The sequence below is a fragment of the Ruditapes philippinarum genome, unplaced genomic scaffold (assembly GCF_026571515.1).
Source record: "Ruditapes philippinarum isolate M1 unplaced genomic scaffold, ASM2657151v2 ctg13101_1_1_1_1, whole genome shotgun sequence".
Classification (NCBI taxonomy): Eukaryota; Metazoa; Mollusca; class Bivalvia; order Venerida; family Veneridae; genus Ruditapes; species Ruditapes philippinarum.
In genome coordinates, this window is record NW_026858743.1 from 1 (window position 1) to 107243 (window position 107243).

Genomic DNA, 107243 nt, shown 5'->3' on the forward strand with positions numbered 1-107243 from the left:
CAAGGGAAAAGTAATGGTGAATGCTCATATGGATGTCTTGATAACTTTGTAGGAAGGCAATGCAATCAATGCATACTTGGCAAGTATGGGTAATGCATGCAACAGTAACTGTCCTGTCAATTGTGACAGGAACGGTTGCTTTAAAGAGTCCGGAAGTTGTATTAATTGCAATCAAAACTTTGCTGGAGAGACATGTGAAAACTGTGCTGTTGGTTTTCATGGTTCATTTTGCTCTGAGAGATGCCCAACTTATTGTTTGGACGATGTATGTGATAGAGATACAGGGACGTGCTCTGGTGGCTGTTTCAACAATTATTCAGGTGACAGATGTTGTATAAGTAATAACAACTGTATCACATGTTTGTCAGATACAAGGTGTAAACAATGTAAGTCTGGATACTTCAATGACCAATGTGACAAACTATGTCCACAGAATTGTCTAAAGTCCTGTCATATCGAATCAGGTATATGTGACGGTTGCAACGGTAACTTTTATGGTGATAGTTGCAATTTTTCATGTGCCTCTACATGCAACATTCAAACAACAGGCGGAAGTTTATGTCAGCAAAGTAATGGAAAGTGCCTATATGGATGCGTAGATGGTTTCCATGGTTTACAATGTTCTGAGAAATGTTCTGTTTATTGCAACGATACAATTTGTAAGCAAGACAACGGCAAATGTACAAAAGGATGCAAAATGAAAGTAAAAAATGACCCCATTTGCCCTCTGACATCAGGCAAGATTTATTCAAAACAGCTCGTTTTTTTTCACCATTCGTGATATATATGCTTTTCATTTTTAGCTATGCTATCTGGTAATGTCATATTATGTCTCCTCTGTATATTTGGAATGATGATGATGTTGCTGTTTCCGCTGCAAATGATGATAAAAATAATGTTAACGATTATGATTTTAATGATAAAAATAATTTAAGTGCCTGCGACAACAATTATACCCGTGTTTATGTATAGAATAAAAATACAATATGTAAAAGCCAATTAAAAGCAAGACATTTGATTAAATTTTATGTATTGATGAATTTATAGTGATATACTTATGTACTTACTTTTTTAATATGTCTTAAAGTATGTAGCACTCTTCAATTTTTAAGGTATGATAATCGTGTTATTTTTAGACTCAAGTTCCTCAGAGCAGTCAGCAACTACAACTGCTGTATCACTTGGAACATTTCTTGCTGTGGCAGTAGTTGTTAACATCATATTTGTGGTTACGTTGATTCTCCGGAAATATCGTAAAAGGTAAAGATTGTTAATATATTCAACTGAATTAAAGTCCAAGATAGAACTTATACTGTAAAAATACTATACAATATATGAATTATGTCAAAATTCTAAAATCTTTTTGCCTTCTGAGTTCAACTTTTAAAAAAAATGAAGAAAGAATCGAAACTATTGTCATGACCCTCTCGTTAATTTCGCCGTCGGAAACCGTTAAACCTAGTAACTAGTTCGAACTTGGTATACATTTTTTTTTGTCATGAACATGATGAATGAACACAATTTTAAAGGTCATTTCTATTGTTTTTGCAAAGTTATGTCTCTTTTTCAACTTTTTAGCCCTGATTTTATCCCTGATTAACCTTTTTTGCGAAGGTCTATTTTCGCAGACACTATAAAACTTCAGTCTTGTTTAATGTGTACAGGGCAGATAATCCCAGAATTGATATTTCGAAAGTTATGTACTTTTTACTGTTTTTTTCTAAGGTCACTTTCTGAAAAACTGTCAAACTTGTTGCATTTTTAAATTGGAATTCATTTCTAAAGTACATGTAATTCTATTGTTTTTTCTTAGTAATACCCCCTCCCCCACTTTTTATCTCTGAATTTCTTGATTAACTTTTTGCTAAGTTACATTTCTCTTAAGCAATCAAAGATTTAACTTAAACAATTTTAACTTAAGAGTACTATCAAATTTAAAATACATTTGTAGGAGTGAGATAATCCCGAAAGCCTGTTTATGGTTCTTTCAAAATACGATGTTAAAAAGCAACACATCATTATATTTTTATTAGCTTTTTACTTCCGCGTATTTAGAATCACTTGTATCCATTATATTTTCTTGTCAACATAAATATTTTACAACAGTTTTTGAGTACTGAATACATGTTGTATTTATAAATGACAAGTCAAATGATCTAAAACAAATAAGTCCAATATTTCATTTTTATTACAGGGTCAATGATACTTACAAGGCAAAAGGACCTGTTTATGAAAACTCAGGTAAATATATACTAGTTCTTATTTTTTACTGCTAGATGATGTTTTTTCATTAAGAATTTTATGTTCTTCATATCAATTTTTATCATATTTATTTAAGCTCGATTGCGAAACAAGTTCTTGCACTAATGTCAATTATTTTAGAGTCCGCTTCCTAGAACCAACCAGTAATTATTATGTTGTCATATAAAACACGGGTTGTAACCTGAGTAGGGCTCGAACACATGATCCCTGGATTAAGAGGCCTACACCTTAACCACTAGACCTAAGCTCCACTTATATCTCCATTTGCACGGTCAGTTCTTAATTAAATGATTTCCAATCTGAATCATAATATGTTCCTACCACTGAGTTTCAAGCGTAATAATTTAGATAAAATAGTATCATTATATTATTCAAATATCTTCAGTCGTAATTATTTTCAAGCTTAATTATTTAGATAAATAGTAGCATAATTATTCAATTATTTTCAGTCGTTATAATTTAGATAAAATAGTAACACAATTGTTTAAATATTTTCAGGCATTGAAATGGAATGTGGGAATTCAGCAAATCCCGGCAGTGCAGGCAAGCATGGAATTGAACAAGGTATTTCTTGTTGCTGTTTTCTAAATTTTTAATTTGCTTCTTCAGATCTTTCTGTGCATTTTATTTAAAATAATCGTATATGTAATTACTAACAATTTCTTTCGTATCTATAATATCATGACATACCTAAATATTTTAAGGGTTTACGTTGATAATATTTAATTTTTGGCATTTAGAATATTTCAAATAAGATGTACATTCATGCTTTTTTGCATAACTGATTGTTCTGAAGTTAAAATGTTGTGCAAGCCCTTTAATCGCACGCAAGATAAATTTACGGGTATTGTAAGTTGTTTTTGTTGTTGGTCTTGTTGTTTTTGTTACCATAATCAGCAGCATAACTTGTATATTTCAATCGCATTTTATAATCCTTTATGTAGTCAATAACTAAAAAGTTGCATTGATATATTACAAGAATATCAGTATATAGAGAGGTTTATTTTTCAGCAACAAAGAGCGATCCTGTGTTAAAGTCACCTGACTATGAGGATCTTGGAAGAGTTCAAGGTAATTGTGAATTAATTGTTCAGATCATAGTATTGTAAACACCTAAATAACTTAGTATCAATATATAAAATGTTTATATTATATAAACTTTTCGTCTACATTTTATTTGGTTTCATAATTCTGATATTTTTCTTTTCTTTTCGTGTTACAAGTATCTGAGCATGAATATGGAGAAATTCGTCAAGACACTCGATATCATTGATGGACGTATAACAGTAAGCACACGCGGAAATAAATGATCATCAACAACAATGAACTGTTTTAAAAGAGTCAGACAGAGAACAGAGTAACAATTTAAATGATTAACAATAGACGACATTATATCAAACACAAAGTCATTCTTTATTGTATAGTGCTGAATATCTGTCTAATATTTTATGTGTTAAACACTATTGTAAATACTTTCTTAAAAAGCATTTAGAACATTTGACTGCATGTTGATATTTTGATGTCCGCACATTTGAAGGCAGAACAGTTCCATAAAACGGATGTCCATATTTACATAAAGAAAACTTGAAATTGAGATATACCTTTTTTAGTGAAACACCTACCAAATATTTTAAATATATGATCAAATTCAGAACTAGAAATCATAAACTACCGGTCGAAACTGGAAATTGGCATAGAAATCCAAATATAATAAATTTTGATGAATAAATGAACACGACCCCTCTAATTATGTGATATACAAAAAACTTTGCATGTTCATAAAAATAACCTGAGAACAATATTGAACTAAATTATTATGTTAAACTTTGATAAATATTTTTGAATTCATTCGTTTTATTTTGTATGAATATTAAACTTTCTTCAGTCTATGTTAAAAGAATATTGTAAGATGTGTGAGTTACATTCTGGTAACCTCGTAAACATTGTAATATTGTAATGAAGAGTACCAACAGCAACATGCAAATTGAATAATGTAAATTTATATATGGAACCTTTAAAATATGTCAAGGTATAGAAAGTATGATGTCTTAATAAGATTATCTACCGTTTTGAATTAAAGTTATATTCAAATTGACCTTGTTATATTTTATTAATTTCGTGTAACATTTGAGCTATTTTTGTAGTGATTTGGTAGTCAAATTATATACAAAATTCGCTATGAGTTCAACTTCCTTGTTTTCTGTCTTCCTTTTTGACTCTCATGAGTATTTGGCAATATTTATAATAATTTCTGTTACTATAATTGTCTGTAAAATTGTGTAATGTTGAAACTTGTATTGTATCATACTTCTGTATGTGTCTTTGTGGTAAGAAACAACATCATTACGTTACCAAATAAAATATTTGAATGTTGAATCTTGAATCTTAAGTTTAGACAAGGGCGCGCATTTTAGTAAAACCACCAAGGTTTCGTAAGCTAGCCGGTTAGCTTCCTTAACATGAAAAAATTCCAAAGTCTCCGGTGGGATTCGAACTTACAGCGGTGAGAGTGCAAGTGATATATTTATGAAATAAAGAAAAACTCTGCTTAAATTTCATGACCTCTCTATCCTAACAAAGTGTATTAAAAACAAGTTTTTCATAATTACGTCAAGTGTCGTAAAAGAGTAACTGTCGAGTGTTACCAAGTATTTAGCATAAGTGGTCATTTAATATTAAAAAGCCATCGCATTTATCTTTTCCATTGAGTCATATTTTTAAGTAGTTTACATAGAAACAAACTATGTATCGATGTTTTTTAATCAGATAACAAAGGACAAAATCTATGCTAATTTATTTATTTACTTATTTATTTTTTTTATTTTTTTATTTATTTATGTATTTACAATTAAGTTAGAAATTTGTATATAACAAAGTTAAAATGGCAACTAAGTCAAAAAAACTTACAAAAACATTATCACATACATAAGGAGTGTGTTGACAAAAAAATAATTGTTTAAATATACAATGAAAATACCGAAATACAAAGAAATAATATATAAAAGAAATACAATCACTCAAGGTATTAAATTTTTGTGCATCAAAATGTCTTTGCATCCCATAAAAACATATGCATGGTAATTGGTTCTTCAAAAAAGGTGAAGAAATGTAATCCTCTCCTACTGAAAGTAAATGATACAACTCTTGAAAATGTTACAGTTCAAAAGTGAGTTGGGCATTTATGTAGATAATACATTATACTGGCATTATCAAATTGACTCTGTTTGCAAAGAACTAAATACAAAAATAATTGCCCTCTTCAAACATATCATTTTTGAGCGCTTACTGACGAAATAAAAAAGATATATTACAACGCGTACATCCTTCGTGTGCTTGATTATTGTTGTATGGTATAGGGAAAGGACACATACTCATACATCTATAAAGTAAAACTCAATTCAAAAAAATAGCTGCAAAAAATATACTTAATAGACCGATACGTTCACCAACGTTAGATCTTTTTAATAAACTTAAATGGCTGAAATTCAATTTCAGAGTGAAATACCCATACAGCAATTATGGTGTATAAATCTTTAAGAAAGATCTGGCACCGTTATATATGAGTGAAGTTTTTAGTTTCTCTCACAATGAATAACATAATTTACGCTCAATCGTTCATAAAGATATTGTTCTGCAAAGAAGACCTCATACAAATTATTTAAAGAATTTATTTTCTTATATTCCAGTATTGACGTTTGGAATAAATTACCTTTTACTATCAAACAATGTTCAACTTTACAATCTTCAAAAAAAACTTTAAAATTTATTTATGATAAAATTGACCATTTATACTTAAATTGCTGTAAATGTTGATATCATCATTTTTCACCTTTGTTTAATCATTACGAGTTTATTCTATAATTACTATAATTAATATGAGTGTCAGTCGGATTAATGAATAAAAATATCTAACCTTTACATTCAATATATATACATGATATTTTATTATTATTATTAATATTATTAATATTTATTATTATTATTATTACTTTAAGTATTTTCATTAAGGCAAGGGAAATGGGCCCTTGTAAGGAAAATGAAGTCACGCGTACTACTGCGCACAAAACAAAAAGAAATTACAGCTTATAGTTATTATTGCTGTGAAAATTTATCATTTTAGCGCAGTTATTGTAATTGAATCAAGAAATATGCTTTAAAGAATAAGAAAAACAATACAGTTTTATGACCTTACGGAAACATGAAATAATACGTAGGGTACAAAAAAAATCGGCAAAGTTTTCAGTGATAAGTGATCTACTCTGAGTGATATGGGTTTTATCTCCAGATTTCAAAACCCATACTTTCCACTTATTAGCATAAACTATTACAACGACTTGACACACTACATTTGAAATTACAACGCAAAATATTTTGACAAAATATAATATCACCTAATGTCTACATCGTGACTAATGCAGTAGGGGCTATTTTTGCCTATTTTGGTTATGTATGTGAATTGTATGCAATATGTAAATTATCTTCCTTTAAAACACTGGTCAAAATATTTTAGTTTATAATACATTTTCTTTATTGTTATGAAAGATAAGTAGATAATAATTGATCTTGAGGCATGCTTGCTTCATCATGTTGAATGATTTAATTTCAAGGAATTTGTTTTCCCTCTTAATTTTATATAAAGCATGACAGGATTTCAACAACTTCAAGCCGTCTTACGCACTCAACCACTACCCACTTTGACAATTGTCACTCAATTTATACATTGTATACACTCCGGTCTCTCTCAAATATCGATGTACACAATGCTCAGTTATACTCCTGTTTGGAGTGTCCGTGGTATACATGTGTGTGATATTTTCCTTAATCTAAATTAAAGTGTAAATCTTCTACTGCAGCTGAAGTAAAACTGGAATAATTAGGAGCAGTAGTAGTAGAAGTAGAAGTAGCAGTGGCAGCAGAAATAGCAGTAGCAGAAGTAGTAGTAGTAGAAGAAGTAGCAGTAATAGTAGTAATAGTAGTAGTAGTATTAGTAGCAGTAGTAGCAGAAGTAGCAGCAGTAGCAGTAGTAGCAGCAGCAGCAGCAGCAGCAACAGCAGCAGCAGCAGCAGCAGCAGTAGCAGTAGCAGTAGCAGTAGCAGTAGTAGTAGTAGTAGTAGTAGTAGTAGTAGTAGCAGTAGTAGTAGCAGTAGTAGCAGTAATAGTAGCAGTAATAGTAGTAGTAGTATTAGTTGTAGCAGTCACAGAAGCAGTAGCAGAAGAAGTAGAAGCAGCAGCAGTTGCAGTAGGAGTAGCAGAGGCAGCAGCAGTAGTAGTAGTAGTAGACGTAGTAGTAGTAGTAGTAGCAGTAGCAGTAGTAGTAACAGTAGCAGTAGCAGCAGTAGGAGCAGTAGCAGCAGCAGCAGCAGCAGCAGCAGTAGCAGTAGTAGTAGTATTAGCAGTAGCAGTAGCAGTAGTAGTTGCAGCAGCAGAATAACACGTAGGAAAATTCTCAGATGACAGAATGAGTAAAACATATATTCTGTAATATTTGACAGTAATGAAATAGCTGTAAATTCACACAACATGCTCGACTGTCATAAGAAAACCATAACATAATTTTCTCATCAAACATGTTCTTATGACATACTTATTATAAAAATAATATTTCGGGAAATTAACGTTATTTTGAAATATCTTGCAGTGTTGTCAGTGTAAAGACTTAATTTCTTTTCATATCATTGTTTTTAAATTAAGTTATTTATAATATTATTTTACATAATATTATGTAAAAATAATATTATGTGTTACGTTAGTATATCGTCTGCTAAATTTTACTTTACGCACGATAAGTCGTGTGGTATTTTTCACGTAACGGTTCATCGAGTAAATATTGCTAGGTGTATAGCGCGAGGTGTGAATATGCGTTTAAACCGGTTATAAGTTGGTGGTGTATAGAATAAATGTATTGATTATAAAAATAAAAATTCAATCAAAATATAAGTAAAGTAATTGTCAATTTAGGTGGACGCTCCTGTGAATAGGATATTAGTTGAATTAAAATAGAAACATTTTAAGGGTTTACTATAAAAGTTAAAAAACAAAATTAAATTTAATTTTATAGGATTAATTATAAAATAAAATATATAGTTATACTAAGTTGAAAACTTTATTCCAAGACCACTTGTAAAAAATATTGTGTTAAAAAAAAAAAGCTCTAAGTAAGAGTATCATAAAGGTCTGTTTGTTGTTAAAGTTTAACTATTTAAATTGTATGAACAATAATATAACAAATTTTTATTTAATGTGATTTAACTTTAAATAACGTCTTTCTATGGTTAAAAGTTGAAGTAACAACTAAGATATAAAATTCATTTTGTTTTACTTATAAGTGTTATCATTTAAGTATGGCTGAGGGAAATTTTACCGATATATATATAATTCAGAAAGTAGATATGGTCAGTACCCGTGTAATAGATACTACGGGGTTCGATGCTCAGAATACGTCACGCACGAGAACTTTAACTTTAAACACACCTACATGTACTCCTGATGTAAGGTCTTTCATGAAACGGAAGGACACAAGTTAACACGCATTCTTCGTCCTAGGTATAGGGAAATTTTTCCATAATACTTCTTATGGGTCTGATTCATTTCTTGGTTCCCCTACTTTTAGACAAGAGTTTTAGTACTCCGAAAGTAAGATTTAGTTCACACTCCCCTACTGTTCGGGGTGATTATTACGTATTTGGTGATAGTCATAGCTTACCCTTTGTATATACAGGAAGTGCTCGAGATGAAACTTAGATACGTCTATCCGTGGGTTAAAGGGACTGATTTTGAATAAAAAAGCCAGTGCTTTCCCCTTTAAAAAAACTGATTATACTGTTTCCTAATGTGACAGTTAGACATTATAGCTATATGAAGAGTTCACCCTTCTTTAGTGACCAAAGCGTAACATTAGTTAGCGTTACGTCACCGGTTATGGTTAATACATGCCAGACACCAGTGCCTCATACTTTATTCGAATCTTTATTCGCAAAGTGTTAGGTTTTCCGAGTAATTTTTATCTCGAGGAAACGCATTTATGCCTAGAACTTATAGTGCTCCGATGAACACTATGTTACTCGGTATTAACAAATACTCGGCCATTCTTCGTTTATGGAATATAAAGTCCCGATCATTTCGATGGTACTACTAGTGAATGGTCCGATTATATTCATTTTGAGCAAGTAGCCAACTGGAATAGTTGGGATGATCAAACAAAAAAGCATGCATGTTAACAATTAATTTGCGGGGGGAGCACAGCGATTACTGTCTACATTACACCCTTCTCAACTTGCAAGTTATTCGGAAATTAAACGTGTGCTAATGCAAAGATTTAGTCCACATGAACGTGAAGTTGCCTTTCGCTGTTGAATTCCGTAATCGGAAAAGAAAGCAAGGGGTATATCCGTTTTGGACTATGGTTATGCACTACGCAGATTAGCTCAAAAAGCATTTCCTTTAATGCACAGTGATGCTTTAGAAACACGTATTAATCGACCAATATATTCATGGATTAGGTACTTTTGAATTAAGAAAAGCACGTACAATTTACGCAATCCTATTACTTTGGATCACGCAATTAGTGTTGCCGTAGAATTTATGTCATTAAACAGGGTTCGGTAGAATAAAATGAACAAAACCATTAGATGATGAAAAGGGAGTTAACTCGTCCATTGAATGCTATTCGTCAACATCAGTTGCGTCCCTTAGACCTACAAATTTTTAAAGACTGATTGTAGTTTAGACGAATTTAAGCAAAATGATGTCCTTCTCTATTTGATCAAAAAAGTTTGAGCAAAAATTTCAAGAAATGACTGATTCTTACAACAAAAAAAACATATGGAACTCAGTTTAGGCCAAATAATTCCTCAAGATTTTATCAAAAACACTGGTAATTGATAGGCCTTCAATGAGACGCAGTAAATAGCCCTACGCGTACCCCCACAACCAAGGTGTAAATTAATAAATATGGTTCTACTACAAACACCAATTATAACTCCCAGTCTAGAAATCATCAACATATGACACAGGGAAATTCTTTTTATGAGAAACCTAACTTTAAAGACATACAGTGTACTTACTGTCATAAAAAGGTCACATTGAGAGCCGTTGTTTTGCTAAAAGAAATGCTTTGAATCAGGGAAACTAGGTCAGACTGAGGTTGAGGCCAAAACGTCAGTCAGTTCTCAATTGGTTAGGCCTCTAGAATTCCAAAATGGACATATAAGTGAACCTCGTACACTTGTTCGTACTTAGTCACAATCTAAGGGAGATAACAATCTTACCAAAGTTTCTTTGCCTATAATCACGTATAGTTCAAATTTGAATTATAAAAACAAATCTAGTAAACAGTGTATTCCAGAAATTATAGTTACACCCCCTCCAAATGATGTTAAAAATGACCAAAAGCTTATTTCTCTAGAAATTCCTAGTAAAATTGAAGGCCAAGAAGTAATACAACCCAAACTGGAAGTTATGGGTCAGAAAGTATATCGTTCTCAAAACGAAAGTGAAAGTAGACCTTTAGCTTTCAAAACTGAAAGTTGTCAAAAATCTGTCATTTCCGACCAAAACTTAATCAAACATAACTCTGGGAAAAGTGAATTAGTTTCAGAACTTAAAAATGTTGACAAAACTTCTTGTTATTATGTAAAAAGTAGACTTAGGTTTCTCTTAAGGAGGAATGTTAATTGATACTGGGGAACCCCAGTTTGTCTATTTTGTCAATGTTCATGCTATAAAAGGCTTCCAAGAATAAACCCAAAACTAAGCTGGGCAAAAATACATTGTTATCACACAGTAAATTTGTGCCAAATTACAAGAATCAGAGACAATTACAATCCTGCTAGAGTAGAAATGACTATTAATGCAACCATAAATGGTAATTGCTTAAACAGATATAATATACTAGACCCTACTCACATATTTCATAGATAAGGGTAAATTTTAGTGCTTCGATCTTTGATTGATACTGAAGAAAATAAGACAATTCTATCAGTTATGAATATAAATGATCAGCCTGTGAATTTGAAAACCCAAACATGGGGAGGGTCTTACGCTCATTAACTGAAATTTCCGAAATTTTTCAAGAATTTAAAAATTCTAATTTTCTCAGTTAGATAAACTTTTTAAAAGACTGTGTTTTACCCACACATTTGGGGTCCTGTTTTTTGGTTTTTGGAAAAAAACCTGTATAAGGAAACAAAAAAATCAAGAGGTCAAAATCCCCTTTTAAACCCATTTTGAAGGGCATATTTTTCCGGTCCCCGAAAGGGAAAAGGGAAGGCCAAACAAATTTTTCTGAGCATTTTTTTTTTAACACTTTTTGGGTTTAAAAAACCCGTGCAATGAAAGGCTTTTGGAGAATCCCATATATTTACAAAGAAGGGGTTTAATTCCCGAGATTGACAAAAAATGTTAGAACAAGAAAGTCATAGAACCGTGTAAAATTTTCCCCTTGGGTGTTTAGGAAAAATTTTTTAGTTAGAAAAAAAGGGTAACAAATAAGAATTTTGGTTTTTAAACTTTAAAGGGGGTTTGAAACTTTAGCAACTAAAATTTTTATGCTTTCCCTTTTCCTTTGGATTGATGAAAAAAATTTGAAACCAATTTTTTTTCAAACAGGGGGGGATTTTTTCACTTTTTTAGATTTTGGCCAAACGGTTACTGGGAATTTTAAATTAAAAGGGGTAAAGGGCTCAAAATAAAACAAGTTTCCCGGATCCCGGGGAAGGGGCCCAAATTTTCTTTTTTAAAAATTATGCCCAAATTTCCGGTTTTAAAAAAATTTCCCCTGCATATTTTAGAGATTTTTTTGGAAAGCTTTTTCTTTTCCGGGTTTTTGGTTTTTAGAGATGTTTTTGTGTAAACTTTGTGATTTTTTGTATTTTAAAAGGGGAAAAACAATTCAATGAAGCATAAAAAAAATTCTGTTTTTTGGGAAATTCAAAAAAGAATTTTAAGAAATGCTAAAACCCTTTTAAAATTTAAAGTCAACTCAATGTAAACTGCTTTCAAAAGGAAGTTATATTTTTTAGGGCATAAAGTTTCTGCTAGTTGGTAATTACTTGTGAACCAATCAAAAAATAGAAAGTACACATATTGGCCAACCTCTACTAATGAAACATGAAAAGTTATGTCATGGCTAGGTATCTGTGGGTACTATAGGAAAATGATTCAAAAACTTTGCCGAAATCTCATTACCTCTAACGAGACTCACAAGAAAGAATGCTAAATTTAAATGGGATGTAAAGTGAAAATGAGGCATTTGAGAAATTATAAACTTGTCTTGTTAATCCTCCTATTTTGGCTTTTCCCTGAGGAAAATGGTAGTAAATTTATTTTGGATACTGACGCAAGCGCTGATTCTATATATCAGGAATAATTTCTCAAGTTCAAAATGGACAAGAAAAAGTGTTGGCTTATGGCAGTAAAATTCTTAACCCCCGCACAAAGATATTATTGTACAAACAAAAAAGGGAGTTATTTGCTATAGTTCATTTCATACAACATTATAAACACTATAGGGGAAGAAATTTTTTGGTTCGCTCCGATCATAAAAGTTTGACATATCTTCAAAAATTTAAGGAGCCTGAAGGAATTCTGGCACGTTGGATAAATATTCTTGGTGCCTATGAATTTGACATTGAATATAGGCAAGGTACAAAGCATTTAAATGCAGATAATCTTTCTAGAAAAATAAAAAGGCCATGCAAAATAACTAATTGTCAGGAGTTTGTTAGTACTTTTCAAAAATCAAAAAATTATTGAAAGCAACAAGTATGTTAGCATAAACCCTATAGGTCAAGGTAATTCGCAATTACAATCTGACACGAATAAAAAATCTTGAACCAAAACTGGTTGTTTCATTGGTCCAGTAAAGAATTACTTAAAAAGTTTTTAAAATTTAAAAGACATCTAAAATTTGTCTGAAATAATTTGGTTAAAAAGAGAAATTTTTTAACAAAAAACCTAAAAAAAATCAGGCCCATTTAAATCTGCACGCAGATTTATTAAATTATGGCAAAAAAAAGGGAAAAACTTGAAAAAACCGTTAAACTTTTTATAATTAAAGAACTTTAAAGTCAAAATAAAGTTTATCAATTAGTAAACCCCTGAGGGAAATTAGGAAAATTTTATTTTTAAAGGGAAACTTCAAAGAACGAGATAGTCTGGCCATTTGGGACGAGAAACGGGAACTTAGAAAAGGGAAATTAAAAGTAGGGGTTTTTAAAATGGTTTTGTTATGGCTAATGATACATAGCACTTTTGGGTTCGCCAGTGTGAAAGCTGTGCAAAAAGAAACCAGACCCTGGGAAAGGGAAATCTCACTTAAAACAAATTAAGGCTCATCGTCCTATGGAAATTTTAGCTATAGATATTTTGGTCCCTCTCCCTTTAACAAACCAGAATAATGAGTATATTATAGTCTGTGGGTGTTACTTTACTAAATGGACAATGGCTTTTGCTGTTCCAAATCATACAGCTTATACTGTAGCGGATACCCTTATTACTCAGGTGTTTTTTACAATATGGGTTTCCTGCTCAAATACATACAGATCAGGGGAGAGAATTCGAGTCTCAATTATTTTCAAGTTTGTGTTCCTTATTAGATATTGATAAGACTAGGACTTGTCCTTATAACCCGAAATCGGACGGGATGATTGAACGTGCTAATAAGACTATAGTGCAGATGTTATCTCATTTTGTTTCCCTTATAGAAAATCAAACAGACTGGGATGACCATCTGTGTTATGTCTTAGCAGCCTATCGTTCTACACAACATAAAAGTATGGGTTGTACCCCAAATTTACTTATGTTAGGGAATGAGTTGGATTGTCCTATTGATTTAATGGTAGGACTTCCACTATATACTACAGAAGTAGAATGTCCAATTGAATATGTTCAATGGGTGAAAACTTCTTTGAGACAATCATATGAATTTGCTTTTGACCAATTGAATATAGCTGCTAGTAGGCAGAAGAAGTACTATGAAAGAGATTTAAAACCTAGGGAATTTTTAAATGGATACTGGGTTTGGAGATGGTATCCATCCTCTGTAAATAAAAAATTGAAACAAGGTTGGATAGGCCCATATCTCGTTTTGAGAAAAATTACATATTTGACTTATAAAATTCAGAAGTCTGAGGATTCTAATCCTATTCCGGTTCATGTAGATCACTTGAAAATTTATGAGGGAAAAATGCCCCTAGCAATTGGTTAAGGGCAAATCAATATGTAAATTTGGAGTCTGAATCTCCTAATCAAATGTTATGTTCTGAAAATGAAAATACAAATGTTCAAATTAATTCAGATGATTGAAAAGAATAAAAACAAAGAAATTCCTTTTGTACCAAGGTCTAGGCGTGAAAGACAAATAAAACCCAGAGAAATATTATCAATGTAGGGTTTTTACTTAAGCACACGGTGCTTAATCATTTAGCTGTCAACAATTAAGACATAAGGCTTAATTATAGTACATAATCTGTAAATAAGTGGGTTCAGCAATTAAAGTTGCTTTTAGGAAATTAAATGATATCAATCATACTAGTTGATATAATTATATAATATGACATTTTTGTTGTATACATGTTTTTTACATGACCTAGAACTATGTAGAATGTAAATATTTCTATTTAACTTTATTAAAATTAAAAGAAATATGAACACAGGATTGATTGTGTTTTATTAAGATAATTGTGCTTAAAGAACTGTTACATATGTAAGAGTTAATGTTAGCAAATGTAAATATTAGGGTTCAATGCTTAGTGTTAATTAAAATAGGAATATTTTCCTATGATTAAGAGTAATTTCATGAAGTATTGATTGATTGTTATTGTTTATGTACTATATACATGATATAATGATCATTTATTTGTTTTTTCAATATTTCAGTTTGTAATCAATTTCTACAATACATTATCATTGATCAAGTATGGCTGATAGACCTATACGGCCACGTCAGGGGGCATGCTGCCCAGTGCCAAACTGCAGGACAGATACCTTTTTTACCAAGTATAATGACTTTGCGAAACATTGGTCGAACAGGCACATCTACATGAGGACAGTCTTTGTCTGTGTAACTTGTATAAAAGTATTGACACGAAAGTATGATGCTAAAAGACACAATTCTTCAGCCGGGAAAGCTCATGTTTGTTAAGAAGAGAGGGCAGTCAACCCTACATATCGAGATCCAGGTCAATGCCAGGAAATTTGTTTACCCTGACTTGGCAGGAACGGCAGAGAAGGCCTGAGGAGGATCAAAGACAGGCTGATCAGGAAAGAAGGAAAAGAGAGGAGGAGGAATTGAGAAGGGTACAGGAAAGGGAGGAGCGAAAAGAAAGAGACAGACCGGAGAGACAGGCACGGGCACAGAATGAGATTTTGGACAACTGGTACAACAGGAATGTTGAGCTAAAATTATCTTGGAAAGAATTTTACAGTCTTAAAAATTTCCATTTCAAAACCCCAAGCAAAACTATATAAAAATTTAAAATTGGTGAAAATTTGGGGTTTTACATTTGGGTTTTTATTTTTGGTTGGTTTTTTTAAAAAGGGTTGGGTTAATAATTCCTTGTTTAAATTTTTTTAATTAAAAAAAGTTTTTTTTAATAATCATTTCATTTCAGGGGTGGGGACTTATTTTTGTTTTTTAATAAGTTTTTTTGAAATAAAGTTCTGAACAAAAAAAATTCTTCATTGAAGAAATTTTTGATTGCTTTTATTTAAAAATTTTTTATGTTTACCTTTTATCCGTACAAATTTTGATATAAATTTATTTGTTAAAATATCTAAAATCTAAATTTTTTGGGGTAAAAATAAAACCCTTTTTTTTTCCCCTTTTAAAAGTTAAATACTACCTTTTAAATTTTTTTTGGTATTCCTTTTTTTTGAACCCACACGTTTTTTTAAATTTTTAAAGGAAAAGGGGGAATGTAATAAAAACCATATTTTGATAAAATAATTTTAGTTATCAATTTCAAAAACATTCAATTTGTTTTGTCCCCAAATTTTTTGGGTTCCTTTTTCCCCCAAAAGTTTAAACTTGTTAAAGTCCCTTTGATTGGCCTTTTTGATTTAGATTTAGATTTTTATTGGTCCACTTGAAATTTAAAAAAATTCGAAATTTGTTCCCGAAAATTTTTTTATGAAATAAATTTTTTACTTTTCAGTCCTTTTAGTTAAGCATTTGGGCAAAAGACTAACCAAAAAGGGGGATAAAATACCGGGTGAATTTTTTTATTAAAAATCTTTTTCTTGGGGCTGGCCGACAGGTCAGTTCAATTCAAAATCCTTTAAAAAGCTTTTGGGGACTCTTTCAAAAACTTAATAGTTTTTTAAAATCTCTTTTAAATCTAATATTTGAAGAATTTAGGCTAAACTTTTTTAAAAAAATACTTAGAAAAATTTTTTTTAAAAAAAATCACTTCGTTGGGTTTGGTAGAAATTTTGCTTAAAATTATATAGTCTTTTTCAATTTTCTTTTTTTTTAATAAAATTTTTACGAATTTTTCGTTTTTAAAAAAAGTCTTTGGAAATTTTTCCCTTTTAATAAAAACCCCGTAAAAAGTTAAAATTTAAAAGTCCCTTTGTTATAAAATTAAACTTAATAAGAGTAAATTTTAAAAGGGAGCGTCCTAAAAACCACCATTTCCCAGCCACTGGTTGGCAATTAAGAGTTCAGAGGGAAACCCGGGGAAAGTTTCCGTTTTAAAGATATATTTGTGACACCGAAGGGCGTCCGTATAGTAATTTTTTTCCATTTTATTTTTAGTCTTTTCCAAATGTGGCCAAATGAGTGTTGGGCCGGGAAACAAATTGAACCACTTTATAAATAAACCGGCACTATTACACATAATTTTATAAAATAAAAGTTATTTATGTATGGCCATTCTATTGGATCTTTCCGGTTATTCGTAGCGGAACATTTAGCCAGACCTTTTCCATTAATTGCTAGGTCAAATGCTCACAAACAGTATCACACTCATAACCACATGTTTTTTGTGCAAACCAGGTCAACCAGACTGAGTAACTATGTATTCACTCAGTGTAGCAACTGGATAACAAGTTAGCCAATTTAAATAAAACTGTAAACACATCTGATGGAAGGGAGACAACTCTGCAAGAATTTCCAATATAACTTACAGAGTTACCTCTCTTCTCATTCCCTATTCATATGCATATTACAACTTAATATAGAAAACTATTGCTAATCTTGTTCTAAAAGACTTAAAGAATTTCTGGTACTATTCCTCTACAGTGAAAACCCTAGTCATCTTCTCTTCCTTAAAACCATAAAAATAGACAGCAATATATTCTTAAACCATAAAATCATAATTTGGATAAAATTATTTCGCATAATTGTAAAGATAAAAATAAAACACCATTCAAATTTAGTGACTGTACATATAACATCTTTGCTTAAAAATAAAATAAAAGAAGATTGAGGAACCAGTTACTATAATCATTAACTATTTAACTATGTGTATATTCACCCTGTCAAGAGACCTAGAGAGTTTTGTACAAATATCCTTGTCTAATGATTAAAAGTATTAAAATGTTACCAACCAACCAAATAATCAGGCTTATAAATACACTGATTAGTACAATTTCTCAATAATATAAGGTAAGACCCTCAGTTTGTTGGATAAAATGTTTAATAATTAAAAGTAACCTCATAAGAAAATACAACCAGTTAGTTCTACTTTTAAGAATATTGAAACAGGATTTTGCAGCACAATTCATAATTTACGTATTGGAAAAAAATGATTTAATTATCATGGGATAGCCATTCATCTTACTTCTCGTATAATACAATGTTTTGTATAAACATGTACTTAACAAATGAAACCATTATTCTCGTAAAATGTTGATAAACAATATAGGAAAGAAACACACTAATACTTGAATTATCAAGAGGAAACAAAAAGGTTAAATGTTACATTGAACTAATTAACTAGTTCTTTGGTCACAGACATGTCTGCAGATAAACAATAACTCTGAAACACTGCTAGAAAATATATCGCTTAATTTTAACAAACAAATTGCAATTATGAAACATATTATTCAAGAATCAGAAATGTGATAAGTTTTACATCACATTACTCTCTGAGCAAAAACTTGGACTTTGCTCTAGACAACAATTCCCGTGTACATCCTGCAAATTAATTACAAGCAAGATGGAGACATTTACTAAGTGGCCTCGAAGTAACGCGAGGGTTATCGCCATGCTAATTGATTCGGAACTCCAGAAAACATCTGTTGGGATTGAGAAAGTAAACTTGTTATTAAACATCAATCAATAGACCAGCCCTTAGCAGGAGTTATATGCAGAATTTAGTGAATACTGCAAGTCTAAACACAGTACAGCTCAACAATGAAGATATGGAGGAGAACAGGAAACGTGTTATCCAACATATCACGGAAAATCAAGACGCCCATCAGAACCATCTGAATTTGTCGTTTTAAGATACATTCAATGATATCAGAGTGGTTTCATCATTCAACCTGTACAGGCTGCTTGGCAGGCTTATGGTGTTGCCATTAAAATCATAACAGTTATAACTATATAGCTGAACTCGCAGTGCAAAATATGCTTTGCTAGACTTGTGCATATATGCCAAACCAGGGATTCGAGGAAAGTTGTCTAGCCATTCCGATTGTATAGCAACAGTGTCATACATGCGGCCAAATCATTCAGGCTGTCGCCATGCTAGAAGGGTTCGAGCTTCAAATAATAATCCATTATTGTTTTAAGGAGATATACTTTCTAGCAATGCAAGACAGCAAGGTACTGTAACTTTAGTAAATGATATTAAAGCTAGATGTTTCTATAGGCTTCTGTTTTCGGCTAAAATATAATTATTGTGTTGTTGCTGTTATTTAAACATGTACAAATATTTTAAATGAAATATGGTTAAACCAAAGCTAGAAGCAGCGCCATTATTTTAAATCTGCGCCTAAAATTATCTTTCTCAACACAGAAGCGTGACGGATTCAACAGAACAGTGTTATCTACCTTGGCTAAAAAAATAAATTTGGTAAGAAAATTTGCTGACTATCTTGCCACAGACACAATTCATTGAAGGGTTCAGGTTTTCATCTTGCTAGATGTACAAGTTAGAACAGTACACTGAAGAATACAAACAAGAAGTATCTTTAAAAAAGATACACGGACGAAATAAAACTGCTTTCAGGTTAATTCGGAGTTTTGACACAGCTTTTAATTTTAAGATCTAGTAAACACTGAAAGATATGATGACGTGATTCTGTGAGTGTACCTTACACTTACAAGTACCATGTAATTAGATTATACTTTATTAATGTGCAAAAATATATCGAAACCTTGAAATTTATATTCATTGGACACATCAATAATCATAAGATATATCATGAGCACTGAACATAATTTACAGATGTTTTGTGCAAAACTTATAGAATGTCATTTATAGCTCAGTCGATAAATTCTTATATTGAATAAGCTATTCACTAGAGAATTAATAAATCTCCGAGAAAATTGCAGATTATTTTATGATATCCTTATTGACGCTGACAATCTAGTTGTTTCTAACAAATGGGTTAATTCTGTAGGACCTATATCACAGAAGGAGTTTTTTAGATTCTTGTACAAGTTTAAATACTGTGAAAGAGATAAAATTGAAAGATTTTCAGTATAAGATTTATCAAAAAAGTCTTGTGACAAATACATTTTTACATCGAATAGATATTAGAGATAAAAATGTATGTTCATATTGTAACATTGATAGAGAAACGATTGAACATTTATTCTATCAATTCCCGTATACCAATACGTTTCTTTTAGAATTGTAAGACTGGCTTAGAGAGTGTTTTGTCGAATGTGATATTTCAGACATGAAAGGCATACTGTTCTCGTATAATGGAAAACATTCTATTTTGATTTTTGTAACATTATTAGCAAAATACTATGTTTATAAAACAAAATTTAGAGAAAATTGTCAAAATTACTTGAATATAAATAATTATGTTTTTAATATACTTAAAAAGAAAATTAAAAAATCAAGAATATATAGCTTTTTTTAAATGGAGATGTGATTTCTTTTAATAAATTGTGGCAAAATTTTATTCAGAAATTATCCCTTGATGATGAGTAACCTTATATTTTATATCAGAATACCGATAAGGAAATTATAACAACATAAAAGATTTTTAAAATATAATCAGACAACCTAAATAAGAAACATACATACAGGCCTCTATACGAACAACGTTGATTTTTTTCTATTTGTTTTTTGTTTTTTGTTGTTGTTTATTTTCAATCAATGTGACTTTATATTAATATATATATTTTATCATATACATTGTATAAGTAAGAAACAATACTTGTGTGTACTTGATTATATATATTTTATCTACTAACCTTGTTGCATTATTATGTAGCATGTCATAATTTCATAGCCCATGAAGTCTTATAATTTATAATTTACATAATTATGTTGTCCTTGTCATATGTGTGTGTGTATATATATATATATATGTATATTGTTTGTAAGTAAACTTGTAAGGTGAAATAGCGGATGGATCCCCGACCCTATTTTACCCATGACGGGGACAATAAACGAAGTTACCTGTTGGGCTTCAAAAAAATAAATAAATAAATAGAAAAAAAAATCTCCGAGAAAATTTAACTAGCTAGTTTATTAAAGTTCATGTAATGAACCATAAGAGCAAAAATATAAATTGTTCAGTCCTATGTCTACGGCTCCCTACGTCTCTAGGATCTCTGAAACGAAACTGTAAATAGCCTTGCTTGCTCAGAAAAAATGTCCAAAAAATACCATAACCATGCAAGACACGTGGGCTAATCAATTTCTGTCTGCACTCTTCTATAACCTCATCTATACCTTTATATCAATAACATATCTACAAAGGTATTAAAACAAGTCGTTCTGAAATAAACTTTAAATCTAATATAAATATCTAAAAATACAATAAAAGCTTAATTTCGAAAATAAAAAATAATATTTGTATTTTAAGATATTGCTCAGTGTTGTTTTCTTTATTTTTTTCTGAAGATCTGAACAATTGAAGACGACTTTTAATCAAAGGGAGACTTCTCCAAGACATTTTGGGCATGTTTTAAAGTCAAATTAATTATCTTTTCTTTTTTTGTTGTTGTTGTTGCAAATTCTTTTTTTTTATTAAAACAGTCGAAAATCCGTTAACTAAGCTTCCTTACTTATTTTATATTTCATGCAGAAATGAAATCAATTATTATAATTTATCACGAATTATCAAAGGAAAGTAAATGCTAACATATTTGTTATATAAAGTTACCTAAGTTATCTCCCTTCCCTTGTCACAATCACTATTTTTCATTAAAACTGCATGTTTTCTTTTTTGTTGATTATATTGAAATGCATTACTGAATTTCTCAAATATAAAACAAAATGTATTGTAGTTAAATTTGATAATGTTAGGTAAAGATAGACAAAATTCTTCAGCATAACATATCATGTATGTATTCAAATTCTTTTCAAGTACTTTCTTATCTCATTAAACATAATAATGTTTCATAAACCATTATTTTTCAGTTATATATGTTCAGGTCATGTGTCATTTATGTATTATATGTGGTATTTGTATATGTAATTTGGTGATGTGCTTGTTATGCTTAAACTAAGTAGTAAAACTTCTGTTCTGTTTTTTTAAAGCTTGATAGACATTTGTTTCTATGATTGAATACATTTAAAGTTTAATTGCATTTGCATCCTGTTAAAAGTTCAAACTGCTATGAAAGTATGAAAAATGCTTCATTGTTTGGTTCGTTTTACGGCACACCAACACAGTTCTAGTGAATAACGTTTTCAAAAAAGAAGCTTAATGTATGATCATGTGAAATAGGACAGAATAAATGATGACGTGAAACATGCGAACACGCACATCAAAATAAGATTCCAACATTTCATTTCTCTGGTAAATTCTGGTTGGTTTTAACAGCACATCAACATTGTTCTAGTGAATAACGTTTTCAAAATGAAGTTTTATGTATGTTATAAAGTATTAGACAATATAAAACGATGACGTGAAACAACGAAAATTGTACATATCAATTTCAAATTAAATTCCAATAATTAATTTATCTGGTTAATTTGTTTAGAAAAAGGTATGAAATTGTGTTATTCTGTCGATGATATCACAATGAATGATTCAGTGAGGTAAGGGAAAGCATCGTAACATAATGTAAACATTTTGTATAGCAATTTAATATACTTTATAAATCATGGCATACAAATTGATATATAATTCATTTTGCTATAACTTTATCAATTGAACTTGTGAATAATAGGTTTATAATAAACAATAAATAAAAATAAAAACAGCTACAGCACATTGGACTCTAAACTGGAATAACATATCTAGTCTTTAAAATTGTAAGAGTTGTAAATGCGTCTTTTGATGTTTCTACACTTAATTATTTGTATGAATATTTTATAAACTACATTATTTTTGGTCTTTTAGTTTGCAAGGAAATTTAACACTTAAATGTATATGATATAATCGATAGAGAAAAACCACTGTAGAGGAACGGAGCTAAAGTCGTAACCTTGATATTTCTGAGTATCAAACATAACAAAAACACGTTAAAATATTGGTGTTGTCATACAATCTGATTCTCCCAATGCTAAGCAGGTTATAAAATGTTCAAAGAACAGTATGTTATTATTCATCAAGCAAATGTCCATAATATAGACATAAGAACTTTTTCAACATTAATTTTCGAGACTTATATTATTAGAATATCCAAATAGTAAATATTTATCATTTTATACATTTTATAACACAACAATGGAATTCAATTCAATTCCAAAAGCTATCAGTTATGTTACAATAAATATGAAAAACCTGTTTATGTAAATAAATATGTAATTTTCTATTTCTATATTCAGAATCCGCATTTGCAGGAATATTGAAATTCGTTTTAAGTAATATACGGACTTATTATAAAGCCTCGTTCTCGCCCCGTTATCTCAAATCATCATATATTAGTCATATACGAGCTCATATATGGTCCAGTCTCGCATTTTACCCCCCCCCACACACATATAATTGATATAATTGATACGGAATTCCGTACACTTCCGTATATCTATAATATAAATTTTTTGCAGTGCTCGCCAGTGGCATAAATAAAACCACCATGTCATTACAGTATACTCTAAGTGTAAAGGGTTCTCAATATTTTTAATAACAGAATATGTTGTTCCTATTGTAATAGGGTTTCAATTATTTCTTGCATGTTCCATTTCCTCTTAACCAATAACTTCATTAGCATTTTGTGAAAAATGGCTGTTTTCATTGAAAAGTCTCTCGTTACAAGTTCAAATTTTATGAAACTATAAAAACTGCTTCAATACTATTCAAACTTGGTAGACTTGATAATTGCCTCAGTCTTGAATTTTCTGGTACTATGACAACGAGGGGACGACTCAAAATTGCCAAAAATCACTATTTTGAGTTGATTTTTTCCCATCAAAATTGATTTCAAAGTGCTGCAACTTCTCAATGGATTGAGATAGCGTCAAAGGCTTTTCAGCGTTGGTTACACATTACCTTATGATCGACCTGGGATCATTTTAGCCTCTCACAAGTCCAAAATTTTCTTGGCGATGAGGAGGACTACCGCCCCCTTCAAACCCCCACCCAAACAGAAGTGCCACACCCCAACATCTCTAAAAAACAAGTGATGGGGGCCTAAATAAGGCATTTTTCACTATTTAAGACAACAAATAGGGGATCGGGTAACAATGCGTTGAAGGCGTGTATATCGGGTAATGGGTTTATGAGATAAAAAGAATATAAGATTTTTTCTCAAAATTAAAAATTGTTTTTATACACTTTAAGTAATATAATTGTTCAACCGTTAAGATATGATAATAAATAATGATGGTAGTGCTTCTTGACCCTCTTATTATATAACCCGCACACTTGAACAGATCTTTAAACTTCCTGCTTGTTAAACTAAGTTTTTTGTTGTTGTTTTTTTTTTGTTTCAACGATTGAGGTTAAATTGAATGATATATTGAAGACGAGTTTACGTACATCGGTGTTTGGATTTTTTATAGATAATACCTATTTCTTTTTTTTTGGAACAATGAAGCTGAGTTTAAAACTGGTACGTAGATACATTTAAAACAATAAATTTAACTTTTCATATATCTTTTTACATCATAAGTTTGGACAGAACTCGGCATACTTTTTTTGCCGTAAATGAAATGTTTTTATAGGGCTCATTTAAAAGAACTGCTGTTTGAAGGTATAAATTGAGACTGAACTATTTCAAGTATTGTTTTGTTGACAGTGTGTTTGTTTCTTTAGCTTATTTCAAGTCTATTCCATCTCTGTTCGCAGTTGATGAATACTTTACAACCAGAATTTATGGTATCGGTAATTCGTTATCTCTATCATCACAATGATTTCTATATATGGATTTTTAATTAGATTTAAATATTTCATTTCGTGAGAATTAACTAGTACATCTTCAGCCGATAAGTTCCGTCGTACTTGACTCTCGTACCGCGATATTTGTATATAATGATATACATGTATTAATATCTACATATTGTTTATCTAAAGGAACAACTACGTTTATTGATGTTAACATTGTCACATGCCATAATGGTACCCTGCATTCATGAAAAACATCCTTACAGTCATCGGTGTATAGAATTATCACCATGTAACCCTGTTTCTTGCAGAAAGGGATATTTCGTACAGTTGAGCTAAACGCTATAAGCGTATAACTTCAGATTATGAAGTTGCAATTTCGCCTGATTTACTATTATTGTTTATCAATTAAACACTGTCTCTCCAGCTGTATCTTTAATACAAGGAATCATCCTATTTATTTATTTATCTATTTATTAATTTATGTACAATTCACAAAATAAATAGTTCGTATTTGATCATATTAAATTGTACAAATGCATATAAAAAGTAATCAGAATTTTAGTTTAATCTTTATTAAGTTTCTTATCATCACAAGTCTTTCATCTCTTATTTTGTTATTAGCTATCAAGTAATATATACTTTAAATCCTCTAGCTACAGGAACGATGGTGAGGAAACTACCCGCCTATATGACTGACATACTGTTGGGAAAATGCGTAAATTGAAACAAACAAACAAACAAAACAAAAATTTAATCCTCTAGAATGGGTCTGTAATCATGATATCAATAACTTGAGCAAATTTAAATCTGATCCAGGGTGATCTGTTGTTGAGTTGTAACACCTTGGCCTTGTGATAGACTCGATCCAACCTATACAATGATAAATGAAAACGATCTTACAAATGTGACCGAAGTACCATATCTAAAGGTGCTAGGGCCAGATTTGCCTGTTGATTAAGGCAACTTGTTTGTTTGTTTGTTTGGATTTTTACTGCACGTCAACACATAACTGGCAATATCGTGCCGAATGCTATAATAGTCTTAAAATGTTATGTAAACTTTGTAAATGACAATAAAAATGAGTCAATTAGACTGTAGACTAAATTAACGCTTTCAAATAATCAATGATGTTTTTTTATGGAATTGTATTAAAGAGTTCTTTGAGCGAATTTACACAATAAAGTCTTTTACGGGCCTGTGAAAAATCATGACATTCAAGAAGAAAATGCTTACCAGTAAAATTTTCAATACAAGCTACACAGAAAGGGGCATTGTCAATTGTGAGGAGATAAGAGTGGGTAATTTTAGTGTATCCAATTCGACATCGAAGAAGAACTGTGACACTATTGTATACCTGAGCTTCCATTCATGATATCTCATTCTCATAATCTCTCTTGATCTTTTACTCTTAAAACTCTTAAAACTATTATATATGTGCCAAATATTGTCTTTTATTATCTTGTCACAAAGCAAATATTTCACTACGAAGTTGTGTCTGCTAAATATTAAATATATTTAACTAAGACAACTCTGATATTTTCAAAATAAACTTAACTGACTATATATTTCAAAATATTGACTGTTAAAATGTTGATTGACCAACAGTTCATATTGGAAAATGTTTTGGATAAAATTAAAATGAAAAGACTGTCCCACTCTTTTTATGAACTGAACGTTACAGGTAAATTCTTATGGATATTTACGAAAAAAATGTTTCGATCCATTGTTAATGTGAAATAATTGTTTATATTGAAAGAAATTATGGCAAAATGAAAACTTATTTTGACTTCCACCTGTTCACTTATTTATACACTTGGGTGGGTATAATGTCACTTTGGGATAATGATATAAAATATATGTATCTTTTTGATAATAATATTTTCATAATCAGCGGAATAGTATTCTTCGAACATTTTTAAAGATTCAATATTCAGGTTGTTTAAAATACATATATATTACAGATATATAATTAATTATTTTTACTGCTAAAATAACAAATAAATCTTACATGAAAAACTTTTGCATTTTTTGTTCTGGCCAATTAAAAATAAAAATAATTGCAGCATATTGCTATGTGAGATAGAAGATTTCAACATCATGCAATCAACTCATTGTTAATTATTTTTTAAATTATATAATATCATTGAAATCAAAGACACTTGGACTTATGTGAGTGATTTTCCTTCTTGTTTCGCACTTGTATACACCGCGGTTTAATTCATGCCAGAATAATTTTCATATTATTACCGGTCTTAAACATCAAACTTGTTTTCCGCTATTTTGACAACGTTAACAAAAAAATCCCCAAAGTATCATTAATTCATGAATATAATAATGTACTCTTTCCTGTGATGTGTAAGGATACGGCGTTAATTTCATCTCGAGTTCCGGCCAAAATTCTATACAAAATAAAACAAGCGCATCTTTTTGTCATCACATGAATTTGATCCAGCCAATATAATAACCACGTAAATATCGCAGTTGCTTAGCACTCAGCGTAATTACATAAAATGGATATTTAAGCACTTCCTGTAAAATTATTATCGCAACCAGAATAAAAATCGGGATATATTTTATTTTGATTACCTTAAATCCGCTCTCGACAATATAGATCAGTGGCACGTGTGAGAGATGGTGATGCCGTATGTTTTCATTCGGCACCGACAACTACCAAGTTTTGTGTTTTCCTGTGAGCTAGCTAATTCGTTATGATTTCGTTAACAAACATGTGATATGTTGTGAATAATGTTGTTTGAAACAAAGGTACGATTGGATAGTACTTACATATGCATGTATTTATTTATTAAAAGAATATTTACCTCTACTGATTAACACCAGAAAGAAATGGCATGCAATAACATAAATGCTTGAAATTCATATAGGTATGTTATGCTTACATTTCCAGGAAATTGAAGCGTGGGTTAAATATAGACTGCTTTAAAACGATATGAAACTTTTTTCAAACTTGTTACCATGTTAGACACTAGACCGTGTCATTCTAATATGAACAAAACATTCATGAAGCAATTAAAGATAGTTCTTGTACAAAATATTGGTTTTTAGTTTTTACAGGAGCGAAACAGGCCGGTGTCACAATACATGATTATTACTAAATATAGCTTTGGCTTTTTTCTGAAATTATCAAATACTTGCAGCATTGATGAATACAATATAAATGTACCCTGTGAAAGTTAAAGTGGGTTTAAAAATATCAACCACTTAAATGTGTGATACTCTTATATTCACCTAGCATAGTCTTATTTGTGAGACGTCAAGTAGTATTTTACCGCATCAAGAATTCCTTAATAGATTTATACAGTACGAAATGTAGCTGAAGTAAAGTTGAATGCTCACCGAGTACAATAATTATTATTTTTTACTACATTTAGCATTTATGTAACACCTCATTAATTGCCAATACTCTTTTGTATACGTGAGTGAACACGTCTCAGATATAAGAGATCGTATCATAACTACAGTAGCTACACATGTACGATATTAACTTTAGTAATGACCAAGTCACAAGGTACCATTTTGACTTTTTTCTTTTTACTACATTTCTTCAAAACTTCACAATTTTCGTTTTCGAATTAAACATACAAAATGTATTTTCTTTGATATTTATTGATAAAACAGTGAAGTAAAAATATTTTGTTTAATGCAACCCTTTAGTAAATGAGGTGTTTTCAAACTGGCCTTTTCAGGTGAAATACAAAAAGAAAACATTTAATGGTGTTCCAACTGAGAAGAAATTAACTAAATTTCATGTATCCCATTCTGACAGTTTGATGCTGTTGAAATTAATGCAAAAATGTGCATATAAGTAAAGGATAGAAATGCTCATGGTATATTTAGAATTTGGTATCGCCTGAATTTGTAGCGTGTTAAGTAAAATAGTATGTTACTGTCGCGAACATCGCAATAATTTATAATATTTAATAAATGTTTAGTTTTTTCTTGTGTTAAAGTTAATTATATGATAAACTCATATAATGAATTTACTCAATATGCTTATGTTCTTTTTCATATGCAACGGTGTTGTGTGTTGCTGTAAAGTATCCGTTTAGCAACGGTGTAATATACATTAATTTGATATACATATTATTCCGTTCTTATTGTAACGTACAATCACCGCCGGTAAACATCTGTTGTTACATCAACGGTGTTTGACTCCGTTGGTCATGTATTTTACGTGTCTTTCATATATTTGGCGGGAAAAGTGATTGTATATAAAGGTTTCTTAGTATATGTTAAAGTTAGTTTTTTTATGTATTTAAAACTTTCGGACATGTGGAATTTAAAACTAAAAATTGGATTAAAAATGTGATTTTGGATTATTTACATGAAAAATGGGTCAAAGACAGAAAAGGCCGGGTTGCATTTGTACACCAAATATCATGAGGCTGTGATGTTACGAAAAAAAATTTCCATTGACCCATTAATGTCGAAAATTTAATTCAGTAGGTAAACAGGAAGTGGATTAGCTACACACCTAAAATCAAATCCCACCGTATGGGACCATGTGTCAATGCTGTATGCCAAATATCAAGAGGCTGTGATTAGTAGTTTCTGAGAAAAATGTTACGAAAATTTCCTACCATTGACCATTAATGTGAACAGGAAGTGGATGAGCGACAGACTTGAAATCGAATCCCACAGTATGGGACCATGTGTCAATGCTGCATGCCAAATATCAAGAGGCTGTGATAAGTAGTAACTGAGAAAACTGTTACGAAAATTTCCTACCATTGACCTTTAATGTCGAAAAATCTAACTAATTTAACTAAGTGGATAAACAGGAAGTGGATGAGCGACAGACCTTAAATCAAATCCAACGGTATGGGACAATGTGCCAATGCTGTATGCCAAATATCAAGAGACTGTGATACGTAGTTGTTGAGAAAACTGTTACGAAAATTTCCTACCATTGACCATTAATGTCAAAAAATCTAACTAATTTAACTAAGTGGATAAACAGGAAGTGGATGAGGAAAGACCTGAAATCGAATCCCACGGTATGGGACCGTGTGTTAATGCTGTATACCAAATATCAAGAGGCTGTGAAACGTAGTTGTTGAGAAAACTGTTACGAATTTTTTTCCCCGCCGCCCACCGCCCGCCGCCCGACATTCACCATACTATAACCCGGGTTTGCACCTGTGCAACCCGGCCAAAAATAGAAAAAGTGGATATTAAAAGTAGTCAATCATTTCTTGTTGTTCTTAATTTTATATAACTTTTTACAGTGTAGCATTTGAAAGCATAAAATTAAAATTTCGCTACAGTTACATATAGAACCCAGAACAGTTACATATAGAACCCAGAAATGAGTGAACTAGTGTATGTTACATAGCATATCTTAATCATTGTATATTAAACACTTTTTGAAGTTTATAAATCACAAACATCTAGCCTTGGAAGAATTATGGAACGCCGTGACTGTCTTCTGTGGTTATTGCTTTTTCTTTCTTGGCAGAATAATAAGGCCTACGGAAATAAGTGATCTCAGGTGTTTTTGCTGGTTACAATGGATTCAAATATAACATAATTATACATTAATTTATATTACACAGTTTGTGTTGTATTTTCCTTGATAATTATTGATAAAAATTATTTTCTCGAAACCGCTTCTAAAATTACAACTTAATTCATAACGACAAAATGACTTCATCAATGCATGCCATTGTAAAGCACACGTCTCATCTCACACCCCAAGCCAGATCAAAATCCGGACATTTAAAACATTTAAAAATCTGCAGATGAATCGGGACATTTCGTTATGTCCTAAATTTACTAAATATATATATAAACATTTACTCAATGTTGATTGCAATATAATTCCACTAGCTAACTTGATTAAGAATATACATTTTAACATTCGGTTAAATACATTAAATTCAAGGACCTTTGGACCGTAAATATAGAAGCAAAGATTACAATTTATTTCCTTAAGACTATTTAATTTCCAACTGTCTCTGTTGGTCTTAATTCGGTCTTTGCAGTATTTATTGATTTGTGTCGGTCTATGTCGGTCTCTGCAATTTTAGTATGATCCCCTTTAACCTTGTTACACCTAGCCGATTATTCTTAATAAGAACTTATCCGGAGACTATCGGAAATAGCCGATATGTTGCTCAGAAATTGTTAATGGTCCGTCATTTGAACAAACAAAACTTCAACAGCTGCAACATAACCTCTCGCATGTTTCTTTTTAAAGAAGAAAACTTGTTTTCATCAGGACTTGGAATTTCTTTTAAAAGAAATAAAAGCATACAATACCCTGATTCGTATATGTAGCTGTAAACTTACGTACATTATTATTATGTTATTTGCTATATAATATGAAAATGATTTTGTTTTGGAAAAGTCATCATGTGGAAAGGTTTACAGATTTTGTTTACAGAAAGAATTTCAAATCAAAGAATTGATGACGTTTATCGAGGTAGGTCTGGTAGTAGCATACTGTTAATAATGATCTCTTGGGCATATCATTTCTTTATCTTGTATGGGTGCGTCATACTCTCATTTTATTAACAATGTCACTGAATAAATCTTCACTTGAAAATTCCCTCGGAAATTTACATTGTATAACATCGCCTATTAAATTTATCCCTTCACATTTAGAGTTCATAAAATTAATAATTTGATAATTATTTTAATAATATGCCTTTATTTATTCAATATGTTGCAAACCAGAGTTATACTATGGTGAATGTCGGGCGGCTGGCGGACGGGAAAAATTTCGTTACATTTTTCTCTGCATTTACTTATCACTATGTAAGGGTATTAACGCAAAAATAAATTCCATCTTGCTTTCTTACGTTACACCGTGCTTTCTAACTTGTACATCTTGTATTCTGACTTGTACATCTTGCATTCTGACTTGTACATCTTGCATTCTAACAGTTACATGTTGCTTTCTTACATGCTCATTATGCTTTCTGCTGTGTGCGTCTTGCTTAACTGTATGTTGATATCATTATTTAATGATCAATTATTATTCTTTTGTTGATCTAGTATACTAATTCAATAACTTAACCTGCAACTGTTTGTATTTGGGTTTATTTACTCAGATTGAATGACGAATGTCATAAGGTAGAATGACGTATAGCCGAAAGCCGAATGCAGCAAGCATAATACGACGCGACATCTGGTGTATTAATATGTGACACCCAAATTATGCTAACAGGTGGCGCTACAGTTATATTCTCGGTAAAGTCCGTATTGCGGTTCGGATTCAGTTTACCAAGTTACGTCCCTTTGTTTTAAAATTTCCATTTCCACTATGGAGCAAATAAGGTAAACATATATACAAAACGATTTAACCAATTTTTGTATTTATTACTGAAACTGTGTGGGTCAAATTATATTTCCAGCTGACAATGACAAGTTGCACATTTCCAAATCAATGATTTTAGAATTATTTTTTTATCAACAAAATAATTATAAAATAGAACAGTTGTTCAAAGTGCTTGGGTATGGAAGGTGATCGATATTCCGGATACTCGTATATTTTCGGTAATTTCCGTATGGTTCCGTACATGTTTCCGAACTTGCGCCCTCTGTCGTAAAAAAGAGTGTAGTTTGCAACCTGCCTTGTTGTATTGCACACAGTGCGTGCTTCAATGTAATATTTATACATTAATAATCGATTAACTTAGGTTTCCTTTTTGTACACATTAAATGTAGACAGTTTACGATTATTATAATTAAACTGAACTTATTTTAGCATCAAACATAAAACATTAACGTAGACAGATTTGAAGTCAAATAACGAACGATCCATGCAATTTAAAGCAAAATGTGCAAGTCATAATGCAAGATGTGCAAGCCAGAATGCATTGTGTGCATGTCACAATGCAAAATGTTATAGTAAAAATCCAAGATGTACAAGTCAGAAAGCACAGTGTAACGTAAGAAGGCAAGATATAATTTTTGCGTTAATACCCTTCCATATATCACATAAATTTTCGACATTTATGGTCAATGGTAGGAAATTTTCGTAACAGTTTTCTCAGCAACTAGTTATCACAGCCTTTTAATATATGACATACAGTATTGACACATGGTCACATACTGTGGGGTTCGATTCAGGTCTGTTGTTCATCCACTTCCAGTTAACTGGGAAATTTTCTCAGCAACTTCTTAAAACAGCTTCTTGATATTTGGTATACACCATTAACATGTGGTTTCATACCTTGGGGTAGAAGTTCAGGTATGTTGCCCATCCACTTCCTGTTTACCGACATAGTCAAATTTCGAGTGTATGGTACAAACGCTTTGTAGATCAGAATTGTGATTTTTATTTCATTAATTCAAATTTATGGTATCCAATTTTCAGTTATTTTTATCTTCAAGTTATTTCTTCATTTGTAAATATGATAAACTGATATCAAAACTCTAGAATTTCAATAAATTACAAGTAAGGTAAATTAGAATCCCCAGACACACGTTTCATTACAATATAATATTTTCAATGAACAGATATGTCATTAGTTTATAAGTCTTAATTACAAATTCGATAATACAATGATAAACATGAAGGTTAAAAACATCTAAACTTCAACGTGAGACGGATGCTTAGCAATTAGGTTAATTCCTCTCAACCCAGGGGTCGTAGGTACAAACCCTTCTTGGGTCATAGTTATGTTATCATATCCTACACCATACCTGGCTTATTCTAGGAAGCGGTTTTATATTAGTTCAAATATGTACAAGGCCCTAAATAATTTTTAAACTGAAGGGAAAGTAAACAAATGTTATAGATGTTATGAGGAAAATATGTTGAAGCTATTTACCATGGTTTATTATTTAATGTTGTTCGCATTGAAGAGGGATCAAATCAAAAGTCAAATGAATATATTTAGTTTCAATTTTTTAATTTAAAATAATTTACAGAACCTATTCAATTTTGGTAACTGTTTAAAAGATTGTAACAAACCACACTTGTTTCAATTCAAAGAATACCGTTACTTATTATCAATTTGTATGGCTTAACTAAACTTAGAAAAGAAGTACATGTAATGTTTTATTTGTGACGTTGCATAATATATATTTCAGATATTGTATGTATGGTGTATATGGTTAAATGTTAGCAACAACCTGGTAGAAGGAGGTAACTAAATTTACATCAGTCTTTATTACAGATAATGTGGTATTTATCTTTGTTAATGGAAAACGTATTTATTCAAGTTAAAAGAAAATAAATATACATGCAGCACGAAAAGGTGTTGGTAGTGTTACTGAAATATTGTTTTTCTTTCCCGTTATAGAGATTGATGAACAATGTAAAGTAGGTTGTGTATGTTGTATAAATAGAAAATGTGCACGGGGAAAATGGTTTTCTAACGAATGTACTCAAGGCTGTATTGATGGTCATAGATCTGCTCGATGTTATGAACTATGTACACACAATTGTACAAAATGCCCTGATCGTGCAGATACGTGTACCGCGTGCTATGATGGCTATTACCCCGGCCCTGCTAGAGACTGCACATCAAAGTGTTTACCCGGATGTAAAACATGCACGTCAGGAACCACGTGTACATCATGCAAGGAGGGATATAATAATGACAATGGTCGAAATGATTGTAGTAATCGTTACTGTCCTGAAAACTGTAATTGCAATAACGGTCAATGTGCATCATGTAAGGACGGATATTACGATACGACTAAAATATGTAATAGTTTATGTCCAGGTAACTGTGTCACGTGTACATCGAATACTAATTGTGGATCGTGTAAGGATGGTTATTTTAACAAAAACCTCCCTTTGTTAAACGACTGTACATACAAATGTCGAGATAACTGTGCACGATGTTGGTCCTTTAATAGTTGCTTGCTTTGTAAAGGTGGTCTTTATGGATCGACGTGCGACAACAGTTGTTCAGTTGGTTGTATGTCAAACACTTGCGATATACTAACTGGAAGCTGTGCATGTTCTCCTTATTTTGCTGGAGTAAGATGTGACGAATGCATAACCGGAAAATATGGAAATGTTTGCGATCAACAATGTCCTGCAGGGTGTAAAGCTAACGTGTGTGAAAAAGATTCCGGAGATTGTACAGACGGATGTACTATAGACACGATCGTTGGGGATAAATGTGACCTTTGTTTAACAGGCTGGTATGGACAATACTGTAACATATCTTGTCCTGTCGGCTGTAAAAATCAGCATTGCAAGAAAAGTAATGGGGAATGCTCAAATGGGTGTCTTGATAACTTTGTAGGAAGACATTGCATTCAATGCAAACCTAGCAAATATGGAGAATCATGCCAAAGTGAATGTCCAAATACCTGTGACGAGCAAGGTTGCTTGAAAGATTCCGGTCATTGTTTTAATTGCAATCACAACTTTGTTGGAGAGACATGTGATAGATGTCGTATTGGCTTTTTTGGTTCATTTTGTTCTGTGACATGCCCATCTATTTGTTTATACGGTGTATGTGACAGATATACAGGAACGTGCTCTGATGGCTGTGTCTTCAATTATTCTGGTGACAAATGTTGTATAAATAATAACAACTGTATTACATGTTTGTCAGATACTACGTGTAAACAATGTAAGCCTGGATACTTCAATGTCCAATGTGACAAAAAATGTCCTCGGAACTGTCTTAAGTCCTGTCATATCGAGACAGGTCTTTGTGACGGTTGCATCGGTTACTTTTATGGTGATAGTTGTAATTTTTCATGTGCCTCTACATGCAAAATTCAAACAACAGGCGGAAGTTTATGTCAGCAAAGTAATGGAAAGTGCCTATATGGATGCGCAGATGGTTTCCACGGTTTACAATGTTCTGAGAAATGTTCTGTTTATTGCAACGATACACTTTGTGAGCAAGACGACGGCAAATGTACAAAAGGCTGCATAATAAAAGTAAAGAATGACCACATTTGCCCTCTGACACCAGGTAAGATAAATTCAAAACAGCTCGTTTTTATTCATAAATTCGTTATAAATATATGTTTTTCATTTTTAGTTGTGTTATGTGTTAATGTCATAATATGTCTTCTCTGTAAATTTGTAATGATGGTGATTATGTTGTTGCGCTGCTAATGATAATGAAAATAATGTTGATGATTATAAGAATAATTCTAACACGACTCGCATTTTTCCCTATTGAACATAGAAGAACAGAAAGTGTGTGTTATTATGCAACAGATGAACAGTTTGACGTTCTATATTTAGACATGTGACGTAATCATTATACACGCGACGTAACCACTAAAAATCCGACGCGCTGAAAATAAGTACGGAAACAAATCAGGCGCAATTTTGCTTAGCTATCAAGTACGGCAACATTTATTTGTTGATGTCGTGTTAGAATCGAAATAATATATCCAAATTAGTGATTTTATCGCTTGATAACATCACTGTTTGTCGTTCGGATGCGCATCATTATATCACTCGGGCTACGCCCTCGTGATATAATTCCTCGCATCCGAACTCCAAACAGTGATGTTATTGAGCGATAAAATCACTGTTTGGGATATATTATTTCTTAAATTTAGTAACTTCGACAACAATTATAGACGTTTTTTATGTATAGAAGAAAGTATGCAATGTATGAAAGCCAAATAAAATATAATTATATGTTATGTCTTGATAAATTTATAGAGATACACAATGTATGTACTTTTTAATATGTCTTTTATGTAGCACCCTTCTTTTTATAATACGCTTAGATATTATTGTTGATTACCGGTGTATTTTTAGACACAAAGTCCTCAGAGCATTCAGTAAATACAGCTGCTATATCTCTTGGAACACTTCTTGCAGTGTCAGTTGTTGTTCACATCATATTTGTGGTTACGTTGATTCTCTGGAAATACCGAAAAAGGTAAAGATTGTGACAATTGTTCTCTTCTGCCTAGATTTTATAATGATATTTAGTGGTTTTATACCTAAATTGTCGGTAAATTAAATTATAAACAAATATAATATCTTGGGTTTAAAAGTAGAGTTTGGTCTTTTATAAATAAGTAAAAAATACATTAACATTAAATGATTAGATTTAACAACTTATTTATAGCAATTATTTGATATAACGGGCATATTTTTATTATTTCTAAAATATCAGAACAATTCGTCCTTAAACTAATTCGAACTCAATGTCATTCGTACCAATATTCGACCCATGATCAAAATCTCTTGGATGCTTGATTTCTTCAATTTCAGTAAACGATCATTAAATATAACTACATTATTGGGTATAAATAGAGCTCAAAGCTGCGGACAATCAGTCTGTGTCCAGCTGCCGAAGTGTCAACATCACAGAAATAATTTATTAACATTTCAGATCAATTACTTGGAATCTTGCACTATTTACGAAGTTTATCAATTGCATCAATTAAACATTGCGTTAGGTGTAATTGTTAATACTAAAGTATTGAAAACTCGATATCCAAGTGGTTTAATAAATATATTGAACAGCCTAAATAGTGTCACCCCTATTTTATATAAAGTTCAAGAAAAACTTATTATCTTTTATACTGTTATAAACACTTATTAATTAAACTTGAACTAATCATTTTATAATCATTTGTTACCAATCAACTGGCAAAGTAGCCATAAGAAAAATTATGTATATAACAGCTAGCCCGTTCACGTTACAAAATTTTGTATTTATACAACTGAATAAACTTCCAATATAGAACACATAGAACATGAAAGTTGCAAAAGCTGTGCAATATATGAAATATGTCAAAATTCTAAACAAATTTCGCCTGTTTAGTTCCACTTTTCAAAAAGGAAAAAAAATAAAAATAAGTGAAGCTATTGCAATGACCCTCTTGACGCATCGCCGTCGGTGTCAGTGATGGCATGGGTAAACCTTTTGTTTAGGTCCTTTTTCTCGGAAACTGTAAAAACTAGTATTCACTTCAAACTTACTTTTGTGCACTATATTGTCTTGTCAAGATAAATATATTACAACAGTTTTTGAGTACTGTATATTTATCAATGACAAATCAAATGATCTAAAAGAAATATGGCCAACATTTAATTTACATTACAGGGTCAATGATTCTTACAAGACGAAAGGACCTGTATATGAAAACTCTCGTAAATATACATCTTATTTCTAACTAATAAATGATTTCTCTCATTATAAATTTTATGTTCTTCATATCCATTTTCAACATATTTATTTAAGCTCGATTGCGAAACAAGTTTTTTCACTTATATAAATCATTTTCGAGTCCTCTTCCTGAAACCAACCAGTAATGGTGCCATATAAAGAAACGGATCCGTGTAGGGCTCGAAGACATGATCCGCGGATTGTGAAGCTGATTCCTTATCCATTAAGCCACCGCTCCCTTTAAATTCCCATTTTGCACAGTCAGTCCTAAATTAAATGACTACCTATCGAGACCATAATATGCTTTTATCACGGAGTTTAAAAAAAAGAAATAATTTATATAAAATACTAACAAAATTTATTATTCCAATGTTGTCAGGCTTTGAACTGGAATGTGGAAATTTGGTGAATGCTGGCAGTGCCAGCAAGCATGGAATTGCACAAGGTATTTCCTGTTGTGTTTCTAGACTTTTAATTGACTTATTCAGATCCTTCTTTACATTTCATTTAAAATATATGTAATTACTAACAATTTCTTTCGTACTTATAATAACATAATACGCATTGAATATCATTATGGGTTGAACTTGTTAATATCCATTTAAATATTTTAATGGAAATGTAAATTCATGCTTTTTTGCATAACTGATTCTGATGTTCTCATCAAATCTCTTTCATCTAGCCGTTGCATTATATTAAATTTAAAATGTTTTACAAGTCTTTTCATCATACTTGCAATACAAATGTACGGGTATTGTAAGTTGTCTTTGTTGATGTTGTATTTGTTTTTTTTTTTTTTTTAAAAATAGTAGCATGTATTCAAAGCGTAGCCTGTATATTTCAACCATATCTTACAATTCGTTATGTAGTCATTAACTCGTAAAGTTGTGTGTAAGTATTAAAAGAATATCAGTTATATAGAAAGGTTTATTTTTCAGCAACAAAGAGCGACACTGTATTAAGGTCACCTGACTATGAGGATCTTGGAAGAGTTCAAGGTAATTGTGAATTAATTGTTCAGATTATCGTATTGTAAACACCTTAGTTATTTAGTGTCAATATATAAACTGTTTATATAAACCTTTTGTCTACATTTAAGTTGTTTCATGACTTTGAAATATTTTTCCTTTCCTTTCGTTTTTTTACAGTATCTGAGCATGAATATGGAGAAATTCGTCCAGACACTTGATGTCATTCATGGGCGTGTAACATTACACACACACGAAGATAAATGGTCATCAACAACTATGAACTGTATTAAAATAGTCCGACAGAGAACAGAGTAACAATTTCAATTATAAACAAAGGACGACATTATATCAAACACAAAATCATTCTTTATTGTAAAGTGCTGAATATCTGTCTGATATTTTATGTGTTGAAAACTATTGTAAATACTTTCTTAAAAAGCATTTAAAACATTTTGACTTGCATGTTGATATTTTGATGTTCCACGTTTTGAAGGCATAAACAGTTCCATATATAAGGGGATCATATACTTACATAATTTAATACCTTATTTATTTTGCTAAGTTTTATAAGTTTTGACATACGTTTTGTACAACAGTGTATGTGTTTTTTTTTTTTTTTTTGTAATAACATGAAAAAATATCAGTTTGAACTGTTAGTGTATTTTTTTGTAAATTCTGATCAACAAATGACACACTTAGTAGGGAAAACCCTGGTCAAATATTGTCAAAAGTAAAAATGTTATAGTTAGTTACTTTTATACATAAATGTTAAATGATATTTATAGAGACACATATAACTGGTCGTCTATTGTAAAGTCATTATTAGATAATGCAGGTTTATCATATGCATGTTATATTTATAACCTTAAAATGTACATTTATTATTTAAGCAAAGTCTTATTGACCAATTCATCCAGTCCTGGTATCATTATGTTACAACAATCCCGCATATAGACTTTTTAAGACGTCATTTGATTACATAAAATTACAATGAAATTAAGCATTGCTTTTGAAAGTAAAGATTGTCGCCTCACCCACTTAGAATAGAAACAAGACGGTATTGTTATAAATATAACCAACAGCATTATACTAATTGAATAATGTAAATATATATATATATAGCCTTTAAATATTTCAAGGTATAGTTTGTATGATGTCTTAATAAACTTATTACAGTATCTACCGTTTTAAATTAAAGTAATATGCACATTTCCCTTGATATATTTCAATAATTTCATGTTACATTTGATTTTATTTTGATCGTGATTTTGTAAGCCAAATAACATACAAATTCGCCATTAGTTGAACCTCCTTGTTGTCTCTCTTCCTTTTTGTCTTTTATTTGGCTTTTAAATATCATATTTTTCTGTTAAAATAGTTGTCTTTAAAATTGTGTCATGTTGACAAGTTTTATTGTATCATCTTATGTATGTGTCTGTGTAGTAAGAAACGACATCATTACGTTACCAAATAAAATATTTGAATGTTGAAACTTGGATCTTAAGTTTAGACAAGAGCGCGCATTTGAGTAATACCTCCGACGTTTCGTAAGCTAGTCGGTTAGCTTCCTAACATTCCAAAGTCTCCGGTGGGATTTGAACTTACAGCGGTATGGGTGAAAGTGAATTAATGTTAAACAATACCGACAACATATTGTGATACCATAACTATGACTCGTATAATTGCTGAATATATAGATTAAACACCTTCTATGCTTCATTGTAAGTTTAGATTAGAAACAAATAACTTCCTTAAAAAAAACAGTTTTACATGTTGTTTATATCACTATATTTAATGTATATGTTTTTTTTTTCTTATAAAATAAAAAAAACTGCTTAATTTCTTGACTTCCCTATCCTAACAAGTGTATTTAAAACAAATTTCATAATTACGTCAAGTGTCGCAAAAAGAGTCACTGTCGAGTGTTACCAAGTATTAGCATAAGTGGTCATGAATATTAAAGCCATCGCATTTATTTTTTCCATTTAGTCATATTTTTTAAGTAGTTTACATAGAAACAAACTATGTATCGATGTTTTATAATCAGATAACAAAGGGCAAAATATATGCTAATTTATTTTATTTACTTATTTATTTATTAACAATTAAGTTAGAAATTTGTATATAACAAAGTTAAAATGGCAACTAAGTCAGAAAAATTTACACACATTATCACATACATAAGGAGTATTTTGACAAAAAGTTCAAATATATACTATGAAAATACCGAAATACAAAGAAATAATATATAAAAAAATACAATCACGCAAGGTATAAAATTTTTGTGCATCAAAATGTCTTGGCACCCAATAAAAACAGATGCATGATAATTGGTTCTTCAAAAAAGGTGATGAAATGTAATCCTCTTACTGAAAGTAAATGATACAACTCTTGAAAATGTTACAGTTCAAAAGTTATTGGGCATTTATGTAGATGATACATTAAACTGGCATTATCAAATTGACTCTGTTTGCAAAGAACTAAATACAAAAATTGCCCCCTTCAATCATATCATTTTTTACCTTACTGACAAAATAAAAAAGATATATTACAACGCGTACATCCTTCCTGTGCTTGACTATTGTTGTACGGTATGGGGAAAGGACACATATTCATACATCAATAAAGTAAACTCAATTCAAACAAAAAGCTGCAAAAATTATACTTAATAGACCGATACGTTCACCAACATTAGATCTTTTTTGATAAACTTAAATGGCTGAAATTCAATTTCAGAGTGAAATACCACACATCAATTATGGTGTATAAATCTTTAAAAAATCTGGAACCGTTATATCTGAGTAGGTTTTTAGTTTCTCTCACAATGAATAACATAATTTACGCTCAATCGCTCTTAAAGATCTTGTCTGCAAAGTATACCTCATGCAAATGATTTAAAGGATTCCTTTTCTTATTTCAGTATTGACGTTTGGAATAAATTTACCTATTACTATCAAACAATGTTCGACTTCACAATCTTTCACACACAAAAAACACTTTAAAATGTATTTTCTAAGTTTACAGTTAGATACATGATGAAAATTGACCACTTTATATTTTTATTGTTGTAAATGTTGATATCATCATTTTTTCCGCATTTTTTATCATTACGAGTTTATCTATAATTACTATAATTAATATGAGTGTCAGTCGCATTAATGAATAAAAATATCTAACCTTTACATTCAAGAAAATATATATTATTTTTTTGTTTATAAAAAGAAATTTAAATTTTATCTACATTTTTGTCTTTGTTTTTGTTAAATCAGAAGGCCATATTGAAAGTAAGTATACTTCTTGCGGTGTAAATTTTGTATGTTACCTTCTATAAATAAAGATTTTATTATTTTTATAATTATTATTATTATTATTATTATTATTATTTTCATTAAGGCATGGGGAACGGGCCCTTATAAGGAAATTGACGTCACGCGTACTACTGCGCGAAACAACAGAAATATTATTCCTGTGACAATTATCATTTTAGCGCAGTTCAAGACCATACAATTTTATGAAATTTACAGAAACATAAATTAACACGTAGACCACAAAAAGTTTTTTTTTAAATAGTCAGGCTTATAAATTAACTGACTAGTACAAATTTTCAATAATACAATGAAAGACCATCAGTTTGTTTGAAAAAAAAAGGTTCAATGTTACAAGGAACTAGTTCTTCCGGTCACAGACATGTCTGTCAATAAAAAATAACTCTGAAACACGACTAGAAAATATATCGCTTAATTTAAAAAAAACAAATTGCAATTATGAACCATATTTTTCAAGAATCAGAAATGTGATAAGTTTTACATCACATTACTCTCTGAGCAAAAACTTGGACTTGGCTCTAGACCACAAATTCCCGTGTACATCCTGCAAATTAATTCAAGCAAATGATGGGCCGGAAGTACGGGGGGTTATAAAAAGCAAGTTCTTTTGGAACTCCAGAAAACTCTGTTTGGAATTTAGAAAAATTAACTTGTTTTAACATCAATGAAAAACAGCCCTTAGCAGGAGTTATATCAAATTTTGGCACAGCCCAAAAATGAAATAAGAGGGGAAAAAGGAAATGTTATCCAACAAACGGGAAAATCAAGACGCCCTCAAACCCTCTGAATTTTTCGTTTTTTTGCCCCCAAAATGATTTTAGATGGTTTTATCATTCAACCGTAAGGCTGTTGGGGCTTATGGTTTGCCATTAAAAAAAAAAATTATAAATTAGCTGAATTTTCAGTGAAAAAAAAGCTTGCCCCGATTTGTCATATATGAAACCAGGGATTCGAGGAAAGTTGGTTAGCCATTCCGATTGTATGGCAACAGTGTCATACATGCAGCCACATCATCTTTGAACCAAAGCTAGATGCAGCGCCATTTTTTAAAATCTGCGATTAAAAAAAACTTTCTCAACACAGGAACGTGACGGATTCAACAGAACAATGTTATCTACCTTTTCTAGAGAAATAAATTTGGCAGGAAAATTTGCTAGCTGTCTTGCCTCAGAAACAATTCATTGTAGGGTTCAGGTTTTCATCTTGCTAGATGTACAAGTTAGTACAGTACACTGAAGAATACAAACAAGAAGTATCTTTAAAAAGATATTCGGACGAGATAAAATTGCTTTTATGTTAATTCGGAGTTTTGACATAGCTTTTAATTTTTAAGATCTAGTAAACACTGGAAGATATGATGACGTGATTCTGTAAGAGTGTACCTTACATTTACAAGTACCCATGTAAACATTAAATCATACTTTGTTAATGTGCAAAAATATATCGAAACCGTGAAATTTATATACATTTGACACATCAATAATCATGATTATAAGAGGCATGACATAAAACTACGATTTACAAAAGCTTTTTTCATTTGGGGCTTTGGGATCTAATGCTTTCGGGATGTGATGTTTTTTTTAGTCTCGTTGGGGTTTTACAAAAGCCCTTTAACTCAGTCGATAAAATTCTTATTTGAATAAGTTATTTCCCAGAAATTTAAAAAAACTCTGAAAACTTTATTTGAAAAGGGATTAAAGTTTCAGAAGGGAAAATAAAGAAGAAAAATATTTTCGGTTATGCCAGGGTCCCTACGTACGCAAATTACCTTGCTTGCTCAGAAAATTTTCCAAAAATACCTAACCCTGTAAGACACGTGGCTAAACAATTTTTGTCTGCACTTTTATAACCTCATTATACCTTATTCAATAAAATATCTAAAAGGGTTTAAAAAAGTCGTTCTGAAATAAACTTTAAATCTAATATAAATATCTAAAAATACAATAAAATGTTGCAGACTCGGTTTGATTCAGACTGTTCATGGACGGTAGTTGTAACTGCAAACTACCCCCACCGCCACCGGCTTCAACAGAATTCAACATTTAAATTTAAATAAAACCGCGCGAAAGGATTGCGGAAAATCGCGGGACTTTCATTTCATACACAAGAAATTAATGTGCACAAAAATACCTTAATAAAATGATGTTTTCCTCACGTCGTTGTGTGATTATATACACATATGGTATATCTCCGTAAAAACATTAACAACAACAATATTTTAAGCATGATTAATAGTTTCACTGAGGCATGGGAAACAGGCCCATGTAAAGAAAATGACGTCACACGTACTACTGCGCTAAATGCAAAACAAGAGAAGTTACATATTATTTTTATTATGTTAGCACAGTTATTGTTTTTAAATTAAAAAATATCTTTTACAAAACAGGATAAACTATACATTTTATGACATTTACGGAATCATAAAATAATACGTAGGCCACAAAAAAAGTTCCACAAAGTTTTGTTTACAACGACATCAGTGATATACTCTGAGTGATATGGGTTTTATCTCCAGATTTAAAACTCATACTTTCACTTATAAGCATAAACTATTACAATTAAAACTACAACGCAAAATATTGACAAAATAAAATATCACTATATGTATACTTCGTGACTTATGCAGTAGGGAATATTTTGCCTCTTTTGACATCGGTTTGGTTATTTATGTGGATTGTATGCAATGGTGTAAATTACTCCTTAAACAATTCACAATATATTTTCTAAAATTCATTTTTCCAAATTGTTATTGAAGAATAAGTATGGATCTTAAGGCATGCTACTTACATTAGGTTTAATAATATAATTTTAAGGAAATTTTGTTTTCCAAATTAATTTTGTTACCAAGCAAGACGGGAATTCAACAACTTCAAGCGTCTTACGCCCACATCTATACTACACTTAACAATTTTGAATTGTCTTTCAATTATATACCCTTTTTTGTAGTGTCCGTGATAAACATCTGTGTGATATCTTCCTTGTTCTATTTTAATTAAAGTGTAAATCTTCTACTGCAGCAGTAGTAAAAGTAGAAGAAATAGCAGCAGTAGCAGTAGTAATACGGTAATAGAAATAGTAGTAGAAGTAGAAGTACTAGTAGAAGTAGTAGTAGTAGAAGTATTAGTAGTAGAAGTAGCATGTTTCTTAGTCTTAGTTTCATAGCAGTTTGAACATTTAACGGGAGGTTTTTCAATGGAAAAGCCAATTTTTTGCAATATGCTCATACGGTAAACGGTTAACAAACCCATTTTATAAGCATGTACTAGCCTCTTTTTGAGGTTTAATATTCTCATGTTAACAATAATAGTGTTCGGCGCGGTATGGCCAGTTTTGTGTCTATTTGCTGTTAAAATCCAATAAAACAAACAACAAACAATCGTACATGTCGTATATAAAAATGAATCAGTCAATTAGTCTTATGTTGGTTGTTTATGAGAGCATCTGCCGGAAATCATTCATTGTGATATCTTTGACAAAATAACACATACAATTTCAAACTTTCTAAAAGAATTTACAAGAGAAATTAATTGTTGGAATATAATTGGAAGCGTACGTTTTCGCTTGTTTCACGTCATCATTTATTCTTTCTAATTCCACATGAACATACATTAAGCTTCGTTTCGAAAATGCTGTTCACTAGAACTTTGTTGATCTGCCGTAAAACCATTCCACCTGGCGATATATTTTATTATAAGTGAAGTATTTCATTGCATCATGACAGGCTAAAATCAACTACGTTTGACGGAAAATAAGTAATAAAGTAAAACACTTTCTTTGTGTTATTCTGGATGATAAAATCATATGAATGGATATGGATTATATTGTTTAATTCTTATATTGTTTTTCAAAACATATCATTCACAAGTTCAATTGATAAAAGTATGGCAAATATTTATTATATGTTCATTTTTATGCCATGCTTAATAAAATGTATATTAAATTGCTATACAAAATGTTAACATTATGTTATGAATTTTCCCTTACCTCACTGAATCATTCATTGTGATATAATCGATAAGATAACACGATTTCACACATTTTCTAAACAAATTAACCACATAAATTAATTATTCGAATTTAATTCGAAATTAAAGTGTACATTTTTCATTGTTTTACGGTATCGTTTTATACTGTCTTATACTTCATGAACATATATTAAGCTTTATCTTGAATACGTTTTTCACTACAAATTTGTTGGTATGCCGTAAAATCAAACCAAACGATGAAGCATCTTTGATAGTTTCCTAGCAGTTTGAATATTTAACAGGAGGTCTTTCAATGAAAACGCCATTTTTCACAATATGCTCATGCAGTAAAGGGTTAGCAAACCAATTTTATAAGCTATATCAACCTCTTTTTGAGGTTTAATATTCTGCTTCCAGAATAAAAGATGATTTTCCGAGTGTCCCTGTTTGTGGCCCGATTTAGAGTTTTTTCTTTAAAAAGAAAACACATTAAAATACTGCTTTTCGGGCAAAATATGACAAAAAAAGAAAGCAATATCAGTCATATATTTTTTTTCAACAATTTTTGTTCATACGTCTGAACAAAAAATAAGAATAGTGTAAACAATAACAAATAAATTAGCAGTTTCAAACTTGTTAATACGTATAAATCTTCTTGTTTGAAGTGTCAGTTATATACATATGTGTGATATCTTCCTAGTTCTATTTAGTTTATTCCAATTTATATACACATCATCCATGACATGCTATGATAAAGAGAAATACTTGGAAAAATAAATTAGATTTTCCAACTCAGGTTTCCTTAAAATGATTTGTCTTTGTACTTAATATACGATTTAGAGAGTGTTTTGTCAGAGGTTCAAGGTTACCAGAACACGTTTATCGTCGCTGTTTGTACTTAAAATTTATGCTGTAAGAGTGAGTCATTTCTACCCATATCTTTTAACTATGGGAAACGGTCATCATTGGGTTGAACAATTGTGATATTTTAGTGCTGTAACAAATAGTTTTTGCTCACATTCAACTGATGTTTAAAAACTGCACAGTTTTGATTGGACAGTTTACAATTAACAGTTTTGAAGCGCCTGTCGTATAATTAGAAAAAAATGGCATAACGTTTCTACCATTACGTCATTTGACCAATATGTTGGAAATGTCATGTCACGGAGGCGCGCAATGACAAAACCAACATAGTGCGTTTGCGGCCAGCATGGATCTAGAGCAACCTGCGCATCCGCACAGTCTGATCAGTAACCATGCTGTTCGCTTACAAACCCTATTACGAGTAGAGAAACTGATAGCGAACATCATGGATCCTGATCAGACTGTCCGGATGTGCAGGCTGGTCTGGATACACGCTGTTCTCAAAATCACTATGTTGGTTTTGTCATGGGATTTGTTCTTTACAACCGTGACAACAAAAGCCACCATGTCGATTACAAACATCGTATAAACAGTTTAAAGAACTTGTTGAACCAAATATATCCGGAATACATGATGTATGACTTTTCTGAAAACTCTTTGGTCCCGTCAAGATAAATACTGTCATAACACGACTTGCAGATATCAGCATCACTGTCATATATTTCGGACATGAATGAACAAATTTACGAGTACATGTAATGCGAGCGCTTCCATATCTATCAATACGCTCATCATTACAATTATCTCCAGGAAAGAAATCAATTAGGTCCACATTTGTTACAGCATACGCAGTCAATTAAACGGCGCCCGCCCATTTACCATCTGAAAATGTAACAATATATTTCTTTTTTTTTATAAATTATAATGTTTTTTAAATGTTCAAAGTCTCGTATTAAAATATATATTCATAGGCACATTAAATTTGAATGACTAATGATATTAAGCAAAACAATAAATAACTTATGGTGATCAATATAGTTTTAATAGTTTACAAAAAATTCCCTGATGCTGTTTTTACGATAATATAAACGCAATGCTAACATTTAAGATATACAATATATATTCCATATACGTTAACATGCTTATAATTTAAAGGGACACTTAAAGGAACATTTTTTTTTGCGTATGAAATGCAAAACAATTGACTTTTTTCCAAAATAATTTACAAAATGATATGGCATGTTATGCATATAAATGATATTGTTAATACTTTTAAGCTAATGTACATGTGTATTTTCAGAGCAGAATAATGTTGAGATGGGAATGTATACTATTCAAGCAAACCGAATAGACATAAACAGAGAAAGCCACAAAGTTACCAATAATAGAACAGTATGTGGATTTTTACAAGGGTTCCGTGCGCCTAGGTTTACATGAACGTTTACTGTATGCTTACTTCAATTTTATTGCTTTTACCGAGCGTTCAGGCCGCCATTTTATGAGCCCATTGTACGATTTTGTTCATTTGAACATGTGGACATGTGCATAACATGATTTACGGTGTACAATACGAGACATACGTTGACAAAAACATGTAACATTAACCAAGCCAAAACAAAGAAATCCCTTTATAATACTTTTCGAATGAAGTATTTGGACCTCATGGGTTGACAATCATAAAAATGATAAAAATATGCGCTGTTGATATACTGTATAGGGAATTCGTGGAATGGATAAAATATGTTCTAGGAATTCGTTTGAGACGAATATTATTCAAATTAAAATATGTATAATATAAAAAGATTATTATTAATCAGAAAAAAAATTGGAAGAATAATAAATTAGATAGATTTATAACTTCAAACGTAAACCACCCAGTACAATAACCCTTCTCTAGGAAACATTGTAGTAAACAGGATTAGATGTGATGTTCTCTGAACGTGCAATTCGAGAATCAAAATTAAGATGTTTTCGATGTTTCTTATGCAAAATGCATGGTAACAACAGATTATAAATTTATATAAACATAGTTACGCATATAGCAATCCAGTGTTTTACATATATATGTAAGTTTGCCAATATTTATAGTTCATAGTCAGAAGATTTGCAACATTGAAAAAGCGTTCTTTTTTGCACGCGCTGTTTGGCGCTGCATTGTGATGTAACAATAGCAACCCTTCAAACGTCTGTACAGCGTTAAGCACTGAATTAAAGATATTGGTATTCTAGTTAATTTTCTTAGTTACACTATGATTTTCTGTCACAGTAAATAGTTTTCAGAGCAAAAGTCAACAAAAAGTTTGTTTGTTTGTTTTGTTTTTGTTCTTTTTTTTATTTAACAGATATGTCGGTTTGCAAATACAGGGGGAGGAAATATGAACGCTAATTATATTCGCTGTGAAATATATCACCCTTCCTTCCTTCTTTGTTAATGTAAATAAATCAAATGTACATGTATATTCAAAAGCATGTCGGATATTATTGTCATATAGAATTATTCTCTATAATTAAAGTGTATTATCATGATTTCCTATAATTTTTCTTGTATTACTTTTAAAATTACATATCTAATACTGACACTCTGGCTCGCTTGCTAGGCTACCGCATCCTTTCGAATACCGTTCTGTTTTCTGAGAAAAAAAAGATTTATAGGCACATTCACATTGAATAACTCATGATATTTATCGAAACGATAGATAAAAAATGGTGATATATATAAATTTAAAAGTTTACAAAAAGACCATATGTGCTGTATTTTTTATATTTTTATTTGTTTCGTGTCTTTCAAGTTATCTAAACAAATATTTGCAAGTTGGTCAATAAAAAGGGCATGCAACAAGGAATGTCAATATGCAATCTTTCAGAGATACATCACATTAATCCGTTTTAAATTTAACTATGCAAATTGACATTTTGAGTTTACATTACATACAACAGCCTGTAAATATTTGTCATCCAGACCACTTGAAACCCGTACATTCCCGAACTAACGAATATTACAATTCTTTTTACCCGTGATTGGAATAATAATCAACAGACGGAAGAGAAATTCACCTACTGTTAAAGCTTTTAAAAGTAAAGTTATGCCAATCCGTGACAGTACGCCCACGTATTTTAAAATCGGATCACTAATGGTACAGGATGTACATGTTAGGCTTCGCATGAATCGTAGCAAACTAGATTATCACCTTTTCATTCGTAATATAGTCCAATCGCCCCTCTGTCACTGTGGAAACATGAAAACAATTATCATTATCTTCTCCAATGTCATTTTTATAGTTGCCACGTATATGCCTTCTCACAAAGGTGCGTCGATTAACTCAAGTTGCCTCCTGTCTCCATACTCTGCTGTTTGGGGATGCTTCTCTATCTCAATCTGATAACAAGGACTTATCATTGGCTGTCCATAAATACATAATGGATAGTGGAAGGTTTACCTGGCAATTAAATATCGCATAGTATGTTCTACGATTTAACTAAAACATTGATACACACTAAAACAATAATTTATAGTTAATTACTGTCTATGTGTTTAAACATATGTTTTCAAAACTCCAGTCGTTGGTGTCATCTTATTCTCATGTCTTCTCTTTTTCTTTCTTGTAGTTTTCTTTTCTATTAAAATATTATTCATAAATATTTATCATTTACCAATATTTTAAGCGCCTTATTACAAAACCTAGATTTGTGATTTATTTTTCAAAATATTTGATATACAATCAATAGATTCGGTTGTGGTACACATTTGTAATATGCTCTTTACTTGTTCATCTTTACCGCCTCCGTGGTCGAGGGGATAGAGTCGATGACTTCTAATCCAGTTACCTCTCTGGCGTGGGTTCGATCCCGGGAGATGCTTTGGTAGTTTAGCACGGATGAAGGTAGTCTAGTACTGTTGTTACTCTCCAGGAACAATGGTTAGGGAACTATCCGCCTATATGACTGAAATACGTTTGGGAAAAGGCGTAAAATGAAACAAACAAACAAAACTTGTTCATCTACCAGTTATGTATTTTTATAGTAATTTATTAATTATGGAGATTGACTTTAATAAGCACCTAGTGCCTCGTCAAAATCACTCACGTGTATTATGATAGAATGGTTGTTATGTTTTGTAATGTTTTTGTTAATTCTTGACTTTTTGTTCGGCGGAATCGCGGGGCAAAAACACGAATAGTACACTTTTGCCACCATATTTAATACTTTTTTACATCACATGTCATTAATATATCATTTAAAACAAGCCGTTTTGCTATTATTACAAAACGATATGTTTCTTTATCATTGTCGCTCCATTTGATATACTCATGATTAAATACTTTGGATCCATTTGCGTTACCTGAATTACACCAAATGTGTAAATTTTAAGCAGCATTGTCGCTAAATCTATTTAATTTACATATATGAAAATTGTTTATCATTTCAAAATCTTTTTCACACAATAATAAATATTCTATTAAGCTAGCATCATTGTAATAATAGCATGCCAAAATCGTCACCTAAGCGACCTTTTGCAAATGTAAGGGCGGTAGCTTTGTACATGTCGATTAATTTATTAAAATGTGAGTTTCTCCCTTTGTCTATTAACCATCTTTGCCAGTGTGTATCAACAGATGATGTCTGGCACATATTGATCATATAATAAATAGGCATGTTTGCATGATGTCCTTGCATTAAAATCACCTGAGATTAACACCGTGACTTTTGACTTTAATTGTTCTATATCATTTTGCAAACCGTCGAACAAATCTATATCTATCAAATTTGAAAAGTTTTCTCCCGTAAATAAACTGCAGGTAATAAATGTCAGAAGAATAATTAAAGAAATGTTTTGAAACTTGAACCACATAAACGTGTGATATATAATTTTTCTATTGAAATACCTGAGATACACAACAATAAAACCGCTATTTTTTGTACATTGCGATGTCTGAATTTACGATATAAATCATTATATGAAAACACTTCCAACTCTCTTTCACTTGAATTACTAGTAATAAGTAGAAATGAAAGGCAAAAAGCGAAACAAGAGTACTTAAGCTAGAATAATGTATTGAGTTGCATATCTCTATATAAATAAAGATATATTTGTATGTACATGGTCATTTTGTTCTATACATGCGATGAACGCTGTCAAAAATCTATATTTTACACGTTCAATGACCATAGTATCAGTATGCAATTTACATGTGAATAAATCCAGGAAATATTACATTGATTTAAACCTTTACTATTTCAGATTATTGAGACAAATGTCTGAAAATGATAGATCAGATTATTTCTTTCCTCTTATAGGAAATAGGTTATTCATGAATTAATCTTAAGTCTCTTTTTTATATATAGAATCAGCATTTGCGGTATATAATAAAGCTCCGTATTGATCTGGTTCTAAAATGTTCCCGTACATAAGTCATATACGGACTCATAAACGATCCCGTACATTTCCGTTTTTCAAATTTCCCGCATCTTATCCGCATATCAATGATACATGTATACGGGATTCCGTATACTTCCGTATATCCATATATGTTTTGCATTGCGCGTCAGTGACATAAATACATTAATTTTCATGCCATAACAGTATACTCTTAAGTTTAAAGGGTGTCAAGCCATTTTTAATAACATAACAAATATAATATTTTGGTGCTATTATATATAGTGTTTTAAATATTTCTTGTATGTGCCATTCGCTCTTAATGAGATAAACATTTCTTTTTCCAAAAATTTAAACTGGCTTTAATACACTTGAAGTTAAATGTATTTCAATAAATATTAGTTCATCAAGTATAAATAATGCCAATTTTATTCAGTGTAGAAACATAATACCAGATAAAATCGTTCAACCGTTAAGATATGTAAATAAGCTATTGTGGTAGAGCTTCTTGTAACTCTTATTATAAATAAAACCCTCACAATTTAACAGATCTATAAACTTCCTGATTTGGAAAATATGTGTTTTTTTTCAACGATTGAGGTAACATTGAATGTTTAATTCATGTCGAGTTCACGTACATCGGTGCTGGGATTTGTTGGGATAAACGATACATATTCCTTTATTTGGAAGAATGAAGTGGAGTTTAAATTTGGTACGTAGATACATTTAAAAGAATAAATTTATCTTTTATGTCGTTTTAAAAGTTAAGTTTGCATTGAATTCAACATACTTTTTCTGCATTAAATGACATGTTTTCATAGCGCGCATATGAATATAAAAGTAGTTTGAAGGTATTTGTAGATATTAAATTGTGATAAGTTGTTGACTTAACCATGACAAGTATTGTTTTCTTGCATTGTTTTTTATTAAGCTTATTTCAAGTCTATTCCATCTCTGTGCACAGTTGCTAAATACTTTTAAAATCAGAATTCCGGTTAGTCGTAATCTCTATCACCACAATGTTCTCTAAATTGATAAAAAGATTTCAAGATTCCATTTCGTGAGAATTAACTAGTACATCTACATGTTAATTTAGCTTATGTCAAGTCTATTCCGTCTCTGTTCACATTTGATAAATACTTTTAAAATCAGAATTCATGGCATCGGTAAGTTGAACAATGTTCTCTATATGGATTTTTTAATTAGATTTCAAGATTGCATTACAGGAAAATTAACTAGTACAGCTTCAGCCGATAAGTCCCGTCGTACGGAACTCTCTATCGCGATATTTTGATATTATACTATATTAAATTTACAAACTGTTAATATAAAGAAAAAAATACATTTTTGATGATAACATTGTAAATTTTGATAATGGTATCCTGCATGAAAAATGGTACCAGTCATCGGTGTATAACATTTTCACCATGTCGTCCTATTTCTTGCAACAAGAGGGCCATGATGGCCCTGAAGTCGCTCACCTGTATGTAGGCCCCCAGAGCGGGGCCAGTTTAAATCCCAAGGCTTTTATTTGAACAAACTTTGAAGACACTCACTAGAAGATGTTCCATGCTTAATATCTAAACTCTAGCTATTTGTTTTTGTTTTTTTTTTTCAAAGAAGATTTTTAAGTTTTTGCTATACACATATAAGGAAAATTAATGTCCCCAGGGCTGGGCCAATTTTGATCCTAGGGCTTTTATTTGAACAAACTTTGAAGACACTAACTTGAAGATGTTTCATGCTTAATATCTAAACTCTAGCTATTTGGGTTTTTTCAAAGATTTTTTAAGTTTTTGCTATACACATAAATAAAATCAATAACCCCCGGGGCGGGGCCAATTTTGACCCAATGGCTTTTATTTGAACAAACTTTGTAGACACTCACTAGAAGATGTTTCATGTTTAGTATCTAAACTCTAGCTATTTGGGTTTTTTCTAAGAAGATTTTTTTTTAAAGTTTTTGCAATACACATATAAGGAAAATCAATGACCCCCGGGGCAGGGCCAATTTTGACCCCAGGGTTCTTATTTGAACAAATTTGGAAGACACCCTTTAGAACATCTTTCATGCTAAATATCATAGCTCTAGCTCTTTTGGTTCTTTAAAAGAAGATTTTTTAAGTTTTTACTAAATGCATATAGGGAAAATCAATGACCCCCTGGGGCGGGGCCAATTTTGACCCCAGGGCTTTTATTTGAACAAACTTGATAGACACTCATTAGAAGATGTTTCATGCTAAATTTCTTAGCTCTAGCTCTTTGGGTTCTTTAAAAGAAGATTTTATAAGTTTTTACTATATGCATATAGGGAAAATCAATGACCCCCTGGGGCCGGGCCAATTTTGACCCCAGGGCTTTAATTTGAACAAACTTGGTAGATACCCATTAGAAGATGTTTCATGCTAAATATCTTAGCTCTTGCTTTATGGGTTCTTTAAGAGAAGATTTTTTAAGTTTTTACTATATGCATATAAGGAAATTCAATGACCCCCGGGGCGGGGCCAATTTTGACCCCAGGGCTTTTATTTGAACCAACTTGATAGACACTCACTAAAAGATGTTTCATGCCAAATATCTAAGCTCTACCTCTTTGGATCTTTTAAAAGAAGATATTTTAAGTTTTTTCTATCGGTTGCCATGGCAACCAGAGTTCTTCATGGAATGGAATTCTTTGAACAACTTTGTTAAGGCTGCACACAAGGAACATCCCTGTGAAGTTTCATTATGATCTGCCTTGTGGTTTCAGAGAAGATGTCGTTTTAAAAGTGTGAACGGACAACGGACGACGTACGACGGACGACGAACGACAGACGACGGACGATGAGTGATCCTAATAGTTCACCCTGAGCATATGCTCAGGTGAGCTAAAAAAGATATTCCGTTTAGTTAAGCTAAACGCTATAAGCGTATTACTTCAGATTATGAAGTTGCAATTTCCCCTTTATTTACTACTATTGTGTATCAAATAACCACTGTCTCTCCTGCTGTATCTCTTATACAAGTAATTATCCCATTTATTTATGTACAATTTTTAAAATGAAAAAAATGCATTTTGTCATATTAAATTGTAGATCTATAAAATTAATGCATATAAAATGTAAACAGTATTTTAGTGTTATCTTGATTTAATATCTAATAATCACAAGTCTTTAATCCTTGTAATTGGTTATTAGCTATCCTTCTGCATAAATACAAGTTTTATGTACTTTAAACCCTGTATATCATAATATCATTAATAAGTGAAAATTTAACATAAATGGAAATTTGGTCCAAGGGAGGTAATGTGATAATGTGATTGACTCGATCCAACCTTCACGATGATAAATGTCAATGACCAGATGTGACCGAAGTCTAATATATGATTAAGGCAATTATTGTATACCCAAGCTACATGATATGTCATTCTCATAATTTATCTTGATGTTTTACTCTTAAATCTATGATATATGTGCCAAATATTGTCTTTTATTCTATTGTCACACAGTAATTTTTTTCAGTACGAAGTTGTGTCTGTTAAATATTAAAAATATTCAACTAAGACAACTCAGATTTTTGGCTTATCAAATTCGTTTAAATTAATAAAGACATATGAATGCATAAAATAACATATTAATGTTACATTGACTTCTAAAATCATTTGACCAGTTTTTTCATAACAAAGATCTTTTAATGTTTTGTAATTTGCCAATCTGTTTAAAATTCTTACGAATGGTTCAGTATTTTGAATCATTCAGTCTCTGGCAGCTGAATTCTTGTACTGAGGATTTGTATTCAACTGTTTACTTACTATCAAATAAATTTAGATATTATATGAGATAATACATGTAACACGAAACATAAGAACGATTGAAAAGATTCATTTATGCTCACTTTGAATGCAAGTACATGTACACGTTTTTTTTTCGCGTGTTTCACTTTCTCGGTTATATCTCATGGCCACGATATAGGACAAGAAAAAAAATCGAAATGTCCCCTGTATGCTTCCGTATTTACTTGTTGCCTTCCTTCTTAGTGCTACTTAGCGATTTAAGAGAATTTGACCATATTTAATTATAGTGAAAGTGACATTATGCTCATATGTTCAAAATGAACTTAACTGACTATATATTTCAAAATATTGACTGTTAAAATGTTGATTGACCAACCCTTCGTATTGGAAATTTGTCTGGATAAAATTAAAATCTGCCTTGAATATAAAAAGACAACCACACCCTTTTGAACTGAACGTTACATGTTTATACTATTGGATATTTACGAAACAAAGTGTTTGAATGCATTGTTAATGTGATATAATTGCTTATATTGAAAGGAATTATGGCAAAATGAAAAGTTATTTTGACTTTCACCTGTTCACTCATTTATACACTTGGATGGGCAAAATGTCCCTTTAAGATTATGATAATAGTATTTTAATAATCAGCGTCATAGTATTCTTTAAATATTTTAAAGATTCAATATTCAGGTTGTTTAAAAAACATATATATAACAGATATATAATTAATTAGACACTTGGAGTGAGTGACTTCCTTACTGTTTACGCATTTGTATACACCGCTGTTAAATTTAAGTCAGAATAATTTTGCATATTATTACCGGTGTCTCGTAATAATCACACGGGCATAATATTACCACGGTTTGTACATGTTTTTTAAAATTGCCTGCGACTTTGTTTAATAACAAAGCACTTTGAAAATTAGTATAAATCTTCAGAATAGAACTGTTATTTCAGTGCATGTGATTGAATATTCTGACAGTATTTATTTTCTTTAGAATATATGCGTGAAATTGAGCTAAATCGCCAAATTTTGCATCTTTCATAGGGCATTTTGAAGAAACCTGCAAGGTTCTAAAAGTATTAAATTCATGGAAATAAATGCTTTTTAAACTTGCCAGGGGTGTTAAACTTTCTTTCTTGTCCATTGTTTTATTTCTAAATGGGCTAGAACTAATCTTAAGCTGTAGTTGAATATGGCCAATTTTTCCGATAACTAGGCCAAATTACCCGAAAATTTTGCCCAGAAGGGTACTACAAATGTTAAACTTGTCATTCATAACCATACACGTTTATTCTAAAGAATCAAGGTCCAATAACTTGTCCCATACTTCAATATTAACAATTCAATGATTGTTTGTAATCAACATTTGCCATAAATATAAATAACAGATTTTAAAGCGGCATGTATCCTTCGGCCGTTTTTCAAAATGGCGGACAAATCCTGTTGAGATGTGATCTATGTAATTTCTTTTAACTAATTAAGTACGTATGCGTCATTAGATTACATTAACTTTGATATCAAAAAATGTAACAATGTTTCAAAACTTTTTCTCAACTCAACAGATCATTTAGACAAAAATGACAATTGAAATTAACAATAGAACTCCACTTTTGCATTTAAGTGCTGCCATATATTGCCAAACTATGGTGTCTGGTTACTGCTATTTCGTTATTTTGTTTGGTTGTGTGTCGCAGGGTGAGAAAAATGTGCAGCCTGACCGGTACTCGAACCTGAGACCTTCAGAATACTTTATTGCGGCTCGACCGACAGCTATCCGGCCGCTCTCACACCTTCTCCCCTAATAAGTGAACACTTCTGAACCGTGACAGTCCCCTGCTATATTGAAATTCATCCTTGAATTTCACAGAGTTACAGAGCAATGTAATTTAAACTCTGAATTATATCCAGTCACAATCCCCAGTTGGGCACCAAAAGTCACAGGGTGAGAAAAATATGTGAAGACTGACTGGGACGCGAACTCTCAACCCTCAGAATACCGTACCGCAGCTCTACCAACTGAGCTATCTGGCGGCTTACACAGTGTACCCCCATAAAAAGTTAACAGTTCTGAACCATGACATGTGGTTGTTACAAGTAGCAAAAACATGAAAGAGTGTCAGAATGAGAAACATTTATTTTTTATTTTGTCGCACTTTTTTACCTTTTGTCAGTATTTTGTGAATGGGCCCTTCAACCGCGACAACACAAATAAAAAAATGAGGGAGGGGAGACAATTTTTTTCCATGCGACAATAAAGAATTCATTTTGTTGCCCCATATTTAGCGTACAACCGCCTTAAATTTGGCGTTTTATCATACTTCCACCTGTGCGTCCCACCGATGCCACTCTCTATTTTATTTCATTTATTTTGTTTTGTCGCAGTCAAGGGGGTGTACAGGAAATAATGACAAAAAAGATGGAAATTAAAGTAAAGAAAACAACAAAACAAAAATAAATATTGTGCAGCCTGATCGGGACACAAACCTAGGACCCTCGGAATACCATACCGCGGCTCTACCGACTGAGCTATGCGGCCTCTTATACATTTTCTCCCCTAAATAGTAAAGTTCTTAAGCTTGAGATACTTTCCTGCTATATTGAAAATTCATCCTCAAATTTCACAGGTTACAAAGCAATGTGAATTTAACTCTGAGCTATATTCAGTCACAGCCCCAAGTTGGGCTCCAAATGTCACAGGGTGAGAAGAATGTGCAGCCTGACCGGGACTCGAACCCGTGGACCCTCAGAATAGGTCCGTACCACAGCTCTTACCGGCTGAGCTATCCAGGGGCTTACACATCTTCTCCCCCTGAACCGCGACACATAAATATAATATTACATCCAGGACTTGCCTTTTTTTTAAAAAAAAGTTAATAAAAGGTAAAGGGGAAAGGTCTTGTTTATTATGGTGTCACCTCTACTGAAAGGGCCAGCCATTTCTGTATTATGAGACACCTTTTGCTTGCATACCAAGTACCTCCAAACTCAAGTCATTAAAATTAATAATGTCTTATGAAGAAACCTAATAACACTAGAAATTAAAAAGTCATTTTAAAACGTTCTCTCTTAATATATGTGTTGATGTTTAGAAATTTACCAAGTTATTTAAATAAATAAATTTATTAATTCATTCATCTGTGGGTATTCTTTTCTGATTTAAAATCCCATGAATGGTTCAGTTTATATTTTGAATCATTTACCCACAGGAAGAATAATGTCTCTGACTGATAAATACTTGCACTCAACTTTTTTTCTTATCAACAAACCAATTTAGATATTTACATTGGAAATATGACTCTCATCACCTACAGGCCAGTTGATTTATTTTCAATATGTTATTGGTGTTGGTTGATCAGTTTTCAAGCATCATGGCTTTGATTTGGCATAAATAGTATTTTAATTTCCCCTGAAAGCACAAATATTACTTTATTTAGAAGCCTGAAGATCTTTATGATGAAATCTTAACTGATAACCTAGGTTTAAAAGAATAAATATAAAATTCCTAGCCGCAACAACTAGAAAAACCAAATTTAAGGTATATAAAGCCAGTCAAAAAATAATATTTCTATCCATATATTCATCATTCCTGGGCCTCCATCTGTTTGATAAACTTCTTCAAATTGTAAATCTTTCGTTTAGGGCACATGCATTTTTTTTACTTGGGGACCATATGCCGCTTTTCATGGAATGGCAGTTACGTGCCACTTTGAAGGTTCCATGATAACCGCCATATGAACACATCTGCGGATGTTTTAAAATTCTAAATTTTACCAGTTCATGTTAAATGTTGAATTCTGCTTAAGCCGGTGCTAGGGGGCGTGGATGGTAGTTTGCACTTAATAGTACCGTCCATGAACAGGCTCAATCAAACCGAGCCTGCAACATTTTCAATTTTGCCGTGTTGGGCTTTCTATCTCTATTTCATCTTATTCTATTCAATACACAAATGTATATAAATATTAAAATATATATTTTTATGTTTATATACAGCTAGAATAGTCTGTAATGACTAAGATAAGAACAAACAATTTAGTAAACATGAGTTACATCCTTTAAAATGAAGAAAAAACTGAAACCCTAAAGAAATTTTCATGAACAGCAAAATTATAAACATTTGACTTATTTTGGCAGATAAACCAAATAACATATTTTGAATCTTAAATCTATAAACAGTTATAATTAAAGGTTTTGTTTGTTTTTATAAAATGCTGCAGGCTTAGTTTGATCAGGCCAATTAGAATGTAGTGGTGATAATTATTGGTAAAAAATTAATCAAATGTTTAAATTATATCTATTTCAAGGGATATTCTTCTGATCTGATTTACTTTTAATAATGGTTCATTATCAATTCAAATGTTTTTTTGATTTCTATGCCCATGCATTATGTAAATAATAGATTAATGACATGCCAGCTAGATAGCTCAGTAAGTACAGCCCACATACATGTATAATATTCTGAGGATCCCAGGTTCGACTCCGGTCAAACACATATATAATATTCAAAGGATCCCTGGTTCGATTCCGGTCAAGCAGCATATTTTTCTTACCTTGTGATATTTGGTGCCAAATTTGATATATATAGCTTATAAGAAGTATACTCTGTTATTTATGAAATGAAGAAATGTGAAAACATTTCAATATGGTAGGGATGTCACACTGTATAAACTGATCAATAACAAACCTTATATCTCAGTTGGTACCTAGAGCTGTGGAATGGTATTCAATGCATGTCAGGTCTGAGCTCCAGTCAGGCCACATATTTTCACCCTGTTACTTTTAGGGTCCAATATGAAGCTATGACGATATACATAACTCCAAGTCAATTCACTTTGTCACTTAAGTGTTCCAATGAATAGTACAAATTTAAATATAGTGGGGTTATGTCAATGAATAGATGAGAGAAAATGTTTAAGCTCACTCACAGTAGACAAAGGGTTCACTGATTTTTGGTAGTGCTGAGGTATGGTACATGTATTCTGAGGGTCTCTGGTTTAATCTCCCACACTCCTCCCCACCTAGCTCCAATGAGGTCCACAAGGTTGACAATACCATTTATCTTACCTCATATTGTTTGATTACATCATTAATCGTACCTCTTATTGTTTGATTACAGCTTGGAATGAAACATAAAAAGCTTTTATTCAATTTCATAAGGCTTCAGTTGACACATCAACAATGTAATTGTCATCTTATTGTTTTGAAAATGTGTTGGTCTGCCGGTCTGATGAATGTAGATGCTGCGGTGGCATTTAGCGATTCACTTAAGTGTGGGTGCGTGCAAACGCGTGTGTGCGTACGCATGTGTGTTGGTGTTTTATAGCTTATACAGCGAACTTAAAACATCTTCTTGCGAAACACATCTTGTCCAATTTCAACCAAACTTAGCAGAATTGTTCCATGGGTGAAGGGCTTGCAAAGTTGTTCAAAGAATTCCATTAGACATAGAGCATAGATATTTTGTATAAGGCATTATCTGGTAGACCTTCACCAAGAGTGTTTACATTTTACCCTGGGGTCAAAATTAGTCCCACCCTGGAGGTCATAGGTTTTCCCTTATTTGTATGTAAAATACACTTGAAATTTTCTCCTCTGAACTGACAAAGGCTAGAGGTTAGATATTTGCCAGGAAACATTTTGTAGTGAAACTCTACCAAGATTGTTCAATCTTTAGCACTAGATTCAAAATTGGCATCGCCCCTGGGGTCATATATATATATAGGGTTTTGTTATATGTATATAGTAAAGTCTTTTTAAAAATTCTCTTGTCTGAAGGTTTTAGGCTTACAGCTTAGATACTTGGTATATAATATCATCAGCAGGTCCTCTATCAAAATTGTTCAAATTTTGGCACTAGTGAATAGCTTAGATACTTGGTATATAATATCATCAGCAGGTCCTCTATCAAAGTTGTTCAAATTTTGGCACTAGTGAATTGGCCCCAGGGTGTCAGGTTTTCCTGATATGTATATATAGTAAAAGCTTAAAGAATCTCTCCTCTTAATATACAAAAGCTAGACGTTAGATATTTGGCATGAAAACTTCACTTGTGTGGTAGTCATAATTGCCTCCGCCAGATGGTCATAGGTTTTCCTTATATGTATATAGCGTGCATTTTTCCAGTGTGTGTGTTTGGCATGTAACCTTTAGTCTTGCTGGATTATTCAATTTCGCATTTTTGTGCCCCCACTATAAGGGAGCATTTAGATTTACCCTTGTCCGTCCGTCCGTCCGTCCATCCGTTCTCTTTTTGTGTCGCACGTAGCTCAAGAAGTAATTGACCTAGAGTCATGAAACCTTACAGGAATGTTAATCAGCATGTGTAGTTGTGCACCTGGGTATCTTCGTGTGGATATTTTTAGTATTATTTTAGAGTAATTGCCCTTGACTTAGTGAAAACTTGCAATTTTCAACTTGTGTCAAACGTAACTAAAAAAGTATTTGACATAAAGTCATGAAACCTTACAAGAATGTTGCTCAGCATGTGTAGTTGTGCACATGGGTATTGCCCTTGACTCAGTAAAAAATTCCAACTTGTGTCGCACGTAACGGAAAAAATATTTGACCTAGTGTCATAAATCCTTACAGGAATGTTGATCAGCATGTGTTGTTGTGCACCTGGGTATTTTCGTGTGGATATTTTTAGTTTTGAAGAGTTATTGCCCTTGACTTAGTGACAATTTCCAATTTTCAACTTGTTTCGCACATAACTAAAAAAGTATTTGACCTAGAGTCACGAAACCTTACAAGAATTTTGCTCAGCATGTGTAGTTGTGCACCTGGGTATTTTTGTGTGGATATATTTAGTATTTTTAGAGTTATTGCCCTTGACGTAGTAAAAATTTGCAATTTTCAACTTGTGTAGCACGTAACTCAAAACATATTTGACCTACAGCCATGAAACCTTACAGGAATGTTGATTAGCATGTGTTGTTGTGCACCTGGGTATTTTTGTGTGGATATGTTTAGTATGTTTAGAGTTATTGCCCTTGACTTAGTAAAAATGTACAATAGTTAACTTGTTTTGCATGTAACTCAAAAAGTATTTGACCTGTAGGCCTGAAAGTTTACAAGAATGTTGGTCAGCATGTGTACTTATGCACCTTGGGGTTTTCTTGTGGATTTATTCAGTATTCGTAGTATTTGCCCTCTACTAAATAAAATATTTTTAGTTTTTCAACTTAAAAGTAGTAGTAGTAAAAGTAGCCAAAAACAATATTTCACCTGGAGACATAAGAATAAGATTGACAAATCGTTGGAGTATGGGGGCACCAGTGTCCTATGGACACATTTCTAGTTACAGGCTTTTATATATAGTAATAGAAAATAACACTGAGGACTCCATTTTACTATTTCAGTATTGTATACTATAGATAATAGACACGTGTTTCGCAAACTGATTTCTATATTGCTCTTTAGTTTTGCAAACCATTGTCTAGCATCTTAACTTCCTGGCAAAATACAGCACTAGTCTGTAGGAACGAAACCTTTTCATTGTCCCATTAATAACTTGAAAAGAAATAAGCCTAGGTTTTTGTAACATGTAAGGGACATTGACCTTAGCCAGAAGATGTCCTCTACTGATTTTGAGGTCAGTAGATAAAAATCCACATGGTCTTGATGACACAAATAGTAACCGTATTGTCAAGCAATGTATACCTCAGTGCTTGCAGTTCTTTGAGTTAGAATATAATCTTGAGCACTTTATCAAACTGTACTAAATCAAATCCGGTGGGTTTTTTAACAGTTATTTATTTAATGAGGTAGTTTTTAAAAGGGGACATAACTTTGATAATTATCAATTTTATTCAGTTTGAAACTCTTTTCTATTCGCCATTTATTTAACAATTTTGGCTTTGTACATATATGTTGTCTTATACTTAATCTGTTGTATGCATTGTGTGTATAAAATGTTCTCAATTGCATTTTGTTAATGGAATATACGGGTTGTTAAAAGAAAATGTAAAAAATGCCTTTTCCAGTATTCGAAGCGGGTCTCTACACACACACGCAAGAGATTGATCAAGTGGTTAAAGATTTAGGCGATAGATATAAATGTGCTTTTATATAAGAATTATCGACATCCCTATTTCTCAATAAATTGAAATAAGAAATGGCGAACACTTCAAACGATATGTTTCTTGTTTTAGTGCATAATGTTTACCTTCACGCCTGGCGATTTTAAGATAATTGACACCTCCATGCATCAATATATTGTATTATGCATACAACCAATCGGATATGACACTGATAATTGCAATCTAGTTAAAATAAACTATTTTTTTCCACATGAACAAGTATTATTGATCTAAGAAAGAATAAAACAAAATTATGAATAGGCGCTTGTTTTTTTTTTTTTTTCTCAATTCCCTGCAATTATCTTTTTCAATATGCTCCTGTGTGTTGGATAACAAAAGTATATGTTAAAAAGAAATACCATTATTTGACACAATTCATTTTGGAAAACAATATTATTTAATTCTAGTATGTTTGGTGTAATACAAAACCATGCGTGCGATTATCACGGCTTTGTAGGAGCACATTTGTCTCCGAGCACATTTGTCTCACTAAGTGTGACCGATGTGTTCGTAAACATTCATATTTGCGACAAATTGGAAATGAGACAGATGTGTTCGACACACAATAGAAAGGACACTCGAAGCACATTTGTCTCACATTTTTCCATAAAATTCTTAAAAGGTAATAATTATGCCCATCTGTATACCGGCTACCAGCCATTTTTCTGTGTTTTCTGTATTTAAAATACCGTTTTTAGGTCACTTCCGGTCAGTCAAAAACTTCCTACCTCTGCATAGGAGTCATATATTAAATTAAAGAATATCCTTGTTCTGCATGTCACAATGAAAATTTCTACAAGTGCAGCATCCAGAACCTCGTAAACACAAATGCAGCAGGTCTATTCTAATCGTTATTGATTGTGATACGTTTATTTTCAATGCTTAAGGTTTTATAGATGATATATAGCACTAGGAATATTCTTAGACATAACATTTTCTTATTTATTACGTGCGCACAAGATAGCTTTCCCTTACGTGGCCACGCGATACTATTACGTGCGCACGCGGATATGTATTCCGCATTTGGACCCTGACCGGGATCCTCGCATGAATAGTTCGACGCCCCGTGTATGTGTCGAACCTACAACGGTTAGGGGCAAGTGGTATTTTGAGTTCTTAAAATAATCCAGGTAATGCCATAATGGCCACTCAGAATCGGGCGATACGAGACATTCCGATGAGACACGAAGCGAGGCACGATATTGTAACACGAGATCTCGCAATGTCGGAGTATCCCGTATCACGAGATTTCAGAAATAAATAAAATTTTACTTCTTAAGATAGGGCAAGTATGAATTTATTAATATTCAAATAATGATTTCTGAGGAAGTTAGATGCTTGTAACCCAAAGGAATTTGCTATAAATGTGAAATAATGCGTCACAAAAGTAGAAAAATGTAAACAAAGTAGTATTTTGACTTCAATGCAAAATTCTAAATCACCTCGAATGTACAAACTGTAAAAAATCAGCAGATGTAAAAATGTTTCAGGTAATTAGCCAATGAGTAACTTTTTAGAGCTATAAAAGTATATCAAAAAAATAAAAAAGCTTTAATTTTGAGGAATACAAAAAAAAGCATTTTTCAGACATAATGGGCCTTAAAGTGATTTTATGTAGACTATAAAGGGAATACTACTTAGCGGTATTTGACCTGGAACCAATTTCTTGTCTCGCGTCGACGAACGAGATGCGAAGCGAGATGCGAGAATTAAACGAGTCACGATATTGTAACCGATTACGGTGTTCTGTTTGGACATAAGTAACATTTTTGTCTCCCTGAACAGCTGTGCACAATGGTACAAAGGTGAAAATGAGATGGTATGATGATTAAAACACGATGGCACGATGGTGAAATCACGATGATGCGATGACACGATAGAGAAAATAATATCGCGTTTTCATCATCATGCCATCGCAGTTTCATCATATCGTTCCATCGTATTTTCACCATCGTAACATGGTCTTTCACCATAGTACCATCACGTTTTCATTATCGAGCCTTCGTTGTTTCACCATCGAACAATCGTTGTTTCACGTTCGTACCATTGTGAACGGGAGTTAGTATGTTTCAGTGTATGCCTTGAGGTTAAACCAGTCAAATTTCTTGAATTAGAGATATTATAATTAATAGTTCACTTTAGGTTTTCATAAATAAAACATAAGCAAACCTATTGATGATTACACTTGACATGAGGTAAAACGGCGAACCTCGATTCTAAAAAAGAATTTCTGACGTGGGGAAATGTGTGACAAATAATTCATAAAAAATGGCATGAGACAAATGTGCTTTCTTGTCCCTTAAAAACACATGAGAAAAATGTGCTTTCTTGTCCCTTAACAAACTTGATCGGACCACATTTGTCACACAAATGAGTTTTTTAGGGTAGACATTGGAGGTCCCATTTGTCTCATGTGGGACAAATGCGACCGCATCGGTCTTACGTAAGACAAATGTGCTCCGAGACAAATGTGCTCCTACACGGCTTTACTTTCGCAGGCGGTTTATACATTTTCCCCGAGATATTGCTTTACATCAAAGCATTTTAAAAGTTTGCAAAACTTTCAGCTGAAGACACATGTAGACACAAAATTGATTTCGGAGAAAATAGTATTATACTTTACATAATTCAAATATGTTTGATTTTATATAATTTTATAATTTCGTACGCGTGACGTTCTTACTTCGGCGCGATATAATCAAACACGTGCATTATTCTAATTTCTAATACAAAATATACATTTCGATAATAAACGTACATGTATAAGTAGCTCTATCTGATTGCACTTTTATTGATAACCATTATTTTATGTTATAACTTACCTTCAATATTAAAATAATGTTATTCTAATTAAGGAAAAAATGACTCATCAATGATTGTCTATCTACATCTCTGACAAAACATAACGACACACGCATAGCTATTATCATTATTTAAAATCACAACTGTCTTTAACACAAGGTGAAAACACAATTAATATAACATATTAAAAAGAAGGACTAAAACTGTTTTTAAATTATTTATCAGAACATAATTATAATTATTCATAACGAAGGTTGTCATATTTAAAAATCGCTGCAATACATGCTTTTTAAACACTCCTGTGTGTTAGAAAATTAATGAATTCCCACAAAAGTTATACTACATGTATTAGATGCGGAATTCATTTTGAAATAAAATGGTATATAACTTAACTAGTTTGGAGTAAATTTAAGACCGTACGCGTGATTCTAACGGCACTAACCGTGTGATCATTACGCGACACCGGTCTTAAACATAAAACTTGTTTCCGCTATTTTGACAACGTTATCAAAAACTCCCTAAAGTATCATAATTTCATAAAGATAACAACGTACTCTTTCCTGTGATGTGTAAGGATACGGCATTCATTTCATGCCGAGTTCCGGCCAAAATTCTATACAAAATAAAACAAGCGCATCTTTTCTCATCACATGAATTTCATCCAGCCAATCAAATAACCACGTAAATATCACAGTTGCTTAGCACTCAGCATAGTTACATAAAATGGATATTTAAGCACTTCCTTTAAAATTATTATGGCAACCAGAATAAAAACCGGGACATATTTTATTTTGATTACCTTGAATCCGCTCTCGACAATATAGATCATGGGCTCGTGTGATTCGTTATGATTTCCAAACAATTGATACGCTGTGGAAAATGTTTTTTGAAAAAACGGTACGATTTGGTAGTACTAACATGCATGTAGTCATTAAAATAATGTATACCTCTACTGATAAACATCAGAAAGAAATGACATGCAATAACATAAATGTTTAAACATTAAAATAGGTCTGTTTTGCTTACATTTCGAAGCTTGGTATCTTCAGGAAATTGAAGCGTGGGTTAAATATAGACTGTTTTTAAACGATATGATTTTTTTCAAACTTGTGACCATGTTCGATACTAGACCGGACACAAAACGTTAAGCAATTAAAAATAGCTCTTGTACAAAATATTTTTTTTTTAGTTTTTAATATACAGGAGCGGAACAGGCCTGTGTCTACAAGCCAAGTGTCTGTGATTGAAATTACAATACATGGTCATTACTAAATATAGTTTTTTTTAAATAATCAAATACTTGCAGCATTGATGAAAACAATAAAATGTACCTTGGGGAAGTTTAAGTGGGTTTAAGAATATCAAATCACTTAAATGTGTGACACTCATATATTCATCAAGCATAGTGTTATTTGCGAGACGTCAAGTAGTAATTTACCGCATCAAGAATTCCTATATAGATTTATACAGCATAAAATGTAACTACAATATACAAAACTCACTGAGCACATCAGTCATTATGTTTTACTGCATTTAGAATTTGTTTTTAGCTCACTTTACTGTACTGCAGTAAGTTGATTGTCCTTGTATTTCAAAGCATATCATCAAACAATCAACAGCATAACAATCCTTACCCTCACGATTATCACTGTAATTATCATAAGCATCACCATCCTCATCTGTTCATTCAGCATTATTCTGCTTATCAACAGAATCATCAGCTGCATGACTATTTCAATTATCAAGAAGACAATCGTGTTATGAGAAGCAAACAAATAAAAACCGTCATCAACATTATACCGATCATACACAATCAAAATCAGTCATCAAGAACTTTTGTTTTCAATTATTAAGATTACTACCATTACTATGAAGAATAACAAACTATTCACCACAATCAGTGAAGTTGCACACCAGTACTTATGTTCAGCTTAATATTTTACAATAATTAAGACCATATCCATCAGAATGAGAGCAGCATCAGGATGTCAACATCATAATCCCTGCAATTGTCATGTAGGAAGAGAATATTTGCGACTTGGCTAATACTCAAACCAGGGACTCTGGGAATACTGTTCTTCAAATTTTCTCACCTTAATGAAGTTAAAGGTGCTGTATTTTGACACACTCCTGCATTTCTGAAATTAATATTTTGCTATGGCCACAGATATTTTACATTTCTCAGAAACTTCTGAGATGCATTATATAATCACTGTCCCACTTTGGGTACCAAATGCCTCGGTGTGAAATATGTGCCAGACTTTTTTTACACATTTTAAACATTTGCCATCTGTTTTAAGGAACGGGCGCAACATGCATTTGTTATCATCACCATCATTCCAGTCATATTATCATTGCAATCAACATACTTTCAACAATCATCATATATACCATTTTTATCATTAACCTAGCTACGAAAGGTCTTTTTCCTGAAAAAAATACGTCTTAAGACAAGCACTTTTACCCCTCCGTTTAGTCTGGTACTCCTTGAATTTTGTATGGAAGGCAACTGGCCCGCAAAATACGCGGAGAAAGCATTATCTTTTTAATACAGACCATCTTCTTGCTACTAAGGATGGTTTTGGACATTGAACAGTTTTTGTGCTAACAGTATTAATTTCATGTTTTAGAAAGTGTCTAAATAGTCTTATATTGAATTGCTGTGTTGAATTGAATATAGTTTTTGTTTTATGTTTATTTTTGTCATTTTATTGCTTCGCACTTTTTGTGTATTTTTCTTGACATATTCTGTATAGAGTTCTTGATTTGGTCTATTCCATTACAAACATTGATATTGATAATTGTAAAATTGCCAGTTCCAACTAAGATGCCTGTCAGTTTATGTTTATTTTCTTGAAACTGCAGGATTTAAACTATAAGACTTTCCTCAGCCCTTTTTGTCCATATTGATCCTTGTACCACTGGGTGTTGGGCTGTTTTGTTTTAACAACAGGATGATTGCACACTGTGACTCCGTTATATAACGAAAGGCCGCTAAATGTCACACTTGACGCTAAATGTCGCACGATTTCCCCCAACCGTAGCATCATATTGTGCCGATAAATGTCGTAATTGTTACGATAAATGTCGCAGGATTTTTCACTTGCCGTTAAATGTCGCAATATTTTAATTCATGTAAAACAACTGGTATCGGTATTTGTATTTTTCCATATTATCATTATGTAAGTCATCTAAGGAATAGTAACCATCCACTTGCATACAAATTTAGTATAATTCAGTGAAGCACTGAATACAAAATTTAGAGGTCACCTTCTAATTGAAAATAACATTTAAGGACATGAATGGTGTCCGGGGTCAGTACTCTCAGTGCCCGAAATGGCTGATGGACTCTCTATAAGCCTAGAACCCATCCATTACATATAAGGTCTATCTATCCATCCATTCATCCATCCACCCACCAAATCCATCCATCCATCCATCCATCTATCTATATCTATCTTTCAGATAAGAAAGGATTTCCTGTCATGTCTAAAATATCTAAATTGATATTATTTGATTGAGGTTACTTTGGTCACGACTTTTAATGGCAATAACCGATGTAATAGAAAACTGTTGCACGTTAAGAGACCAGTCATTTGCCACACAGCCAAACTCAATCGTATTTTCGTTGGGTTTATCATGGATTAAGTTAGCATTTCAATGAAAAGGCAGTGTTTTTTAAGATTCTAGAGTAGGTAGAAAAATCTCCGCTAGAAATAAAATTTACCTGCTTTAATCATTATATTTTAAAGTATTTTATACTATCCTTTTGCAACACATGTCGATTACATTAGTTACATATACTTGATAGACTGAAAATTATTGTTCTGACATTTCCACCGAATTTTAATTGCAATCACTATTTATTGCTTTGATAAGCCATTGTATTGGGCGGGGAAAATGTATGTTTGAATGCATGTCATATCGTTAAGCTTTTCTTTTACTTAAGATCTGAGGGATCACCGTGGCTAAATTAACTCCTCTTTTATTGATACCTCTTTTTGTATACATGAGTGAACACGTCTCAGACATAAGAGACTGTATCATAACTACAGTAGCTACACATGTATTTGTAGATTAAAGTCTATAAGGTCTAAGTCACAAGGTACCATTTTGACTTTTTACTCTTTTTGCTACATTTCTTCAAAACATCACAATTTTCATTTCTTTCGATTTTAACATACTTAATGTATTTTTCATTGATAATTAAAAATTATTGGTAATATTCTTGCGTTTAATGCAACAGTTTAGTAAATGAGGTGTTTTCAAACTGGCCTTTTCGGATGAAATACAAAGAGAGCATTTAATGGTGTTCTACCTGAAAGATTAACTAAATCCCATTCTGACAGATTGATGCTGTTGAAATTAATGCAAAAATATGCATATGAGTAAAGGATGGAAATGCTCATGGTATTTATCGAATTTGGTATCGCCTGAATTTGTAACGTGCTACGTTAAATGGTATGTGACTTATCTAACCCAGACGAAGGTAAACTAGTCTGTGTTACATTGCAAATCGTAACCAAATACTTCATATTAAACACTCTTTGGAAACATTGAAGTCTATAATTCACAAACATCTAGCCGTGGAAGAGTTATGGAACGTCTTGACTGTCTTATGTGATCATTGCTTTTGCTATCTTGGCAGAATGATAAGGCCTTATGAAATAAGTGATCTCAGATGTTTTTCCTGGTTACAATGGATTTGAATATAATACAATTATACCATTATATTACACACGTACACTCACGGACACACAGGCAACAAGTACAGAAAATAACTAAATTTTAATAATTACATGTTATTGTTTTTACTGGGATATTGAACTCAGCGAACAAATTGAATGTGCCTTTAAAGATGATATATGTGACTTCTGTAAAAATAGTCAAGTTGATATTCAGATTGTAGAATGCTAGTAGGGGCGTCAGTGGCCGACTGGTTAAAGAAGTTGACTTCAAACCACTTGCCCCTCACCACTGTGGGTTCGAATTCCGACAGGGACTTTAGATTATTTCATGTGAGGAAGCTATCCAACTAGCTTAAGGAACGCCGGTTGTTCTACGCAGGTACCCGTTCGTGCCTGAAAAAATGCACGGAGAGGCACCTGAGGTCTTCCCCCACCAGTAAAGCTGAAACGTCGCCAAATGACCTATAGTGTGTCGGTGTGACGTAAAACCCAAATTAAACAAACAAAAAAGTAGAATATACATGAAATAAGGTTGAAACTAAAAGAAAGACTTAAAAATAAAAAAAAAAAACGTTGAAGCTTTAAACCATATTTTCTTACATGTTGTTCGCATGGAAGATGAATAAAAAAGTCAAGTGAATATAGTAAGCTTCAACTTTTTAATGTAAATCATTTACAGAATTTAAATTTGGTAAATATTTAAAATATTGTTAAATTATCACACTTGATTCAAATCAAGTAATACCGTTAACTTAGTCTAGAAAATTGCATTATATATCTATATTTTAGTTATGGCTTGTATGGTGCATATGGTTAAATGTTAGCAACCACCAGGTAGGAGGAGGTAACAGAATTTACATCATTCTTTAGTACAGATAGTAATGTAATATTTATCTTTGTTAAGTTAATTTAAAACGTAACAAGATTCAAATTAAAAGAAGTAATCATACATGAAGCAGCGAATAAGGTTGTGGTAGTGTTCATAAAATGAAATGCATGTTTTTGTTTCCATTACAGAATTTGATGAACGATGTACAACATATTGCGCATGCTGTAAAGACAAAATATGTGGACAAATGTATGGGTTTCCTAACGCTTGTACTGAAGGCTGTATTGATGGTTATAGAGGTGCTCGCTGTTATGAACTATGTACACACAATTGTACACAATGCTATTATCATGCAGATGAGTGTAGTGCGTGCTATGATGGCTATTATCCCGGCCTTGCTAGAGACTGCACATCAAAGTGTTTATCCGGATGTAGAACATGTACGTCAGGAACCACGTGTACATCATGCAAGGAGGGATATAATAATGACAATGGTCGAAATGATTGTAGTAATCGTAACTGTCCTGAAAATTGTAAATGTGATAACGGTCAATGCGCATCATGTAAGGACGGATATTACGATACCAGTAATAAATGTAATAGTTTATGTCCAGGGAACTGTGTCACGTGTTTGTCAAATACGGTTTGTAGATCGTGTAAGGATGGTTATTTTAAAGGTTACCAGAACGACAACATAAACCTCCCTTTGTTGAACGACTGTACATACAAATGCCGAGATAACTGTGTACGTTGCTCGTCCTATGATAGTTGCTCTCTGTGTATATCTGGTTTTTATGGATCGACATGCAACAACAGTTGTTCAGCTGGTTGCATATCAAACACTTGCGATATATTGACTGGAAACTGTCATTGCTCTCCTAATTTTGCTGGGGAAAGATGTGACAAATGCAAAACCGGGAAATATGGAAATATGTGCGATCAACAATGTCCTGAACCGTGTAAAGGTAACGTATGTGAAAAAGATTCTGGTGATTGTACAGACGGATGTACTATAGACACGTATATTGGTGATAAATGTGACGTTTGTTTAACCGGGTGGTATGGACAATACTGTAATATATCTTGTTCTGCCGGATGTATAAATCAGCAATGCGAGAAAAATGACGGTAAATGCTCCAATGGATGTCTTGATAACTTTGTAGGAAGGCAATGCAATCAATGCATACCTGGCAAGTATGGTGATGCATGCCACAGTGACTGTTCTGCCAATTGTGACAGGAACGAATGCATTAAAGACTCTGGAATTTGTATTAATTGCAATGAAAACTTTGTTGGAGATAAATGTGAAAACTGTTCTGTTGGTTTTTATGGTTCAGTTTGCTCTGAGAGATGCCCGAATAATTGTTGGAATGATGTATGTGAACGGGATACAGGCACGTGCTCTGATGGCTGTTTCAACAATAATTCGGGTGACAGATGTTGTATAAATAATAACAACTGTATCACATGTTTGTCAGATACTAGGTGTAAACAATGTAAGTCTGGATACTTCAATGACCAAGGTGACAAACAATGTCCTTCGAACTGTCTAAAGTCTTGTCATATCGAAACCGGTGTCTGTGATGGTTGCAAAGGTAATTTTTATGGTGAAAGTTGTAACTTTATATGTGCCTCTACATGCAATATTCAAACAACAGCGAATGGAAGTATATGTCAGCAAAGTAATGGAAAGTGTCTATATGGATGCCTAGATGGTTTCCACGGTTTACAGTGTTCTGAAAAATGTTCTGTTTATTGCAACGATACACTTTGTAAGCAAGACGACGGCAAATGTACAAAAGGTTGCAAACTGAAAGTAAAGAATGACAATATTTGCCCTCTGACATCCGGTAAGATTAATTCAAAGCAGCTCTTTTTTTCATCATATATTTGCTATATATGCTTTTCATTTTTAGCTATGCTATGTGTTAATGTTATATTATGTATTCTCTGTAAATTTGTAATGATGACGATTATGCTGTTGCCGCTGCTAATGATGATGAAAATAAGGATAATGATGATAATTTTAATAATAAGAATTATTAAAGTATCTGCGACAACAATTATACACATGTTTATGTATATAATAAAAAATACAATATGTGAAAGCCAATTAAAAACAATACATTTGGTAACATTTTATGTCTTGATGAATTTATAGTGATACACAATGTACTCTCTCTTTTTAATATGTCATAAATTATACCCATGTAGCACTCTTCTATTTCTAAGGTAAGATAATTGTGTTCTTTACCGATGATTCTTTAGACTTAGGTTCCTCAGCGCAGTCAGTAAATACAGCTGTTATATCACTTGGAACAATTCTTGCTGCGTCAGTAGTTGTTAACATCATATTTGTGGTTACGTTGTTTCTCCGGAAATATCGGAAAAGGTAAAGATTGTTAATATATTAAACTGATTTTTTGTCCAAGATAGAACTTGAAAGTTGCAAAAATACTGTACAATATATGAAATATGTCAAAATTCTAAAAAAAAAACTTTTCGCCTACTGAGTTCCACTTTCCAAAAAGAAGAAGAAGGGAGCTCTTGTCATGACCCTCTCGTTAGCTTCCCACGGCGTTGACATTGGTTAACCTTTTGTTAAGATCCTTTTTCTCGAAAACTGTAAAACCTAGTTTTCTCTTCAAACTTGGTATACATGTTTATTGTTATGAATGCACACAATTTCAAAAGTCATTTCTAATTTTTTTTTGCAAAGTTATGCCTCTTTTTCAAATTTTTAGCACTGATTTTAGCCCTGATTAACTTTTCTGCGAAGGTCTATTTTCGCAGACACTATACAACTTCAGACTTGTTATACATGTGGCAGAGCAGATAATCCGGAATTGACATTTCCAAAGATATGCACTTTTACTATTTTCCAAGGTCACTTTCTGAAAAACTGCCACACTTGTTGCATTTTTAAATTGGAATGCATTGCTAAAAGACATGTAACTCTATTATTTTTCACAGTTATACCCCCACTCCCCTCCTATTTATCTTAATTTCTTGATTAAGTTTTTGCTAAGTAACATTTCTATAAAACAATCAAAGATATTCAATTAAACTTAAGAGTACTATCAAATTTAAAATACATTTGTAGGAGTGAGATAAGCCTGTTTATGGTACTTTAAAGATACGATGTTAAAAATTATATTTTTTTTTAGCTTTTTATTTCCGCGTATTTAGAATCACTTTTATCCATTATATTTTCTTGTCAACATGAATATATTACAACAGTTTTTGAGTAATGCATATATATTAATGACAAGTCAAATGATCTAAAAGAAATATGGCCAATATTTCATTTACATTACAGGGTCAATGAAACTTACAAAACAAAAGGACCTGCTTATGAAAACTCTGGTAAATATATATGTAAATGTTATTTTTAACTTTTAGATGATTATTTTTCATCAAGAATCTTATGTTCTTCATATTAATTTTTAACATATTTATTTAAGCTCGATTGCGAAACAAGTTCTTGCACTAATATCAATCATTTTAGAGTCCGTTTCCTGGAACCAACCAGTCATGGTGTCATATAAAAAACGGGTTGTAACCCGAGTAGGGCTCGAATACATGCTCCCTGGATTTAGAGGCATACACCTTAACCACTAGACCACCGCTCCCCTTATATCTCCATTTACACGGTCAGTTCTTAATTAAATGACTTTCAATCTGAATCATATGTTCTTACCATTGAGTTTCAAGCGTAATAATTTAGATAAAATAGTATCGTAATTATTCAAATATTTTCATGCGCAATTACTTAGATAATTAGTAGCATAATTATTCAAATATTTTCAGGCATTGAAATGGAATGTGGAAGTTCAGCAAATGCTGGCAGTGCAAGCAAGCATGAAATAATACAAGGTATGTCTAGTTTTTTTTTCTAGACTTTTAATTGGCTTCTTCAGATCTTTCTGTGCATTTCATTTAAAATACTCGTATATTTAATTACTAACAATTTATTTCGTACCTATAATATCATAACATATCTTGAATATTTTTAAGGGTTTATCTTGATAATATTTAATATTTGGCATTTTAAATATTTCAATGTAGATGTACATTCGTGCTTTTTTGCATAACTGATTGTTCTGATGTTAAAATGGTGTGCAAATCATTTAATCGCATGTGAGATAAATGTGCGGGCATTGTAAGTTGTTATTTTTGTTTTTGTTGTTGTTGTTGTTGAAAAATAATTATGTATCCAAAGCGTAACTTGTATATTTCAATCACATTTTATAACCCGTTATCTTGTCAATAACTCTGTTAAGTTGCGTTGATATATTTCAAGAATGCCAGTATATGGAAAGGTTTATTTTTTAGCATCAAAGAGCAACACTGTGTTAAAGTCGCCTGACTATGAGGATCTCGAAAGAGTTCAAGGTATTTGTGAATTTGTGAATTAATTTTTAGATCATCGTATTGTAAAGTTGTTTAATGTAAACATATAAATTGTTTATATAAACTTTTCGTCTACATTTTAGTTGGTTTCATTAAATGATTTAAATATATCTTTCTTTTCGTTTCATTCTTTACAGTTTCTGAGCATGAATATGGAGAAATTCGTCCAGACACTTGATATCATTGATGGACTTATCACAGTAAGCACGTGCGAAGATAAATGGTCATCAACAACAATGAACTGTATTAAAATAGTCGGACTGAGAACAGAGTAACAATTTAAATTATAAACAATGGACGACATTATATCAAACACAAACTATTTCCTAATTGTATAGTGCTGTATATTTGTTTATATTTTTATGTGTTTAACACTATTGTAAATACTTTTTTAAAAGCATTTAAAACATTTGACTGCATGTTGATATTTTGATATCCGCTCTTTTAAAGACATAACAGTTCCATATAACGGATGTGCATACTTACATAATTAAATACCTCATTCATTTTGCTAAGTTTTATAAGTTTTGACATTCGTTTTGTACAACGGTGCAAGTGATTTTTTGTAATAAAATAAACAAAATGTCAAGTTGAACTGTTAGTGTATTTTTTGGAAAGTCTGATCTACAAATGACTCACTTGTGTATTTTTTTTTTTCATATGGCAACTGTCCAGCTTTACTAGTGGGAGAGACATCAGCTGCCCTTCCGTGCTTTATTAAATTATTTTAATTCTGGTTTAACGATGATATTACATTTATTCTGTTAATTGCTGATAGTATTGCTATTTTAAGTAAATCACCTGAAGACTTACGAAAGCTAAAATGAATTGCATAATTACTGGACTTTATTAGGAGTAAAAGTATACAAATGTTTAAAGTACGATTATGTTTAGTAGGATGATGGTTCTGATTTGAAATAACGAGCATTGGACATATAATGATATTCTTTAGTTGACAATTTCAATTATTAAGGTACTGTCTTTAACTATACTGGTAGTTTTTCTTCTTACTTTGAATCAAGAATATTTAGCAGGGAAATCTTTAAAGGCATTCAATTATTTGTTCAATTTTATGTATTTTAAAGTATCCTGTGAAAAAAATGGGGATTTGGTAAAAGTAAAGAATTTCGAACGAGCACATCTAAAATTTTGTAAGTCAATGTGTTAAGCATACAATAAGCAGCATGTCTATTTATAGTGAGCTGGAAAGGAACCTTTTATTTGTATATAGATATGTACGGATTATCAAATTCTGGTTTAATATTGTTGTAAAGTTTTGGTTCCACTTATGAGATTTTAATTGATATTTCGAGTTGTACTTGTGATTATTGGTTAAGAATTGCTGCACACCTTGGACTTGCTGTGCTCCTTAGTATTGGACTTGCTGCACTATTGGTCTTACTGCATTATTGAACTATGTAGCTACGCTTCTTAGACTTGCTGCGCTCCTTGGTCTTGCTGCACTGTATAAGATTTGCTGCAGTATTGGACATGCTGCACTATTGGACTTGCTACACTCATTTCACTTGCTACAGTATATTAATTTGTGCAAGTTTTTCTGACTTAGTTGCCATTTTCTCTTTAACTTTGATATATATACAATTTTCAACTTGATTGTAAATAAATAAATAAATGCATCATAAATAACGTAGCATAATTTTTGTCCTTTTTAGCTGATAATGATCAATGGAAAAGATAAATGAGATCGATTAAATACTCATGACCATATAAGCTAATACTTGACAACACTCGACAGTTACTCTTTTGCGACTTTGTCGTATTTATGAAACTTGTTTTTAAATATTCTTTTAAGGATAGGGAAGTCATGAAATTTAGCAAAGTTTTTTTGAAATTTGTATAAGGAAAAGAAACATATACATTAAATTGAGTGAAATAAAACAACATGTAAAACTGTTTTTAGGAAGTTATTTGTTTCTATTCTTAAACTTACAATGAACATTGAAAGGTATTTACACTAGATATTCAGCAATAATACGAGTCGTAGTTATGGTATCATAAGATGTTGTCGGTATTGTTTAACATTTATACACTTACACCCTCACCTCTGTAAGTTAAATTGCCACCGGGCACTTTGGAATTTTTCATGTTAGGAAGCTAACTGACTAGCTTACGTAACGTCGGTCGTTTTACGCAAATGCACGCTCTTTTTCTAAACTTATTATTCAACATATAAATATCATAAGGAGTATTGTTTGACAAAAAATAAGTGTTTATATATACAATGAAATAACCGAAATACAAAATCATAAAATTAAAGAAATATAATCACGCAAGGTATTAAAACTTTGGTCATCATGTTTTCATTAACTATGAATTCCAACAAAGAATAGAGAAAAACTCCCTTAAGAACATTCAAAACATCAAAATTGAAAATGTTTGCTTGTTTGATTCAGACTGTTCATGGAAGGTAGTTGTAACTGCAAACTATCCCCCCAACGGCATATGCTTCAATAAAATTCAACATTTTAATTTGAATAAAAGATTGCGGGAAAATCGCCAGGCTCAAGAAATTGATATGTACAAAAACACTTACAATGTATACAATGATGTTTTCTCTCACGTCGGTGTATGATCATATACATATATAGCATACTTCACGTATAAACATTAACAACAACAATATTTGAAGCATGATAAGTATTTCCATTAAGGTATGGGAAACAGGCCCTTTAATGAAAATGACACACACGCGTTCTACTGCGCAAAACAAAGGAAATTACAGCTTATAGTTATCATTGCTGTGAAAATTTATCCTTTTAGCGCAGTTATTGTCTTTAAATCAAGAAATGTGCTTTTAAGAATAAGATTCACAATACAGATTTATGACATTTACAGAATCATAAAATAATACGTAGGCCACAAAAAAAATACTTTCCCTTATCAGCATAAACTATTACAAGAATTGACATTTACATTTTTAAATAACAACGCAAAATATTGACAAAGTAAAAAATCAAACCATATTTCTAAGGGGTGGCCCAAAAAGCTAGTGACAATTTTGGCCCAAATTTTACTTTGTATGGCAATTTATGGGATTGTATGCCCAATGTATAATTTACTTCCTTTTAAACAAACCCTTTTAAATATTTTCTTTCAAATATATTTCCTTATTAAATTTTGGAAAAAAAGTATGGGTCTTTTAAGTATGCCTTTCTTTCTTTATGTTTTAAAGTTGTTTAATTTTTAAAGGGAAAATTTTTGTTTTCCCCAACCTTTTTTATAAAAACAAGGGCAGAATTTCCCAAAAGTTCAAGCGTTTAAGCCCACATTCCATACCCTTAAAAATTGTGTCAATTGAAGTGCTTCCGTAACACAATTACATATGAGTGATAATTTCCCTGGTTCTATTTAGTTTATTAATTTTTTATTAAAAGTAAACAAATACTCGGTAGTTCGTAACTGATAGAAAAACAAGCAATTATCATAGAATTGCAAGCAATTCATAAGTCCCCTACCGGTTAGAACCCCAGCAACATTCTGATGGGCCATTTGCCATTCAATTTTACCAGTGAATGAATGACATAGATTAACTTAAATCTTTTGAGTTCTAAGTTAGTCTATATCATAGTAATGTGTTAAGTTTCCCTGCCTAGTAAGGAAATTATGTTTATACAACAGATAATCAAAAGGTCCAATTTTTCTCAGGATGTAAAAGTATAACTAATGTTTTAACTTTTCTCTATTTTAAGTAATTTTTTTATACATATCATCCACGACATGCTATAATAAAAAGAAAATACTTGAAAAATATCATCACTTGAAAATAAATAACAATTAAAAGAATACATGTAATTATTGTTTTAATTAGTTCAAGTAAAGTAAGCCCTGAACGTTTTTTTTCTGTCCGTTTAAATAGATGAAATGAGATTTGCCAACTCAAAGTTTTCCTTAAAAATGTTTTGTCTTGGTACTTAATATACGATTCAAAGAGTGTTCTGTCAGAGGTTCAAGTATACCAGAACAAGTTTATCGTCGCAGTTTGTACATCAAATTTATGCTGTTAAAGTGAGTCTTTCCTACCCTTATCTTTAAACAATGGGAAACGGCATCATTTGGTGAACAATTGTGATATTTTAGTGCAGTAACAAATATTTTTTGCTCAGTTTCAACTGATGTGCGCAGTGTCTAAAAACTGCAAAGTCTTGATTGGACAGGACAGTTGACAATTGACAGTTTTGAAGCGCCTGTCGTATAATTAGAGAAAAAATTGGCAAACGTTTCTACGATTACGTCATTTGACCAAAATGTTGGAAATGTCATGTCACGGAGCCGCGCCATGACAAAACCAACATAGTGTGTTTGCGGCCAGCATGGATCTAGACCAGCCTGCGCATCCGCGCAGTCTGATCAGTCTCCATGTTGTTTGCTTACAAACCCTATTACGAGAAGAGAAACTGATAGCGAACATCATGGATCCTACTCAGACTGTCCGGATGTGCAGGCTGGTCTGGATACACGCTGTTCTCAAAAGCACTATGTTGGTTTTGTCATGGGTTTTGTTCTTTAGTGAGGGCGCGGATGGAAAAGCTTTTTAAAAATGATTTTGCGGAGGCGCGAAAGTCAGCATGCTTATTAGCGTCTAATGATAATAAAAAGTTCGCGTCCCCGCCCTTCTGTATTACAATTAAATATCCAACTTTTTGCACGCGCTCAGCTAATACCCATGGTTTCGCTTCACGCCCCCGCTTTTTAAACTTTTTAATTTTCAAGTTTTCGCTTGGCAGGATCGCAGAACGAAAACATGAATGGCATAAATCAGCCACCATAGTTTACATTATTTTCATCACATTTTATTTATATATCATTTAAAACAGGCTATTTTGCTATTATTACAGAACGATATAGTTCTGTATCAATGTCGCTATAATTGATATACTCATAATTAAATACTTTGGATCTATTTGCGTTTAAAGCATCATTATCGCTAAATTCATTAAAATTAAAGACATGAAAATTGTTTTTCATTTCAAAATCTTTCACACAATAATTAATATTGTAGCAAGCTATCACCATTATAATAAAAAACCTATTTCCAAAGCGACCGTTTGCCATTTTAAGGGAAGTAACTTCACCGTAGGGAACGTGTTACAGTATCGCGTTTTTCGGTTACAGTATAGAATTTTAAAGATGGAGGATTATTTGTTGGGAGGACAGGTAGGTGATTTTTATTCCGGTCCATACTACAAGTAGTTTAGTTTATAAAAGATGTTTTTGTGCTTTGCTTGTAAGGAACAGAATCCAGTATCTAGTCATATATTTCTTCAAACTCTGCACCGCAGATTTATCGTTATATTGTCTCAATAAATATGCAGATTTGACAGTTTTGAAAATTTGAATCGAGAGACCAAACCATTTTTCTTCCAATTTCGACATTATTTATGCATGCCTAAAAAAAGTAAATCTGCAAAACGTTAGTCCTTTATGTTAGGAAACGTTTATAAAAGTAAATGACCAGTTGAAACTATTTTCCTGTTCGTTAAATGCGTTTGAAAAAAATAAACAATGTTACAGTATAGAGCGAGGTGATTTGTGCAAGGTTACAGCATAGACCTAGCGACTGTTATCCGATTTTGTTACAGTTTATACTTAGATTTCGGTTACAGTTTAGACTTCGATATTTTCTATATATACTAGGTAAAATGTATGGATGTTACATAGACTTTTAAATCTCTGTGAGCTTATTGGCCCGATGGCTATTCGTCCGTCTGTCGTACACATGTGTGTTCAATCTCATCCGCTCAGTAACTACTTGACTTAATGTGATGAAATTTACATGACTTTCTACCTATTAGTTGTTCAAATGGTTTCGGTTGCAATCGGGGATACAGATTTTGAAAAAGGCAATGTTTAAAGACCCTTCTCGTCTCGAACCAAAAGCATTCAAATCAAATCATGATCATGGCGTCATTTCGAATGCTTCTTTGTTGAATTTACGATTATTTTGTCATTATTAAATTAAAACTCGTTTTTTTCTTATTTCAGACATTCTGTATAGCAGTTTTCATGAAATAATATTGAAAAATATAGAGTATTAATTAAGGTCAGACAATTACAATATCTTCTCTAGTGAGCCTGATGGAGGTACATAATAGTGACAGAGTCGGGATAAGGCCTTCGACTTCAAATTATCTTTCATTTACTGCTGTAGTTGAAATCCAATCATGACTTTGGATTCTTTGTATGTGAGGAATCTATCAAGCTAATTTACGGAAGGTCGGTGGTTCTAGTCAGGTGCCCGCCTGTGTCTGAAATGTTTCACAAAGGGTATCTAGGGTCTTTCTTTACACTAAAGCAGGAATGTTTTCACATGACCTCAGTGTCGTTGAAACTTAAAATCCAAGAAAGCCAAACGTAACAAACCCTTTTTAAATACTTACAAAATTCATTATTGCAGATGGAAATTCCAACTTAAAATAAAAGTTATGGTTGAAATATTGCTCACTTAAATACTGTTTAATCATTATTAGGGTATTGCCTGCTTGTTAATTGTGTCGTTTGACAGCTTATCTATGGTATGCAGGCTTCATAACCTCCGATTTCATTTTATTTAGTTTCACTCATTGTATTCTCGTTTAGGACACACGAAATTTTTAACCTGGGGGTAATATGCCGCTTTTCATAGAATGGCAATAACGTGTCACATTGAAGGTTCCATGATAACCGTCATATGAACACATCCACAGATGTTAAAAAATCTAAAGTGTACCAGTTCATGTTTAATGTGAATTCTGCTGAAACCGGTGCTATACGAGGCGTAGACGGTAGCTTGCAGTTACCACTACCGTCCATGAACAAGTTTAATCAAACTGATTCTGCAACATTTTCATGTTTTCCGTGTTGGACTTCTGTTAAGGATTCTTTTTTCTCTATTTTATTACTAATAGGCATTATATAATGTGTAATGAAATCAAGCAATAATCATTCTTCTCTCAATACAATTCGATAAAAGTTACTGTTGTTGTCGTGAAAACAGTCCTTACTTAGGACATTACTTATTCTGCAAAAAGTCTCAATCTGAAACTTAAAGTAAGAAAAATAGCAAACTATAACTTTTCTGCTGAAGAAAAAAAGTAATACAACCTTTCAAGAATGTATTAAATAGAAAGGTATGAGTTATTTCATAAAAATAATGGATACACGAACTTTGTTTGAAATTTGGCAAGTATCTAAACTGTAACCGAAATCTGGGTATAAACTGTAACAAAATTGGATCGAAGTCGCTAGGTCTATGCTGTAACCCTTCAAAATTAACCTCGCTCTATACTGTAACATTGTTTATTTTTTCAAACTCATTTTACCAACAGGAAAATAGGTTCAACTGGTCATTTACTTTTATAAACGTTTCTAAACACAAAGGACTAACGTTTTGTAGATTTACTTTTTCTAGGCATGCTTAAATAATGTCGGAATGAGGAAAAAATGCGTTGGTCTCTCGATTCAAATTTTTAAACCTTCAAATCTGCACATTTATGAGACAATATAGAGATAAATCTGCGGTGCAGGGTCTGAAGAAATATATGACTAGATACCGGATTCTGTTCCTTACAAGCAAAGCACAAAAACATCTTTTAGAAACTAAACTACTAGTAGTATGGACCTGAATAAAAATCACCTACATCTCTTCCCATAAATAATCCTCCATCTTGAAAATTCTATACTGTAACCGAAAAACGCGATACTGTAACACGTTCCCTACGGTGAACTTTGCTCATGTCTTTTATTTTATTACCATATCAGTTACTCCCCTTATCTATTGAAAATCTTGGCAAGTATGTATCAACATAAATATTATCGGAGTCGATGTCTGGCACTAATTGATTATAATATGTAGTCATGTTTTCATGATGTATTTGCATTACAATCACCTGAGATTATTACCATGTCTTTTGACTTAAAATGTTCTATAATTATCATTTTGCAAACAGTTGAATAAATATATATCTATCAAATTTGCAATTGGTGAGTATTCTCCCCATAAATAAAATGCAGATAATAAATGTCAGAAGTTTTATTAAAGAAATAATTGTGAAACTTAAACCAGATAATCCTGTTATGTATATTTTTACTTTTTAAATGATTTAACATTATTCCTGTTGTTCGCAATACGAGAAAGAAACATTAGAAAAATTCAATATGAAGCTGCCCGTGTTGTTACAGGATTGACAAGATCCGTTACTATACAAAAATTATTAACAGAAATAGGCTGGATTTCGCTTTCAGATAGGAGACATATTCAAACATTTCTTTTGATATACAAAGGCAAAAACAATTTCTACAACTTTATTTAATGCAATTATTTCCCCCATCTGTACAATATGCACATGGAAACCCATATTCTTTAAGAAACAATTTAGACTACGCATCAATTGTCAGAAGAACAGGAATTTATTCGAAATCCGTTTTACCTTCAGCACTACAACTATGGAATAAACTTTCAATTAATATACGTGAATCAGAATCCTCCATTCCTTTTAAGCAAACATTAAAAAAATATTTAAATCCCCATCGGTCCCTTCATTTTTCATTAAAGGTGAACAATTCTCTACTGTACATTATACTCGTTTAAGAAACAACTGAAGTAACCTTAATTCGGATCTATATTACAATCAAAATTTTGTATATGTGGAGCACACATTGAAAATTCAGAACACTATTTTTTAATGCAAATTATACAGTGAACAAAAACGAACATTGTTTTTAAATACAAGATCTTTTTCATCCTCATAGTGTATAAAAATAGAAGGGCGATCTGAATCCGAAAATGAAATTCTTTTTAAAGAAATACAGACTTTTATTAAATCAAGCAAGAGATTTAATTGAATAAAATCTAATCATTCTACTGCTGAAACAGTACTTTAAGATTAAACAGGGTTTTGTGCGGTGAATATCTTCGTATTTATTTATTTATTATTATTATTATTTTGCAGTTTTTGTAACTAATGCAAAAATTTTATTATTTCATTCTATTATTTATTCCTTTTTCTTAACATTTGATACTTAGATCACTTAATTCAAAAGCCATAAATAACTTTAAATGGAACATTATTGACTTTTGAAACTTATACTTTATACATTTAAGATAATTAAATAACTAAATTTAATCATTCTTAGTATCATAATTTTATTATAGTGCTTATCTATATTTCTAATTTTTGATATATTTTTATCTCTATTAATTGTTCATTTGATTTATTTATATTTACATATAAAACATTTGCTAAAATTAGTTCCTGAAAATTTGTTCCTGAAAATTGATAATTATTTGATATCACACAACTTTATTCAAATAGTATAAACTTATTTCTGCCTAACCTCAGGGAAGGGCCCACGATAATGTTGTTAGAACTTTTAGCCCAACCCTTTTGTAAGTACACTTGATTATGTCTGTAAAATAATGAAATTGTATATTGTGTGTATATTAATACAATAAAATATTATTAAACTAAACATTTTACCGGAGATAACAATATCAGCGCTATTTCTTTAAGCTTTTCAATGTCTGAATTTACGATATAAATTATTACTTGAAAATCCTTCCAACTCTATATCATTCCAATAACTAGAAATAAGTAGAAATGAAAAGGCAAAAAAGCGAACCAAAATTACTTAAGCTAGACTACCGTATTGCGTTGCATATCTCTACATAAATAAAGACATATTTGAATGCATATTGTCATTTTGTTCTGTACATGCGACGGACGCTATAAAAGATCTATGTTTTACACGTTCACGGACCATATATTATAAGTATGCAATTTACACGTAAATAAAATTCAGGAAATATAACATGATAACAAGAAATGATAGATGATATTATTTATTTCCTCTTATAGGAAATGGGTTATTCAGGAATTAATCTTAATTCTCTATTTCTATAAACAGAATCCGCAGTTGTAAGAATATTGATTTTCGTTTTATCAATATACGGAGTGATTATAAATCTCAGTATTGACATGGTACTAACAAGTTCCCGTATATAAGTCAAATACAGATTCATAAACGATCCCGAACATTTCCGCATTTACCCGCATATTAATGATACATGTATACGGAATTCCGTACATCCATATTTTTTTTTGCATTGCGCGCCAGTGACATAATTAAACTTCATGACATTACAGTATACTCTAAGTTTAAACCGTGTCAAGCCATATGATCTGCATAATTTTTAATAAAATAACAAATAACGAAATATTGTGGTGCTATTATACATAGGCTTTTAACTATTTCTTACATGTGCCATTCTCTGTTGATGAGAAAACACATAAGTTTTTTTGTTTTTTTTTTTGTTTTTTTTTTTTCAAAATTTTAAAATGGATTTTAAAGAACGATGTATTGCAATAAATGTTAGTTCATCAAGTATATAACCTGCCTATTTTATTCAGTGTTTTAAACATTATACTATAGATAATCGTTCAACCGTTAAGATATGATAATAAGACATGATTTGAACCTCTTATTGTTTATAACACACACACACTTGAACAGATCTTTAAACTTCCTGCTTGGGAAAATAAGTTTTTATTTGTCAACAATTGAGGTTATATTGAATGTTCCGTTGGGATTGTTTAGAGAATAAATAATTCCTATTCCTTTATTTGGAACAATGACGTGGAGTTTAAAATTGGTACGTAGATACATTTAAAACAATTGATTTAACTTTTCATATACAGTATCCTTTTAAATGTTGTTTGTATTGAATTCAACATACTGTTTAATGCCGTAAATGACATGTTTTCATAGGGCGCATAACACATAACAATTGTTTGAAGGTATTTGTAGAGACTGAATTATGATAAGGTATTTCCTCCACAAAATCTCAAATATTTTAGATTATTTCAAGTCTATTCCATCTATATGCACACTTGATATCATTATTCATGGTATCGGTTTGTCGTAAGCTTTATTACATGTTCATGTTGTGTATATGGATTTTTAATTAGATGTCAACATTTTATTACTGGAAAATTTTAGCCGATATGTTCCGTCGTACGGAATTCTCATGCCGCGATATTTTGATATGACTATATTAAATTAACAAATTGTTTGTTTATATAAAGAAACAATTACATATGTTGATATTAACATTAGAAAATATGAAAATGGTACCCTGCATTCAAATGTTTATGAAAAAGATAGTTACAGTCATCAGAACATAGTATTTTCATCATGTCACCCTATTTCTTGTAAAAAGGATATTCCGTTTAGTTAAGCTAAACGCTATAAGCGTAATACTTCTGATTATGAGGTTGCAATTCCCCCCTTATTTACTACTATTGTTTATCAAATAATCACTGTCTATCCTGCTGTATCTCTTATACAAGTAATCATCCTATTTATATATGTACAAGTTTTAAAAATTGAAAAAAAATGCATTTTGTCATATTAAATTGTATAAATGCATATAAAATGTAAACAGTATTTTAGTGTTATCTTGATTTGATATCTAATAATCACAAGTCTTTAATCATTGTAACTGGTTATTAGCTATCCTACCGCATAAATACAAGTTATATATACTTTAAATCCTGTATATCATAATATCAATAATAAGTGCAAATTCCACAGCATATAAACGATTTGAACCTCAACCAGATCTTGTGAGAAGATGTCAGTGTCAGCCATTTTCTGCCGCTTTACTTGTTTATTATATTGGTATTTATGTTGATACTGTGAACGTTAGGTTAGGTTAGGTTAGTTAGTTAGTTAGTTAGTTAGTTAGTTAGTTAGTTAGTTAGTTAGTTAGTTAGTTAGTTAGTTAGTTACTTAGATAGTTAGAAGAGAAACTTAATTAAACATCTTTGTTATGCAAAATATAAATGTAAGCATTAAGGCTATAAAATAATCGAAACTCACGAACTGCTGTCAGGTCATCAACACTGAACACGAACAAAAATCCGTCTTACTTCAAGGTTGATTTGGTTAAACATTTGAATTTTGATATCGTACTACACTACTAAAGTTATCAATAACAAACGATAATTTAATCATCTGCAAAAAATATTGCTGTATTTTGAACATTAAATTAAAAGTTTTAACAGGGAGGTCAATTCCATAAACTGAACGTTACTTACTGGTGATTGTGAACCCTACTTGTGAGTTTACAAATTTTATCTGTACCCTGACTTTTGAGTATTGTAACGGAGAAAACGTTTATGATCAAAATTTGGTTCCACAGATCCCACATTCATTTTGCGTTTCATGGGCGTGCTTTGACTGTTTACACTTAGCTACTGTCAATACCCTCAATACATCTACAAATGATACATCGAAATCCATCTGAAATACATGTATATGGCAATTTATAGAAATGAACTGGATTTATATGTACATGTAGACTTCAGATAACTTTAGCCAATGATAAACTTTTTAAGTTGAGTGAAAATAAAACTAACACGTTACCTTATGTATACACTGGAAGGACTTTAAATTATTTACAAATCAGTGAAAATAAACTTGTAAGAGTGAAAACTAACTTTTAAACATTTAAGAACAATATGCAGGAAACTCCTTAAATTAATTTGTTAAGAGTGATCCTAGTCGTATATGTCAGAAGTTGAAAGTCAATGCATATTTGAGAATAAAAAAACGTGTCTAAAAAGCACAATTGAAATCAACGGTAGGTGTAAAGTTGTTCAACATGTTGAAATAAGTAATCTGCCAAAAATTCCTGTGATAACTTTTGAAAAGATTAAAACGTGACGTAATATAACGATCACGTCAAAACTAACAACAATGCCGTTGATCTAATAGTAGAAACGTTTATAGTACTTATATTATAGCTTAGTTTTATATTATTCCATTTACTTGTAAATGAAGAATAGCTTTGTTATCATCAGCTACTTCATGCTTGTATTTCTGTAGACAGTGAAAACATGAAGAAGCTCCATTCATGTGCAGCATTAGTTACTTACATAGAACTAAAAGATGTGTCATGATCTTGTGGCACAATAACTTCATGTTCTGCACGATAAAATTTGGAACCAAGGACAAAACCCATAAAAATCATCAAAAGTGACTAGCAAGTTATGGTTCAGTGAAAACACAAGTAGGGTACAGATCATTAAAATTGTTTTAGTAAGGCGGGTACAGTTATCAGAAAGTTCGCGTCTATTATTTACTATGTTTAATCAATATTCAGAGATATCTACACAAGTGTCTGTCCGGTAACATGAGGTAAGGACAATAAAGTTAAGATTCAGATATGAGTTATAGTGAAATAAAACTATTGTATGCATAAATCTGCTTGTGTAAGATAAAAACAAAATATGTAGTGAATGGCACAGCGGTTTTGCACATATATTTAACGAAGCAGGTCATGGATGCATATATAACACGCCCGGCAAATGTAGTTAAAGAGACTTCAGCGTTTTATAGTACTGCTAGACCTGTTCGCTGAAGCCAATCCCGTATCGAAAGTTAACCAGAACCGTGACATATATATGTCATGCTGAAATTCAATAAATGTGCGTGATCTGGACAAAAGCTATTTTAACACAGGTAGTTAGATATATTTCGGACACTTCAGTCTATATTTTTGAACACAGAACGTTAGATTGATGAAATAATGCCTCAAAGCTAATCAGTGGGTTCTCATTTCATAAAATTCGCCGCCATTGCTGTCCTAATTATCAAGTGACTAGCGGGAATTTAGGTTCGGATACCTTTGCATGACATTTGGCGACACGTGACCAAAATGCTATTTTTAATTGAAAACATGGCTTCTGCAATTATGAATAACGGTGTATTTATTCAATAACAGACATTGTACCAAAAACATGTTGGATTTATATTGTTTTGAGTAATGATTCATGAATTATAATTTGTTTGTTTTTATTTAAAAACGTACACTTACTAATAATAGAGTATGGTCCGTTACTAAAAATAGAGGCTAGAATTCCCAAAACATGAAGTCCCGCGAGATTTCATTTGAAAGCAGACTCCATATTGGTAAACATTCTCTACATATTTCCCTAACAAATAGTTGGGTACACAATGTCATTGAAGTTTCATTTAAAAACAAAACATGAATTGATTCAAAATAGATTTATTTATCAAATGCATATTTTTATTTGATCCAAATTTGATTAATAAGGGTGATTTTAATAGGTTTTATGTGCGGCACACGAACTGCAAAAATTCTGGTAGACTTTGCAAATAGGGTTGACCCATAGCTTTACTATCGCACAACGTCAAAATAAAAGCGACATATAAAGTTATGGAAGCCAGAACTAGGCAAACTGTCGCTCCACTTCAAAATTGTGGTGTGCGGTAAAACGAGCGAACGGCATTTCCGAGATAGAGCGGAATGCCGATTTCAACGGATAATTGTAAGTGTTGTTTATGTTTTTGTCTTGTTATTCATTTAAATTGTATTTTTTCGAAAAACGGAAAATGTAGTCCCGTGTAGGATTGTTTTAGGCTTTCAATGATCTAAGCTGTAATAAAAACAAAATTATATTTAGCCCGGGAGAACTTTTCTCCCTGACGAAGCGAACGACGATTTGTAAAATATTGAACCTACCAACCATTAAAATGCCATACCATTCGGATTTCTTTAAAAAGTGTATTAGAAAGATATCAACCCATAATAAGAACTTGTCCTTCGTGCAACATAAATTACTCCTGAAGGATTTCGCAAATTTGTAAATCGATATTTTTCGAAAGTAGTGGAGCCAAAGGGCAAGAGAAGGAGCGAAAGGTTCGATGTTGAGCACAATGCGATATTAAGTTGGCATATTGGGAGGAGCGTGATCTATGATTATTTATATATAAAAGCTTTGGAAGTTAAAATAGACATGATCAAATGTTGTGACTGAGATATATATACTTTTAAAGACAATTAATAAAGCATGATATCATTTCAACGACTATATCGTAATAATTGTTATCGCGAAGGTGTCACCAATGGCTGCCGTATAGATTCCATTATTTATGTTCCAAATGAGGCCCGATCATTGAATCATATGGCGTAAAACAAGTTCGAGGTCAATCATGATTTTTGACACGGTTATGTACATTTAAAAACGTGTGTCCGTGCAAATTCGACAAAATCGAATATTTTCAGTTCTACCGCGAACAAATGTTTCCGAGTAGGTACATGTAAAACGATTGTTCCCGCCAAATGTTATGTTTTTCGAAATGTTAGATATTTAAGGTGCAGAACAGAGACACAATTATGCAATACATTGGGCACATAAAATGGATCACTACTACCGAGTTCATTTTACTATGACTTTCTGTAATTAATAGCTCTAACGTACATGTTCAGATCAAACACAAATAAGCCACGTTTTCATGAAATATAAATACTTTTGTAAGGTGGGGAATCTCTATGAAAATGGTTGACAAAGTGTCAGTCGTTCTAAGGATATAAAATATGATAAACAAGAAGAAAGGCGGCGTTCGATGAACGAAACACCTACGCGACCCAGCAACAAGAACCGTGGCCAAGGAGCTCAGGAGGCCCTCAAGCAAAAAAAAAAACAGGTCAGGGCGCCATGCGGAGCACGGACAGGTCAATTACTAATTATAAAATGAAACATAAAAAGAAATCATAAAAACCGACAAGGAAAACAAAGATAAATGACTGCTTAACAGGCTCACAAAATAAAGGGGCATAGGGGAAGGGTATACGAGACCCGGGGAAGGGGATTTATTAGTGTTTCAGTTATGTTTCAAGATACTTTCTTTCTTATTTAGCATTGTTGTTAAGTTCCATTTTGCTCTCAAAGTATAAATGGAAATGTTCACTTTTATAATAAAACACTGCATATTGTCAGTACAAATCTTGGTTAATTAAAGCAAAAAAAATAAGTTAAAAAATATCTCTAAAATTATGTTCGTTTATTCACAGTATCTATGAACAAATTGAACGTAATAAAGAAACAGTTTTCAGTCGGTGTATGGACTAAAATTATTATTAATTGAACGACCTAGTTATACTAGTAGTAGAAATAATTTAATATCTTATCACATTTCTCGGCTTCACATTTTAGTACGTCTATTTTAACTTTGAACGATTTTATTTATAGAAATTCGTATACTATGCTCTTTACACTAACTTAATGTCGCCTTGCGCCCAACAACCGACCTTTCGCTCCATCTCTTGTCATTTGGCTCCACTACTTTCGAAAAAAAAAATCGATATACAAATATAAGAAATCAACCAAGAGTAGTTTATTTTGCACGAAAGACTAGCTCTTGTTACGGGTTAATATTTTTGTAAAACACTTTTTCAAACAATCCTAAGGGTAGAGCGTTTTTATGGTTTGAAGTTTGATATCTAACAAATCGTCGTTTACTTCGTCAGGGGGAAAGGTTCTCCCAGGCTTGATATAATTTTATTTTTGTAACAGCTTAGATCATTGGAAGCCTTAATCAATCCTACACGGAACTACATTTTCCGTTTTTCGAAAAAATACAATTTTAGTGAATAACAAGCCAAATTCATAAACAACACTTTCAATTATCCGTTTAAATCGGCCTTCCGCTCTATCTCGGAAATGCCGTTCGCTTGTTTTACCGTACACCACAATTTTGAAGTGGTGCGACAATTTGCCGGGCGTGTATATATTAACTATTTCCTATTTAAGATTCAAATGTTTACATTGCTTCACAGATTAAATGCAAGCCGTCTTAAAAAGTTTTATGGGTCATCCCGCCTGTTTTTACGAAACTGAGATCTTCTCACAAGATCCGGTTGGGGTACAAATCGTTATATACTGTGAATTAAACGTAAATGGAAATTTGATCCAAGGGAGGTAATGCGATAATGTGATTGACTCGATCCAACCTTCACGATGATAAATGTCAACGATCTTACAGATGTGTTCGAAGTCCCATATATGATTAAGGCAAGCACTGTCTACCAAAGTTACATGATATGTCATTCTCATAATTTATCTTGATCTTTTACTCTTAAAACAATTATATATGTGCCAAATATTGTCATTTATTCTGTTGTCACATAGCAAATATTTCACTACGAAGTTGTGTCTGTTAAATATTAAATATATTTAAGTAAGACAACTCAGATTTTTGGCAAATCAAAATTCGTTTAAACTAATAAAGACATATGAATGCATAAAATAACTTAGTAATTTTACAAAGAATTTTAAAATCATTTGACCAGTTTTCTCTTGACATAGATCTTTAAATGTTTTGTAATTTACCAATAATGTAAATATAAACTTTACCATTTAAAATTCTTACGTTTTGAATCATTCAGCCACGGTCAAACATAATGTCTCTGGCAGCTGAATAATTGAGGATTTGTATTCAACTATTTTCTTACTAACAAACAAATTTAGATATTATATGATCCACATAATTTAAGATTATACATGTAACACGGAACATAAGAACGATTGACAACTTTCATGGATACTCACTTTGAATACAAGTACATGTACACGTTTTTTTGTGTTTTTTTATATCTCATAGCCACGATATAGGACAATAAAAAAATCGGCATTTCCACTGTGTGCTTCCGTATTCACTTGTTGTCTTCCTCCTTATTGCTACTTAGCCATTTAAGAGAATTTGACCATATTTAATTATAGTGAAAGTGACATTATGCTCATATTTTCAAAATGAGCTTAACTGACTATATATTTCAAAATATTGACTGTTAAAATGTTAATTGACCAACAGTTCATATTGGAAAATGTTTTGGATAGAATTAAAATATGCCTAAAATATAAAAAGACTGTCCCACTCTTTTTATGAACTGAACGTTACAGGTAAATTCTCATGGATATTTACGAAAAACAATGTTTGCATCCATTGTTAATGTGAAACAAGAATTTGTAACAGAGTTACCAACGTCCCCCGCCTCGGGGAAGTTTTATATAAAGCATAAAATTGTGCTATTTCAAATGATTGAGGTATGGATTTCAGGACTTTCAGTCCCAAATTATGATCAATGCCAGATCTGCAAAATCCAACAATAAATTTATTAAAGAAATACTAGTAAAATGAAACACGGAATTTAAAATTCTATCATGTTAACCTTTGACCTCTAAGTGTGACCTTGACCTTGGAGGTAGGGGTGCAGGTGTTGTGCATGACATATCGTCTTATAAATATTACTATTTGTGCCAAGTATTTTCAAAATCCCTATAACAATGTAGAAGTTATACATCAGACACAAAATATATCCTATAACAGACTATGTCAATCTTGACCTTTAAGTGTGTCCTTGGAGGTAGGGACCCATGTATCATCTTATTATTGTGAGAATTTTTAGAATCCCAGATTATGGACTGGACACAAAATACACCCTATAACAGACTATGTAAATCTTTTACCTCTATGTGTGACCTTGACCTTGGAGGTAGGGATACATGTGTTATGCATGACATATCATCTTATCATTGTGACTATTTGTGCCTAGTTATTTCCAAATCCTGAAGAAGTTCTAGATCAGACACAAAATATACCCTAAAAAGGCTATGTTAGCTTTTGACCTCTAAGTGTGACTTTGAACTTGGAGGTAGGGATGCGGGTGTTGCGCAAGACACATTGTCTTATTATAGTGACTATTTGTGGCAAGAATTTACGTATTTACAAAGTCCTTTGATCTATGAAAAATTTATGGACTGGACACAAAATTACCTTGTAAAAGACTATGTTAATCTTTGACCTCCAAGTGTGACCTTGATATTGGAGGTAGGTGACCGGTTGTTGCGCATGTCACATCGTCTCGTTATTGTAAAACAATTGTGGCAAGTATTTACAAAATCCCTTCAAAGATAAGAAAATTATGGACCAAATAGACAATGTTGACCTTGAATGAGCAAGTACCACCTTGACCCTGGAGGTAGGGGTGGGGTTAATGCGCATGACACATCTTCTTATTATAACAAACATTTGTGCCAAGTTATTTCAGATTTCTTTGATAAATGAAAAAATTATGGACCGAACACAAAATATACCCTTTAATACACTATATTAACATTTGACCTCCAAGTGTGACCTTGACCTTTGAGGTAGGTGACCGAGTCCTCCGCATGACACATCGTCTCATAATTAAGAACAAATGTGGCAAGTATTTACAAAATCCCTTCAAAGATAAGAAAGTTATAGACCGGACACGGCATATACCATCAAATATACAATGTTGACTTTGAATGAGCAAGTGCGACCTTGACCTTTGAGGTAGGGGTCTGGTTGTTGCGCATGACACATCGTCTTATTATAACAAACATTTGTGCCAAGTTATTTCAGATTCCTTTGATAATTGACAAAGTTATGGACCGGACACGAAAGTGTGACGGACGGACGGACAGACGGATGGACAGACGGACGGAGCCTATTTCTATATCCCCCTTTTTTCTTCGAAAAGGCGGGGGACAATAATCGTTTATATTGTCATAAAAGGAATTATGGCAAAATGAAAACTTATTTTGACTTTCACCTGTTCACTTATTTATACACTTGGATGGGCATAATGTCACATTAAGATAATGATATATACTATAAGTATCTTTTTGATAATAGTATTTTTATAATCAGCGGAATAGTATTCTTCAAATATTTTTAAAGATTCAATGTTCAGTTGGTTTAAAATACATGTATATAACAGATATATAATTAATTATTTTTACTGCTGTCGAAATCTTTGATTGAGTAAAATAACAAATAAATCTTACATGAAAAACTTTTGCATTTTTGTTATGACCAATTAAAAATAAAAAATAATTGCAGCATATTGCTATGTGAGATAGAAGATTTAATTTCAACATCATGCAATTTACTCAATGTTAGTTATTTTTTAATTATATAATATCATTGAGACGACAGACACTTGGAGTTATGTGAGTGACTTCCCGACTTGTTTCGAACTTGTATACACCGCGGATAAATTTATGCCAGAATAATTTTGCATATTATTACCGGTCTTAAACATAAAACTTGTTTTCCGCTATTTTGACAACGTTAACAAAATTCCCTTAAATATCATAATTTGTGATGTGTAAGGAACTGAATGGTGTACGGCTTTCATTTCATGCCGAGATCCAGCCAAAATTCTATGCAAAATAAAAACAAGCGCATTCTTTTCGCATCACTTGAATTTCATCCAGCCAATCTAATAACCACGTAAATATTGCAGTTGATTAGCACTCAGCATAGTTATATGAAATGGATTTTTAAGCACTTCCTGTAAAATAATTATTGCAACCAGAATAAAATATATTTTATTTTGATTACCTTGAATCCGCTCTCGATAATATAGATAAATCATGGGCACGTGCGAGAGATGATGATGCCGTATCATTCGGCACTGATTACTACCAAGTTTTGTGTTTTTCTGTATGCTAGCTAATTCGTTATGATTTCGTTAACAAACACGTGATATGTTGTGAATAATGCTGTTTGAAAGAAAGGTACATTAGATAGTAATAACATATGCATGTATTTATTAATTAAAAGAATATTTACCTCTACTAATTAACACTAAAAAGAAATGGCATGCAATAATATAAATGCATTCAATTCATATAGGTCTGTTATGCTTACATTTCGAGGTTTGGTATCTTCAGAAAATTGAAGCGTGTGTTAAAAATAGACTGTTTTATACGATATGAAACTTTTTTCAAACTTGTTACCATGTGATACTGTTTTAAACGATATGAAACTTTTTTCAAACTTGTTACCATGTTAGAAACACTAGACCGTGTCATACTTATATGAACAAAACGTTAAGCAATTAAAAATAGCTCTTGTACAAAATATTGGTTTTTAGTTTTTAATATACAGGAGCGGAACAGGCCGGTGTCAACAAGCCAAGTGTCTGTGATTGAAATCACAATACATGATCATTACTAAATATAGCTTTGGCTTTATTTGAAAATATCAAATACTTGCAGCATTGATGAATACAATATAAATGTACCTAAAGGAAGTTAATGTGGGTTTAAGAATATTAAATCACTTTAATTTGTGACAGGTAAAGTAGCATAGGCTTTTTTGTGAGAATTCCTATATCGATTTATACAGTACGAAATGTAGCTACAGTTTACAAAACTCACTAAGTACATCAATCATTATATGTTGCTATATTCATAATTTGTTTATAATAATATGTTATCCAAAATAATCTCGCGCATGCGCAGTGAGTGGCGCTAAAATGACATCAATGCTGCTTGTGATCTTTTGCATTATATATATTTCAGATATTGCTCGTATGGTGTATATGGTTAAATGTTAGCAACAACCAGGTAGAAGGAGGTAACTATATTTACATCAGTCTTAATTACAGATAGTAAATTAAATGTGATAGTTGTCTTTGTTAATTGACAACGTATACATAATTCAAGTTAAAAGAAAGGCACATGAGTAACGTACGTGTTGTTTGTATTAACGAAATATTGTTTTTCTTTCCCATTATAGTGATTGATGAACAATGTAAAGTAGATTGTGCATGCTGTTTAGATAGAAAATGTGGACCAGGAAACCACTTTTCCTCTGACGAATGTTATCTAGGCTGTATTGATGGTTATAGAGGTGCTCGGTGCACCCAACTATGTACACACAATTGTACAAAGTGCTATGAAAATAGAGATACGTGTACGGAGTGTTATGATGGCTATTACCCAGGCTCTGCTAAAGACTGCACATCAAGGTATTTACCCGGATGTTAATCATGCACGTCAGGAACCACGTGTACATCATGTAAGGAGGGATATAATAACGACAATGGTCGAAATGATTGTAGTAATCGTATTTGTCCTGAAAATTGTAATTGTAATAACGGTCAATGCGCATCATGTAAGGACGGATATTACGATACCAGTAACATTTGTAATAGTTTATGTCCAAGTAACTGTGTCACGTGTTTGTCGAATACGGTTTGTGGACCGTGTAAGGATGGTTATTATAAGGGTTACCATAATGACAACATTAACCTCCCTTTGTTGAACGACTGTACATACAAATGTCGAGATAATTGTATACGATGTTCGTCCTATAATAGTTGCTCTCTGTGTATAACTGGTTTTTATGGATCGACATGCGACAACAGTTGTTCGGCTGGTTGTATATCAAACACTTGCGATATACTTACTGGAAACTGTCATTGTTCTCCGAATTTTGCTGGAGTAAGATGTGACAAATGCGAACCCGGGAATTATGGAAATATGTGCTATCAACAATGTCCTGCACGATGTAAATATAACGTATGTGAAAAAGATTCCGGAGATTGTACAGACGGATGTACTTCAGACACGATTATTGGTGATAAATGTGACGTCTGTTCAACCGGCTGGTATGGACACTACTGTAACATGTCTTGTTCTGTAGGCTGTAAAAATCAGCAATGCGAGAAAAGTAATGGTGAATGCTCATATGGATGTCTTGACAGCTTTGTAGGAGGACAATGCAATCAATGTAAACCTGGCAAATATGGAGAATCGTGCCGTAGTGACTGTCCAAATAACTGTGACGAGAAAGGCTGCTTAAAAGACTCTGGTAAATGTATAAGCTGTCGTGTCAACTTTGATGGAGAGAAATGTGATAGATGTCGTCCTGGCTTTTTTGGTTCATTTTGCTCTGTGACATGCCCATCTAACTGTTTGAACGGTGTATGTGACAGAGATACAGGGACGTGTTCTGGTGGCTGTGTCTTCAATTATTCTGGTGACAGATGTTGTATAAATAATACCAACTGTATCACATGTTTGTCAGATACAAGGTGTAAACAATGTAAGTCTGGATACTTCAATGACCAATGTGACAAACAATGTCCTCAAAACTGTCTAAAATCCTGTCATTTCGAAACAGGTCTTTGTGGCGGTTGCAAAGATAACTTTTATGGTGAAAGTTGCAATTGTGCATGTGCCTCTACATGCAACATTCAAACAACAGGCGGAAGTTTATGTCAGCAAAGTAATGGAAAGTGTCTTTATGGATGCGTAGATGGTTTCCATGGTTTACAGTGTTCTGAAAAATGTTCTGTTTATTGCAACGATACAATTTGTAAGCAAGACGACGGCATATGTACAAACGGTTGCAAAATGAAAGTAAAGAATGACAATATTTGCCCTCTGACATCCGGTAAGATTAATTCAAAGCAGCTCTGTTTTATCATATAATCGATATATATGCTTTTCATTTTTAGCTATGCTATGTGTTAATTTTATATTATGTCTTCACTGTACATTTGTTATGATGATGATGAAGATATTGCTGTTGCCGCTGCTAATGATGATGAAAATAAGGATAATGATTGTTATTTTAATAATAAAAATTATTAGAGTATCTGCTACAACAATTATACACGTATTTATGTACAGAATAAAAGTACATATATGTGACAGTCATATTAATGCAAGACATATAATAATATTTTATCTCTTGATGAATTAATAGAGCTACACAATGTTTAAACTTTTAAATGTGCCCATGTAGCACTCTTTTATTTCTACGCTAAGATAATGGTGTTGTTTACAGATGATGATGTTTTAGACTCAAGTTCCTCCGAGCAGTCAGTAACTACAGCTGCAATTTCACTTGGAACATTTTTTGCTGTGTCATTAGTTGTTAACATCATACTTGTGGTTACGTTGATTCTCCGGAAGTATCGAAAAAGGTAAAGATTATTAATATATTCAACTGAATTAAAGTCGAGTCAAAGAAAGAACAAAAAGAACATGAAAGTTGTAAAAACTGTAAAAAATATGTTATATGTTAAATATGCTAAACAGTTTTCGCCTTTAATTTCCACTTTTGGAGTAAAAAATTAAACTTTTGTCAAATAAGAGAAAATAGGAATCCCTACATTGTCCAAAACGGTATATTTGATAATGTTACTGAGCTTGTTCATGTACAATACTGTCTAGTGCAAATTACAAGCCACATTTGCAGATGTGCTCTTACGGTGGTTACCAAGGAACCTATAATGTGACACTTTCGTGCCATTCCACTAAAAGTGGCGTATGGTCCCAAAGTTAAAGAAAGGTGTGCTCTAAACGGGGAAACAAATCGCGGAACCACATAAAATTGACTTTTCAAAGGGGATAAGGGGTTATGATGCCTTCATATAATAAGTAAGACGTCTACAAACAAATTTGACAAGAAGTAACTTAATTAATGATACTCGGTTGAATAAAACCGGTTAACTTGCATATGTAAGTTCTAAGTTTTCCATGCAAAGTCATATAGAAATGCTAGTGTAGCCTGCATAACAATGACGTCATAATATCTTGTAGGGTTATTAATCTTGAAGGATAGAACACTGATAAGTTCTGATATTATTCTCTTTATTCTGTACATAATACTTAGATCTTGTGTAAAATAAACTCAGTAAGTTCTTACGTACGTAAAAATAACTGTTCACTAAAAATATAATGAGATCTTAATGCAAGAAATATTGTTAAACAGAACTTAAATATTTGAGCAATTTAACTAGAAAATTAAAAAAAAACTGTCCTGTACAATTATTTTGGAACTATCCTTTACATTTTATTTCATAATTGCAAGAACTATCCTTTACATTTTAGTTTAGAACTATCCTTTGTTTTTTATTTTAGAATGAAACTTCCATATTTCATTTTGTAATTTCAAAACGACCAATGAAAACTCTTTTGCTATTCAGTTCTTCCATGTAACTTTTCCAGGAAGTCAAACTTAAAACAAACCGGCCTTCGGCCAGAAAAAGGCAACATGTAGGAATATTTGGAACTATCCAACTAGAAAAATGCCGAAAAGTAAAAACTTAAAGTACCACAAACACAAAAAAAAATATGTCGTGCTGAACGATATTCAAGGATCGGAAATATAAGACCCTCTCGTTGGCTTCGCTAGTAATAATTTATTTGCAAAGTTCTAGCCCTGATAATCCTTTTTTCGCGAAGGGATATTCTCTCAGAAACTATTAAACCTTTTCACTTTAGACTTCCTTTATACGAGACAACCTTTCAGAAAAGCAAAATCATAGAATAAATTTTTAATAAATAAAGTTATGTACCTTATATATTTTTTCTAAGTACACTTTTTGTCAAAAGTGATCGCACCACACTTTGAAGACTTGTTACATGTTTAAATTGAAATGCATTTCTAAAGGACATGTAACTCTATTTTATTCTTAGTTATGCCCCCTTTTTGACTTCGAATTTATTAAATTTTTTGATAACCTACATTTATATAAAATAACCAACGATATTTGATTTAACGTAAGTGTACTATGGAATTTGAAAAACATTTAAAGGAGGAAAATAATCCTGAAATACTTTTATTTGTACTTTAAAAAAACGATGTCAATAAAAGCAACACATCATTATATTTTATATAAGCGTTTTATATTTCCGCGTATTAATAATTACTCTTATCCACTATATTGTCTTGGTATGAATATATCTAAACAGATTTTGATTACTTAATATTTATCAATGACAAGCCAAATGATCAAAAAGAAATAGGTCCAACGTTTTATTTACATTACAGGGTTAATGATACTTACAAGACAAAGGAACCTGTTTATGAAAACTCTGGTAAATATATATATACATGTATATCTTAATTTTAAATGATAGATGATGTTTTTTCATCAAAACTTTTATGCTCTTCATATCTATTTTAAACACATCTTTTTAAGCTCGATTGCGCAACAAGTTCTTGCACTAATATTAATAATTTTGGAGTCCGCTTCCTGGAACCAACAAGTACTGGTGTCATATAAAAACGGGTTGTAACCCGAGTAGAACTCGAACACATGATCCCTGGATTGAGAGGCAGACACATTAACCACTAGGCCACAGCTCCACTTAAGTCTCCAATTTGCACGGTCAGTTCTTAATAAAATAATTTCCTATCAAAATCATAATCTGTTCTTACCACAGAGTTTCAAAAGGAAACAATTGAGATGAAATAGTAACATTATTATTTAAATATTTTCAGGCATTGAACTAGAATATGGAAATCCAGGAAATGCTGCCAGTGCCAGTAAGCATGGAATTGTACAAGGTATTTCATGTTGTTTTATTCTAGACTTTTAATTGACTTATACAGATCTTTCTTTGCATTTCATTTAAAGTATGTTATTACTAACAATTTCCGTCGTACCTATAATCACATAACATACTTAGAATATTATTAAGCGTTTAACTTGATAATATTTAATAATGCGCACTGACTCTTATTTCATTTGAATATTTCGCTATGTATATTTAAGATGTAAACTTATGCTTTTTGTTTAACTGAATGTTATGTCATCATGAAATATCTTTCATCAAGCGGCTGCATTATATCAATGTTAAAATGTTATTCATGTCTTTTAATTGTACAGGCAAGATAAATGTTCGGGCATTGTAAGTTCCTTTTGTTGTTGTTTTAAAGATAATGAGTAGCAAGTATTCAAAACGTAACTTGTATATCTCAATCACATTTTATAATCCGTTAGTAGTCAATAACTCTGTTAAGTTGCGTTGATGTATTACAAAAATATCAGTATATAGAAAGGTTTATTTTTCAGCAATAAAGAGCGACACTTTGTTAAAGTCACCTGACTATGAGGATCTTGGAAGAGTTCAAGGTATTTGTGAATTAATTGTTCAGACTATCGTATTGTAAACACCTAAATTATTTGGTATTTTAACTGTTTATATAATTTTTTGTCTACATTTTAGTTGGTTTCATGGTCCTTTCTTTTCGTTCCTTTACAGTATCTGAGCATGAATATGGAGAAATTCGTCCAGACACGTGATATCATTGATATATTTATAACAGTAAGAACACGCGAAGAGAAATGGTCATCAACAACTATGAACTGCATTAAAAGAGTCAGACTGAGAAGAGAGTAACAATTTGAATTTTAAACAATGGACGACATTATATCAAAGTTTAACACAAAATCATTATTTATTGTATAGTTATGAATATCTGTCTAATATTTTATGTGTTAAACACTATTGTAAATACTTTCTTAAAAAATATTTAAAACATTTGACTGCATGTTGATATTTTGATGTCCGCACATTTGAAGGCGGAACAGTTCAATAAAACGGATGTCCACATTTACATAAAGAAAATTTGAAATTGAGAAATACCTTAGTGAAACACATACGCCATTAGTTCAACCTTTTTATGTCTTCCATTTTGTCTTCTATTTGGTTATATGTATCATATTTTCTGTTAAAATAATTGTCTATAAAATTGTGTCATGTTTACAAGCTTTATTGTGTAATTGTAAATATATGTTTGTGTAGTAAGAAACGCCATTACTACGTTGCCAAATAAAATGTTTTGAATGTTTAATCTTGAATATTAAGTTTAGACAAGAGCGTGCATTTGCGTAAAACCACTGACGTACCGTCAGCTAGTCGGTTAGCATACTAAAAGTCTCCGGTGGGATTGGAACTTACAGAGGTGAGAATGTAAGTGTATTAATGTTAAACAAGACCGACAACATCTTGTGATACCATAACTACGACTCGTATAATTGCCAAATATCTAGAGTAAATTCAAAGAAAGTTGAGATTGGAAACAAAAACCTTCTTAAAAACAGTTTTCGCTGTTGTTTACATGACTCAATTTAATGTATATGTTTTTTTATAAAATAGAAAAAGCTGTGCTTAATTTCATGACTTCCCTATCCTAACAAGTGCATTTAAAACAAGTCTCATAATTACGACAAGTGTCGCAAAAGAGTAGCTGTCGAGTGTTACCAAGTATTAACTTAAGTGGTCATGAATATTTAATCGATTTCTTTTATCTTTTCCATTGAGTCATATTTATAATAAGATTATTTAGAAACACACATTGTATCAATGTTATATAATCAAATAACAAAGGACAAAAATGTATACTTCTTATTTTATTTATTTATTTATTTATTTATTTATTTATTTATTTATTTATTTATTTATTTATTTATTTATTTTACGATTAATGTAGAAGTTTGTATATAACAAAGTTAAAATGGCAACTAAGTCAGAAAAACTTACACACATTATCACATATATAAGGAGTATGTTGACAAAAAAAATAATTGTTTAAATATACAATGAAAATACCGAAATACAAAATTATGAAAGAAATACAATCACGCAATTAATTTTTTGTGCATCAAATTTTCAGTAACTGTTGAATGCCAACATAGAATAGAGAGAAAATATCCCTAAAAACATCCAAAACATCAAAATTGAATATGTTGCTTGTTCGGTTTGATTCAGATTGTTCATGGACGGTAGTTGTAACTGCAACCTACCCCCCCCCCACACCGGCACCGGTTTCAATAGTATTCATCATTTTAATTTAAGTAAAGCCGCGCGAAAAGATCGCCAGCCTCAAGAAATAAATGTGCACAAAAGACAATGATGTTTTCTCACGTCGTTGTATGATCATATAACATATTCACGTAAAAACATTAACAATAACAATTTAAGCATGATAAATATTTTCATTAAGGCAAACAGGAAAATGACGTCACGCGTATCACTGCCCAACACAAAAATAACTTGCTGTGAAACATTATCATTTTAGCGAAGTTATTGTCTTTGAATCCAGACATATGCTTTAAAGAATAAGTTACACAAAAAAACTATCGACAAAGTCTTGTTCACAACGCCATCAGTGATATACTCTGAGTGATACTGGTTGTATCTCCAGATGAAAAACCCATACTTATTACAACTATTACAACGAGTTGACAGAGTACATTTAAAATTACAAAGCAAACAATTGACTTTAATATAATATCACCATATGTCTACTTCGTGATTAATGCAGTAGGGGCTATTTTGCCTATTTTGGTGATATATGTGGATTGTATGCAATGTGTAAATTACTTCCTTTCTCATCAAACATGTTCTTATGACATAATAACTACAAAAATAATCTTTCGGCATTTTAAAGTCTTAATTTCTTTTCATATCGATTTATTTTAAATGTCGGCACAATAAATCTTCTTGAAGCAATATATCCGTACTCCGTGATAGTAAAAGTGTTTGATCAGCAAAACATACGAGCGCGATTTTTCTTCATACTCGCACTAAATGATATCCATTAACAGCATACATCACTCGTAATTCACTAAGTACAGTCTATTTTATAACACTTATGTATCTCATAATCATATTTGTTATTTAAGTACCCTCTATTAGCACATAATTATATTTTTCTACCCTCGCTGCGTGTTTTAAATTACATTATGCTTATAGCCCTTTAGAAATGTTACAACACATTGCTTTAATATCTACTTAATTGCTTTCGACCGTATACAATTGAATATATATTCTTAATATACATTACAGCATCAAACAATTCAATATATAATTTTACAAAATAAAAGTAATTTATGTACGGCCATTTTAAACTATAAAAAATAATCTAATGGAAAGGAGGCAACTCTGCAAGAATTTCCAATAAATCGGCGACATCCCGACTCTGTCACTATTATGTACCTCCACCAACTTACAGAGTTACCTCTCTTCTCATTCTCTATCCATATGCATATTACAACTTAATATTGCTAAAATAGAAAACTAATGCTAATTTTGTTCTAAAAGACTTAAAGAATTTTTGGTACAATTGCTTTACAGACAAATCCCTAGTCATGTTCTCTTCCTTAAAACCATAAAAATTTGAATGAATAGCAATAGATTCTTAACCTATAAAATCATAATCTGGATAAAGATTATTTCGCATAATTGGAAAGATAAAAATAAAAATAAAACATTATTCAAATTTAAGTGACTGAACATATAACGTCTTTGCCTAAAAATAAATTAAAAGAAGAACCAGATACTAATCATTATATGTATGTTCACCCTTTCAAGAGACCTCGAGAGTTTTGTACAAATATCCTTGTCTAATGATTAAAAGTATTAAAATATTACCAACCATATAATCAGGCTTATAAATACACTGATTAGTACAATTTCTCAATAATATAACGTAAGATCCTCAGTTCGGTGAATAAAATAATTAAATAATTAATTAATAATTTAAAAGTAGCCTTATAAGAGACAGTTCTCAGGAATACAACCAGTTAGTTCTACTTTTAAGAATATTGAAACAGGATTTTGGAGCAAACTTTATAATTTTAGTATTTGAAAAAAAAACGACAGTTTATTGTCATGGGACAGCCATTCATCCAAATACTCGTATAATACCATGCTTTGTATATACAAGTACTTAACAAATGAAACCATTATTCTCGTAAAATGTTGATAAGCAATATGGGAAAGAGACACGCTAACATTGGAAGTTTCAAGAGGGGACCAAAATGTTCAATGTTACAAGGAACTAGTTCTCCGGTCACAGACATGTCTGCAAATAAACAATCACTCTGAAATATTGCTAGAAAATATATCGCTTAATTTTAACAAACAAATTGCAATTATGAACCATATTATTCAAGAATCAGAAATGTGATAAGTTT

General features: G+C 31.8%; 6 protein-coding genes and 1 long non-coding RNA gene across 7 annotated transcripts; all 7 read left to right on the forward strand.

Moving 5' to 3' along the window:
* Positions 1-11: 11 nt before the first annotated feature.
* Positions 12-1030, forward strand: LOC132754104 (scavenger receptor class F member 2-like). Its single transcript, XM_060744702.1, has one exon. The coding sequence runs from the start codon at positions 86-88 to the stop codon at positions 779-781; it is 696 nt and encodes a 231-aa protein (XP_060600685.1). The 5' UTR covers positions 12-85; the 3' UTR covers positions 782-1030.
* An 84-nt stretch (positions 1031-1114) lies between these two features.
* On the forward strand, positions 1115-4317 carry LOC132754109 (uncharacterized). The gene is made up of 5 exons (XM_060744706.1): positions 1115-1260; positions 2195-2241; positions 2761-2826; positions 3274-3333; positions 3486-4317. Exons 1-5 carry the CDS (start codon positions 1115-1117, stop codon positions 3533-3535), a joined length of 369 nt encoding a protein of 122 aa, XP_060600689.1. The 3' UTR covers positions 3536-4317.
* A 9586-nt stretch (positions 4318-13903) lies between these two features.
* Positions 13904-17315, forward strand: LOC132754103 (uncharacterized). Its single transcript, XM_060744701.1, has 3 exons — positions 13904-14289; positions 15381-15638; positions 17258-17315. The coding sequence occupies exons 1-3, from the start codon at positions 13904-13906 to the stop codon at positions 17313-17315; spliced, it is 702 nt and encodes a 233-aa protein (XP_060600684.1).
* Positions 17316-24227: 6912 nt separating this feature from the next.
* Positions 24228-37792, forward strand: LOC132754107 (multiple epidermal growth factor-like domains protein 10). Its single transcript, XM_060744704.1, has 5 exons — positions 24228-24397; positions 33733-33787; positions 33945-35585; positions 36392-36515; positions 37692-37792. The coding sequence occupies exons 1-5, from the start codon at positions 24377-24379 to the stop codon at positions 37759-37761; spliced, it is 1911 nt and encodes a 636-aa protein (XP_060600687.1). The 5' UTR covers positions 24228-24376; the 3' UTR covers positions 37762-37792.
* A 14976-nt stretch (positions 37793-52768) lies between these two features.
* Positions 52769-78605, forward strand: LOC132754105 (multiple epidermal growth factor-like domains protein 10). Its single transcript, XM_060744703.1, has 8 exons — positions 52769-52966; positions 72388-72442; positions 72616-74277; positions 74696-74819; positions 75747-75793; positions 76238-76303; positions 76763-76822; positions 76978-78605. Exons 1-8 carry the CDS (start codon positions 52946-52948, stop codon positions 77016-77018), a joined length of 2076 nt encoding a protein of 691 aa, XP_060600686.1. The 5' UTR covers positions 52769-52945; the 3' UTR covers positions 77019-78605.
* An 8748-nt stretch (positions 78606-87353) lies between these two features.
* LOC132754108 (platelet endothelial aggregation receptor 1-like) lies at positions 87354-100906 on the forward strand. The gene is made up of 4 exons (XM_060744705.1): positions 87354-87488; positions 98041-98095; positions 98258-99919; positions 100316-100906. The coding sequence occupies exons 3-4, from the start codon at positions 99004-99006 to the stop codon at positions 100456-100458; spliced, it is 1059 nt and encodes a 352-aa protein (XP_060600688.1). The 5' UTR covers positions 87354-87488; positions 98041-98095; positions 98258-99003; the 3' UTR covers positions 100459-100906.
* A 1369-nt stretch (positions 100907-102275) lies between these two features.
* Positions 102276-104448, forward strand: LOC132754110 (uncharacterized). Its single transcript, XR_009629040.1, has 4 exons — positions 102276-102354; positions 102761-102826; positions 103335-103394; positions 103525-104448. It is a non-coding gene; the product is annotated as an uncharacterized LOC132754110 (long non-coding RNA).
* The last annotated feature ends 2795 nt before the right edge of the window (positions 104449-107243 follow it).

Coding starts and splice junctions, on each gene's coding strand:
- LOC132754104 (XM_060744702.1), top strand. CDS start 86: ATGGGTAATGCATGCAACAGTAACTGTCCTGTCAATTGTGACAGGAAC.
- LOC132754109 (XM_060744706.1), top strand. CDS start 1,115: ATGATAATCGTGTTATTTTTAGACTCAAGTTCCTCAGAGCAGTCAGCA. Junction 1,261..2,194: donor CTCCGGAAATATCGTAAAAG/GTAAAGATTGTT, acceptor TTTTTATTACAG/GGTCAATGATACTTACAAGG. Junction 3,334..3,485: donor GGATCTTGGAAGAGTTCAAG/GTAATTGTGAAT, acceptor TCGTGTTACAAG/TATCTGAGCATGAATATGGA.
- LOC132754103 (XM_060744701.1), top strand. CDS start 13,904: ATGATTGAACGTGCTAATAAGACTATAGTGCAGATGTTATCTCATTTT. Junction 14,290..15,380: donor GGATACTGGGTTTGGAGATG/GTATCCATCCTC, acceptor ACAATTCTTCAG/CCGGGAAAGCTCATGTTTGT. Junction 15,639..17,257: donor AATGAGATTTTGGACAACTG/GTACAACAGGAA, acceptor TGTGCAAACCAG/GTCAACCAGACTGAGTAACT.
- LOC132754107 (XM_060744704.1), top strand. CDS start 24,377: ATGAAGCTGAGTTTAAAACTG. Junction 33,788..33,944: donor CAACAACCTGGTAGAAGGAG/GTAACTAAATTT, acceptor TTCCCGTTATAG/AGATTGATGAACAATGTAAA. Junction 36,516..37,691: donor CTCTGGAAATACCGAAAAAG/GTAAAGATTGTG, acceptor TTTACATTACAG/GGTCAATGATTCTTACAAGA.
- LOC132754105 (XM_060744703.1), top strand. CDS start 52,946: ATGAAGTGGAGTTTAAATTTG. Junction 74,820..75,746: donor CTCCGGAAATATCGGAAAAG/GTAAAGATTGTT, acceptor TTTACATTACAG/GGTCAATGAAACTTACAAAA. Junction 75,794..76,237: donor ACCTGCTTATGAAAACTCTG/GTAAATATATAT, acceptor AAATATTTTCAG/GCATTGAAATGGAATGTGGA.
- LOC132754108 (XM_060744705.1), top strand. CDS start 99,004: ATGTGCTATCAACAATGTCCTGCACGATGTAAATATAACGTATGTGAA. Junction 99,920..100,315: donor TATTTGCCCTCTGACATCCG/GTAAGATTAATT, acceptor TGTTGTTTACAG/ATGATGATGTTTTAGACTCA.